The sequence below is a fragment of the Delphinapterus leucas genome, chromosome 16, assembly GCF_059928025.1.
Source record: "Delphinapterus leucas isolate spDelLeu-1000000601 "Yukka" chromosome 16, BTC_Dleu_Yukka2, whole genome shotgun sequence".
Classification (NCBI taxonomy): Eukaryota; Metazoa; Chordata; class Mammalia; order Artiodactyla; family Monodontidae; genus Delphinapterus; species Delphinapterus leucas.
The window spans coordinates 16,648,020-16,792,198 of NC_143144.1; the positions used below are offsets into that span (position 1 = coordinate 16,648,020).

Sequence of the window (144,179 nt, forward strand, 5' to 3'; positions counted from 1 at the left end):
GGGTTCATGGGGGAAATGACAGAGAAGCAAACTTCGGCTTCATGTGGGAAAGAGCAACTAGAGCTGCCCATAGATGGAATGGGCCAATACAGAGAGCAGTGAGCTGTGTTCAGAATTATTTAAGGAGAAGCCACACACAGATCTGATAGGAAGTCTGGAGAAGGAGTTTCTACTGTAACCTCCAAGTCCCTCACTTGTGGGTTTAAAGAAGGCGACAATAGCCTCTAAGTCCACACTTGAAAAGTGTGTTCCACCTGTAGAAGCCTTCCGGGTTATTGCTGGAGCCCCCAGATGTTTTGTGTATGCTCAGATCAGTTCTCCTATGGTTTTTTGTTTTAACTTTCCAAGGCAATTTTTATTTATTTTAATTTATTTTTTCCTTTTTATTTTTAAAAATTAAAAAAAATTTTTCTTGGAGTATAGTTGCTTTCCTATGTTGTGTTAGTTTCTGTTGTACAAAAAAGTGAATCAGCTATATGTATATATATATATATATATATATATATATATCCTCTTTTTTTAGATTTCCTTTCCATTTAGGTCACCACAGAGCATTGAGTAGAGTTCCCTGTGCTAAACAATAGGTTCTCATTAGTTATCTGTTTTATACATACTAGTATATATGTGTCAATCCCAATCTCCCAATTTGTCCCATGCCCCTCTTCCCCCCTTGGTAACCGTAAAGTTGTCCTCTGCATCTGTGACTCTGTTTCTGCTTTGCCAATAAGTTCATCTGTACCATTTTTCTAGATTCCACATATAAGTGATACTGTACTGTATACTGTAAGTGATATTTGTTTTTCTCTTTCTGACTTACTTCACTCTGTATGACAGACTCTAGGCCCATCCACCTCACTACAAATATCTCAATTTCGTTTCTTTTTATGGCTCAGTAATATTCCATTGTATATATGTGCCACATCTTCTTTATCCATTCATCTGTCAATGGACACTTGGGTTGCTTCCATGTCCTGGCTATTGTAAATAGAGCTGCAGTGAACATTGTGGTACATGACTCTTTTTGAATTATGGTTTTCTCAGGGTATATGCCCAGTAGTGGGGTTGTTGGGTCGTATGGTAGTTCTATTTGTAGTTTTTTAAGGAACTTCCAAACTGTTCTCCATAGTGGCTGTATCAATTTACATTCCCCCAACAGTGCAAGAGGGTTCCCTTTTCTCCACACCCTCTCCAGCATTTATTATTTGTAGATTTTTTGATGATGGCCATTCTGACCAGTGTGAGGTGACACCTCATTGCGGTTTTGATTTGCATTTCTCTAATAATTAGAGATGTTGAGCACCTTTTCATGTGCTTCTTGGCCATCTGTATGAACCACGTGTTCCCAGTGACCATCACCCAGTGCCGCTGGGCTGTGGCTGGACTTTCCCTCGGGCTCTGCTAGCCCTGCCCCCCTCCCTCATCCTTTCTCCCTAAGTCTTCCTCGGCACCTTGCGTGCCTGCTGCACAGCTTGGATACTGCGTTTCTCCAGAGGGCAGAGGAGCTTTCTTCTCAGCCTGGCCTAAGAGGGAATGATATCAGACACAGGCAAAGAAGGTAGAAAGGGCAAAAGAACTAAGGGGGCTGCAGTGGGAAGAGACCGGGGTGAGGGGAGGTCTGAAACGTTTCAGAGTCCTCACCCAAAGTGACAACCCAGGCTACAGAGCCTGCTATGAGCAAGGTGGGTTAGAACAGCAAGGCTGTTTACAGGAAGAAGGCTTAGGATTTATGGCTAGGGCTGGGGATAAATCATGAATGAAGCCTGGGTAAGACTCTCAGTAGCCATCTGTCTCTGCATGTGGAACCTCATTCCCTCTGCCTCTGATCTCGTCCTTCTCTGAACTCTAGCACATTCTGTGCTGTACACACCAGCGTTGATTACTAGGATTGCTTACTGGGTTCACACTGATGGCCTCCTTAAAGACCAGCTAGCGTTTGGATTACATGACCTCACAGGTCCCTTCCATCCTCCTAATTTCCAAATTTGCTGCCAAGACACTTGAGGGCGGGGAATAGGTTTTCTGTGTCATTGTTACCTCTCCCAATGAAGTGTCTCCTAAACAGGGGTTACCGGAGAAATACTGTGTCCAGCTGGCCTCCTACCTCTCCAGAGAACAAAGATGCAACTGCAGAGCCCACGTCTGCCGGACTCGGGGCTCATCTGTTACCTATAGCTGCAGACTACAGCTCTGGTGAACTGTGGATGACTTCAGAATCCCATCATAGGTTAAACTTTAGCCAACTAGTGAGGTGGAAAGGAGATGCACATTTCATTCAAAGGATCCTGGAACCTAACACTGGGTTCTGTGCACATAGTGATAAGAGGGCTTTGTAGGTGTGAGAGACAGTTTGCAGACGTGGCCTCAAGAAGAGAACAGGAGGGTTATGGGCAGTATTAGAAAGTCACGGGGGACAGCGTATGGAAGTACCCAAGAGTGAGGTCAAAGAACCTGGCCTTACCCTCAGGAGTTTACACGAACCCCCTGTGGCCTGGGTGACGCCACTTACATTCTCTGGCTCTCAGGATAGAATTTTGATTTTATATAGCTGACTCTATCAGTTGTTTCTTTTATTTCCTAAAGATTTGAGCCAGACTCATAAATGTCATCCCACTCTCAGGAAATTCACCCAGAGTTTTGTATTAGTTCACTCTAGTTATATTTGTTTTATTTTTACATTGAGATCTCTGGAGTTAAAAATGATGTGGAAGTATGGATGTGTTTCATTTTTTCTTTGCAAATGGCCATCCAGGTGTCCCAACACCATGTATTAAAAATTCCATATCTTCCCCAGTCCTGTGAAGTACAACTTTAATCATAGGCTAAATATACTCTGCAGGTGTTTATTTGTAGACTTTCTACTGTATTCTATTTTTATGTCTGTTCTTGGGCTGGCATTAACTGTGTTCATTGTAAAGCCTCCTTAGACATTTTCATATCAAATAGGGCTATCCATCTCCTATTTTTTTCTCCTTGTTTTTAGAGCTTTCATGGTGTTTTAGTCGTTTGGGCTGCTATAACAAAAATCATAGACTGGGTGACTTATAAACAACAGAAATGTATTTCTCACAGTTCTGCAGGCTGGGGAGTCCAAGATTAAGGCACCAGCAGACTCTGTGTCTGGTGAGAGCCCACTACCTGGTTCCTAGATGGCTGTCTTTTCTCTGTGTCCTCGCATGGCAGAAGGAGGGAGGGAACTCTCTGAGGTCCCTTTTACAAGGGCGCTAATCCCACTCATGAGTGCTGTACCCTCATGACCTAATCGCCTCCTAAATGCCCTACTTCCTAGTACCATCACACTGGGGGGTAGGTTTCAACATATAAATTTGGGGGTGGGACACAAATATTCAGCCTATAGCACATGGTTATTGTTATCTGTCTCTAAGAACTTTAGAATAAATTTGTCTAACTCTAATAAAAAAGTAAATAAGTAAACAAACAAACGAAGGGTGCAAATGAGGTACTGAAGCGAGTTAAAATCTCTGCTCTGGTACTAAGTGTGGAAACTTGGTGAACTATCCCGCCTCTCTGGGTCCGGTTTCCCATTTGTAAAACAAACAGGAAGATGTACTGCAGAGCACTATAAATTGTTGTGAGGACAGTGCAGGCTGAGTGAGTGGAAAGAAAGAAAGGTAGCTGTGTGCCTGGGGAGCCATTTAGCCATCTCTTCCTGTCTGCAGGTTCTAACCACTAGAGGAAAGATATAAGCACCCAGAAGGTGATCATTGTTAGCTACATGGTGTCACGTATGCAATAATCCTGAATTTCAGGGTTTCCTGGTGAAGTTGGACTGGAGACCGAGCGAGGGCTTCCTGCTGCTTCTCAAACCCAAGCCTTCGTCCCTGTCTGTGGGGAGCGCTGGGTGGCACAGTGGACTCCAGGCACTCTTACCCAGTGGGCTTCAGCAGGGCGGGAGCCTGCTCACAGCATCCGTTGCTGGCAGAGAAAGGAAGGTCCTTGAGAGAATGGCGGTCCCCAGGCAGCCTCTTGAAGTCCTGACCCAGGTGTTCTCTCTGTTGGGGCAGGGAATAGAAAGGGTCCTTTCCCTTTCTGCACTTCCTGGAGGCAAGGGAGAGAGACTGGGCCATCCCATCCTCTGCTGCTCTGTGGGGAGGAACCACAGGGGTACAGAGAGGCTCTGGGACTTTTGCTCCAGGAACCCTCCACCGTGGAGAGGGCTGTGAAAACTCTGCGGAAGCATGGACAGGAGGCTGAGGGCTCCCGTCTAAGGTGGTTGTGCCTGTGGTGCTGAAAATAACAATTAGACTCTTATGAAGAGCTTGGGCTCGAGGTATTTGCAAGTCCGGCAGTTGGGTGGCACCAGGAAACCTATTGGATGAATACCCTTTCCGACACCTGTCTTAGATATAATCTGCCATGTGTCCATCCACCTTGCATGGTCTGAATATCAGTTCCTGTTGAAGTTTCTGAAAGCCAAGGGCAGAACAGCTGGAGCTTTAGAGTGCCAGATGCCCAGGAATACATAATGAGTTGGTGATTTTGAGAGAAAGAAACAGGATGTCTGTTGCTGGAAAGGGTACCCTGGGGGAAGGGGGACTTTTTCCTCCCCAACATGCCCGTCCTCTGGCCCTCACTGCTCTACTAGGACTTCCTAACCGGTCTCCCTGCTGGTCATTTCTTCGCCCTCCACTCTTTCTGCACCTGCGTTCAGCCTCCTTAGACCCAGAGGGAGGGGGAAGCCAGAGAGCAGCTGGGGTTGCAGCCAGGCCAGAGGGCTGGTTTGAAGGTAGAACAATGAGTTTACCTAGAAATCGTCAGCACTCTTTTCAGGCATGTGGGAGACTGGGTTGCTGCTTCGTTGCACTGATGGTAACATTGACAAGTGAGCCGTGATGTGTGTAATTACAGAACTTCCAGGCTGAATTCCTTTCAACCCTAAGCTGAGATGGTTTCTTCTAGTTATCACATGAGCCTCTTGGGCCTCCTTGAAGATGGTTACACAACTGGATAGAAACTCAATGAGGTTTATATGGTGGGACATCCAAGGAGCAAGAGGGGTGCTTCCTGAAGCTTTATGGTTCTGGCGCAGGTCCTTGAATCGAGCGGTGAGTCGAGCAGTTAACCGGGGAAAGAGCATCTGATGGCTGAGGGAACAGCATGTACAAAGATCACAGGACAAGGACACAGCCTAGTAAAAGCTCGTCAAGAAGACCTGTTTGGGACTTCCCTGGTGGTCCAGTGGTTAAGACTCCACACTTCAACTGCAGGGGACCTGGGTTTGATCCCTGGTCAGGGTAAGATCAGGATGGCTCCCCCCAAAAAGAAAAAAAAGATGTGTTTGACTATATATAAAATAGATAACTAATAAGAACCTGCTGTATAGCACAGGGAACTCTACTCAATATTCTGTAATGACCTGCATGGGAAAAGAATTTTAAAAAGAGTGGATATATATACATGTGTAACTAGCACAACATTGTAAATCAACTACACTCCAATAAAATTAAATTAAAAAGAAGAAGAAGCCCTGTTTGGCTGAAGCACGGTAGGCAGGGGAAGCAGGGTCAGGAAGGGAGTCAGGACACATCAGATTGACAGAGCCGCTCAACCCCCATGCACATTGGAATTGCCCGGAATGCTTTCAAAACACAGATATCCTGGCACCGTCCCCTCAGCCGTCTGAATTGACTTTTGGGCTGTCTGGTTCCTCCACTGAAAAGAATATTGTTGCTGTTATTGTTGTTTGTGAAGAAATATTTGTTCTCTGAACTTTTACTGAACAAAAGGCCGTTAGCTCAAGAAGGTCAGACCCTCTCTGAAGAGTTTGTGTGAGGATAAAGAGAGGACATAGCCTTTAAAGAGGTTGTGTCTTTCATGGGAGATCCAATAGGAAAATAGCTGGGCCTCCAGCTGAATAATTTTCAGACAGTTGAAGCTGCTGAAATACAGTAGCTGCCCCTCTTGGGGAGGTAACCATCTTTTTTTTTTTTTTTAATTTTATTGAAGTATAGTTGATTTACAATGTTGTGTTAATTTCTTCTGCCCAGCAAAGTGACTTCGTTATACACATATGGATATATATATATTCCTTTTAATATTCTTTTCCATTATGGTTTGCCACAGAGTATTGAATATAATTCCATGTGCTATACAGTGTGACCTTGTTGTTTATCCATCCTATATATAAGTTTGCCTCTGCTAATCCCAAACTCCCAATCCTTCCCTTCCCCACCTCCCCTCCCCCACCTCCCCTCCTCCTTGGCAACCACAAGTCTGTTCTCTGTGTCTGAGTCTGTTTTTGTTTCGTAGATATGTTGATTTGTATCGTATTTTAGGTTCCACATATAAGTGATATCATAAGGTATTTGTCTTTCGCTTTCTGACTTACTTCACTTAGTATGATAATCTCTAGGTCCATCCATGTTGCTGCACATGGCATTATTTCATTCTTTTTGATGGCCGAGTAATATTCCATTATATATATATATATATATATGCATACATACACACATATATGCCACATCTTCTTTATCCACTCCTCTGTTGATGGACATGTAGGTTGTTTCCATGTTGCTGCACATGGCATTATTTCATTCTTTTTGATGGCCGAGTAATATTCCATTATATATATATATATGCATACATACACACATATATGCCACATCTTCTTTATCCACTCCTCTGTTGATGGACATGTGGGTTGTTTCCGTGTCTTGGCTATTGTAAGTAGTGCTGCTGTGAACACGGGGGTGCATGTATCTTTTCTAGTTTTCTCTGGGTATATGCCCAGGAGTGGGATTGCTGGATCATATGGCAACTCTGTTTTGGCGGAGGTAACCATCTCGATGACCAGAAGCTTGGGTGAAGTGGGTGGAGTTCCTGTCGGTTAACTGAACGGGGGTTAATGCAGGAATCGGGCAAGGAAGTACAGAGAGTGGTCCAGGCAGTAGCTTTCAAGAAAAAGATGTCACATAATAAAGCAAGCAGTGGCAGAGCTTTTCTTCCTTGCTCTGAGCCCTGACTCCACCTCAGGCTCTCCTTTTCTCCCTTTGGTTAGCTCAGTAAAAATCAGGCAGTGAATGCCGTGGAAATCAAGCAGTTGGTATTGAAATAAAAATTTTAAAAGACTTAAAATCTTTAGACTTTGATCATTTCCTCTGGACTGATTCTGGTGTGTGTAGGGAGATGGTGGGTGTGTTGAGGGAGAATCAGAATTGCCATCCTGGGCTTTTTTCCGAAATTGCTGTAAATCTAGAAAATGCTGTGTGGCAGAAATCTGTTGAGGTTCAACTAAATCGTTATTAAATTTGTTTTGCACAATCTAGGGGAAATTCAATGATGCCCTTTCCAATAAGGTCTTGGGTACATTTTGGGGGAGGATGATTATGTTTGAGATTCGGTAATTTTGAAAAATTAATCCAAGATGAATTTCTCTTCTGATGCTCTTCAAGTTGATTTCTGAAGCTTTTTGACAGGAAGCAAAAGAGGATGCAATGTTTTGTCAGCACACAAGACTGCCATCAGTGTGCCCCATCAAACAGTCCAGGTTGTTTTTCAGAATTTCAAGATAGAGGTTAGTGGCCAGAGTAACCTGACGCCATTAGGTCCATTTCACTTTTCTGGGTGTCCCTCCCCGGCTTTTGTGTTCTGCTTAGCCTTAACAGCCTACACCCGTGACTCACCTCAGAGGATTTCCTACATGCTACTGGAGCCACTTTATTTTTATATTTTTTACAACTCATTTTAAAAAATTGAAGTATAGTTGATTTCCAATGTTGTGTTAATTTCTGCTGTACAGCAGTGATTCAGTTATATATGTTGAATATAGTTCCATCTGCTAGACAGTAAGACCTTGCTGTTTATGTATACATAATAGCTTACATCCGCTAACCCCAACCTCCCACTCTAGCCCTCCCCCAACCCCCTCCCCCTTGGCAACCACCAGTCTGTTCTCTATGTGTGTGATTCTGTTTCTGTTTCATAGATAAGTTCATTTGTGTCATATTTTAGATCCCACATATAAGTGATATCATATATTTGTCTTTCTCTTTCTGACTTACTTCACTTAGGATAATCTCTAGTTGCGTCCATGTTGCTGCAAACGGCATTATTTCACTCTTTTTGTTGGCTGAGGAATATTCCATTGTATATATGTACCACATCTTTATCCATTCCTCTGCTGATGGACACTTCAGGTTGCTTCCATACCTTGGTTATTGTGAATAGTGCTGCTGTGAACATTGGGGTGCATGTGTCTTTTTTTTTTTCCACTCTGTAGATTTTTACTTGCACCCTGTGTGCATATATCTAGGGCACAGAGGGCCACCAACATGCGCCAGTACAGTGTAGGAACCCTGCCTTACATCCATTAACTTAAACCTATCTTTAAGATCCTGCTTTGAACAAAAAAGAAAGCTTAGAAGGCAATATGTTGAGTGGGAATAAACACTGAAATATAGCAATCATGTCTTCAACGTCTACAATTGTCTTTACGTGCCAACTAACATTTATGCAGCCTCTTACAGATCTTTTACCATGTAATTTAAGTTTTAGAAGCTTTGATAAAATCACTAATAGTATATAACCATGCAGAAAACACATCACGCTGACAGCACAGAGGCAAAGATTTTGCACAGCTTTCCACATTGTGCAGGTTACACACAATACAATATCAATCTTATTCCTAACAGATCCTGAAAAAGATATTTCAAGGCCTGGCTGTAAACTACAGTACTTTATATCTATATTCTTAATAAAAATAAAATCCACAAATCTTAAAAAGGAATTTTAAATGCAGGGCTATATTGAATTGGTAAACTGCAACACAAACTGGCACAACAGAGGTAACTGAATACCAGTCTCACTCTATATGATGCAAGCATGCTACTTTCCCACTAATTCTTTTTTTTATGTAGTTATTTTTTTTAACATTTTTACTGGAGTATAATTGCTTTACAATGGTGTGTTAGTTTCTGCTTTATAACAAAGTGAATCAGCTATACATATACATATATCCCCATATCTCCTCCCTCTTGAGCCTCCCTCCCACCCTCCCTATCCCACCCCTCTAGGTGGTCACAAAGCACCAAGCTGATCTCCCTGTGCTATGCGGCTGCTTCCCACTAGCTATCTGTTTTACATTTGGTAGTGTATATATGTCCATGCCACTTGCTCACTTCATCCCAGCTTATCCTTCCCTCCTCCCATGTCCTCAAGTCCATTCTGTAGTAGGTCTGCGTCTTTGGAGTGCATGTATCTTTTTGAATTATAGTTTTTTCCAGATATATGCCCAGGAGTGGGATTGCTGGATCATATGTAATTCTACTTTTTGTTTTCTGAAGAACCTCCATACTGTTTTCCACAGTGGCTGCACCAACTTACATTCCCACCAACAGTGTAGGAGGGTTCCCTTTTCTCCACACTCTCCCCAGCATTTGTTTTTTGTAGACTTTTAAATGATGTCCATTCTGGCTGGTGCGAGGTGATACCTCATTGTAGTTTTGATTTGCATTTCTCTAATAATTAATGATGTTGAGCATCTTTTCATGTGCCTGTTGGCCATCTGTATATCTTATTGGCATAATGTCTATTTAGGTCTTCTGCCCATTTTTGGATAGGGTTGTCTGTTTTTTTTTGTTCAGTTGTCTGAGCTGTTTGTATATTTGGAAAGTAAGCCCTTGTTGTTTGCGTCATTTGCAAATATTTTCTCCCATTCTGTGGGTTGTCTTTTCGTTTTGTTTATGGTTTCCTTTGCTGTGCAAAAGCTTGTAAGTTTGATTAGGTCCCATTTGTTTATTTTTGTTTTTATTTCTATTGCCTTGGGAGACTGATCTAAGAAAACCTTGGTGTGATTTATGTCAGAGAATGTTTTGCCTATGTTCTCTTCTAGGAGTTTTATGATGTCATATCTTATGTTTAAGTCTTTAAGCCATTTTGAATTTATTCTTCTGTATGGTTGGAGCCACTTTTTTCAACTCGCCAACACAGGCCTAAAATGCTCAGAAATTTACACTAATCCCCTCCCCTGCCCAGAGCACTTAGCCTTTGACTATCTGTGCAGGAATAGGAAAGCCAACTCCGAGGTGTAGTTTATACTGCAGGGCACACCTCAAGACCAGACTGAGAGGGGGATTGTCTGAAACTGTGCCCCTGCTTGGTTTCTTACCTTCCTGCTTCCTTCCGCCGCCCATGCTGGTCTCACCTAAGGGCACTTCCTAAATAAATCACTCGCCTGTGACTCTCTGACTCAGGGTTAGCTTCTGGGGAACCCATCACCTTCCCCATAAGACAGTGTTGTGAGAATTAAATGAGGTAAGTGCATGTAAAGCACTTATTGTTTGGTCCCAATATGTACTAAAAAATGTTAAATATTATTATCATGGTTCTCATGTCTGTGTTTTGGACTCTGATAGATTGGTACCAAACTTGGAACATCAATCCATCGGGTTGGGCACTGTGAGGAAATAGTGGAAGAAGACTGGAAGAGCATGTGAAAGTGCATCTTAGCCTCCCAAGGCCTCACCACCCTGGCTACCTATGCAAATGTCAGCAAAATGGGTGCAAGGGTACCCGCAGTACAGAATTTGCTGCGGAGAGAGTCCACCTTATTATTATTATTTTTTAAAAGATTGGTAAGCCCATTTCTCTAAGAGTTGGAAATTTCAAATGTTTGGCCATTTACTATGACTACTTACTTTTAAAGAATTCTCTCCAATACAAAAATTGAAAGATATACTAGTGGTGGTCATGAGGTCCCAGCATCCCAGTGGGCGTGAGGCTGGGGGAGAAATCACAGTGGTCTGAACACCCTCCATCTCATGAATTAAGTAGTGTTGCTCTGTGGTTCACCACCCAGAATGGAAAACTAAGTTTTATATTCATGTTGATATGACTCACAGAATTCAAGAGACTCTTTGAAAAATCTGTAGAATTTGTACTGGTAGGTTACTTTTTCTTTAGACTTCATATGTGAAATAAAATTAGAAGGCAACCTTCAATGCATATGCACAAGCTCTCTAGGGATTTATTTATTTTTTTGGAAAGGTTTATTGCAGGGCCAAGGAAGGAGAACATATGGCTTGTGCTCAAAAACCCTGAGCTGTTTGATGGTTTGGGGAGAAAGGTTTTTCATCTCTAGGGTTTTTTTTTAAGGCAAAAATCAGTAATCTTAGTATTCAAGGGGCTTTTGAGATGTCATCTCAAACTTGGCTCAGCCAAGTTTCACTTTAGGGTGATCCAGCCCTTATTCTATGGAGAGAAGGGAGGAACAGTGAGGGCAGTGTCTTCTTGGAAAGAGCCATACTCTCCTCCATCCTCCTACCACTTGCCTTTTCTCTTTCCATAGCTCTTATTTTCTAACTCTTTAATCACTGTCACGAAGCACTAAGCAGCAAGGCTGGCACACAGCTTGAGAAATGCAGGAAAAGACAATACTGTTCCATTTTGTAATGTGCAGAGTTGTCCTCTCTCCTGGATTTCTTGCCTGGGTATTTCACATGCGGAGTACATAGGTTTATTTACTGAGTGATAACTATGTGTCAGGCACTGTTCCAAGTGCTTTACATAAATCATCTCACTTAATCTGCACGAAAAACTCAGTGAAAGTTGTTTCCATTCTTTTCTGGATGACTAAAGCTTGGAGAGGTAGTGTATCTTTTCCCACACCAGTTAAACTTAACATTCCATGGGTATTATCCCTCCAGTTGGGACTACCATGAATCATCAAATCAAAAGGATGTTTATTTTTATCCGATTGGGAGGAAACAAAAAAAAAAATGCTCAAACTTTGGTTGGCATCCAAGCAGAGAGATATGAAGCACGTTCTTTTCTTATTGATCGCCTCCTCCATCTAACCATTCTTGTCTTTGGGATTGAGAATGTATTCAGACTCAAAGAATTTAAATACTCCTTCCATGGGGCCCCATTTGGGAATCACCCATTTCATCTACATTCTGGAAATGCATGTCACTTCCATGTTCTGTTCCTAGAGAACTGGTGAGCAACAGGAGGGAGTTGCTGGCAAGTCACTTCATGTCTCCTACTGTTGTTTCTAACACTTTCACGTCTGTGGATGTGCAACTGTATGATTGACTTGTTTCCACCCAAGAGTTATCTGCTCCCAAATTATTTCCATATTTTGTAGACTATAGTCTGTAAATGTCTAACTGACGAGGCACCTGCACATGAACCAGTGAAAAATCCCGCATCTAAATGGCTTAAGTAAAAATACCCAACTTAAAGGCACTAGCAGCACAGGGTGAGATTTTCAAATGCAGCCAAAGGGAAGAGCACGGCTTCTCCTCTGACAGGAGGTCAGCAGCATTGCCACACCAGTGCGTACATCACCTGCCTCCTAATTGGAAATTTAAGACAGCAAAGTCTTCATCTGAAAATTAAGTCATGAGATATGGAATAATCTCATAAATTAGCACTTTGGAAGGAAGAGGTGCATCCAAGGCTCACAGTGCTTAATTCAACTTCGGTGGCTCTGGTCAGTGCCCCTTCTCCCTCTTTATTTTTTAAAATTGTGTTTAGCCTTTTTTTTTTTTTTTTTCTTCCGTGTGTTGTTTCTTGATTACTTACACACATACACGCACACACAGAACACATTCTCCCTGGCTAACTTTTAAGTCTACATCTTCTATGCAATAGTCACATTCTTCTAGAAAAGAGGAATTATTGCTGCTTGCCCACTGGCATCCAATTAAAGAAATCCCCCATATATTTCCGTAAGAAAAAGTCTGGTAAATCTTTAGCTTGCAGAAAAGCATTCATTTCAGAAATGCTGCACTCATTAAGTTTCCAAATTCAGAATTCACTTTGTTTTTTCCTCTGACTAGTAGAATTTATTCTACTTAGCCAGTGTCACAGTGATGAAAAACTGAATTTTGACAACTGATATACCATACAGTGGAAGTAAGTGTGAAAAAAAATCTTAGAAGCATAGAATTCCTGCTTTTGAATGTCTATAATGAAAATACTTGAGTCACCTCTAAACCAGTACAATTTGTGGTTCCTATAATGCTGATATAGGGTTGTTGAAATCCTTGATGGTTTGCCAGGCATTGCCATAGGAGAGATTTAGACCAAGACTTTCTATATGTAAGACCCCACTGGTATGCGTTATGTAAAAGGTGTCTGATCTGGACCACCCACCTTTAAAAGGTGTGTAAATGTATTGGAAACTCACTGTCTTTTTCCTGCGGTTATTTTTTATAGTTGTCAACTCCTTTCCATGGAGTCATAGGGAATTTGCCGCTCAGAAAATCCCCCCTTGTGACCTCACTGGAGACCATTCTTCCTTCTGAGCTTGGGCAAATATTACACTACCTAGAAGTCCAGAAATTTTTAACAGATTTTTCCAAAGGCTTTTCTCAGATCTGCTTCTGAAGAAAAGACTGATCTTCATGAGTCCACCAATGCAAACTTTGACTTAATTGCTGGTGGAATCCCCCAAAATCCGGTTATAAGAAGTCCATTAGGGGAAAGACATCATTTTTGTTTTTTTCCAGAACTGTACCACGTCTAATGACATAACCATATTAGCCAAGAGCCAAGATCCAGACCCCTCATTTACATCATGGTATTGCACGCTGCTGGCAATACTGAAAACAAAGATGACGGTCATTCAAGCTGCCTGGTTCCTAGAGGACACACAGCCCCCATGACCCAGCACCTTTGAAGTTTTGACAGTTTTTTTTAAAAAGCAATGAAAATTACACACATGATAATGATGGTAGTCCTTAAAGAAAAACTGGAGGCATTTTATAGCTAAACGATTTTACTGGCTTTTTGTGAAATAAAAAACACAAAACAAACCACCATGGTTAAAAGGCCATAATCAGCGTTAACCAAATGAACCAGCCACTTGGTAACAGTAGCTGATAACAAACACTAGTGGATATTATTGCTTATACCCAGGTTCATTTATATGTCCATTACATTTTGGCAAGATTACAATCACATGGGAGCTTTGGTTGTATAAATTCCATTCTGACTACTCATGGAAAACTCAACTTCTACCATTTTATGACGGGATATATGCCGATTCTTCCACTCATTCTGTCTCCTTTCTCCTTCCATTAATGACTTACAACCTACTGACCCCAAATTAAAGTAGAGGCATTTACAATCATCCCATCCTTCCCTACTCTACTGCCCCCTCCTTTGTCATGAGAGGGTGATAAAGGAGCCTCTTTATTGCTGGGCCTCTCCCAGCTTTTGAATCTGGTGTGTATCCCCTGCCAGTAATAAATGTCCATCTGTAATCTGGATAGATTTTCAAATATATTTGGCTGTCAACATTGGAGTTTGGATTCAACTGTCTCTTTTGCAACTTCTGAAAGCTAAAAAAAAAATCAACAGCTTTTAGCATCAGTTAATTGACTTCCTGAAAGAATAAGTCCCAGCCTCCACCATACAACATCCCTTGACAGGTATGGAAGTGTGACCTTAAAATGCTCTGCGTGAGTGCTGTAACATTTTAATTTACAGAGAAGCAGTGATTGACGGCCTCTCAAAACTCCCCTGCTCAATACTTTCTATTTTAACACTGAAAACTCAGAATGACAAAGGGTCAGAACTAACTCACAATAGCACCGTTTCCTAGACTCTTGGAGTAAAACTCCCGTCTTCGTTGGAGAATGCAGTGACCCTAGACGACCCAGCCTCCAGCTTCGTGCCTTCACAGGCCCCGCTGAATTTCAGCAGGGGTGGGTGGTCTGCCTTGGTATACTTCTGCAGCAACGTGAGTTTTCCCTGGGAAGAGTTAAAAATATGGGTCTTACAAAGTGAAGTTGGCCGCAGGTGAGAGACCTGAGGAAGCCTGTTTCCAGTGGGGAGGTGTGACAAGCCTGCAGACGTTGGGACAGAGTCCGGGGACCCTTTCCCTTGCCCATCTCGATTCAAGTCAGTGGAGAATCTGCATGCAGAAACACGGCAAGATCAAGGAACACTGAGAGATGTACATCCTAATACAGCAATCCGAACACCAATGCTCTTACGGTATCGTCTGTATTCAGGTCCACCAGAGAGTTTGCCCTGGATAATGCTGGGATTTAATAAGCCCTTCTAATGATTATAAAGATTGTCCTTTAAGTCTAGATGTTTTATACAACAGAAGATGTGATATCACTGTATTTTACATGGCACATATAACCATATAATTACTAGCACTTACATGGCAAATATCATAAATATTACACATTCTTGGAGTTGACTTTGTAATTATACCGATGCTATTCAGCAGAACAAAGATGAAACACTCCCTAACTTGCACTTTGGGGAATTTCATTCCAACCCTTTACTTCACGACAGAAGGATAACCCTCTAAGTAATAACGCTTGGTGATCACATGGGCAAAAAGAATCACAGGGCGACTTCATGGTTAATGTGTGGCTTGTAAAATAAAGTAATACACAGTATTTTCATTTACAAGAGACCATATAAAAATATTTTCCAATTTGGAATTCGAAACGTGAGAGCTGGATTTTTTTTTTCCTTTGTATAAAAAGAAATGAGATAACGGACTAAAGTTTTATTAAGCCTTCTAACAAAAAATATACAAGTTTAAGGAATGCAGTGTGCGTCAACTTCCCTTTTTGTCCAGGCTCATGGATGGTGAGCTTGTGCTTTGATCCCAACAAAGATAAATGCATGAAAGTGGAGGAAGAGCAGTGCCTGCCACCTGAACTACACCTTATCTCTAACAGTAAGACCGACTTTACAGCAGTGCTTCGAAAAGTGGTGTGTCAGATTTCTGCTTTTTTTTTTTCTCTTCTGCCTCAGGCGACCGCTGGAGATGAATTCCAGAAGCACCACTTTCGTCTCGAGTGATGTTTATTTAGTGCAATATCTTCCTTCTCTCTTTCCCTTTTCACACGCTGGTAGTGGTCTTCCTCCTTCAGGTACCACACGGGGGGCCAGCGGTGCCGCTCAAAGTATTCCTGGTTGTCTGGGGAAGGAAAGATGCCAATGATGATACCTGCTCTTTATTCATGGCTTCTCTGTGCTAGTAGGTTCTGTGCTTAGGCTTCTTATATATGATGATCGTGTGCTCAACTTAACTACCCAATGGGCAGGGACTGTGGGTAGGGCCAGTGGCAGACTGTGACACCAAAGTTTTGAGAGGTAGAATCACTTGCCTAAAATCACACAGCTGGACACAGAGAGCCTGAACCCAGGACCCCTTCATTTCAGAGCGTAAGCTCTCTCCCAAGCATGCCTCCCTGGACAAGGGCAAGCCAGCAATCTCTGCTCGCTCCACAGCAGGGCATCCTGACCGCCCCCTCCGCCCAGATCCCCCCGGCCGTGAAGTTCTCCAGAGACGATTTCCAACCTCCAATTCCTTGGGTCACGTCACGTGAATCTGTGACTACCGTACAAGGAATTCTCCATGAGCTGGGGGCTGCCCGCGTTCATTCTCGAGGGCAGTGAAGGTAAACCCTTCAGTCACAGGTGAGGGGAACTGGACAGATGGGGACCGCACGGCCTCACCTGCAGATTTCGATTTGATTTCCTTGCGGAACTTGGAACAAACACTGTTGTAGTTGGTGCAGATGTGGTGCAAACACCAGGCGGCCAACTGGTGGGCATTGTGAAACTGCAGGGAAGTGACCAAAAGGGGGTCAGACTCTGTTTTCTAAAGTGGGGCTACAAAGAAAGAAAAAGCCACGGGACGGGTCAAAGAAATAAAGGGCCCAGATGACTAATTCGGAAACCTCTTGTTTTGACTACAGGGTTTTGACTCTGCCCATGGTTCGGACGCCAGCCACGTGTAAGCGTTCGGCACACTCCTCCCCGCCCCCCCCCCCCCCGGGGATATGTGCGCTAAAAATAATCACTGTATCAGATCAGGAGTCTAAAGTATGCCTTGCCCTCCTCTTCTCCCCTTCCACCTGCCCTCTAATGATAAGTGGCCGTGGCCTCTGGAAGGCACCAGACCACAGGAGAAAGCAGCGATGTCATCTCTGTTTAAGGAGCCTCGGCAACAGAATCCGCCGTGTTGCATGTCGAAGCTCAGGTGGCTGGGGCCAGAGATCTAAAACAGGAGCATGAAAGATCAGTGCAGGAGCACGCAGCATGTGTGCCTGTCCTCTGCCTGTCCTCTGGTTACATAAGAAGAGCAGGCAGTGTGGGTGGGGACGGAGGGATCCAGACCCTCGATCCACCCTCTCCTTTCTGAGCAGATGCTCAGGACAGTGGCAGCTGAGGAAGCCGTGACTGCAAAACACCCGATGCTCAAAAATCCACAGTCCACTCCCCATTCCCTCCCCCAATTTGGCAGGTCCCCCCATCCCTCACTCTTTCTGTCCAGGCCCCTTTCAGACATCCATTCTGTTGTCTGTTGCTCTTGAAGTTTCTTTGAGCAGGTGAACCCCTGAAACCTACAGTGCGCTTCCTCCAGGGCCCCCCATCAGTGCCCTCAACAGAGGCCAAGAGAAAAGCCAACGCCCTCAGAAACTAACTCAAGAAACTCTCTGCAGATCACAAGCCCAACATGACAGACAATTCTAGCAGGTGCTTCCAACTTCTCTTGATAACAGATTTCCTTCTGCAAGTCAGAGCAGGGCAGTGCAGTACTGGCGTTGGCTTGTACCTGCTTAAGAGCATCACGGGGGGCATCCCTTCTGTACTCTGAGCTCGGTGACTTCAAGTTGTTAAAGTTGGCCAGGTAGGGGTATTTACACCCCAGAAACTGGAAAATGCAACAGATCAGGGTCCCACCTGTCCCCATGCTGACTGTTAAATACTTACCCCTTGGGTTAGGGTCTAACAAATGAGCTAAGATGTGGGAGACTCTGTCCTAAACTCTTCCTGCCACGGCTTGTCAGAGCTTAGCAGGAATCATATTATTTCTTTGCAGGGTGTATGTGTGGGCGGGGTCGGGGGAGGGCACGGGGTGGGAATACACAGCAAACAAATAGACACAACTGTAAATCATTACCTCAAGTGGGCTGGCCCTATATGAAGTTCTGGGTCATCTGATTGTTCTCGAGGAGGAATACTTACTGGAGAGGGCACAGGTCATAAGCTGTCCTCCAGGCCTGTTTCAAAACACCCCCAAATTCCCATTTGGACAGTGTTGATGGGGGCTTGCTGATTTGACTTGTGATTGATGTCTGTTCTCAGTTTTAACTGGAACCTCTGTGAGGTTGTTTTTCACATTGGATTTTAATAAGTTGTGCTTGTGTCTGTTTCCCTCAGTGGCCTAGGACGGCCCCAAGGGCAGAGAATCTACCGTGTTTGTATCTCCATGTCCTCTCGTCTAGGGTGGTGCCTGGTACAGGGGGAGAAAATAACAAATCCTTGTTGAATGTTAAGTCAGAGTGAGCAGGTTGCTGTGAAGTCCTGGTCCACCGTTTTCCCTTCTGAGAAATCTGGATTGAAACTGCCTGACCTAAGACTTGGTAAACCACTGCCCTGAGAAAGGGAATGAAGAAAGCCAAACCTAATAGGCCACAGAAAAAACTAAAGAGTTTATTCTTAGTTCCTTCAGAGTGTAAACTCATTGCCAGTAAGTCTAGGCCAGGGACTAGATAACTCTGCATATGTGCCTTGTATTATGAGAGGGCTTCCTCTCTTTGGTGCTCTTTCTGGAACATTCTCTCCCACCTGATTCTCAAAATAATCTGTAAGGTTGACAGGGTGTGAGTTACCATCCTTATTTCCTACAGATGAGGAAACTGAGGCAGAGTTTAGCTTTGTGCATTAAGTAAGTTATGTAGTGACAAAGCCGAGGCTGGATCTCAGACCCTCTATAGAGGAAGGGGGCAAGTGTGTATGGGGATTATGGAACCACGACGTCAACAGTAACAAGTACTGATGTAAAAAAAAAACCCAGGAGAGCTGCAGTGAGACGTGAGGCATCCATCACTGGACTTCGCGAAATTCTAGAAACTGTCTGATCTCGGCCAATCCGTGTTTGAGAATTCAAAGAAGGAGAGAGAATGCCTTCTCCTCCCATGCCCTGAGTTGTTCTCCCACATGTGAAGCTGGTGCCTCGGGGCAGGGGGAGGGGGGCACAAGGGGGCTGGCGTGTGGGTGGGGTCCTTGTTGTTTTATTCAAACAAAGCCCAGCAGGGTGAACCGTGCATGAAACGTAAAACTCTCAGATCTTCTCGTTGCACACAGTGGGGGGCCTCTGTGACTCGGTGGTGACATCTTTATTTAGACAGATGCAACAGTGGAATGTTTCATCAGCGTTAAACGAACTGGTTGAACACACTGAAAAGGTGAAAGGCAAACTGCTACAAACCTGGGCCAATTCCAAATAAGAGAGCACTTCCCCATCGATGCCCACGCCACTCATGGCGGCCCTGGTCAGCTCCTGGACAGCGTGCTGCTCTGGGGAGGAGAGAGGGAGCGGGAGAAAGTTAGTGCCTGGAGGCCGTGGCCCGGGAGCAGCCACGAGGGGAGGAAGCACGGGTCACAGCTCCACGTGAACTGAAACCAGGGCCCACTCTGCCGCGCGCCTTTCAGCACGGGGAGTCCTGGTCTCCAGCCAGTGCACCAGCGACTCCGGGGATACTTGTTAGCCTTCTGAAATATCTAGAGTCCTCCAGACCTTCTCTGTCCAATATGGTAACTACTGGCCACCTGAGACTATTAAACTTAAATTAATAATTAAAAGTAAACCAAGTAAAAACTTCAGGTCCTCAGCCACGCAAGCCGCATTTCATGTGTACTGGCCAATGCGGACACAGAAAGTTTCCATCACTGCACATAGTTGTGTTGGAGCGTGCTGCTCTGGACAGGCCAGTACCTGCCTAGAATCCTCTATTTTTTTTTTTTTTTTTTTGCGGTGCACGGGCCTCTCACTGTTGTGGCCTCTCCCGTTGCGGAGCACAGGCTCCGGACGCGCAGGCTCAGCGGCCATGGCTCACGGGCCCAGCTGCTCCGCGGCATGTGGGATCTTCCTGGACCGGGGCACGAACCCGCGTCCCCTGCATCGGCAGGCGGACTCTCAACCACTGCGCCACCAGGGAAGCCCTAGAATCCTCTAGACTCCGTCATATCTTCCTGCTTGACAGTTTCCCCATTCACATCCCTCCAATTCTCAGTACTCTCTGACCTTGGAGAGACTGAGTAACCGGAATGAGTGCAAATGGGGAATTAAAATTGTGAATGTGTACGTGTGTCTCAGCAGCAGCAGACAAGGAACATGTTCAACCTCTCAGATTCCAAAGGCTGGGGGGAGAACTTCAGCCAGAAGTCAGACAAGTCTAGATGGGAGAGCCATTTCTGCTTCGAAGCTGTGTTCCAGGCTTCTAAGATGAATTCAAACTGGGGTTCTGAGACTGAGCTGTGTCTTGCCTCTGTTAGGCTGTTGCCCGCCTCTAGCACTGACGTGTGCGTACAGTCTTGGCCCGGCATTTTCTGGCTCCTTGATGCTGACGTATTCTTTTTTCATCTTTAGCACTGCATCTATTCTTCTAGCATATGGTCCAAATCATGCTTACTTTCTGCTCTGGTTCTATCGATACATACTTACTTGTTAGTCAGTACGCCCCCATCTGGTCAACAGGGTATCAAGATTGGGATGGTTTCTTTGAAACAAGCTTCCCCAGCTCGATTGACAAACAAAGAACCATTGGGAGCTAAATCTCCCAGAGGAGTCACTGGGTTTGTTTGTTTGTTTTTTTAATAAATTTATTTATTTTATTTATTTATTTTTGGTTGCGTTGGGTCCTCATTGCTGCGCGCGGGCTTTCTCTAGTTGCGGCGAGCGGGCTTCTCACTGCGGCGGCTTCTCCTGTTCTGGAGCAGGGGCTCTAGGCGCACGGGCTTCAGTAGTTGTGGCGCACGGGCTTAGTCGCTCCGCGGCATGTGGGATCTTCCCGGACCAGGGCTCGAACCCATGTCTCCTGCACTGGCAGGCGGATTCTTAACCACTGCGCCACCAGGGAAGTCCAGTCACTGGGTTTTAAATTTTAGGGAACTGCAATATTTCTTGATACTCATTTAACACTTTGCCTTGCAAGGCATTTTCACCCCAGAAACTGACTTTTAAACACTATGGCCTAAACACTCTATACTACACACCAAACACTATATAAAGGATTAAAGGAACCACCTTAGGAAGCTCTTTACTAAATAATCATAACAGTTAATAATAGCATTTAATAAGAAAAGTAATCATACATAGAAGTCTATGGTTCACACAAGAAGGTTTCTTTGGGTCAGTTTCTTTCATGGAGAAATCAGTCCCATGTTTTCATCACCACACTTAATATTTAAGCAAAAATGGCACTACTTCAAGATTGATCCCAAACCTTGTTCAACAGATTTGCCTCCAAATTACTTTTGACTATTTAAAAAAATTCAATTTGTTTTCAAAGGACAAGTACTTGTAAAAACTGGATAGTCAAATGGCTTGGGACTCTTACTTCTGAAAAAAAGAATTGCCCATTGCAGCCTCCTAGAGTTAGTATTTAAAAAGCAGCAATACTCATTTGAATCTATGACTTCAGGTATATTGGTTAAAAACCATTTTAAAAAATGAATAGCAATACTTCAACCATCTCTTGTTATCCAACTGGTGAAGAAGGGAGGTAAGGAGAAAACATTGATCTCCAGTTGGTTGAGTGTAGTAGAAACCTGGAATACAGAGAAGTAAATCTTTTCTCTAAAGACACTGGCAGAAAGTCAAGGGCAGATATGACTGGTTGGTTTGTTCATACATTCATTTTCATTTAATGATTCAACAAATCTTTACTGAGAACCTCATATGCTCAGGCACTTTTCTGCGTGCAGGGGATAAGCCAGTGAGCAAAACAGGCACTATTCTGCTTTCGCGGTTAACAGGAGTCAACTAAATGTAGCAATAAACACCCTTATTGCTAATCGAAACCTTTGGTGAATGAAGCACAAGGTTTAAATTCAAGAAAAGAAATATTCGAAAGCGTATATCTTATTTTGACCTGCTTTGGCTCACCAACTGAACAAATCTAGAAATGATACATAAGATTCTGTGAAGTTAAAGCAAGTCTCCCTTTTTCCCAAAATGGTCTTGACAATGTCAGAACATTTTCTAAAATAGCTTTAAGAAAACCACTTACATAACGCTTACTAGGTGCCAGACACTGTTCCTAAGGACTCTCTCTCTCTTTATATATATATAATCTCTTAACTCATTTAATCTTCATAACTCTGTAGTAGAATATTATGATCCCCACTTTAAAGAGAGAGAAAGCTGAGACCCAGAGCAGTTAAATCAAGTAGGAAATCATCCAGCCAGTAAATAGTGGAGCCAGGATTTGAACCCAGGCAATCTGGATCTGTAGCCTATGTTCTTAACCACTGCCTCCTACTGCCTCTTTCTTCCTTTTTTTTTTTTCTCGTGGCTGCGTTGGGTCTTCGTTGCTGCGCGTGGGCTTTCTCTAGTTGAGGCGAGCAGGGGCTACTCTTCGTTGCAGTGCGTGGGTTTCTCACTGTGGTGTCTTCTCTTGTTGCGGAGCACTGGCTCTAGGCGTGTGGGCTTCAGTAGTTGCAGCATGCAGGCTCAGTAGTTGCGGCACTCAGGCTTAGTTGCGCCGTGGCATGTGGGATCTTCCCGGACCAGGGATCGAACCTGTGTCCCCTGCACTGGCAGGCAGATTTTTAACCACCGGGGAAGTCCCCTGCCTCTTTCTTAGACACTGTGTCTGAACACATAGTATGGGGATAAATGGACACAACAGCTTTATTTCCAATTCTGTGGTCCACCCACAAATGAGGCAGAGGGCATAGAGCATGGGCCTCAGGGGCAGGGGCCATGCCTTACTCAGCTTTAAATGTGCCTCAGCAGGACCTACTACAAAGTAGGTGCTTAAAAAATAGTTGCTGAATTGAACTGGGGTGTCTGATACATTTGATCCGTTCATACCACCCTGTACCAGACAGTTCTATATTGGGTGATAAAAAATAAATTTTTATTCCCTGGAAATCTTATTTTTGCTTAAATGCGATTTTGATAAATATGACAGTCAGACACCGCATGGCCCTGAGTCATCAGCCTTACCTGCAAGCGCAACCAAGTGTGGCAGGCAAAATCTGTTTGCCAAAGCAATTAGTTCCAGTGGGTCCAGGTCCAAGTTAGGTGACAACTGCTTGGTATAAAGATAATCCAGTACCGCCTGCATTGACATCTTGTTTATGTTCGGGAGATATACCTGAAATGTTATTTGAAAAGGTAAGTTCTGCTGAAGAAAGCAGTGGGCACATTTTCAGGCTCTACTGCTTGTAAATATCCCCACTGTGTGATTCATTGTTAGTGAGTCTGGGACACCTTGCTTTGAGGCTGTGCAGAGAAGTCATTTACTATTTATGGCTTTAAACATAACCGTTTGATTTGTAGACGACAAAAAAGTGGGGCTGCCTGACATAGCCTGATTTGGAATTTTTAAATGGCTGTTTGGGCTTATAAATCAGACAAATGGGCTGTAAATGTATGACATTATAGGCCCTCCCTGCCAAGTACCTTATAATACTCGATTGTGGGGAAAGAAATCTCCTAGCAACATGACAGGTGTTGGGGGGAGCTGCAAACTGCACTGTTGCTGACACATGACAGAGCCCAGCTCTCTAAGATGTCAAAACAAAGGATGAGCAGCCACCCTAGTTGCCACAGTGACTGGCTTGATTCCAACCTTCTTTCACTAAATGCTAGCATGGAATCAACTCTATGTCAATAAAAAAAAATTAAAAAGTATATGTTAGCATGACATACACACTTTATTTTTCCTATGGCGTAGACATAGAACTACTGGAACATTATCAGGTATCAGCAGACACAGAGAATCCAGAGAAACCACTGCTTGGTTCATCTAGGGGAATGGCTGGGTATGGGGAATTGTCCCCTGGAGGATCCCCCTAATCTCCTTCCTGAGCACCTGTGGTTGTTGCCCATATTCCTACATGCTAGAGTTTGCTGGGGAGCCAGGGACTGCCTGGGAAGTAGCATTCTGAATGTCTGGGCCTGGATCAACAGGGATGTACACGTTATAGCAGGTATTCTTCACCTTAGGTTTCTAGCTCCACGAGACGTACCCTGGCAAAACACAGAATGGTGCCACTAGTGCTTGCTATTTGGAATGATGATAAGAATTAACCTAACAGAAGGCCTCCTATGCACAAAGTACTGTGGTAATAAGCTCTCCACATGCATTATCTATTTTGATCCTTATATCCTCCCTAGGAGGAAGAGACTATTATTTTTGCCATCTTACAGATAAAGGGACGGAGGTTCAGGGAGGTTAAGTCCAGCGCCCAGGGTCACAGAGCTAGGAGGCTGGGGCTGATATCTGAACCCAGGAAATATGATTCTAAAGTCTATGTTCAGAACTGCTGTGTAGGACTGGAAACCCTTCATGGTAAGGAAGAAAGCTACACTACAGCACCTTATTTCACTAACAGTTTTTTAGAATTAGATTTCTAAGTTCAAAAGGGTGAACAGTCATACACTTCTTAATTCTGGTACTTAATAAACCTCTCTATACAGCACAGAAAAATATATATCTATATATGATTACATTTATGAATTATACATGATATCTGTATATTATATATGATTACATCTATACTATAATCTCTCTCCATATATTTGTATGTATGTGTGTATATGTATATATATATACACACACACACACACACACACACACACACATAAAATGCCTCCACAATCGACAAGGGCCTTGTGGCCATTGCAGTCTTCTAGTGGTGTGGTTGCACAACTGTTTAAGTTATAGCAACCATCTATATAATTTTCCTGCATAGACACCAGCCACTTCAGAGAGGGAATATCCTTTCAGACAGTTGGAGTTTCCCTAAGTGTATGAAAGGGAGGGCCCAGAAAAATCCCTAGAAATATTAAGAGAATTACCCCCTCCCCTCTCAGAGCGAAAACAATTATGATTCTATTAATAAGCTGCATGGGTTACTACCATCAATGACTTGACAAGTGTGATCATTTCAAGTTTCTAGCACAACCTCTACAATAAATAAAACCTGGCAAGTAGAAACTATTACTTATACCATTTTGAAATAAAGAAGCTGTTGTATTGTAATTTCTATTCCAGTGAATCTAACACTGGTTATATTTGTGTGTATATATGTTTATGTACACATGCGTTTATCTTATACAGACATGAAATTATTTATGGCAAATATGGCAAATGACATATGGCAAAATTTCATTTCTCTAGAATGGTGCTTGGATTAGTACACCTTTTAGATAACTGAAGGTTAATTAACTTGTGAAACTTTAAAATTTGGGCCATTGTGACAGTAAAAATGTATACATTTTACAAAGTGCTAAGTGCTCTAAAGTGTTAGTGATAATAAATATAAAAAAGTCCCAGAGCTTCCTATGAGCACCTGTTCTCTCAGGGATGGGGATGTCTGCTGTTTCTGAAAATAATGGCTTGGAGGACAGGGCAAGAGGCTGGGGCAGGCCCAGAGATGTGTTGCTAAAATACTCTGTGACCTTTGACAAATCACCCTCTCTGAACCTCAGTTTCCTCATCCGTGACATGGGAGAGGTTTGGAATAGATGACATCTAAAGCTTCTCTTCACTGAGATTACGGATTTTGAAGATACCCAGATGACTTTAGCAATTTTTGCTAAGAGTGTGTTTTAAGTCATGGCAAAATGGACATCCTAAATGGAAAGAAGTTGTTTCTGGCGGCCGGAGATGACAGTGGATTCCAGCAAGCAGCCCTGGCCCAACACTTCCACTGTCTTCAGAGCATTCTGACATCTGTAATCATCCATGACCTACTGTTTCCTTCTTGCTCAATATAACATTAACATTTTTTTTTTTTAAAGCAATGGCTCTTTTGGGCAAATAATGTTAGGGACCCTCAGAAGTAACCAGCAAATGAGAAAAAACTAAAACACTTTCAGAACACGCATTCTTTCCCCCTCAATGCTGATTCTCTTTAAAAGGCTGTTTCTGTGATTTCAACATTTATAATGAACTGAATAGCAACAGAGCGGCCGTTTTTATAGAACTTTAAAAAATAATACAAATACAAGAAATGGAATTAAAAATGTTGTGCCCTACCTGCTGAATGTAGCTTTAAAAAATATAAGAATATAATGCTACCCTAAACAACGACCCATATTCCAGTTTAGTTGGTTTAAAATTTTAATTGCGAAGATCGGCTCAGACTATCAGGCTTATAATTAGAGATGGTCTCATAGAGAATGAGAGAGTATTCTAGATCCAGAGCATTGCTTCCTACAAGCCGGCCATGCATTTTTAATGAACCACTTGCTGAGTACCTCTGGGGAGAAAATTATGCTTACTGCTACATTAAAAGTAATGAGAAAAACAGAAGTAAATTACAGTGTCTTCTTAAATATTAAATGACAAAAAAAGTTAAAGGAACATCAGTGGGCATATTTTATTCCTTTCTGGATATGCATGTGAATTCTATTAATGCAAAAAAAAAAAAAGAGGCTGGATTTTGTGGAGGATGTCAGATTTTCAGAAGACAAAGAGTTAAAAGGTGGCCTAGAAAGAAAAGGCCCATGTGAATACGCGCCTCAATTTACCATTAAGCATTTATTGAGCCTTTAACCAAATGCCTCTTCTTACCCCCATAACCATCTCTACTACACTTCGCTAGTTTAGGAAGGGAACCGGGGGCCTGTTACCTGAAGGCTTTTGGGGGACAAAGATCTTGAGCTCCTCATGGAAACAATTTAACAAGAATCCTCCAGGATAATAGTCACTGACACTCCTTGAGCCTTTGCATGTTCTAGGCACCAAATCTGATGCTTTACACACGTATCCTCATGCCTTACCTGCCCTTCGAAAAAGGTTCTCTTGTGGTCCCTGTTTTAGAGATGAGGACACAGGTCTAAAGAGGGTCAGACTCTTGCCCAAGGTCAAGCTGAGACTAGAGTTCATAACTATGTACTATTTCCAGGGTAGACTATTTCCAGTCTACCCTGGAAATCACGAGAAAGGGCGGGAAAGGCTGGACATATCCACAGCTCATGCCATTCTTCGTATACGAGGTGCCCTGGCACAGACCTTCAGTTGCTTGGTTCCATGGCCTTTGTCTCTTGAGCTGGGTTGAATCTCTACATCCCTATCAGGCTCAGCTGCAGTTCTCAATGGTGAGTGACCTAGTCCTTAGGGGGTGGGGGGCAGGGTGAAGCTAAACAGGTGTTGTCCCTGGGAGAGGATGTGGCGCCGCATACGCGTGTGGTTCACATCGGCTGCCAAGTTTTTGTTTTGGTCACCTCTCCCGCACATTTTAATCTGGACACAATTACAGTCCATTCTGGGAAGGGATAAAGGGGATTAGCATTTGTGAGGTCAGCTCTGACGTGTCCCTTCGTGGGACAAGGGGCTCCTGACCTCGATCAACTTCTCTCTGCTGGGTGAAGAGCAGGCTATCTGCGGCACTCTTGGCACACACTTCAGAGAGCTGGAAAAAGAAGGGAAGCGAGCCTCTGGACTCTTTATCTCAGGAGATTACTGAAGTTGGCGACGTGCCAGTTGGATGAGGTTTTATGAATTGGTGGCTTCCCCCAATTTTCTTGGAAGTGAGAGGGAAGCAATATCATCAACGCTACCGGCATCCAAATAGGACTGAGGTCATCTTGCATTTAGCGCTTACGACGTGCTTTGCAAGTATCAACTGTCACACCTCACAACCACATTACGGGTTTACGATCGTCTTTTCCAGATGGGGAGGCTGGAGCCCAGCAAGGTGGTCACTTGCCCAAGGCCACTCAGCTTTTTACGTAGGGGAGTTGGGGGATCTGAGCCTCAAGCCCTTTCTTCACTGGGTGGCCTCTACCAGCTGCTGTCATCTCAGTAACGATGCTCCCAAACACCTTTGATGGCCCAGGAAACACTACATTTAGCTACAGGTAAGGACCTCCTGGTTTACAAAGGCTGGCAGACACCAGAAGAGGTCATCAGGATAATTCTAACATCTTTTCCCCCAACAGCAGACAGTCTTTGGCTGGGGGTCGGTTTAGGAGCAGCTATAGTTTTTTCTGGAAGCAGGAGGGTGGCCTAGTGACAGCTGGCCATCCTGGCTTGTGATTCTAGGATTCTGTTTCCCTACTTGGGGATGCAAATGCAAGCGTCTGGGTCACAAAGGGAGTGCTCGGATTTCTGGTGTGAGCACCCCCCCCCTTGGAAAAGTTAGCTATTGTTTTCTGTATTTCTGTTAAAAGTTTGGAGAGATGCTGAGATAAACATAAGAAGCCTCTTAGGACAATAAGCTTGTGTCCCCATGTTTTATTTTTTCTTAAAAAAGATGGTTAAGAAATACCTGCAAAACTCGACAGAAAAAATGCCTACCTCTAGACTAAAGTTAGAAACGCTTGAAGGGAATTTTTCTGTCTTTTCCAACAGTTCGTAAAAAGGTGGAGATACAGGGTCTCCAAGATACTGCTTGCTCTGCTGTAAGAATATCCCTCTTTTGGAGATAGGGCCAGCGTTTGACAGGTTACCCAGTGGCTTCTACTAGATGTAACAAGCACTCCAAGAGGCCTTTCAGAGGAGTCACCCTTTGCTCCATTACTGTTTCCCTAGAGTTGACAAACCCTAGAGTTGAGACAGATCAGGGCACAGCCTCGGAGAGTTGCAGCTCCAGGCACCTTGAGCGTGACCTAGTGCATCCCCCGTCTTGCGGATAAGGAGACCGAGGCACAAGGAGGTGGCTTTTTAAGATTCCCCCGTCTGTTACTAGCAGAGCTGAGCCCAGGACATAAGTGACTAAAGACACTTTTCAGTATCCACCTTCTGGAAGACGGTCTGCCCTGCTTCGATGTGATTTTGAGAGTACCCTGCCTGGTGACATTTGTTAAAAAATATAGCTGAGCATGTTTTCAGGGACAAGGAGAGCTGTGAGGATGGAAGGATACAGGAGCACATAGGGGCTCACACAGAACAAGTGAGCGACAGACAACAGCTCCTCATAACTGCAGAATTAGGAAGACAGTGAAGGGGCTTCCCTGGTGGCGCAGTGGTTGAGAGTCCACCTGCTGATGCGGGGGATGTGGGTTTGTGCCCTGGTCTGGGAATATCCCACATGCCGCGGAGCGGCTGGGCCCGTGAGCCATGGCCGCTGAGCCTGCGTGTCCGGAGTCTGTGCTCCGCAACGGGAGAGGCCACAGTGGTGAGAGGCCCACGTACCGCAAAAAAAAAAAAAAAAAAAAAAAAAAAGACGACAGTGACCTGACACTGAAGCACTGCCTAAAAAACTATTCCGGATTTCCCTGGCAGTCCAGTGGTTAGGACTCCAGTCTTCCACTGCAGGGGAACACGTTTGATCTCTGGTCGGGGAAGTTCTGCGTGCCCGGCAGTGTGGCCAAAAAAAAAAAAAAAAAGAAAAATTACAAAACAAACAAAAGAACCTATTCCAAGTTAGCAGTTAAAGAATCGAAGTCCTCTGGCCAGTTAAACACTTCCTAACATAAATACACATGCACATTCATAAAGATGCCGCTTGGGCTTTTCGGAAGGCACCTACCTCACTGTTGGCGCTTTCGACGAACGACCCCCCGAACATGGCAGCCATCCACTTGCAGCTGCAGATCAGCAGTGGTTTGTGGGCACTGATGGCTCCATCATCCAACTTAAATGTCACATCTGCCCAAGGATGGAGGAAGCACAAGCGTGAGCCAACCTCCCCGAGAAACTTCCACCCACGCGCCTCAGCCTACATCTCTCGTCTTCTCTCCTCCATACCTTTAAGCACTGATGTTGTGTCCACCCCTCCCCAACCTCCCCGGCACCCCCCGACCCCCCGCCTTGGGCACACCCAATTCTCACCGTGTCCTCCGAGGATTAAGGAGTAAGCAGTTAAAATTACACAAAGGGTCACAACACAAATTCTCTGAACCATAAAGTAACGTAAAGGAGAGGAATATTTTTTCAGCCTTATTTTGAAAAATTTCAAACATAGAGAACAGTGGAAAGAATAGTACAACGACAACTTGCTTTTCACATGCTTAACATTTTGTCATGTTTGCCTTAGCTATATATATATTTATATATTTTACATTTATGTAGACATTTTTTAACAGCATGATACTTCACTCCTTAAAGAATTTTCTAAAAATAACATTCTCCTAGATAACCATACCATTATTATTTTTAAGAAAATTAGGAATAATTCCCTAATATCATCCATTATCTAGTTCATATTCAAATTTTTCTAATTACCCCAATTGTATTTTATAGGTTTTTTTTTTTTTTTTTTAAACAGAATCCAATTGAAGCTCCCACACTGTATTTGGTTAATATACCTCTGTAGTAAGGAAAGGGAGATTTCATCACGTTCACTTAAGGTCTATTGTTTACTTTACTGTGGGTTTGTGACATTTCATTAACTTTCAAGACTGCTTCTGTACCATGACGGTCAATGTCTGGAGTAAATATTACGGCAAAGCTTCAAAATTAATGAACAGATTCAGCTACCCCTTATTACATGTATATTACTATGACAGGCATTATGAAAGAGAAAGAGAAGAATACAAGTACCCCTATAAATAGAAGTCAGGAAGTCAAAGTTTTACAATGAAACATACACAGAGAGGACAATTACAGAACAAAAACGGCACAAGCCTGTAAGATAGGACAAACATGGGCCAGTCGCCCATCTTGGATACAGGCCACCAGGGTGCTTAAGCAATTACATAAGGGCGCTGTGGGCAGCCCTCAGCACAGTTATCAAAGACAACGAAGGGGCAAGAAGGATACAGATGAGCAGGGTAAAGGAGGGTGAGAAGTGAAAGGAGAGGGATTAGAGACAGATGAGGCTTTCCAGATGGGAATGCAGAGGGTCACCGAAATGGCCTCAAGGATTTCATGGCCTGGGGAACAAAGGCCACTGATTTTTGTCATGGGTGCGTGCCGAAGGGTCAAAACAGACTTGATCAGGGAAGGAATCCTGAAGGGCGGTTGTGAGCATCAAACCGACTGGCTGAGGCTCGGGGGTAGCTCGACCTACCCTTGAGGAGCGCTGTGACAGCACGGGGCTTTAGGGGGCAGCTTGCGTTCAAATCCTGGCTCAGTCATTTACAACCTGTATAACCGTGGGCCAGTTACCTAACCTCTCTGTCCCTCCGTTTCCCCATCTGCAAAACGGAGATCATCACATTTAACCCTCAAGTCTGTGAGAATGAAATAAGTAAAATACGTGGAACTTGGGTACGTGGGGGAAGAGTACTTACGTACGCTCGTGATGGTTACCCTTCCCCTCCTCGTGTCTGGCTAACGTTTGATCAAAGGCAACCAGAGGTGTCGATGACTTTGCCATTGGACCCACTCACCTGAGAACGTCCCCTTGCTGAGACACTCTTTTATCCGGTTGGCTTTCCGGACGTGAAACGCTTTCGTAATCTCCTGGTTCATGAAGGCTTCCTTGTTCATGATGTTCTCCACCATCATCCGCAAATCAAACATCTCTAGGACCTCTGCTATCTGAGCCAGGCCCACCAGATCCTTTTCCTTTTCATCCAGTTGCCCCGTATAGAGAAACTGGAGCAGGGTCCGGAAAGGGCCTGGCTGGACGGATGGGTCCATCCTGACCACAGTCACGGGGCCCACCCGCTTCGAAATGGGGTTGACTTGCATCTCCTTGTGCATGGCAACGAAGCCCTTACTCCAGCCTGACAGGGTCTGTGTCTCTGCCGCTGAGCCCTCGGCCTCCAGCCCCGGGGTCTCCTGCTGGGACAGGTTCTGGCTTGAGGACGTCCACTGATCGGCCTGAGGTGTCCTTGGGGTGCCCTCCTCCCTTTCCTCGTCTGCATCAAGACTCAGGGGCCGCCCCTGGAAATCCCTGCTCTGCTTCTCTTGCTCACAAGCTCCTTCGCTCCAGTGGGGGGTTTCTTCACATTCCATTAAAAAGAGATCATAAAATTTGGAAGAGGAGGTAGCAAGGTAAATCCGGTGTGCAAAGATCCGCTCCTGGTCCTGGAGGATGAACAGGACGTCAGCGCACAGAGGATTGTCCAGTAAACAGGCGGCTTCGTTCGTCCCTGTGGAGGGACATTCTGGAACTTTGATGACCGGTGGAGGGGCTTTTGGAGGTAGGAATGGTGCCTGAAGTAAAGGTTTCTGGACTTTCTTTAGGTGGGATTTCCAGAACTGCAGGTGCCGGCGGGAAATGAGGGCGGCTCGGATTGCATTGTCAAACACATCCTTGATTCCAAACTGGTCAAATACGCTTGTTTCGTAGTAGGGTATGCCCAGTTCCTTTGCAACCTCTCGGCCTTTTTCTGGGGGCAAAATATCCCCTCTCTTTATGGGCCTGAAATAGAATACTTTAAAAATTAGCATCAGTCTTATTTCAGGAAAGAAAATAGTAACCAGGGCCTATCTAAGCACCTAAATGGATTATACATTTAAAATCCTATTCAGGCTTTTAACCAGGCTCTTGAAAAATCTACCAACCTTAAGACTTGCAAATATAAAGGACTTATGACTGCAGGAAAAAAAAAAAAGTGCTTCTGGTAGTAACAACAATAACTCAAGTATCAGCCGTTTGCTAGCTATGTGATCCTGGACAAAGTTACTTAACCTCTTTAAGCCTTGGTTTTCCCATCTGTAAAATAGGAAGAATAATAGTGAGTACTTGCATCTTAAAGGACGATTGGAAGGTTTAAATGAGATACTTGCCCAGCATAGTACCTGTTCCATAGTAAGTGCTTGATACATGTTAGCTGTTGTCATTATTGCCACCATCATCAGCATCATTTTCATTATTATCCCCTTATGCTTACATTTCGCCGTATACCTTAAAAATCAATCCGTAGTCATTTTCTCACTTGAGCCTCACAGCAACTCTATGGGTATTATATTTGTTCTACATTCTGAAGAAACTGAGGCAGAGAGTTTAAAGGGTTTGCCTAAGGTCACATTTGCAAGTTGCTGAGAGACCTTTCCCAAGCAATGAGAGTCTAGAACTCCCTGGTTCTAGACCAAACGGTCCATGTCCGACAGCTCATTAAGTCTCCTCTATTAGGTTTGTGAGCCTTATTTCATATCTCACCGCTTCTCTTTACTTCCACACCCTTCAGTCAGGCCCTCATTGCATGAGCCCCTGAACTCATCTTTCTTCAGATTCTCCACATTTTCTCTCACAGCGCTCACTGTTGCACGAAAATTCCTCACATAATACAAGTATGACTTAGCCGCAGTTCTTTAAAAAAACTTCCTCTGGTTCCACGGAGCCCATGGAATAAAGTCTACACCCTTTAGACTGGCACACAAGGCCCGCTTACAATCTAATCACAACCCAGGAAGCCAAATGTCTGGAAGCAGTACTGGCAGATGAGTGCTGTAATTATGGCATAACCGTGGTCAAGACACAGATGGATTCCAGAACGTAGGCAAGATGGGATCTGTCGTTATACTCTTCACACACACATCCTTGGTTCTGAGACACACTCTTAGGAGATGATCTTCCTAAATAAATATTTGGCTTACGAGACCAAGGGTGATGTGTGTGACAGGCACCGGCCTTAGGAACAATAAGAATACTGGGTAGAATTCGGATTTGAGGACCTAGATGGAAAACTGCAGCTTGTTGTAAAGGCGGAAGGGAAGTGCAGAGAGGGAGAAGGGTTAACTTCATCACACTGATGAATCTCTTTAAGGCTTAGCTCAGATGCCACCTCCTTCATCAAATCTCAGAACTGTCTATGGAAAGGACTGTCCCCTGGAGCTTTGTAACTCTCCTCCAGGCCTCCGCACATCCACGGTGTGAGGCCCGGCTATCCTAACCTTTGAAACAGAAAGTTCCGGGGCCAGGGGCTAATCTCTCATTTGCCCGGAGTCCTCTTTCCCTCTACGTGGCTTATGATATTCAATTCCTAGTCCATGCATTTAAGAATAGAAGGAACATGAATTGTTTTCAGAACATTCATCCAAGACATACCTAGAACATCAGAAATTATCTCAACAAAGTACCATTTGCTTTTGCTGTGAGAGCATAAAAACTTGTATCTATAACATTTTCTAACAACCCTATTAAGGCAAGTACCTGCCTGGAAGGAAGGTATTAATATCAACATTTTGGGAAAAGCTGTGCTCACCAGGAAAAAACGGAGTTAAGCATAAAACGTATAAAATTATTTTTTAAAAGAGAATATTGAAGGAGCACAACTTTTGGAAAAACTCTTATTCCATGTCCCTGCCACCAAGATTGGTATCCACATTTTATACAGACTGAAACAAACTCTCCTTCAAGTTGTATTTTAAACGTGTGACGCTCTAAACATATCACCACTAGAGCCATTTGAAAAGCAGTGTTGCAGTTTTGCAACCATTGGTCTATATAATTTTTTAAAACTTGACACTGCCAACTTGGGAATGAAATACTCTCAGAGGTTGGATGGAGGAAAATGAGAAGATGAAAAACACCTGGATAGGGCTTCCCTGGTGGCGCAGTGGTTGAGAGTCCGCCTGCCGATGCAGGGGACACGGGTTCGTGTCCCAGTCCGGGAAGATCCCACGTGTCGCGGAGCGGCTGGGCCCGTGAGCCATGGCCGCTGAGCCTGCGCGTCCGGAGCCTGTGCTCCGCAACGGGAGAGGCCCGCGTACCGCAAAAAACAAAAACAACAAAAACAAAAACAAAAACAAACAAACACCTGGATATATGTGTTTGCATGAACCTGATGTTCCTGGGGGCAAGAATTATGGCTGATGGCTCTGAATGTCAGTTAACTTTAATATAATTTCCAGAAAGACATTATTATGAGTAGCTAACATTTTGTTTACTACTTTACAAAGTTCAAAGCACTTTTATACACTCCATATCATAATTAGAGAATTCACTTCAATCGCTGGTCAACCATTTTACAAAAATGGGTCCCTGCCTAAGAGGTGAGAGGGGTCAGGGACACACACCCCTTCCTCATGTTTAACAAGCAAACCTAAAGCATATGGCTGATTGATGGGGCCCCAGAGCCACTGAAGAACAGAACCCAAGGCTACAGAGACATCTGCTACCTCTAAATTTTAATTTGGCCGGCACAGGGAAACACTGAGTCCCTCGGCTTACCTTGCTAAAGGGCGTCTGGCTCTATTAACAGCCTCAAGATCAGCATAGCGGAGATCTAGCTGGCAGCCAACTAGAACAACAGGTGTGCGAGGGCAAAAGTGCTTGATTTCTTGATACCACATCGTTTTCACATGATTTAGGGAATTGGGATTAGCGATCGAAAAACAGAGGACCACAACGTCGGACCTAAAAGGAAATCACACAAGAAGCTGTATTTTGCCTTTTAACTTGTATTTTCTCTTTTATCATTATGGTTCCTCCCCTCCCCCATCCATCTAATGCCATATCATGTCACAGTTTAAAAAAAAAAAGACCAGATATTAAAATACATCTTGGTGTCATGCAAACAGACCATTAAGCCTCCACATTCCAGCACCCACACAGCCTGAGTTCATTTCCATGTTGCACTGCAGAACGCCTATGCATTGAAGGGTTTCCAATGACGTTATTTTACAGTACGGATGGTTATCCAAACTAGACTCAGTTCTGGAACCACCACATGCTGAACTATTTCTGTTCATCACAAGAAATAGTTTCAAGATAAAAGAAAATAATAAAAAAATACCATTTACCACTGTAAACAGAAAGGTGATGATGACTCAATGAGATAAAGCAAACAGTTTACACATTACAAAAAAATGTAACAGGTATTTGCTGTACAGGGTCGGCAAATACACAGAAGGATTTCTGCCCTTCTTCTCCCTTAAGCACACATGGAGAGAGCACAACCACTTATCTTTTTCTGAAAAGGATAAGTCCTGAATTTGCAGGAATTTCGACTTTTTGCTAGGTGTAAGGCAAGAAGGTAGTATTTAACATAAAACTAGCCGGAGTTAGTCAGATGGCTAATAAGATGGATGAGAAAATGTTGGAAGCAGATTTCTCAAATGTGATACATGACACAGAGCAGATATATGGAAAAAAGGAAAATTGTTTTATAGTCAGTTGTGACATAAGGATCTTCCATGTTTTATATAATAACTTATCATTCTAGGAGCCAAAGAACTGTTTTACAAAACAGTTGTCAATTATGGTGTTTGACAGATAACTGCTAAAAGGTATCTTTAGTAAGAATTATAAACCATCTTTTCTAGGTTCAAATGTGCAGAATGATGACTGTGAAAACATGGAGGCAGAAGAATATAAAGAATAGAAAAAGTTATAACCAAGGATTCAAGACTATTTTGCAGTTATATTCAGAAATAAACTCACAATTTTATTAGATGTTAATTTATTGCCTTTATTGTTTATATAATGAGAAGAATCAAGTCGATGAATCAAAACACCATCTTTTTAAATCATTAATGAGCTTCTCTCCCTACATATCAATGAAGAGAAACAAATATATCCAGGCAACCATAAAATTTCTAAAAATAATGATTTGCAATGCAGCGAACTGCAGGGTGCTTACATTAAATGTAATTCACAAGTTGAGTATTTAAATTTATATCCAAGAAAAACTGCACCAGACCACGACAAGTAGAGGGGAAATCCTGACATTAAAATATTTACTAATTATAAAAGAGGACTCTAGGACTCAAAGCAGATGTGTATATTAATCTGCATGTTTAAAATGCCCTTGAAATAAAGATCTTATCAAAGATTCTTGGGTACTGGAAAATATAATGTGTGTAAAAATATGCATAACTATATAAATGAAAGGGAAGCATGTCTTGTCTTTGGGATTCTGATTTAGTTAGCAGAATATTCTGTGCACAGTCTCACTTCTAATCAGCATAAATAATAGTATCCAGTAAAGTCAAGAATGCTTTGAATTTTACATTTTTTAGGAGCTGAGTTTTCTATTATTCATAATCCTATTTATATAGGATATCTGATGCAGCTCTGCTGTGAGCTTCAGCCTGATCATAAAATAAAGCTGCCAAGAATTCTGCACAGTGAGAATAATATGGCAGTATCTCAGGTTCAAAATCATAGGGAAAGAATTGAGAAAATGTATCCACCACCTAAATGTGGAACAGTACATATTGATATATGTATAAAATTTTTTCTAATTGGTGCCTTCTATTTCCATATTAAGGCACATGGCTATAAAGAAAATCATTCTCAGAGTTTAATTTATATGACAGACATGTAGCAAAATGTCAATTCTGCTATCTAATTTTATGATACAGCATGTGAGGTTTTGAAATCAGAGCTAGCTCTGTTGCCAAGGTTACCGTGATAACACTCATGCCACTGAACCTATACTAGTTTCTATCCAGATGACCTGTAAACAAGTACGGACAGGACCTTGGGGGCTGGAAAAAATGGCATCTCCTGATGATAGCAGCACAATGCCATTGCACAATACAGGTCCGGAGGGCCCAACTTCTAACTATGTCACATCAATATCTCAGTGCATGAAATGCCGTTGGAAAGCCAGAAAAATAATTCAATGCTCTGTAAATATTTTGCCTCAAAAGGATGATAGTTAAAGAGAAGAGGCTGTACTGAGAGCAACGCTACCTCTGAAGCGAAAATAACTTGAGTCAAAATTCTATTTGCATCCTTGGAATAAAGTTTTTCTTTTTCCTTTTTTGAAATGCACGTTTAGATGCTATGGGAATCTGTCCCCATGATTTTACATTAAAAGTAGTTTAAAAATTAGATCATGTTTTATCTACCAACCTGCTTAAATGTCTTTAACCCTTGTTGATTTAAATACAAATTCAAGTTAAGAAGCATTATGTACAGAGGCCTGCCATAGGAATGTAGTGTTCTAAACCTGATTTTAAGCAAAAGCCTCAGAATCAATGGCCATAGGGATAGAGCTATAGAAAGACGCTGCTTTGACATATTCCTTCGCATCCCAGCATTCTTTTCTAATTCCTAATTCTCAACACATCAGGATCCTCTATGATATAAACACCTACATAATCAAGTAGCTATTTTGAGAATGCCATTTATTCCCTCTAGATTTTGAGCCATTTTTCTATCTGGTCAAAGAGGCACAAGACCTGCAGCTAAGAATACCTCCAGCTTTAGGCAGAATTCCAAGGAGCTAGAGATACTAAATAACTTTTAATCAAAACATTCATTCCTGGGTGGAGACTGTTCAATGTCTGACACAAGCTGGTGTTTAAAAATGCCATTCCTGTGAAAGATAAAAAGAAAAAGGCAAGTTCTAGCATTTCTGCTTCTCTGGGCTCTGTTACACTTTTTTACTTTGAAGAGTTGAGTTTAAAAATAATTGGGAGGGGGAGGTGTGATGAGGACATTCTCACAGATTAGGCAGCAGAGTTGGCCTAGAAATGACCTCAGGGTTCCTATTTCAGCTGTAAAAAGAATCTGATGGGATTTAAGTGGAGTCCTACAGCTATTTGGAGTAGAAAGCACGAGAATTCGAGAATGCAGAGGCAAAGCACATAAGAGACAAAACTCTAAACTCCAGAACTTGAATATTGAGAAGGGTAGGAAAGGTTTGGATTATTTTGGACTGGGCTAAGTGGCTTTATTAAAGAAAGCCAGGATTACGAAGGATTTTAGAGTGTTGCTGGCCTATGAATGTTTATATTTTGGAGAAAAATGTGTTTATTGTTTCTAAGGGGAAAATATCAATATAAAAGTTTCACTAGGGTACTGACGCATCAAATAATGCCCATGAAATAATGTTTTGATTAGACAAGTGAAAAACAATCCAAAGTAAATCTATGTGTTGAAACAACTGCGGATCTCTAGCTTCATGGAGGGGTGGGACCAGAGAGAGACCTCGTCATCCCCAAAATGCTTGAGCTGATAAAGCCAACCTCAGTTGTAGCAGTTCTTCTTCAGATATTAAACAAACAGAAAAGCATATTTTTTTCAGCTATCTTTCAAGGAGAACACTGGCCAAAGATAGCATGTGAAAGATTGGCAGAGATATTTGGATAACATAAGGCGTGCATGCAAAGTTGGGGCCAATCTTTGTTGGAGGATTAAAGAAAACAAAATCTGAAAACAGTGCATCATACCCACATACCTTGGCCCGGGATAGACTTTTTAAAAAGTGTACTTTATTCATTACACTCTTTATTATATATGGCTATGGGCGTAGAGTGAAATTTTTTTTATGTGAAATCTTTAAAGAATAGATTGAAATTAAATACATGGTGGATTTTCCTTTTAAGGTAAGAGTATGTGTATATATACATTTTTTTTCTTTTTCAAGCTAGACTTTAAACATTAAATGCCACACATTTTCATGGCCTGTCTTTATAATATCTACAGTCAAATTATCAAACTTGGTGGGAAAAGATCAGGGAAGCAAACAGAAGCTAAGTTTATCCTTTGAAGAAGTGATTAAAAAGGGTAGATAGGGCTTCCCTGGTGGCGCAGTGGTTGGGAGTCTGCCTGCCGATGCAGGGGACACGGCTTCGTGCCCCGGTCCGGGAGGATCCCACGTGCTGCGGAGCGGCTGGGCCCGTGAGCCATGGCCGCTGAGCCTGCGCGTCCGGAGCCTGTGCTCCGCAACGGGAGAGGCCCGCGTACGGCAAAAAATAAAAATAAAAATTAAAAAAAAAAGGTAGATAATCATTATCAAAAATTTGCTGTTAGGAATAAATTTTCTATGTTCTTTCCTATCACAAAAGTGCTTTCCATCTTTTTAGTTTCTCTTCCCTTTTCTTCCCTTTTCTACTTTGCCGTCACTGTCCAGCTAAGGAGCCATGGGCCTTGGGTTTTCTTATCTGCTTAGGTGAAAAAAATAATTGCTAAATTATCCTTTAAGTAAGACCAGGCCAACGCGGGCAACATGAAGGATAGTGGATTCCATGCAGTCCTCCAGAGAGCTGTGAGCAGGGCATCCGAGGGCCCTTCTCTGCTGTGCCAGTTTTGCTTGGGTCTCTTGCTGATGAATACCTGGTAACCAAGAGTAAGCTACCAATTCTATTTACCTGAGTCTTGCTTGGAAGTATCTCCTTTTTAACATATACGTTTAAGCCTTTCTATGTCACTACTGCCTATTATTATTTCTTTAGTAGAGACTACCATATCCTTTATATATTGGTAGAGATCATGATCACATTTCAGTGGGTTTCTTTGTCAATGTACACAAGTTCTCTTCTGGCAAAGACTCAAGTAGGAGTCCCTGACCTCCTTCTCCCCACTGATAACCGAGGTAGCCTCTACGGAAACGTTTTCAAAACCATTCATGTCAGCAATACACCTTTCATGCATATAATCTGACAGCGCTGTGCAAACAGACAGATCAAAACAGCACAAAACAGCTGGGAGCATGGCAGAGAAAAGGAATGTGTAACACGTGGCTTTGGAAAATTTTAGTAGGGGAGCAGCCCGGTGTGTATGAGATGCGGAGGGAGTTGTCAGTGATGGTGAACATAACCACCTGGAGATGAATGGCTGTGTAAGCTCACACTCATGGAGAATGGAGAGGCCTGTAGGGAAGTGCCTGGCAGGGGATCTAGGGAGAGCAGGGCAGTACCATGCAGTGCCCTGGATGTGAGCGGAGAAATCAAGTCAATACTTTACCAATAGCAGTGAGGCTTCTTAAGTACAGATGTTATGTGGGGAAAACTGTGAAAACACCCTGAAATATATCCAGATTGGGGAGTGATTAGCATGCGTAACTATTTCTTCCAAGCCCATAACTGCATGTTTAGTAGGAAGCAACATTTTAAACCAGTCTTCCCCCACCCTCCAAAAATGGGACCAAGAGATGCACACTCTCAAGTACAGGGTAGCCATGTCAACATCCCACCAATGCCACCAAATCCTAAAATAGATAATACTCAAGTCTTAAAAATGGTTGGTTCTGCCATCATAGTGCAAATATCACAGAAGGCAATGGCCTGACCATATAGAAAGCTGTGGGTTATCATCTTTTGGAAACCAGCTTTTTTTTTAACTTGATATCCCATTTTTCTATCTATGCTCCCTTTAGTGTACAAATCTTCTCTGACTTATAATGGGGTTATGTCCTGATAAACCCATCTAAATTGAAAATATCATAAATCAAAAATGCATTTAATATACTTAACTTACCAAACATCATAGCTTAGTCTCGCCTACCCCAAATGTGCTCAGAACACTTACATTAGCATACACTTGGGCAACATCTAACAAAAAGCCTATTTTATAATAAAGTATTGCATATCTCATGTAGCTCATGGGATACTGTACTGAATGTGCAGAATGGCTGTCTGGGCACAGAGTGGTCGTAAATGTATCAGTTGTTTACCCTGGTGACTGCGTGGCTCCCTGCCAGTGCGCAGCAGTATGAGAGCGTATAGTACCACATTTCGCTAGCCTGGGAAAAGATCAAAATTCAAAGTATGTTTGCTACTGAATGTGTATCGCTTTTGCACCATCGTAAAGTAGAAAAACTGTAAATAGGACTATTGTAAGTCAGAGACTGTCTGTGTTCTTACACCTCACACAATCATCAGAAAAAGTGGAGTGCGTGTGAAATTGGGTGAAGCACAAGTAATTAATTAAAAGAAATAGCTTAAGCAATCTCATTTAACTCCTGATCAATGAAAGCAGGAAACCCTGATACGGAGAAGGCTTCCTTGACAGGAGAAAGTGAAATTGTGGTAATAAATTCTCTGCCTAAACTCCACCTCATTCCCATGTCTCTTCGGCTTGCCCTGAAGCTACATGACTGAGGAAATGTCTTCCTGCACTGTTTTCTCCTAAGAGCAAGACCAGCTGCACATGTAACAATGCCTACATGTCAGCTAGATGGCCAGATGGGAGGGCTCTGGGATTAACCTCCTGACTCTTCTGAAACGAAACTGGGTGAACCAGCAAGATCATCCCACCACTCTTACCCAGGCTTCTCCCCAATCCTCTGTGAATCAATAAAGGTACGAGGACTTGCCAAGTCACTTATCCAGTATCAATGAGCAATCATTCAATCGTTTCTCCCAGAAATATTAACTGATAACCTACTATGTGCCAGGTGCTCTTCCAGACATTTGTGTCTGTAACAAGTTAAAGACACAAATCACTGTTCTCATTGTGCTGACCCTCGTCATGCTTATATTCAGCTGGAGAACAGAGACAAAAAGCACGAAAAATAGGTAAGATATTTAGTATGCTAGGTGGTGACAAGTGCTAAGGAGGAGATATGGTGGGGAAGGGGGACAGAAGTATTGGGGAGCATAAGCTGCTGCTGAAATGAGGTGGCCGTGGAGGGCCTTACTGAGAAGGTGACATTTCAGGAGAGACCTGAAGGAAGTGAAGGAGCTGACACGTTGATATCTGCGGGGAGAACACTGTGGAAGAGGGAACGGCTAGAGCAAAGGTCCTGAGGCAGGAGCATTCCTGGGGTGTTTTCCTGAGGGCGAGGGGGAAAACAGCAGGAGCTGAGCTCAGAGAGGCAATGCTGGGCTGAGGTACAGAGGGCCTAACGGGTGTCTGGCTCTTACTCAGAGTGAACTGGTTTTTGTGATTAGGGGTTTTTGAGCAGAATGACTTAATTTATGTGTTAACAGGATCACCCCACTGCCATCATGAGAACTGACCAAATGGTGGTGGGGCGTGGGTTGTCAGGAGGGATAAGACAGAAGGAGAGGCCAGTTAAAAAATAATAATCCAGAGGGAGATGGTGGTGACTTCGGCCTGGGAGTGGTGCAGGTGGTGAGAAGTGGCTGCGTTCTTTATACACGTGGAAGCTAGAGCCACCGGGGTTTGCTGATGGAGCAGGTGTCAGATATGACCAAAAGGGGTCAAGAATGATGGTGGAATTTTTGCTCAGAGAAATTCTTTCTTCCCTGTTCCTGGTACTGACATCTTTAGCTCAGCACTTTAACACTGAATTGTAACTCTTTAAAATGTTGCTGTCTTTCCCCACTACTCTTTGAGTCTCATTTTTAGGGATTTTGTTCTGTTCCTACTAGTTTCTCTCCCATTGTGCACAACACAGTGTTTGTAACAAAAGAAGCCCTCAGTGACTGTTTATCAAATAAAATGGCCTTATAGATATTGCAGGATGTAGATGCAAATATGTCTGCAGACTCAAAATCTAAAAGAAATAAATTTGGGCCTAAAATAAGTCAGTTAGGGGATATGCTTAAAGTTTTAATGAAAAAATGATATGTGAGCTATTACATTTCTTCAGACAATTATGGCTGAAAGATAGTTATATAATATCTCTGGTATATAGCAGAGATTATCCACTAAAAATATATCTTTAAATTATTTGGATTTATCTTAAAAATCTATTTACCCATCTAATTGGATACTTTCATAATGGCAGAATAAAAATGGATTAATGATCTCTTCTAGGAATTAGACTGTATCCAGAAACAAAGGAAATATAAAGAAATGGGCAGGTTACTTTCAGGATTAATTCTGGGTTAGTTTCACAGAATTAAGGCTTAACATAGCACCCTCTATTTCACAGACCATCTTGTTTTTTAAAAGACATGCCAACTCTCCCACCCCACCCCAAAAGTACTAAAATAGAAAGATAACCAAGGTGATAAGTTTAGAAGAGATTTATGCTTATTTGTTTTATCTTTTGGTAATTCAGTACTTTGTCCTTCTAACTATATTTTCTAGGCTGAGAGGCAGAGGAGTTCTGGGGAGAGAACAAAGTGGTGGAATAATTTTGGAAATCTAATAAATGGTCAAAATTCAAAGTTATTGATACGATTATTGTTAAGATTCACTAAGAAGAATATCTGTGAAAGTGGTCTGTAAACCATATGGTACCAATTATTGTCAGACAAATACGATTATGGGTTCAAAAGTCACCAAAGACATATCTTGTATATTGCAGCTAATAAGAATGGCAGGACATTCTCATCAAGAGATCTTTCCCTTTTGGCTGACTAGCTCATTGATATGGAATTGCTGAAAGATGGTAATAGAAGCATCCTCTGAGGACACTGCAGAATTACCCAGCAGCTGTCTCTTTCTTCTTACCACCTAATTTATAAGGGAAAACTGTACGGGCTGAAATCTCTATTTCATCACATGATTCCAGTATAGAAACATCACAAACTGATGTTTTCTCTTTGTCCAAGGATGAAAAGTCAACAAACTTAGCTGTATTTGACCCAACTTGTCAAGCTTGCAGTTATTAAGTGGTAACAGCAAAAAGGTAAAAAGAAGGCAGAACACACGATGTTAATGTATTGAACAGTATATATGTTCCTTATTCTCCTTACCCATCTCAGTGGCCACATTATTCATATGTCTGTGGCATCTTTTGGGTCCACAAATGCTTTTCTGGGCTCAACCATAACGGACTGTCTTTCTCAGTCATGTGACCAATGTTTGGGCAGCAGGCAGCATCCTTCCAGGTCCCGGAACATGACCGACCCCAGTCATCAACCAAGCCCTGTTCCTGTCTCATTTGGCACTGCTGCTTCTCAAGGACAATTTCATCCCGGGAACAGGGCTGGGTTGGGCACAGGGATCCCAGCTCTTCTGATGTTGTGTCTTCTGGTTACAGTACAAGATGTACCAGTTCAGAGCAGGAAGGACAGCGGAGGACAGCAGGCTGGGGATGGCACAGAGCACGGCACAGACATATTTTCTCTGTGCCAGATGATTTGGCATGACTGCAGTCCTATGCTTGAGTACTTTAGCACAGAATCCATAAATTTCCAGTACATTAAAAATTTTTAATTACTTGTATGCATTTAGTCTAACATATTTTTGTTTTGGATTAGCACAAAGCAGTAATAATCCACTTTCAACTGTTTTAGTTAATGCCCTCATCTATGGGTAAATGGATTACCGTAAGTATATAATTATTTTTTAAAATGATTCTTGTAAAGATCTTGGAAATGATACCCAGAGGAGAAACAAACTATAGTTGGAAAAACATTAGTGTTAATACATGTAATTCTGTTTAAGAATACTCATTCAAACAAAGCATTCCCCCCCCGCCCCAATTTATAAATTCAAAAATTTGGCGAAAAAGGGGGAGGTTTGGGGTGGTGTGGCTTACTATGCTTCCCTCCTTTTTCTCTTGGTCTCGCACCATTCTCTAGTTCCAGAAAGGGCCAACTACGAAAGAGAAAATTGTTACTATTTGATGGAGAAATGGAAAACTTTCAGGAATGTGGTGTCCTTTATTCAGTTATCACAGGGTACCTGCTCAAATGTATCTTCTCAGAAAAAGATACAAACAGAACCACAGCCAAAGACACAGGCCACTTAGGTGAATTACGATCCACACAGCTGAGGGCTCTGTCTCTGGGAAAAGGGATCCAGCATGATTTGGGGACAATTTGATAGTGTCCCATCATTAGCTTTGAGATGCCAGGACCATTCCATTTCCTATGTTCAGCTATTAAGGATCTCGTCTTATTTTTTTCGCCCCTAAGTTCATACAAATGATTTCTATTGATATTTTCAATGAGAACTAAGTTTAAGTTCTATACATAATCAAAACATACATTGTCAGCCATGAAAATTTCCTCACATATCATAGACTACTTAGACTGCCCATAAAAATATTTTATTTAAAAAACTATTGAGCTACAATTGAAATGCACTAAACTTTGTACACTTAAAGTGCTCCATGTGATTAGCTTTGACATAGGTATACACTCTCCATACTGTCATCCCAGTCAATAAAACAAATATTTCCATCACCCTGAGAGTGTCCTTGTGTCCCTTGGTAATCCCTCCTTCCCCCCATCCTCTTTCCCAGGCAGCGAGTGTTCTCCTTTCTGTCAGTATAGATTACACTGCATTTTCTAGAATTTTACAGCAAGGGATGCACACACAGTATGTGCTCTTTTTTCCCCGGTTTCCCTCACTCAAAAGCTCTCTCCAGCATTCATGAGATTCTTCCCGTTTGGCTGAGGTTCAGTAGAGAGTATTGTGATATTTCCGTGACAGTGTTTAGCCAAGCGTGGCCTGAGGACTGGCTGCTTTCGGATCATCCAGGTACGGGCTAAAACATGCCGGTTCACCTCCCCCCAGAGCTCTGACATCAGATCACCGGTAGCTTCGGCATAACCAACTATGAGAAGTGGCAGTTCTAGTCGAACCTCTTAGGGAGCAACTACTCCTGTCCCTTGGTTCAACTAGCTGCTCTTCTAATGTCTTTCTACTGTTTTCTGTAACTTGGGCAAGTCTTAGTCCTTTATGCCACAGCAGGACGAAATATCTTTAGGAAACAAGCTGCAGTAGTTTTCCTAGATGCCTCTGGACCACACATTTAGAAGTGTGGTTTGGATGACTTTTCCATAAAGTACCCGCATTGGGGACTTTCCTCCCTTTGCTGATTTGTTATCCATTTATAAAGTCCACCTTCAGGGCCAGGACTTGGGTGAAGAGTGAAGCACTGGCCTCAGGTGCAAAGTTTAAAGGGGTGCCCAAAACCTCCGTAATCCAGATGAACACTATTTTTTCAAAAATCAAAATTAAGGTAAAAAAAAAATCCATGATGAGCAAAATACCAAAATTTTAAATAAGGTCAGGACCAGTAACATTTGCCATGCTGAGCCTGAGACAGAAAGAAAAGATCAGTTAACAGTGATCCTATCTTTTTTTTTTTTTTTTTTTTTTTTTGCGGTACGCGGGCCTCTCACTGTTGTGGCCTCTCCCGTTGCGGAACACAGGCTCCGGACGCGCAGGCTCAGCGGCCATGGCTCACGGGCCCAGCCGCTCCGCGGCATGTGGGATCTTCCCGGACCGGGGCACGAACCCGCGTCCCCTGCATCGGCAGGCGGACTCTCAACCACTGCGCCACCAGGGAAGCCCGATCCTATCTTTTAAAAATTATGATGATTTACATTTTACACCCAAGGTGAGTGCCTCACCCTCATCCTGGCCCTGGCCCTCTTCCACTTGATATGTTTCTCTGTCTGACAGGCTGTTTGCCATCCTGAAGTCACCATCAGAATGTTAGTTCTGGCCAAGCGTTTAGAAAAGTGCCATGGACGAGAACTACTTCAAAATACTTTATTGAGGCACATTAGTTGTTTCTTGCTTTTTTCCCATGCCATTAACCACAAGTTCAGCCAATCCCAAACAAAGACATAAACACTGGTCACCCACAGTCCTGAATTTTTTAAAGGGCCTCAACCAGGCATTCAAGATGAGATGTATTCATGCTGTATCTGATTACATGTGCCTTCCACGTGAAACTAGAGCTGTCTTATCTAAACAGATACACAGAAACCCTGGCTCTGATTGATGTTATCATTTAAAACATGTAGTGTGCTTCTCATTGGACGTAAAAACACTTGAGGAAAATCAGTGTGTAAGAGTGATCTATATAATAAGAGTTCCAACTGTACTGAAAATATGCCTAGAAGCTCTTCGGCGTAAGGGTAGATACAGTGATTCTGCATGCTTACGTAAAACTGGGGGGAGAAAACATGCCACAGAGAGTACCCAAGCATCCCACTCCCTCTCAGAAAGTCTGCTCGGTTGTAACATTTTTACTGGAAATGAAAGGACTCATGTTTAGTCACTCATGGATGCATATAGAGAATTAAGTCATTTGCTACGTATTAAAGAACTTAAGAGGAACAAAGGGAATATTAGCTAGAGCTGGTGATAGATGGTGAACGCTGGTCTTCCATGTCCACACAGAATAGTGTAAGAATTAGACTGGACTGGGAATAAATGTAAAGTAAGTTGGCCGTCAATCATCATCGTCAACCACAAAAGCCTGGGGGGAAGGGAAGAAGCAGGCTTTGGAGCCAGACAGAACTACCAGGAAAAGCTCAGTACCACTCTCTCCTAGCCATCTGACCTTGGCCCCTTTCTGTACGCGCTTGCTCAACTGTGAAATGAGCCTAGTTTACAGGGTCACCACAAGAATGACGTGGCAACAAGATACGTAGAGCCGTGAGCACAGGCCTGGCTCGTGGGGAGCCCTGATTAAATTGTAGCTGCTGTTATCACCACCTCCAGCTCCATAGGCTTTGTGTGTTTGAAGGTTATGTGACCCCAAGACACAGCAATGGTGAAGGTTTTCAAGGAAAGTGAACAATAAAATGGGTAATTATTTATGTGTGGTGTGACTGTAGGATGGTGGCAGAGGGGCCCAGGTATTCTGTTGAAGGCAGAGCCCATCCTACTTGCCTACATTTTCAGTGCCAGGTACCTAAGTGTACACACTTCCTTCTTTTAACAGTTCTAGGGGAAAGCTCTTGAGTGACATCCCTTTAAAAAGAAGCTATTTTTTTTTCTTGCCAAAAAAGAGCAGCTGATCACAGTCATGGCTACTAGGTACAGTTCTGTTCTTGACATTTTAAAAGATCCAGGAAAGAGCTTCAAAAGTTCACGCGAAAATGGATAGAAAGCAGGTGGTAGGAAGAAGGAAGGCTACTAAAAGTTGGAGTCATTCGCTCCAGACAAAAGAGGGTTTGAAGTATTTCAAATGTGTTAGGTAAGTGTTAGGATGCTAATGCCACTCTGCTACCTTTCATGTCCATCGAACAGAAGGACTCCTATCACTACTTTTTCTTGGATGGATGATCTCCCTTCCTGGAGAAAAGGGGTTGACCAGATGACTTTTTGAGATCTCTTCTCATTCTGAGCCACCACACAAATATAGAAGAGCAAATGGATACCCAGCTCATCAATGTGGGGTGGCGGTTTCAGTTGCATTCTGTTTAAAATGAGGTCAAGGTAGCTTGTCACAATGGAAAGAGTAGGAGTCAGGCAGAGCTGGGTTTGAATCTATTTTTGAAACTCACTGTTGGGCAGGTTAGGGTAGTAAAAGAACTCAACTCTCTACTCAACTGCAGTAGAGATGATCTCTGCCTCCTAGGGCTCCTGGAAGGATTAACTAAACTAGTGTTGGCAAAGCACCTAATATTTTGACGGACACACTGTAGGGCTTTGATGAATTGGAGCTGTTAATCTAGTTGGCTAAAAAAATGGGTTGAATAATTACCTTTAAATTATGACAAGAGCTTTGACATTCTGGTTGTAGTTAATACCACATGAGGAAAATTGCAAATTCAAGTCAGCAGACTGGCACCGTCCTGGCCCACCCTGCAAACTAGAACGTGCCTGTGCCAAAGGAGGTTTGAGGGGGTAACCTGTTAACTAGCTTGGTGCTAAGAAGCCGAGGAAACTGAAGGTGAGGTCTAAGGCATCTTGGTATGAATCTGGTTTCTCTCACTGTCACCGTAAGAATCAAATGAATTATTTTAAAAAGGTTCCAAATACATTTCCGAGTCTCAGGAACGTATCACATCTCGCTGACTTGTAATTCATACCAAGTATAGTAAAAACATCAGTGAAAAAACAGGTTTGCAAACCAAACTGAATGTCAGAAACTGTAATTATGGTTTTGCTCCGTAACGAATGATAGGGAGCTAAAAATGGAAGTTATACAGAAATTAAACAGCTCTCACACAGCAATGAGATCCAGTGGTTGGAACCCTATACTGAGTAAAAGAAACTTCTACTACTACCAGACTTTTCCATACAATGTAACTTTTTGGTGCTATAGCAATGCGGTCTGACATATTTAGCGTTTATAGACAGAGACTGGAATCCGAAACAGAACAGCCCTGGTTTTTGTTCTTTACCAGTGGTGGGGTCTGTGGCAGGAAGCCTGGAGGCTGCGGAGAATCAGAAAAGACAGAGGAAATGCAAGGCCAGACATGCACATAAAAGTGAGGCCCACAGAGAGCTCGGTCAGAAACACGGGAGGGCTTCCTGAGCCCCTCTGTGTGGCTCAGGGAGTCAGACTTGGCTTGGAAAGCGCGTCCTGTTTCCACCAAAGGGGTGGGGGATGGCTACAGCTGACAGAGCAAAACACTGTCAGAGCCAGAACACTGCACTTTGAACTGATAGAGTCACATGAGAGACCAGCTTATTTCTGTTGGGAGGGACCAAGCACAGGCATGACATACATCAAGAAGCTGGATGAGGCCCAGTGTAGATGCCTGTCAGTATCAGACCTATGAAGGTCACTGTGCCATTAAATCACCCCTAAGCAGGAACCTCCCATAATAATGAAGCAGCCTTTCTATTACCACAAAACAAGTTTTACATGGTGGAACCAAGTTAAAATTCATCATCCCAAATACATAAATTTCAAGTGGCAATAAACCACTGAGCTGTTGAGACAGCATGTAGAAGCTAAACCCAATATCTCAGTAAGCTCATCTCTATTCACCACACCTTTTTGGAAGTTGGGTACAAACAGTCCTTTGAAATCTATTGTGCTGTCCTTACTTTGCTTCCAGTCATCATTTAATTATGCTTCCTTAAAACCACAGGTATTACAAAATCTGACGGCATAGTACTTACAAGCAGGTTCACTGATTCTTATTTTTGTGCGTGTGTAATAATGAGACAACAGGAAAAAACCCAAATGGCAACTAAGATAAGAATCAAGAACATCATGGAAAGGGAAAAAAAAAAAAACCCAGGAAACTCAAGAAGAAACCTATCTGTAATGCTGGATATTAAGTTCAACAGTTCTCGTTGTTCAAGGGGACATTAAAATCAGTTTTACTTCTACATGCCTCTTTCTGAGACCCCCTTGAACAAACGCCTAAATTGCAGATTCTTTCAGTGTGTGAACGACTTCTCAGGACTAGGGCAAACCCTTTCAGCGGTTTATTCAGTATTTTAGACCACTTGGATAAATGCCAATAGAAGTTCAGAGGCTTACGAGGGCTACTGGCTTGAAGAAAAGAGAGGTCCTTTCAGAAAAGCTTATCTCAATACAAAGGAGTAACTCGTTTGGAGTATCTAATCCAATCCTGTGAGGTAGCATGATGCTTGATGTTAACAGAGACCTAAATTCTAAACTTTCTAAACTTAAAAGGAAACGTCTTCATTTACTATTAAGGGGTAAGGAAATCTCCTCCTTATCTGGATTTTGATAGTTATAACAGATTCACTGAGAGGGACTTTAAGACCGCTGGAGTCCCGGAGACTCCTTTGGAGTTATGGTGACAAAGAGAAGTTGCTAAATATTTTACGGTACTTTGACCTTGTTCCCACTCATATTAATGTCCTAGATTTATCTTCCCTTTACTGGATTTTTCCTCCTCCTCCTTTTTTTTTTTTTTTTTTAAATGAAAAGTAGACATTAACGCTTCAGTTCATTTTGGAAATGTGCCTTTGTGAAGAACTTCAGAGATATTTTTCTTTCTTTTTTAAAAATGACCTTCAAATAAAAACAATAGACTTTTCAGACAACAAAGCCCAAAGCAAGTAACATCAGACGGCAGTATGGTCACAAAAAGACCAAAGAGACCTTCTGAAGTGGGGTGGCCAAGTGCTAAAAAAAACTTAAAACATTCTAAGAGAAGGTAAATTAAGTATTATTCAGGAAGACAACAATCAAAGCAGCCCAAGGTTGGAGAGCACAACAGAATCTGCATCCAGCAAACGTCCAGTTTAACTAGCACTGGTTGTTTTAAATAAAATACTTCCTGGGAGGAACCAAGTGGCCACGCAGAGCGCTTTTCTTGACATCAGGAAACAATGCTGTTTTGGGTTGCTCTTTTTTTTGGTCTTGTGTTTTCTTAGACACAGCGCAGCACCCAACACATCTCGAGGCCATATTATGTGATTTTTTGTTGATTTACGAAGCAGAGATGGGTTTGGGAAAGGAAATTGTACTGAAGTTGAACTGAACTGCACTAGTCTTGGTTTACCTGCCATATGCAAAACGCCTGTCTTTGTGATGATCGCCGAAAGTATCCCAAAGCCTGAGAGAGACGCTCACTTCATCAACGACGTCCCGGGAACGCTCCAAGACCTGCAGGAGAGACAGCACCCATGCTCACTGGCAGTCAGAGGCTCCCCCTCAGAGCCCCCGAGACACACTTGCATTTAGTCGTCTCCTTCTATCGAACAGGACTTAGCTAAGTCCTAATTCTGTTCCTGGAGCCACGTGCCTCAAAAGCCCTCCCTCAGGATACCATAGCCATACTCCAAGTAGGCCTTCTGGCTTTTGTTTTCGCTTGTGACACTAAAAAGGTGAGTTTTGTCTCGAATACACAAGTTAACCCCTTCCCCTGCTTTTAAAAAATCAGACTGGCTGCATTCAATTGCCTGTGGTAAACCGTAACGGAAAAGAATATAAAAGAATGTATACATAGGTATACCTGGATCACTGTGCTGTATAGCAGGAACTAACACAACATTGTAAAGCAACTAGACTTTGATAAAAAAAAAAAAAATCAAGTAACTAGAAATCCAAAAAAAGAAATAAAAATCAGACTGGCAACAGCAATGATGTACCCTTAGGATTCTAAAGAAACGCCGTCTGTCTTACCTCCTGGCAGACCCGGTACTGGTCAATGGCCCACACTGTGGGTACGTGGGTGGCCAGCAGCTGGTACTGTGTCAGCGTCGTATTACACGCTCTGGCGCAGATCAAGCGCGTCTTCCCCACGGCGTTGTCTCCCACGACCACGCACTTGATGGTTTCCACGTTGGGTCTTTCGTAGTCCATGTCAGTGTCCATTTATAAAACTCTAGAAGAAGAGAGCGGACACCACATTCAAGACACTGGTGCTTTCCAGAGCAGTCAAAGATGGGAGGGGGCCAGGCGGTTTTCCCTTGGTCCAGGTACTTCTTTGGAGGTACCCAGGCAGAAGCCAGAAGTTTGGAAGTTCCTACTAAGCCAAACTGAAACTCAACTTTTCCTTTTATGTCTCACACAAGTACAAAAACACCGGATTGTTATTTTGACCCCAAACGGTTGATTCCGGTTAACATGTTATTTTCTCCTTGGTTTTCTCTAAACACAACCTGCCTACTGGAGCTCCATCCAGGCAAGTCAGGGCTGCTTGCACACATTTCTAGCTCACTAGCTACTCACGTCAACCCGCTAAAGAGACTGGGCACCTGCAGGTTTAACCTTACACATTCGGTCATAAGCAGCCTTTGCAGTATGAGTGTCCGTTACAATCTTCCAGTGATCCAAGATCTCTCATTAAAAAGCAATTTCCTGTAGGTTCTAAACTATCCTGGTGACTTAGGGGAGAATCCAAAGTGTGAGCAGAAAGGGACTACTTGACTTTAAAGAAGAGTGAACTGTAAGTGTGAGATTGGATACATTATTATTTTAATTAATTTATTTTGGCTGAGTTGAGTCTTCCGTTGCTGTGTGCCGGCTTTCTTTAGTTGCGGCGGGTGGGGTTGCTCTCCGTTGCGGTGCACAGGCTTCTCATTGCGGTGGCTTCTCTTGTTGTGGAGCATGGGCTCTAGGCATGCGGGCTCAGTAGTTGTGGCGCACTGGCTTAGTTGCTCCGAGGCATGTGGGATCTTCCCGGACCAGGGATTGAACCCGTGTCCCCTGCATTGGCAGGCGGATTCTTAACCACTGCGCCACCAGGGAAGTCCCTTGATACATTATTAAAATTAATTTATCCTTATACTCATTCATTAATTTTTATTAATCAAATTCATTAAAAGATATTCTTAAGAGGAGCACTATAAAGAAAGATTTTGAAAAAAATTTCCCTTCCTCTCTGTTTTCAGAGAAGAAATCTGGAGCATGTGGTAGAGAATGATTTTACCAGAATGAGGAGCTACTTTGGAATCTTCCTGAAACCATCAAAAAGGGTTAAAAGAGGGTTGCTGGGTGAGGGGTGAAGAGGCAGAGGAAAGCTACTGGCAGCTCTGCTTCCCCAAAACAGGAACCCCACAAGTTGCAGAGCGGACTGCTTCCCAGTAGCAGCTGGATGGGCTGTAGCAGCTGGATGGGTGGCCAACCATGAAAGATTTTAATGTATTACGATTGCTCTTCTGAGGAAGTCTATTGTTAAACTGAGAAAACTGTTGGATGGTCATTTTCTTAAAAAGAATCCATAACGGTCTTAACAGCCATGGTTAAAAAAAAAAAAAAAGCTCAGGGTAGGGCCTAATACATAATTGGGAATCAAAACATGTTTAAAACATTTTTTTTTAATAGATTTATTTATTTATTTTTGGCTGCGTTGGGTCTTTGTTGCTGCACGCTGGCTTTCTCTAGTTGCAGCGAATGGGGGCTACTCTTCCTTGCGGTGCGCGGGCTTCTCATTGCGCTGGCTTCTCTTGTTGCGGAGCACGGGCTCTAGGCATGTGGGCTTCAGCAGCTGTGGCATGCGAGCTCAGTAGTTGTGGCTCATGGGCTCTAGAGCGCAGGCTCAGTAGTTGTGGTGCACGGGCTTAGTTGCTCCACAGCATGTGGGATCTTCCCGGACAAGGGCTTGAACCCGTGTCCCCCTGCATTGGCAGGTGGATTCTTAACCACTGTGCCACCAGGCAAGTCCCTCAATACATGTTTAATTCAATTGACTTAAGAAAAATGATAATTTGGATAATATGAGATTAAGGGTATAGAGGGAGAGATAGGAAAAGAATGTTAAAGAAGAATGCTTTTGCATAGTTAGGACCATCTGAATATGGGTAACACCATCACAGGAGGTGTTAAACCCGAGGCTGGAGAACTATCTGGCAGGAATGGAGTGGAGTGATTCAAGGAACAGATGTGTGGTGAGGTTAAGATCTGATCCTACACCCGTGAAGGGGCTTAAAATAGATACCCGTCCCCCACCTGGTAAATGCTGATTTTGAAGGTCTTGGGTGGGAAAAGAGTCTTTAAATATCTCCAATTCTGGTGATTAGCCAGGTGTGGTGATTCCAAAAATCAACCTCTTTAAAATCCAGCCTTAAAATTCTATGATTGTATTCTCGATTTAATAGTATAATGTGGCAAAAGCATTACTTTGGCATTAGATGGGTGGTGCTTAAATTCTAGAACATTTGGCAATGTCTGGAGGCATTTGGCAATGTCTGGAGGCATTTTTGGTTGTCACAATGGGTGTAGGGAAGGGCTACTGGCTTCAGGTAGGCAGAGGCCAGAGATGCTGCTAAACATACTACAATGTACAGGGCAGCTCCCACAACAAAGAATTATCTGGCCCCAAATACCATAGTGCGAGGTTGGGAAACCCTGCCTTGGATGGATGAGAGTTTGAATCCTTGTCTCCCTGCTTTCTAGTCATTTCTTTGACTTTAGGCAAGTCAGCGGCACTATCTGAGCCCTAGCTTCCTCGTCTGTTAGGTGGGAATGATAGTACCCATCTCCTAATGCGGTGAGGGTTAGGTGAACTGATGTTTTCAGTCCCCAGGGCCGTACCTGACACACTGATGGCTTCAAAATTATAATCATCATGCTGAAATGAATACTTTTAGATGACAACGAAATTGAGTCAGGTGGAAGATCAGGATTAGATGCAAAAATCATAAACTTAATAATCATAAAGATCTATAAAAAGGATACATTTTAGTAGAGCAATTAAAGGGTAATTCATTGAAAACTGCAGCACATAAATACAAGATGGAGCACAGCTGACCTGATGCAAAGAAGGCAGAGAAAGTTCTGGGTGGGGAGGGGGAGAGAGGAGGTCGCAGTTAACTGAAGGATAACAGAGTTGCAAAGGTAGGTTAAAAATATTTTTATGGGGCACTTCTAGATCCTAGAACAAAAGTGGTAGGACTTCACAACAGTCTTTGACAAGATTCTGGTGTTATTACCATGGGGTAGCCTATGTCAGAAAAAACCAGGTTCCATTTGGAGTCTCACAACTCTGGAACCTGAGGTCTATTACTCTGAATGTCCTAAGTGGCATCAAAACTTTATACTTTTGAGTGAATTTTATTTTATTTTTTAGATAGATAAAAGTCAAAGAGAACCAATCCATAAAATTGGGGAGACTGTTTGGATTTAGTAAAAATTCAGACATGACACAAAAACTGTAACATTGGTTTTCTCGTTGGCTTGCAAACTTACTCTGATAGCCTCCCCCCAAAGAGGAGTCCCCCAAATAATTTGAATAGTGGCAGCTCAGGTGGAATAGCTGTGTAGCTTTTACAGAAGATGACTTGGAGGGGGATAAAAGCCTTTCTGTTTTTATATTAAGGCCATGATTACAAAAATATCATCACTTTACTTATATATAGACACATCTCATGCACAGTCCTAAAAAGAATTTCTGCATCAAAGGTGAGAATAACAACCGTTGGTCCTCTCATCTCTAGCAATCTGCGCAAAACTGAAGTGACTGCCAAAGGTGCTGAAATTTGTGCAAAGGTGACAGCATATAAGGGAAGTGAAAGGCAGGCAGAATTATATTCTCATAGCCCGGATCATGCACTCTACATGGGGCACTTCCAGGAAGAGTTTGCTGGCTTTCCAAAATCCGAGGCTCCAAATCTTTCCTTTTGGGTAGAAATTTACTTAGTGGTAGTCTAAAAAGTACTTTAAGAGTATGACGTCACAGCCAAGGATGTAAACTCCTGCTCTTCTTGTACTATAAACCAAGTATTCATCTGTTACGCATAAACCAATAAACATTACATCATGGTCTAATTATAAAAATATGCAATTGTATCCTCTTTTGCTTGTTATGGGCTCAAACGTATCCATATCTAGCACTCTTATGGTTGAATGCGCGCTTACGACCATCTGGATAATGACTCTCTGGTTTCTGATTTTTATTCAGCCGGAAAAGAGAGTAATAAATATTCCTTTAACATTGTTAATAAATTTCACCACCATAAATCCTGCTGATCTATGAAGATACCCTTTTGCCTTTAGATCCATATCTGGGGAGACAAGGAAGGTATAAAAGGGAAAGAATAGCTAGGCGGAAGTGATACTGGTAACCTGATACTGTGGCATCTCTGTAATCTCACTCAAAACTGACTTGAACTTCATTTCATACCTTCACTGAATCTTCAGGACATGGATGCTGACGGTTAAAATGCTGCCTGAAAAATCTACTTGTACACTCTCTAGAAGTCAGAAGTTTATTTAAAAACAGGTAAGTGATAAAAATAAGAAATGAAAGAGGAGAAATAATATCTGATACTGCAGAAATAAAAAAAAAAACATAAGAGAATACTATGCCAACAAATTGGAGAACCTAGAAGAAACTGACAAGTTTATAGAAACATACAGCTCACCAAAACTGAATCAAGAAGATATAATCTGAACAGACCAACCACTAAAAATGAAATAGAATCTGTAATAAAAGAAAAAATTCCTTGAAAACTAAAGTCCAGGATGGGATGGCTTCACTGAAGAATTCTACCCAACATATAAAGGAGAACTTATACCAATCCTTCTCAAACTCTTCCAAAAAACTGAAGAGGAGGGAACCCTCCCAAAGTCATTCTATGAAGCCACCATCACCCTGATACCAAAACCAGACAAAGACACTACCAAAAAAATTATAGGCCAACATCCTTGATGAATATAGATGCAAAAATCTTCAACAACATATTAGCAAATTGAACCCAACCACACATAAAAAGGATCATACACCATGATCAAGTTGGATTCATCCTAGGGTCACAAGGCTGGTTCAACATACGTAAAATCAATGTGATATGCCATATCAACAGAAAAGACCAAAACCTCTGTTGATCATCTCAACAGATGCAGAAAAACCATCTGATAAAATTCTACATCCATTCATGATAAAAACTCTCAGCAAAGTGTGTATAGAGGGAACATACCTCAACATAATAAAAGCTATTTATGACAAACCCACAGTCAACATAATACTCAACAGTGAAAAGCTGAAACCTTTCCCACTAAATTCTGCAACAAGACAAGGATGCCCAGTCTCACCACTTTTATTTAACATAGTATTGGAAGTCCAAGCTACAGCAATCAGACAAAAAAAAAAAAAGAAATGTGTCCAAATTGGAAGGGAAGATGTAAAATTGTCTTTACGTGCAGATAACATGGTATTCTATGTGAAAACCCTGAAGACTCCACACAAAAACTATTAGAACTGATGAACAAATTCAGCAAGGCAGCAGGATACAAGATTAACATACAGAAATCTGTTGCATTTCTTTACACTAACAATGAAATATCAGAAAGTTAAAAAAAAAATCCCTTTTAAAATCATATCCAAAAAAAGATACATAGGAATAAACCTGACCAAGGAGGTGAAAGACTTACGTACTGAGAACTATAAAACATTGATAAAGGAAATTGAACATGACTGAAAGAAATGGAAAGATATTCCATGCTCTTGGATTGGAAGAATTAACATATATATTTTTAGCTTCATTTTTTATTGGAGTATAATTGCTTTACAATGTGATGTTAGTTTCTTCTGTACAATGAATCAGCTATATACATACCTATATCCCCTCCCTCTTGCACGTCCTTCCCCACCTCCCATCCCACCCATCTAGTTCATCACAGAGCACCAAGCTGAGCTTCCTGTGCTTTATAGCGTGTTCCCGCCAGCTATTTTACGCATGGTAGCGTATATATGTCAATCCTAATCTCCCAGTTCATCCCACCCTCCCCTTCCCTCCCTGTGTCCACATGTCCATTCTGTACATCTACGTCTCTATTCCTACCCTGCAAATAGGTTCACCTGTACCATTTTTCTACATTTCACATGTATACATTTCACATCTCTTTCTGGCTTCATTCTGTATGACAGACTCTGGGTCCCTCCACATCTCTACAAATGACCCAATTTCGTTCCTTTTTACAGCTGAGTAATATTCCATTGTGTATATGTATCACATCTTCTTTATCCATTCATCTGTTGTTGGACGTTTAGGTAGTTTCCATGTCCTGACTCTTGTAAATAGTGGGGCAATGAACATTGGGGTGCATGTGTCCTTTTGAATTATGGTTTTCTCAGGGTATATGCCCAGTAGTGGGATTGCTGGGTCATATGGTGGTTGGCAGAATTAATATTGTTAAAATGGCCATACTGCCCAAAGCAATCTACAAATTTAATGCAATCCATATCAAATTTTTCACAGAACTAGAACAAATAATCCTAAACTTTATATGGAGGCACAAAAGACCCAGAATTGCCAAAACAATCCTGAGGAAAAAGAACAAAGCTGGAGGCATAACCTTCTCAGGCTTCAGAATCAAAGCAGCATGGTATTGGCACAAAACCAGACATATGGATCAATGGAACAGAATAGAGAGCCCAAAAATAAACCCACACACTTATGCTCAGTTAATCTATGACAAAGCAGGCAAGAATATACAACGGAGAAAAGACAGTCTCTTTGACAAGTGGTGTTGGGAAGGCTGGAGAGCTGCATGTAAATCAATGAAATTAGAACACTCCCTCACATGGTACACAAAAGTAAACTCAAAACGGCTTAAAGACTTAAATATAAGACATGACACCATAAAACTCCTAGAAGAGAACATAGGCAAAACGTTCTCTGACATAAATCATGGCAATGTTTTCTTAGGGCAGTTTCCCAAGACAAAAGAAATAAAAGCAAAAATAAACCAAAGGAGCCTAAACTAACTTACAAGCTTTTGCACAGCAAAGGAAACCATAAACAAAACAGAAAGACAACCTACAGAATGGGAGAAGATATTTGCAAACGATGCAACTGACAAGGGACTAATTTCCAAAATATACAAACAGCTCATACAACTCAATATCAAAAAAAACAAACCACCCAATCCAAAAATGGGCAGAAGACCTAAACAGACATTTCTCTAAAGAAGACATACAGATGGCCAACAGGCACATGAGAAGACGCTCAACATCACTAATTATTAGAAAAATGCAAATCAAAACTACAATGAGGTATCACCTCACACTGGTCAGAGTGGCCATCATCAAAAACTCTACAAACAATAAATGCTGGAGAGGGTGTGAAGAAAAGGGAGCCTGTTGGTAGGAATATAAATTGGTGCAGCCACTAGAGAGAGCAGTATGGAGGTTCCTTAAAAAACAAAAGAGAGTTACCATATGATCCAGCAATCCCTATTCTGGGCATATATCTCAAAAAGATGAAAACTGTAATTTGAAAAGACACATGCACCCCAGTGTTCATAGCAGCACCATTTACAATAGCCAAGACATGGAAGCAACCTAAATGTCTACTAACAGAGGAATGGATAAAGAAGACATGGTATATATATACAATGGAATATTACTAAGCCATAAAAAATGAATGAAATAATGACATTTGCAGCAACATGGATGGACCTAGAGATTATCTTACTAAGTGAAGTAAGTCAGAGAAAGACAAATTTCATGACATCATTTATATGCAGAATGTAAAAAATGTTACAAATGAACTTATTTATGAAACAGAAACAGGCTCACAGACATAGAAAACAAACTTACGGCTACCAAAGGAGAAAGGGAGGGGGAGGGATAAATTAGGAGTTTGGGATTAACAGATACACACTACTGTATATAAAAGAAACAACAAGGTCCTACTGTATAGCACAGGGAACTATATTCAATATCTTGTAATAACCTATAATGGAAGAAAATCTGAAAAAGAACATATATGTATGCATAACTGAATCACTGTGCTGTATACCTGAAACTAACACAGCAGTGTAAATCAGCTATACTTCAATTAAAAAAAAAACTGGTAAGTGAACAAGATATTCTGGAGGTTGGGAAGTGAAGGACTTGGTGAGGTGCAGGGAGGCCACCACCGCTCTGGGTACCGGTGCCCTCCACAAGGCTGGCTTAGAACAGCGTGGTCCCGATCTTCTAGCTCTCAGGTTACGCCATCAGCTTGGTTATCCCATATCTGCCCCCGCCATTATTACTGCCATCTACTGGACTTCACGTCACTCCTGCACATCCACCACCAACTCAGTCTTCTTGCTGCGTCCACAGAATGATGCACCCCACACCCAAGCCTCAGAGCTTCTTCGCCTCTTCAGTGCCAGTGACATTCACCACACCGTACTGGAGCTATTCGTACCTTTTGACCGTGTGCTGGATATCGCTGTCCTTCAGAAACATTTTACCTCTGAAATCTCCAATTCCAAAATCCTACTCTAAGAGCAAAAAATCCTATCTTTACAGCCCAGTGCTGGGTGAAATATGGCCACGGCAGCAACTCCCATCAGGAGATGGAATCTATTTCCCTTCCTCTTGAATGTGAGTGACTTCCTGGCCCAACCCGAAAGAATGTGGTGAATGTGACACTGTGTGAGTTCCGGAATGAAGGCCTCCACAGGCCCCGCAGCTCCACCTTCGTGCTACTGGAGCAACCTCAAGGCCGTCATCTGAGGCCCGCCCAGCAGAAGATGAGAATTCAGTGAGGAAAACCGAGGCAGTCCGGCCGATGGCCATCACCAAATGCCACATAATGTGAGGCCATCTTGAATCCTCTAGGCCGGCCAACCCTCCAGCTGAATGTTGTTTTATGAGTGAACCGGCTGAAACCAGCTGAGGAATCACACAGCCAACCTACAGAATCCTAAGAAATAATAAACTGTTGCTTTAAGCCACCAAGTTTCGGGGTGGTTTGTTTCACAGCCATAGTTAATTGAAACATACACATTATTCTTTAAGAAAATCTCTAGAACCTCGACTCCTCCATTAAAAAATAATATATACATTTCCATATCAGACGATAGGCCCCTCTTGGATGATCTTTTCTACCTAGGGTTGAGGAATCATGCCAACTCTTATCTACACTGTCACCCTCAACTTCTTGTACTGCACCGTGCAGTAGGCAAAATAATGGTCCCTCGAAGACGTCCACGTTCTAATCTCTGGGACCTGTGAATGTGTTCTGTTACATGGCATGCGGGAATTAGGTAGCAAATGGGACTGAGGTTGCTAACCAGCTGACTTTACTATAAAGAGATTATCCTGGATTATCTGAGTAGGCCCCGTGTAATCACAAGAGTCCTTTACATGTGGAAGAAGGAGGCAAGAAGGAGGCAGAAGGTCAGAGTCGGAGAGAAGTAAAGGACGACTCTGAAGATAGAGGGAAGGGCCCTAAACCAAGAAATGCAGGTAACCTCTGGGAGCTGGGACAGGTAGGGAAGCAGATTCTCCCCTGCGGCCTCCAGCAGGAACACAGCCTGCCAACACCTTGATTTTTACCCCGGTGAGACCCGTTTCAGGCCTCTGACCTCCAGAACCATAAGATACTAAATCTGTTGGTTTAGGACATTTAACTTTGGGTAACTTGTTACAGCAGCAGTAGGAAACTAACACAGCTTGCTTTAGCCGCACAAAATGGCTTTCAAAATCCTAAACATTGGGGACTTCCCTGGCGGCCCACGGATTAAGACTCCGCACTCCCCATGCAGGGGGCACGCGTTCCATCTCTGGTCAGGGAGCTAAGATCCCACGTGCTGCACGGCGTGGCCAAAAAAAAAAAAAAAATTCTAAACGCTGTGTGTACCTCCACAATTCTTCATCTGCCTGGTGAATTCTATTCATTCCCTAAAATCTTATTCAGATAATACCTCCTCTAAAAAGCTTTCATAATAATTGCCCCACCTCCCCACAGACTAAATTACTTGCTCCTCTGTACCAATAAATGGTTTTGGGAGAAGCAATCAAAAACATAGATACTCTCTTTCTCTTCCTCTCTCTCACACTCATTTTTTCTTATATTAGCAAATCACTGAATGGTGGTCTGTGACCTTTTCATTTTTTTCCCTGTGGCTGTAACTTCAAAGTGCCCGTCTTGTTCACTGAATGAGTCATCAGCTGTTTCTGGGGTACTACTGTATACGGAGGTGCTTGGAATATATGAGCATACAATGCCTCTCTTCCATAAAGCTGGGTCATGGGTCCCTAATATACTCCTGGGCAAACCATGGGCAAAACAGTGATAGAGCCTAACATGACCCTAGCTGCCCTAGACTCCTTTTCAAAGCATGTTCCTTCCTGTGATGGTTCCCCACACCCACCTTCAGTCCTTGAGATGATGGCCTTTGTGCTGTCCTGTTCTTCTCTTAAGAAACAGGTTCTCAGGACGTCTCAGGCACGTTCGCTTCCTCAGTCACACGACGGCTAGGTGACCGTCAGAGTCTTGTCTCCATAACTGAATAATTCAGAGGCACCGTGGCTTATAAAACTCTAGATGTTTCCGCTTGTCCCAGGTGGGTGCACATTAGGATAGGTCCACTATCTGAGTTCAGGTAAGGGTGCAGATCTCTTCTAACACTAGAAATTCAGACATTAGAGCGGGTGGCAAGGAAAGATTTATCACTTGTCTAAGATGCCTCACTGAGCATCTCCTAATTCCTCCGCATCACCCCACTCTCGGAATATGCCGCCTCTTACTGTCACTTTTTCTGTATCTTTTGTTATATTTGCTACTGCAGTCAAGGCCAGGTGAGCAGTCTGCTTAAAGACAGAAATCTAAGGCCCACAGAGGGGCCTTTGTACTTTAAGCTCCATTCGGCTGTTATTAACAGTTTGAACAGGGCTCTTGCACAGCCACTAAACTTTCTTGTCCTTTAGAAAAGCATATACTCTGAACTTTAAGAAATAATTTAACTTGGTCATTAAAAATACTAGTGGAACAAATTTCAGCGTCTTTGAAGAGTTAACTTTGAAAGAAAAACTGAGAATTTTATATTATTGGCCGGAACAAAAGGGAAATATTAAGAGTTGCATAATAACTATAGCCACAGCCAAGTTTCAACTGTGCAGATTTCATTATCCTGAGCTCTTAATCACCAGTCCTAGTCAGGCAGGAGCTGCCTTATGCATTATATAAACATCTCAGCTGGAATGGAGAATGGGTCCAGACCTGGGGAAAGAGACAGTCAGGGCTGGGCTGGGCTGGGCTGGACTTCCCTAAATCAAAACTTCACCGAAATATATCTCTAGGATAATACTGCCTTTCATCATTCAAAGCAACAATATTTTTTCAATTGAAAGTTGTGATCAAAACAAAAAAGAGATTAAGTAACAGAAAAAGCACTGCAGAGAAGTCCAGGAATACAGATAATACAGAGACACTTTTAGAAACATTCACTCGTTCTCAGCAGAGCCCTGTAAAGACCTACACCAGATCACGTTCCTTCATTTTTTAAAACTCAGTGTCAGTGGGGAAGGTGGGCCAGGATTAGAAATAGACTTCTCCTTCTATCTATCCACTGCCCTTAATAAATGCTGTCCCAGTGAAAAAATAAACAACAAATCGGAAACAGCTTAAAAGGTGCATACAAATTCCAGGGTAGGTTTCAAAGCCACCATAAGTAAAGTGTGTGCTACATGCCTACAAACATGCCATGTAACCCCGCCTTTGATGTTGACTGTGCCATTATTTCTGCTCAAATGCCCTTTCTCGTGCCCCTGATCCACCCGCTGAAATAGTTCTTAGGACTCGGGCTGTCATAGTTAAAGAAACAGAGGCTGCACTTAGTGAGTGCCAGGCCTACAGATGGACAGCAGCAGACAGGCCAGGGGTGGTGCTGGCCCTCAGGGACCCTCACGGTCAGGTGGGGAGAGACCACTAAACCTGGGGACATAACTGTACATTTGATAAGCTCCCTGAGGAAGAACGAAAGGGGTTATGAGAGGAAATGATGGGTGGGAGGTCTCCACGAGGAGGCTCCATTTCCCTGCTCTCTGAAGAATGAGAAGGGCCCCGTCACGAGATGGGAACGAAGCAGGTGGGAAAAGCTCAAGTGTAGGGAACTGGGGCAAGAGAGGGCTGCAAGGCAGGAAGGGGCCAGGTCACACATGGCCTTTTAGGCCACGGTCAGGAGTTTCGATGTTATTCTCAATGAAGTGAGAAGCCACTGAGGTGTTTTCAGCAAAGGAATAACAGGTTCTGATTTGCTTTTTTTAAAGGATCATTGGTTTCACCGAGACTGCCGTGTGGAGAGCATGTGGGGGGATTCTGAGCAGTGGCCGAGGCCCAGCTAGGAAGCTCTAAGTTCTCCAGGAGGGAAAGGGTGGTGGCTGGGACCAGGGTGGAATCAGCAGAGATGGAGCAAAGCAGACAGATTCAAGTTCACTTTGCAACGAGAAGCACTTAGCACATTCTCCCTTTATCCTGTCTCCCAGGGTATTTATCATAATCTTGTTTTGTAATATTCACAGTTAGGCTTATATGTATCTCATTTCCACCTCACCACGATTATGCACTTTTGACAACAGAGACTGTTATTCACCTTTAAATCCTCAGATCCTTTCAGGGTGCCTTGGCTGTATGTGGCTTGCCGTAAATATCCGTTCACTTGCATACACAAGCACAGTCATTCCACCTTCCTTAGGAAACCTTCCACCTGGGGCTGGCAGAGACCTGGCGCTCGGCTGTCTCTGGTGACTGATCATTAAGCCCATGGCCTCGAAAGCTGCGGCATGTTGCCAAGCCTGCAGAGGAACACGTTGAGGGACATCTGTGTGGCCCATCATGAGAGCTGTCTCTGACAGATGGCAGTGCACCAGCCATGGCTCCCCCAGCAGGAAGAGCATCAGTAACCATGGGAACCACCACGGACCAAGGTCCAGGCCCCTCCACCAAACGGGAAGGCAGGGGGCAGGGAGGAGCCCCGATATAGGCAGATAAGAGTGGCTTCGGGCTGGACCTGATTTAGAAAAATAAAGGAATGTGGTCTTTCACTGTGCTCTAGTGCCTATAGCCAAGTTATGAATCTTGATAATATTTATGTATAAGGGACGTATAAAGTTCTCATCCACTTTTAGACTTTGACATCCTAATTCAAGGGATTCCCAACTCTATTCACTGCTTGGCTGAAAAAGAAGAGGAAAAGGGAGGCATATGTATCCACTACATAGGGAGAAAGATTCATAACTGATATGAACATGAGTCTGGAAGACAGAGTTCAGTCTATGCCTACAAGAGCCACATCACAAAAGGCAATTAGCTGGACTTAAGGCAAGTTAGCCATGAAAGCACAGATGCCTTGGACCCCCCCTCTACCCATGTCTCACTAAAATTAACCTTATTCTGTACAGATAGCAGACTTCAAAACAGTACCAGAAACTAAGAATAAGAAGTATCCATTCACCAGAAACTGAAAAGATCTCCACCCAGTTCACTTCCATGGAGCCAAATGAGAAGGTCACTCTTTTCCACGGGGAAAAGAGTTGGCCTGGAGGGAAGCAGGAGGCTCTTTGCCACAGATGCCTGTGATCTGGAGTGATGCGAGATGGACTCACTGGGACAGGGTGGAAAGAGGAGATTGTGGAGCCACTGGAGAGCCATTATGACACCGGCAGGCTGCCGTCATTGCCCCTTCCTGAGGCTGGGCCGGGCAGACAGCACCGAGCATGGAGGAGACTGGTTTTTGCTTCCTTCAGCTGGCTCCACCAGGCTGTTTCAGCTTTGACACTGCAAACAGAAGTGACTGAGCTTGTGATGCTGACGCCAGAGGGAGTGCGCTGAGGGTGTACAAGGCTGGACGTCGGTATTTCCTCTGTGGTGACACTCCTCACGTTAGTCCTTATCTCACCCTCCTAAGTCCTCTCAACCCGAACCAAACTGAGTAGCTTTGCTTGTCCGCTGGGGACTGGGTGGGTTCCTGGATCTCTACAGAGCCCTGCCTTGGTCCCTGAAAGCCTAAGGTTATTCCAAGCATTTGGAATGTAAATATACTTCAATCCTTGGCCAGCATAAATCCTTTTTTATATGGATGGACTAAACAGTGACCATTCAACATATGGTCTATTAAAAACCCGGACACAAAAAAATACATGCACCCCAGTGTTCATTGCGGCACTATTTACAATAGCCAGGACATGGAAGCAACCTAAATGTCCATCGACAGATGAATGGATAAAGAAGACGTGGTACATATACACAATGGAATACTACTCAGCCATAAAAAAGAATGAAATAATGACATTTCCAGCGACATGGATGGACCTAGAGATTCTCATATTGAATGAAGTAAGTCAGACAGAGAAAGACAAATATCATATGATATCGCTTATATATGGAATCTAAAAAAATGGTACAAATGAACCTATTTACAAAACAGAAATAGAGTCACAGATGTAGAAAACAAACTTATGATTACCAAAGGGGAAAGTGCGGGGGAAGGATAAACTGGGAGATTGGGACTGACATGTACACGCTACTATATACCAAATAGATAACTAATAAGAATCTACCGTATAGTACAGGGAACTCTACTCAGTACTCTGTAAGGACCTATATGGGAAAAGAATCTAAAAAAGAGTGGAGGGACTTCCCTGGTGGTACAGTGGTTAAGAATCTGCCTGCCAATGCAGGGGACACGGGTTCGATCCCTGGTCTGGGAAGATCCCACGTGCCGTGGAGCAACTAAGCCCGTGTGCCACAACTTCTTGAGCCTGTGCTCTAGAGCCCGTGAGCCACAGCTACTGAGCCCACATGCTGCAACTACTGAAGCCCGTGTGCCTAGAGCCTGTGCTCTGCAACAAGAGAAGCCACTGCAATGAGAAGCCCGCGCACCACAAATAGAGAAAGCCCGCGTGCAGCAACGAAGACCCAACGTAGCCAAAAAAAAAAAAAAAAAGAGTGGATATATGTATGTGGATAACTGATTCACTTTTCTATACAGCAGGAACTAACACAACATTGTAAATCGACTATACTCCAATTAAAATTAATAAAAAAAGAAAAGTACAAGCAATTAGCTAAAGACATAGAGAAGATTCTTCTACTGAAGTAGATATGCTTTAAGAAACATACGAAAAAAAATCCTATCCATGTACTTGATCACACAAAAGAAGATAATGCAGGTATACTAACAGCAGATGAGGCTATAAGTAGGCAATAGAACATGGTAAGTAAAGGCCATGTATAAATGGAATATGAGTCAGCCAAATTCAAAACCATACTGGCAACAGTCAATAGCAGCCTTGAAAATGCAGTAAAATGAATTCGTGAGGTAGAGGCCAAACAAGAGAAACTCTAAATATAGAAGGAAGGCCATCTGAAAATGATGTAACGGAAGATATCAGGTAAGAGGCTGTTGAAAAGCAATCCCATAGATAGTAGGGCTCTTGAAGAAATAAGGTTGCAAAATGTGATTTAATAGAACAAATTTTTCCCAGTACTAAAAGGAGGATGTAGTGGGGAGAAAAAGAAGGAGAAGATAAGAAGACTCCAAAGCTATACATTTTTCAGCAAAAAATAATTGTATAATAATCCTGTAAGTATCTTAGCAAAACATCTTCTAAAACTAATGGCGAAAAACATTTCTATCAAGAAAGGATAATACAGATGACCATATACTTCACGAATGCATTATTTTAATGCAGTAGAAACCACAGAGCTTTCAAAGGAAAGTGATATAATAACAAATTTGTGAATCAGGTCAAATTAATATTGGTGTGAAGGCAACATAAAGTTATTTTTGGATATTAAAGACTCAGGGGGTGGAACTTCCCTGGTGGTCCAGTGGTTAAGAATCTGCCTTCCAATGCAGGGGACGTGGGTTCGATCCCTGGTCGGGGAACTAAGATCCCACATGCCACATGCCGTGGGACAACTAAGCCCATGCGCCACAACTACTGAGCCCGCGCGCCTCAACTACAGAGAGAAAACCCACATGCCACAACTAGAGAGAAGACCACATGCTGCCATGAAAGATCCCGTGTACCGCAACTAAGACCCAATGCAGACCAAAAAAAAAAAAGTCATCTGCATTACTAAAAAAAAAAAAAAAAAAGACTTGGGGGCAAAACCTCAAATGTCTTTAAGGAATTAAACTGCTCAAAGATACTTGCCAAAACACCCAGAGATAATTAAAAATGAAAAAAATGGACATTTCAGTTTCAAAGAACTGTGGAAACCAGAACCAGTCGAGAATATAAGACCAGCCTACAGTTATTTAGCCTTTGGTTTCAAATTTATATAGAAAAATTATCTGTAAAAGATAATTAGAAGGTAAAAAAGGGCAATTCATAGTAGAAGCATAGCAGTAATAATGACCCTTCACAGACTAAAAGCCATGTAATAAAAAGGAGGACAAATTCTATAAGTAAAAAGAGAAGTTAATGCAAATAACTGACATGAGATGAATAATCAGAATCACCATCAGATGAAGAAAGCAAAAGTGAGATACAACACACGGAGGGCTTGAGTAGCATAAAAAGTGGCATTAAGTTAATAGATAACCCACATTTAAAAAAAAAATCTATAAGAGAGTGCTTTCTTTTCAAGTGTTCTTGCCACATTTATAAAAGTTGACTACATATGGACTGATCATAAAGACAAATATCCTTCAAAACATAAGTTATAGCAACCAAATTCTCTAGCCACAAAGAAATAAATGAAAAAGTTAAGAGGAAAGGTTTTATGACAGCAACCAAGAAACTCAACCACTTGGAAATTTGAAAAATACCCATCTAAGAACTTTATAAATGGACAATGTTTTAAAAGCAAATATATTTATCACATCTTTATTAAGAATAAGGAAAAATTGCAAACCACCTATCTATGATAAGTCGGGGGATAATTATTTAAGGTACTTGGTATGTGATCTTGGGCAAATTACTTAATCTTTCTAAGCCTCTATTTCCTTGTCTGTAAACTGGGGATAATGACTTCCCTCAATGGTGGTTGTGAAGATGAAATTAGATAATGCTTGTAAAATATTTTAATCACTATGCCAGCCATCAAGAGAACATTCAGTAAGTCTGATCTGTTAAGATTATCATTATTTAAAATTATGTTTACATTAAGTTTGCAGTAACTGAGAGAAGTGCTAATGTATCACTACGGAGGGGAAAGTGCAGGAGAGTCATCTGAAATATAGTTGACAAAAACTACATAAAATGAATATGTGTAACTCGAATAAAATCAAGCCTCCTTGTTCTCTCCCTCTAAGTACCACCTTACCACAGTGACACATCTAAAAGGGACAAAAATGTGACTTTTAGAAAGCCCTGAAAACAATACAGGTATTGAAGAATAGAGAGATGTGGTTCACATAATGTATCAGGCATCTTGCAGCGAAACTTCTAAAAAGTCTCTTTGGGATGTTTCCCTGAAGAGTTCTGCCTCCATGGCAACTGCTCAAACCTGTCTTTTTGCCTCTCGGGACCCTAGAGCTTTTCCCTTCAGGTGTTGCTTCATCCCCTCTCACAGGGCTGGCCATTGCTCTCTGCCTCTCTCACGTGCATTCCCCTCAGCCAACGAATGGATCTTCCTTGGGGACCCGCCCTTTGTTTGGAGGGGAAGAGATGGGTGGGTTTTGATAAGTGAATACTTAAAATTTAATAAATTGTGCGCTTGCCATCTAAAGGGCAACAATACCAGTCTCCTCCTCCTGCAACAATACATGCAAAATAAATTGGAAGGAAGTACACTAAACAGACGCCAGTGATTGTGGCTTGATCATGGGGCTGTAACTTGTTGCCAGTTTTCTGCTTTCCTGTAGTTTCCAAATTTTCTACAGTGAAAATATATTACCTCTTTTTGGTAAACTGCCATAAAGTTCACATGCCATAAAACTCACCCTTTTAAAGTGTGCAATTCAGGGGTTTTTTTTTTTTTTTACTATAGTCACAAAGTTGTACACCTATTCCCACTATCTAATTCTAGAACATTTTCATCATCCCTAAAAGAAACCTTGTGCCCATTAGCAGACATTCTCGTTCCCTCCTCCCTCCAGCTCTGGAAACCATTAATTTACTTTCTGTGGCTATGGATTTTCCTACTCTGGACATTTCTTATAAATGGAACCATACAAGAGATGGCCTTTTGTGTCTGTCTTCTTCTACTTAGCATAATGTTTTCAAGTTCATCCATGTTGTAGCATGTATTAGTACCTCATTCCTTTTTATTGGGTGAATAATATTCTTAGATGTGTTACTTCTATAATGGGAAAACTATTTTTAAAAAAGTAATGAGTACATAAGCATAACCCTTGATTGTTAATTCTACTAAGAGTACACTGGTACACTCCAGTAATAATAAAAAATGATTTTTGATGATAGATTGTTTTTCAAAATCATGTATTTAAAAAGCATGGTGAGCCTATTAAACCTGTTTTTTTCTGACTCAACCTCTCAACTAAAAAGAACATAGGAACCTAGGGCTTCCCTGGTGGCGCAGTGGTTGAGAGTCCGCCTGCCGATGCAGGGGACACGGGTTCGTGCCCCGGTCTGGGAGGATCCCACATGCCGCGGAGCGGCTGGGCCCGTGAGCCATGGCCGCTGAGCCTGCGCGTCCGGAGCCTGTGCTCTGCAGCGGGAGAGGCCACAGCAGTGAGAGGCCCGCGTACCGCCAAAAAAAAAAGAACATAGGAACCTAAATGATATCTTGCTGAATATCAGACATAGCAATTGAGCCAAAAGAGACAGCTGTGGACAACCAGGATACTTAATATACGATTCTATCTCAAAGAGATGAAAAATTCTTGGCTTTTAAATTCTGAGTGTTTAAAGGGAATACTTATGGTAACGAAAATGAGCAATTTTAAGAAATTGTTGGGAACTTAGCCCATGAACTATTCTGTGGCAATCAATTGTAGTTAAGATTTTTTTAAGTTGGATAATGTAGTATAATCAGCTTTATATTCATTAAGAAAAAAAGTTCCAAATTCGTTTGTATGCCTGTTGTGTATTTGTATACCTGAAAATCACAAACACATAAATATTGCACACTCAGTGCATGAATTTAATGTTATAATTTTTACTCGGAAAGGCAGATTCTACATATTCTCAGTTACAAGGGAGATAGTTTGATCAAAGCTGACTGCAGCTAGCTCATATTAAGGAAGGGTTCAGTCAAAAATCAAATTCGGTAAATGACTGACTTACCCAGGACATAAAATTTGAAGCAGTTCAGACATACTGAGGGTGCAGTGGGGTGGTGACCAGAAGTGGGGTTCTTGATCTAGGTATTGGTTACAGACGTATGTTCTGTTTGCAAAAATTCATCAAACTGTACACTTGTGATCTAGACACATTTCTCTATGCATGTTATACTTCAATATCCTTTTTTAAAGTCAAAAATATATATAAAGCAACAAAGGACACTATACATTGTTTTCAGAGGGCCTGTAGTCCTCATGTGGGTGAGCCTTAGCTAAGGGCTGGATCAGGAAGCTTCGTCAAGAATTGATAATTAAAATATTGGTCAAGTCTTTAAAGAGATGTCAAAGTGCTCGTTTGAGAAAGCTCATATCAAGTCTGCAGACTAGATGCCCTTAAAAATCCATCCTTGTATAGAGAAGTCTCTATAGTCCTCTGTCATAAATTGTTCATTCCAAGTATTCTCTAAAGATGTCACTTGGGTTAGCATCTGTAGCACCAAAAGACCACCTGCTGCGAAACCTTCAGATATGATGACAATCAAACAATTGCATTTAATCATTTATGAGACTATAAAACATGTCGGTTAGGATTAGCTTATGCTCTCATTCAGGCAAATGAAGAAAACTATTCCCCCACCACCACCTGCCCCCCAGGATTTCTTAGCAACATTAGACCAGAAACACAAAAATGCTGGTAGACAAAAACCTTAAAAATCTCTTATTTTATTCGAGGTTATTGGCTGCCAGCAACATGTGGATTCTAGCTAGTATTTTCAGAACATGTTCTTATACCCTCCAACTCTAGGTAGGAATTATTACATGAAAGATTGTACATTATTTAAAAGCAGGATGAGGCACTGTTAGTGGGAGTGGAAGATGGTATCATTATTTTGGAGTGCCACTGGCACTCAAAAGACTTTAAAATGTCCATAACTTTCATCCAATTATAAGACTTTACTCCTAAAAAACTATTTAGGATTACAAAAAGATTCCATTAAAGGAGTGTTCATCATATTACTGTGGAAACAAAATATTGGAAACAATTTTAGAAATCCAACCACAGGGGAGGGGTTTTTAAAAAGTGTCCATATAATGGGAGAGTATATAGCAGTTAAAAATACGTTATAGGAGTACGTTTATTATTTCAGTTAGAGGTTCATGAGTAACACCATTCCTTAAAAATCACGTACCTAAAAAAATTATGTACCTAAATATACACAAAAATATTTGGGGTAGAGATACATTAAAATATTAATGCCAACTGGGATTATAACTGATTTAATTTTTCTTTTTTTCTTATCTACATACATGTTCCATCTTTTCTATAATGAACATGTGTTATTTTATAACAAAGACATTTTACAAAAAAGTGAGGTTGGGGAGGTAGGAAAACCAGGGACTATGATATTTATGTGTGTGGGAATACATTCTTCTTTCATTAAGTGGAATTAGTGTCTATTCTTTACTTTTTCTCTGCATATCATGAAAGCTGTAAGTGACGTTGCCTTTCATATGGCAGGAAACAGCCTTGCTGCTGTTGGCACCTTTCTTTCCATTCTGAGCACCCATCCTACTCCATCAACAGCATCATCTTGGAGCTCCTGGTCATTCAGCTCCCTTGACTTCTATCAAAGGAACTAATATCTCAATAGGCCCAAAGACACAAATTACACAGCCACTCAGCCTAGAACAATGCAGCAAGGCTACACCGGCTGCACACTAGGTGTAGAACAAGCCCATGGGAACACCTCCTTCTGTACTCTTTCCAGATCAAATCATGAGACTTTGAGAGATGTCAGTTCTCATGTCAGAAGAGAGTCCCTGGTCTACTTCAAATAAATCAATTTTTTAAAAATTTAGAATTGGAAATATTCCAAAGGTTTGCCATTGATTTTTGTTTGATACACACAAAGGGAAACAATTTCCCTTCCTTGAAGCCTCTTTCCAGGAGCCTTAACGATCGGCTGCCAAATTTAGCCTTGGCTCCATCTCCACCATGTCTAATATTCCTCCATGCTATTGATGTGAGGCCAAATCTCCTCTCTATTTAGAGTGCACAAGAGCAGATGTCTTGATGAAAGGGGGTGTTGGTGAACCTATATTGAAAAGAGCCAGGAGAACATGCTGTAATGAATGGAAGCACACAGCTTCACGGCCTAAGGTGTTAAAAGTACATTCACACGAAAGAAGCAATAGCTTTGGTCACATCATATGAGAAATAAAAGACAGGAGGGGAAATTACAGAGAAGGCAGTCAAGAAATCAGCTGCTCATTCGAATCACTGGGGGAATTTGTTTTGTTTCAAATACTGCTGCCTGCGCAAGAATGTCCTTGGTAGCACTATTTGTAACAGTCAACAACTGGAAACAAACCATCGACAGTATGATGGATATAGAAATAGCAAATTGAGGCCTGTTCACACAATGGAATATTATACAGCACTAAAAATGGATGAACTGGGACTTCCCTGCTGGTGCAGTGGGTAAGACTCCACGTTCCCAATGCAGGGGCCCAGGTTCGATCCCTGGACGGGGAACTAGATCCCACACGCATGCTGCAACTAAGAGCCCGCATGCCGCAACAAAGATCCCACGTGCCGCGACAAAGATCCCACCTGCTGCAACTAAGACCTGGTGCAGCCAAATAAATAAATAAAATAAAAATTTTAAAAAAGATAAAATTGAAGAGCTTCTTTAAAAAACAATGGATGAACTATGGCTGCATATATTATAATGAATCTTCCAAACATAATATTGAGGGGAAGAGGCCAGACACAAAAGAGATTGCATTTATATAAAAGTTCACAACCAGGCAAAACTAATCCCTGGTATTAGAAGTCAAGGCAGTGGTTGGCTCGACTGGGTAGTGATTGAATAGGGGCTTAAGAATGGATTCTGGGTGCTGGTGATGTTCTGTTTCTATATTTAGGTGTTGGTTAGATTAGGTGAAGGTGTGTGGTCAGTTTGTGATAATTCTTTAAGTTATATACTTATGATTTGTGTATTTTTCTTGAAATAAGATACAGTTCAATAAAAATGTTTTAAAAATTCAGATTCCTGGGCCCTGACATGAATTTACTAAAGCTGTAGGTTGTAAATTCCTGGGGGTATTCCAGTGTATAGCAAAGGCTGAGAATCACCAGGACCAGATGAGCCATATCCAGTGGTGCACTGGAGCCAGCCTCTACAAGCCCATGAACCAACTGTTAAATTTTCAGGACTTTTGCAAGACTGTTAAAATAGGGTCAGTATTGAAAATTAAAGCAGATAAAGTTTCAATTCAATAAAGTATACTAAAAACAAAGGTACTACTCAGAACTCACCACTTTGTATTTATTTTACTGTTATCTATATTTTGAGGTTATTTGTGCACATTTTATCTGTATGGTGGAAATGCTATATAATGGTGTGCTACTGTACCATCTCTTTCCAATTCCAGCTCAGTCACAATGATGGCTTCAAATTGGCCATGATGGGAGTATTTATACCAGTGAAATTGGCAACCGCTTCACATCAGGGCTTGCTTTATTGTTCTGTTGATTGTCTTGACTTAAGAAAGTGATTTTAAAATGTTAATAATGCAGATTAAACTTAAAAGTGTGTAATATGTTTAGCTGTTACATTATGAATAGTACATTTAAGGAAATATCTTATTGTATTTAAAAGCTATTATCTGGTTCAGCAAAGAAGTCATTCATATCTTTTTTTTTTTTTTTTTTGCGGTACATGGGCCTCTCACCGTTGTGGCCTCTCCCGCTGCGGAACACAGGGTCCGGACGCACAGGCCCAGCGGCCATGGCTCACGGGCCCAGCCACTCCGTGGCATGTGGGATCTTCCCGGACCAGGGCACGAACCCGTGTCCCCTGCATCGGCAGGCGGACTCTCAACCGCTGCGCCACCAGGGAAGCCCCCATATCTTTGATGAATGCATACAGTTCTGACATATGTCTTCGTTATTTCACTTTTATCTTACTCATTAACATAAGGGAAAATATCAGACAACGTTTATATGGGAATTACACGCATCAGTTGTACCGTAGGTGAGTTCTCAAAAAGCAACGAGTGTTTTGTGAGACCCAATTAGCTAGATGGAGTTCACAACAGAGTATTCTTTATTTTATTATTATTTATAAATTGTATGCTACACACATCCTTTGTCAGTAAAATTTTTAATCAACTTATGTATGCACATAAATGCATTCCTTTTTTCCCCAGAGTGCTGGTTGATTTACCAGCATATCCCTTTCAAGTTTAAGATTCCATGACTCTCTATTATAATTTAAGAAAGAAACAAACAAAATAAGATGGGAGCCTTACAGCCTCCAAGGCATGAGTTTCAGCATCAGATAGAGTAATGACTATACTTTAGAGAGTACAGTATATTTCACTACTCAAAATGTGGTCCTCGGACCAGTAGCGCTGCCATCAGTGAGGAGCCCCTTGCTACACCTAAGACTGAAGAAAAGGACATACATCTTGCCATTTGTCACATCTGTCAAATACTGAAAAGGGAAACTGAGCCACTAGGAAAATAAAGGCCATTCTAGGCCACTTGGATTATTAATGTCAAAAACGGAGGAAAAGTACAAGTAAGAAAATAATCGTTATCAGTAGCTTTCCTGCATGTATATGATGAACAGGACACATTGCCAAAGGCTTGGTTCCTAAAACCCAAAGCAGGGCAGCAAGGGCCACATGACAAAGTGTGGTAGCTGGAGAGAGGAGTGTGATGAAACAGTTCCCAGAGATGTAATTTAGGCCAGGGTAGCTATCAAGTGCTGAGGGTGAAAGGGGGAAATTGTAGTGCTTATGTTTTTCCCAATCAATAAAGCAGTCGGCAACCCAGGACAAAGAGAAAAGACAGGGCCAATGCACAGGAAAGATTCAATACTAGAGTTAATTGAAATGATGGGAGGAAGCTCTCACATGTTTTGAAATTGAAAGCAAAAATGTTTTACTGGCAACACTATTCTCTGGAAATATTTCTTAGTTATTTGGCTGAAAACATAGTGGATGCTTTGAGATGCAAAGGTCTATGTGGAAAACACGTTAGATACTTAAACAGTGTCTGGAAGGAAATGAGAGCCACAAATCTCCAAGAGGAGCTTGGTATTAGTCTGAGGTAGAAACCGAAGCAATAAAATAATTCAAGTAAACCCTGGCAACCCTAGATCATGAAGAAGACAAATGTAATTGTACCCAGGCGTGCCCACGCCACGGGTACTCAGAGACGCCACTGGTACTGAGACACGATTGGGCCCATTTTCACCCAAGAAAAAAGGTCACTAATCATCCCTTGCAATAGCAGACTTCAGATGACTGAAGAACATTTAGCAGCAACATGACATGAATGCCCTTATGTATTATAACATTTTCCCTTAAGATACTTTAGCAAGCCTAGGAAGAGAACTCACCCTTATTGAGCACCTACTATCTGTTTTACATGTGTGATTTCATAGCATCCTCATAACCCTCTGACAGAGGTGATACTGTTAGCATTTTACAGACGAGCAAAATAAGGTTCAAAGAAGTATGTCACCCACATCACATAGTTAATAAAAAGCCAGAACTCCAGAGACAAAATTAAAAAGCTCCATACTTGATGAAAACAGGTATCTCAACAAAAACAGCTTGGAAGGGATCAAGAGTATGGAGCTGCTATGGTTCGAATACGAGGCAAGACTGGTCTATATTGGTGTCAGTGAAGATAAGCGAGGCTTCTCCTAGAACCCACCTTATCTTTACATTGCTGGAATCCTCTTATCACCCACTTCTGGATGTATATTAGGTTTCAGATGTATTTCAAACTTGATAGCTGTAATCTGGGCTAAGTTGGAGGCTTCTGAAGACTTGGCACGTTTCAGGCAGTGTTATGTAATAGAATTGAGCCCTGGGCTGGGCCTTGGAAACCTGGGTTCAGTTCCAGCTGTGCCACTTATGAACTGTAAGAGTGGTGAGTTACATTGCTTCTCTGGGTGGCAGATTTTTTTCACCTACATGAGGTTGGATTAAGTATCCTTAAGAACCTTTCTGGGTCCATGATTCAGCCCTCCATGACTCAACTGCTTACAATTGTGACTTCCATCAAAATGTATTAGAAATGACCCGAAGAGTTAACAAGTCTGTCCAGACAAGACTGCTGTGTGGTTCAAGTTACCAAATATAAAACAAAACAAAACAAAAAAACAAAAAAAACCCCAAAATTCAAAAAACCCTACAAGAATAATTACTTAACTCCTGTACTCTACCATCTGCAAGAATAACCTGGAATTTAATGTTTTTAAAGTGGTTTTTTCCCCCCAGGATATATTTAAAACAAATATATATTCAAGTTCTTAGACAGATCTGGGTACAAATCCAAGCTCTACCTCTAATTAGTTCTCTGACTTAACATATCTGAGTTTCCCTTAGGCTTCTGTAAAATTGGAATTAATAATGAATATTAGCTGTAATGCAGTAAAGTGTCTGGCATCTAGTAGGAGCATAATAAGTACTGGTTATTGTTATTCCAGTGGTCATTAGGGGTCTGGACTACCATTGGGTAACAATTCAAAGGAAACTTCTCAGGGATGGAGCCTGAGACTGTACCTCATTAGCACTGGGAACTTGCCATTCATCTGTGTCTATGCAATAACAAACTCAGGTGCAGAGTAGAGAAATGTAATCATGCTTCTTCTGTACCTACTGGCATCTATCTCTTTCTTTCTTTGTAAAACCTTCTAATTCACCCTCAGTGGATAAAACCTTATAAGAGAAATGCTGATGTATTTGACAGGACAGCTGGAGGGAGTGTCTGAAGACAGGAGTGTCCTGGGACATCTGGAAAGAGTGCCTGTCAGACCCACATTTCATTTTAGTGGCTTTTTTTTTTTTTTTTTTTGCCTATTTCCCAGTTTCTGCCCAATGCGCACAAAGAACAAAAGATTCTAGGAGGAGGTGACTTTACTTTGCTTATAAGCCCCACCAAAAAAACCAAACAATTTTGATGCTGACATGTCAATAACCAATCCATACACATCCCATCCGTTTGAGTGACTGCTTCTTGCCCTCCCTGCCAAAGCTCTCCCTTTCCCCATCCCCTTCCCCAGCACTCAAACACTCTCCCACCCCCTCCCCCTTTCTACATACGCCACACTTTTTGTGACTTATTTTTCCTTCCCCGTCCAAATTTTGCTTTGGTGTTGCCAGGTTGGTGGGAAGCCTGGGTGAACAAAAGATGAACACAAGAACCAGATTCCAATCGCCTGTACTCTTTGAACCCCATTCTTCACATAATGAGGTTGAACTGCCTGTTTTCTAAAAGGAAGACCAATAGAAAGGTTAAAGAAAAAATTCCTGTTTTCTACAGGTAAATTTCCTGAGCAAAAAAACATAGTAAAGTGTCAAATATTTCCAGGCGTATTTTAAGATAAGTCAAGCATATTAACCAAAGCCTCTGAAGTTCACAAAAGCAAACAAACAATTGCTAATTAAATTACTACTAGAGATACCATGCTCATTCTGAAGCTTCTTTTGGTGCTAACATCATATGATTCAGAGTATAAGTTTACTCTTTAAGTAATTATAGGTTTATAGCTGTTATACGGATAATTTACGACATACCATGGTCATAGCTAAGCAAATATCGGTTGATAACGAGGCCTTAACCTGTAATGGGATCTTCCCAGTCTAACAGCGCTCTTATGATCTATTTTGTAATGATACACTATATAACAACTTTTACAGGACAAAGGTGTAATAGGACAGCTTATAACAACCCCTTAAATGCTTAAAAGTATCTCTTAACTAATTAAGCTTTTAGGGTTATTAGCTTGAGTTGGGGTTTTTCAGTACATTAAAAAAGATGATATAGTAAAGCTTTCTCTAGTAATCTATTCCCTATTTTATTTTTGATTATCCCTTTATATAATACCCTCTGAGAAGGATTAACAACTGTTACAAATTATTCTACAAAAAGTAGGAGGGGAGTATGAAAGGGGGAAAGGAGATGGTTGTCAACCCCGGCAAAAACTGAAAATGTCCTGCTTAATCTTTAAATACTGGCCATTTTCAGAACTTTAGCTGGTATTTAACTATTAGGTATCCAAATCTATCTACGTGGCACATATCAGACAAACTGAGGTTTCAGAAGGAATCCAGTATGCCAAATGGTAATGCTTTCTCATTGATGCTGTGTCAGACAGCTCACAATTTTGTTTCGATGCTTTTGAAGCAATAACACCTTGAGTTTGAGATACTGTAATTTAGCAGTTCTAAATGAATGCATGTCTCCCTCTTGGTTTGAAGTTATACATTCTGTCTTTCTTCAATCTCTCACCCTTTTATTATCTATCCTGACAAAAATGTGCTTGGAAATTTTTTTCCATGCATACATAGAACTGCAAAGTAGTCCCACAGGGTGGAAAATGCTGAACTTCTCGTAATGTACCATTGACCCTCAGTTCAAACTTCTGGCATGTATGATCTTGATTTATTTTCTCACTTTTCCTACATGAATGTTTAATATCTTGTCTTTTAAATCTGTTTGTGAGATCCTTAAAACCAGAGACCCCATGGTAAAAACTTTCTTAAATTTTTGACAGGGCCATGCCAGAAAGTACATATGAATACTTAATATTTTGCTGTTTTACAATACTTAAGAGAATGGAATTTATTCTTTTGTTAACAGCTGTGCCACTGAATGTTACTACATAAGCTGTAATTACCAAGTTATCTCAGGCAAGTCGCTTAACCTTTCGTGGTCCCAGTTTCTCTACTGGAGATAAGATTTTTCCAATTAGAGAATTTAGGTTTTGGAGTAAGACAGCACTTGAAAAGAACTATTATTTCTTCCATTTACTAGAGAAGCAGGAATTGAACCTATTACCTAACCTCTCTGAGCTTTCAATTCCTCACCTGTCCTTTGGCGACCAAGGGAGTAGTTACACCTAACAGGGATTTTTTTTCATGCAGACTGAGAACGTAGTATAAAGAATGCGGCACGTTACCTGGACTTTGGTTCATGCTCAAAAATGTCAAGTATTATTGTATCAATTTTCTTTCAGCTTTAGAGCGCTAAGATTAGCATAGATGTAAAATCTTAATTATCAAGCACCCAAATCCCCAGTATCTTCAGCTATTTTGGCACCACTTGGATCCCCAAAGTGAAAATGAAAAGCCTTTAAAGAACATACTGATTCAAGGCCCATTTTAGTACCACTTTGCTCAGGGTAAATAGACTAATTTTAATAATCATTGAAATTGTGATATTCATAATTGAGTCAATAAAAACATGACAAAGACGAACCGTTTTAAGACAAATGACTAAGAAACTTGTTCTGAAATGCATGCTCAGAATTAGACACAGGATGTCAGCAATTTACGGTCATGGGTTTGCACAGAGAACACTGACCTGGCTCGCTGGAAGTGAAGAACAGAACGCCCTGCTCACAGCTGGACTTACCTACACAAAAGAGAGAAATACTTTATAAATCCTACTGCTTGCTAGGAGCACATGGGGAGCCACTGACATTTAAAACATACATTGTTTTCCTTTTTTTCCCCCCAAAAGGGCAGAATCTGCTTTACTTCTGCCAAGTGTCAGTGTTAAAATGGCATTTCTTGGGGTCATATACATCCTGAAATGGCTAGGTTAACTTTTTGCAGCATTTCTGGAAGTCTGTTTCTGATTCTTTGGGGATGATACAGAATAAAGCATGTAACCACAAACTCAGGAATAGGAACAAGGAAAACCTTACAGGCATTTAACAATATGGAAGTCAACGAAGTGGACACGCTATTCTTCCAAAACAGCATTTTTTGGACATTATCGTAAGTAAAAGTCCAAATGATTCTGGTTTTTACTATTTGATTACATTTGTATAGTTAATAAGTTATGCTGTTGTGCCAGTGACATCAAACTACCTATGTTTCTATTTTCACCTCTGTGATCACACACAGCCCCTATGCACTTAAATTTACGCTCCTCTCAAAACAACGATCAACGGGGCAAGCTTAGAGTACTATGATTTCATTGCTTCCGACTGAGTTTTCAGAGTCTTCCACGCTGGGATGAACAAGTTAAATCCCCTTCCCACGAATACGTCCAAATACAATCCAGGTATCTCAGAGGAAACCCAGTTGAATAATAATTTGCCGCCCACTTCACCTGCGGAGCGGTGTGTAGACATTATTTACATTGAAAAGAGCTTGTGTTTCTTTTCTAGCAATCAGTGACCCTCTTGGGCATCTACAGAGTTACCGGAAATGAAATATAACTCCACATTTCTGAAGAGTGTTTTTAAACAAACTTATCTGTATGTTTAGAAAAGCCTAGCGTTTGCTGCGCACACAGCCGATTGGCTATTTATATCTGCTGATAGAGCACAGTTATACAGAGATGAAAACTACTGATAACATACTTCTGCAGCTTAGAGAGGATCCACAATACGGTGTAGAATATGCAGCACTGCCCGGGGTGGTGGTGGGGAGCCCCAAACTAGTGAAACCTCAGGCTGAGCGTCTGGCTGGGGTTCAACAGAGCTGCGTGAACAGCAAGGGTTGGGGGAAGTTCAAAGTCAAGGCGACTCCTCTGGTCTTAACTTCCTAGGTCTTCCTAGGTCTGGGTGCCTTTGTGTATATACCGATCTTCGTACCTTTCCCCGCCCCCAACCCCAGCAAACGTGTGCAGTCAGCTCGAAAGGCACCGCTCGTGTGCTGACGTGCAAAACCAAGTCAGAACCCTGCGCCTGGCGCTCCCCTCTAAGTTTCTGGCTCCTCCAAGTCTAAATATTGACACTGCTCCTCGGTTGAGATGTTTGATACTGCTGAGGGTAGAAACGGCAGAGCGACAGTAAGATCGGGTGGTCCATTTTTACACAGCTGGGCCTTCCACTTCGTCTTCTGTAGTAGGGGTTGGATTCCCTGTCTGCATATCCCCACCCCCCGTTTTTCTCCCCGAAAGCTGAGCGCGCAGAGACAAGGTAAGGTGTTTTGCCAGCCCCTCATGGCAGCTCCCACTGTTGTCACAGCAACTCACAACAGACTCCATGGACACCGGCTGGTGGTGGGGAGCGCCGAACTCTGGGCTGACCGGTCAGGGGGGTGCAAAAGCCCAAGGGGCTCGGGTATCCCCCTCTGCAGTCCCACCACCGTCCTTCCAAGGAAAAGAGCCCTCTGGTCTGCGCGGCACCCCGCCCCGCCCGCCTGCAAAGGGTGCCTGTTGTGCATTTTCTCAGCTCCAAGTTAGGGGTGCGGCTGGACGGGCGCTCCTAGGAATCTCTTCTGCTTGCCTCTGATGGCGGGGCTCCCGGCCTCGCGAGACAGGCGAGGGCGGCTCCCAGAGCAGCTCGGTCCCACGACTCTCGCTCGGGACGCTGCCCGCCGCGTGGCGCGCGGCCCGGGGCTCCCACAGGCCACCCGCCGGGGCCGGGGCGGGTGGAGCGAGGCTCCGCGGCGGCCGCTCGGAGAAGTTTCACAGCATAGCGCACTCACGACACAGAACCTACCCTGAAGCCGAGCGAGACGCCAGCTCTCTCCGCCTTCAAGGGCTGGGGGAGCGGGGGGCGGGGGGCGCGCTGGCCCCCGCCACTCAGCAGCAGCCACGACTGCGCGCGGTCGCGGGTGTGCGGGGCCCCTGCGCGCGGCGCGCCGCCCGCCGCCCAACTTTGCACAAAGGCAGCATGGCACTGCCTCGCCTCCCGGGCTCGCCCGGCGCCGCTGCCGCTCTTCCCGCTGCCGGGCCGGAGGGGCTCGCCCCTTTCCGCCGCCGCCCCCCAGCCCTCCCCTTTTCCTCCCGCCCCCACCCGGCTCTCAGGCTGGCTGGCCGGCCGGGCGGAACAGAGCGCTCGGCACCCAGCTCCGCCGCCTTGGCGGCCGCCGCTCGCTCCGTGACGTTAGCAGCCTTCGCGGCTATTTATAGCCACACGGTTGGATTTCATTCATGAAACCGGGGCCTGGTGTGTCTGTGCGCTGGGGCGCGGGTTGCAAAGGTGCCTCCGCTTGACGCGGACCCGGGGGGGGGCCCGGCCTCGGAGGCAGACTGCCCGGGGCTGACGTGCGCAGTGCCTGGCAGACCCCAGCCCCGCTCGCTAGCGGCCGGGCGGGGAGGGGCAGGACGACCAGCCCCCCACCCCGCACCTCCACCCCACCCCGTCCTCTGTCCCCAGCACTCCACCCATTCCCGTACAACTGCTGGCCCTTTGTCCCAGGCTCCGGAAAAGTAAGTTGGGCCACTAACCGGCTGGGCGGCATGGTTTTCTTCCCCCAAGGAGCTGACCGGCCGCGGACTCCGAGGGAGGACATGGGCTTTTGTTTCAAAACCGAGCCCAGCTGCTGACTAAGGCCTGCGTTAGCCCAGCCTGCTCCTCCCCTGGGCGCTGCACGTGTTGGCCGGCTCCCCCCTCTGGGTTACCTTCCTCTGTGACTTGGCTCGTGGGGGTCCCCGCAGGGGGCGGTAAGGTCACACGGGCTGCCCCCCTCCCCCCCCCGAGTAAGTAGGCGATTTACAACCGCCTACAAATGGCTGAGTGAGGAAGTGAAATTGATTCTGGCTGCTCGTGGGTTGTCAAAATTCTTGGATGCCCACGACAGTCCGTCCTTCCTCGTGAACTCTTTCTTACTCTTCCAGGCTGACTTTGAGCTTTGAGGACAGGACCAGGGGCAGTTTTCATGCACGCACGTAAAAGGTACTTATTTAGTGTCTACATACAGTGTGCCAGGTACCCTGTCAAGCTCTAAGGAGGTGACAGCGAACACAACCAACCTGGTGCCGGCCCTCAACGTGCTTTCAGTCAGCCTATTAAAGTTACTGTGTTTTAAACCTCCTTATATTCCCAGCTTATAAAGAGGCAATTAGGAGATAAAGGTATTGATGTGTTCAGCTACCTTAAGGGGCTTGTTCCTTTAAGAAACCTTCACCGAGGAGGCTGTCTGTGTACTAAGGGCTGGGGATACAAAGATGGCAACAATGTCCTCAAGGAGTTCTCAGCTAATGGGTTCCTGAAGGTTTGCAGGGCTGGGAAAGAGGGACCCACATTCTATTGCAAAGGCTGCCTCTTTGTGTTATCCCTCAAGAAACAGAACATTAGAAAAAAATTATACATGCGAACATACCCCCCTCTCCCTCAGTTTCTTCCAAGAAACCATCTTCAGATTCCCAGATGGAATACTTGCTCTCCCTTCGTAGGCTCCCCAGATGAGTTTTACTACATTGGATATTCCTACTCTTCCTCACTAGTTTATATTCCCTTTGGGGACCAAGTCTTGCCTGGTGCTCTCTGAATTTCCCAGAGACCCCGGAATATAGTGATATTCAGTGTTTTTACAAGGAAGGTTATTAAGGGCAACCTGCTTTGTTTAAGCCATCCTCACTGAACTGTCTGTTGGGAATGGAATTATTAGTCCCTAATCTTTGATACCCAGAGAAGAGGATAATGAAAAGTCAAGTATGGGCGTCTACTCTAAGAACTTCAACACAGATACATGAGGGGGTGATCATTTACTTGGCACAAAACAGACTTTGCTTAGTCTATTTAAAAGTGACTCCATTTTGAAAGGTTTAATCAATATATTATACATTTTTTTCAGGAACACATTTCTTTCTTGGGAAAAGTTAATTAACCCTGTTCACTCCTAGCAATCAGTTCTCTTTATTGCAAGCCATTTCTCTTCAGAGGGGCTAAAAAATAGCGTAAAACCTCAAGAGAAATAGGAATCAACATGTATTATGGCCTTCACATGTGGCAGGCAATGGGTTAGGCTAGGAGATTCCAAACACATTGTCTCAAGCCTCACAGCAGCGGATGAGGTAGATGCCATTGTTAACATAACCATTTTATAGATGAGGAAACTGAGGCACACAGAGGCAGTTTCCTGAGATTTTGACAGCTGCATTTCCACCTGGGTCAGCCTGTGCTAAGGCCTTATTTTACCACTAATTGGCTTTTTGACATCCTGCCTCTTCTCAATTTCTTTCACTTCCCCAGTTAGAAATTAAAAAGAGTTAAATGGCTTGTTTAAGCAGCAGGTAGGTTGTAGGACCAGAAGGACACCTATACAAAGACCCCAGTTGGTAGGCAACTGTTCAGACGTTGCCCTCCACCCCTAGGGGGCACTGAGGCTCAGATAGGCCTTTCAAAGGATGCTTCTTCTCCAGGGGGCAAAGAATTAACCATCATTATGGAATTACCCAGTTGGATGCCTACATCTGAGGGAAAATGACCGGAAGAATGTCCAGGAAAATAAATTGGTGTAAACAATAATTCAGGTGTGGCAGAGGAAAGGTCATGATTTAAGGAAGTCCTTCCTAACCAGGGCAGTGATTTGAGAAAGAGGTTGCCACAATGGTGCTATGTAGCCCCCAAATTTTACACATGAAACTCAGGATTCTAAAAAAGTTGGACAAAATGAGTACAGACTATTTTGCCAACAGGAAAGGAAAAGAACAATAGCAAATAATCCTCTGAAGCACTGCCATGAATCTTGTTATTGCCCTGTTCTTGTTATTATCACAAAATAATCCACATGCGTATACTAAAATTGTGGCTTGCTAATAAAATCAATACCATTCGCTTTTAATAAATATAAAAATTGGTGGGACTTCCCTGGTGGTGCAGCCATTAAGAATGCGCCTGCCAGTGCAGGGGACACGGATTCGAGCCCTGGTCCAGGAAGATCCCACACGCCGCGGAGCAACTAAGCCCGTGTGCCACAACTACAGAGCCCACGTGCTGCAACTACTGAAGCCTGTGCACCACAACTACTGACCCCGTGTGCTGCAACTACTGAAGCCACACACCTAGAGCCCGCGCTCCACAATAAGAGAAGCCACCGCAATGAGAAGCCTGCGCACCGCAACGAAGAGTAGCCCCCGCTCGCCGCGACTAGAGAAAGCCCAAGTGCAGCAACAAAGACCCAATGCAGCCAAAAATAAAAGAAAAATTTGGTACTTAAGCTTAATTAAACCAACACTGTGTATTTAAACACTCAGGATTGTACTGCACAAAAGTGGTGTAAAGACTTTTGACTACCTTTTATGGTAATTATTTACTGAAGTCACAGGATTAAAAAAAATTCTCACAATCAAGATACAGAAGTTTCATCATCATAAAAGAACTCCTTCATGCTAAATCTTGGTATTTGCATCCCCCCACCAACCATTTATCTTTTCTCCATCTCTAGAATTTTGACATTTTGAGGCTTACTTTAATAAGAGCATACAGTATGTAACGTTTTGAGATTGAATGAAAAATTTGTTTTACTAGGCAGAATGCTCTTGAGGTTCATCCAGGGTGTTGCATATATCAGTAGTTCATTTCTTTTTATTGCTAAGTAAACTATTGGATGGATATACCAGAATTTGTTCATCCATTTTCCCATTGAGGAACTTTTGAGTGGCTTCCAGTATTTTGCCATTAAGAATAATACTTCTGTAAACATTGCATTGTAGGTATTTGTGTGAACTTAAGTTTTTTATTTCTTTGGGATGAATGCCCAAGAATGCCATTGCTGGGTCATATGCTAAGAAACTGTCAAACTATGTTCCAGAGTGGCTGTACCATTTTACATTCCCACCAGTAATGTATGAGAAATCTAGTTTCTCCAAGATCTCACTAGTATTTGGTATTATCTGTATTAAAAAATATTTGTTTTCAATTGTACAGTAGCTTTGTAGGGACAAGTCATTGTGGTTTTAATCTGGATTTCCCTAATGACTAATAATGTTGAACATCTCATGTCCCATGTCTCTTTTTGCTGAAATATCTGTTCATCTCTTTGGCCTACTTTGTAATTGGATTTTTTTAACTACTGAGTTTTGAGATTTTTTTTTTCCTTCAAAAATATATCCTGGAGCAGAAGCAAGAAGAACTACAATCCTGCAGCCTGTGGAACAAAAACCACATTCAAAGACAGATAGACAAGATGAAAAGGCAGAGGGCTATGTACCAGATGAAGGAACAAGATAAAACCCCAGAAAAACAACTAAATGAAATGGAGATAGGCAACCTTCCAGAAAAAGAATTCAGAATAATGACAGTGAAGATGATCCAGGACCTTGGAAAAAGAATGGAGGCAAAGATGGAGAAGATGCAAGAAATGTTTAACAAAGATCAAGAAGAATTAAAGAACAAACAAACAGAGATGAACAATACAGTAACCAAAATGAAAAATATGCTAGAAGGAATCAATAGCAGAATAACTGAGGCAGAAGAACAGATAAGTGACCTGGAAGACAGAATGGTGGAATTCACTGCTGAGGAACAGAATAAAGAAAAAAGAATGAAAAGAAATGAAGACAGCCTAAGAGACCTCTGGGACAACATTAAACGCAACAACATTCGCATTATAGGGGTCCCAGAAGGAGAAGAAAGAGAGAGAAAGGACCCGAGAAAATATTTGAAGAGATTATAGTCGAAAACTTCCCTAACATGGGAAAGGAAACAGCCACCCAAGTCCAGGAAGCGCAGAGAGTCCCATACAGGATAAAGCCAGGGGGAAACACACCAAGACACATAGTAATCAGATTGGCAAAAGTTAAAGACAAAGAAAAATTATGGAAAGCAGCAACGGAAAAATGACAAATAACATACAAGGGAACTCCCATAAGGTTAACAGCTGATTTCTCAGCAGAAACTCTACAAGCCAGAAGGGAGTGGCATGATATACTTCAAGTGATGAAAGGGAAGAACCTACAGCCAAGATTACTCTACCTGGCAAGGATCTTATTCAGATTCGATGGAGAAATCAAAAGCTTTACAGACAAGCAAAAGCTAAGAGAATTCAGCACCACCAAACCAGCTCTACAACAAATGCTAAAGGAACTTCTCTAAGTGGGAAACACAAGGGAAGAAAAGTACCTAGAAAAACAAACCCCAAACAATTAAGAAAATGGTAATAGGAACATACATATCGATAATTACCTTAAACGTGAATGGATTAAATGCTCCAACCAAAAGACACAGGCTTGCTGAATGGATACAAAAGCAAGACCCATATATATGCTGTCTACAAGAGACCCACTTCAGACCTAGGGACACATACAGACTGAAAGTGAGGGTATGGAAAAAGATATTCCATGCAAATGGAAATCAAAAGAAGGCTGGAGTAGCAATACTCATATCAGATAAAATAGACTTTAAAATAAAGAATGTTACAAGAGACAAGGAAGGACACTACGTAACAATCAAGGGATCAATCCAAGAAGAAGATCTAACAATTATAAATATATATGCACCCAACACAGGAGCACCTCAATACATAAGGAAATGGCTAACAGCTATAAAAGAGGAAATTGACAGTAACACAATAATAGTGGGGACTTGAACACCTCACTTACCCCAATGGACAGATCATCCAAACAGAAAATTAATAAGGAAACACAGCTTTAAATGATGCAATAGACCGGATAGATTTCATTGATATTTATAGGACATTCCATCCAAAAACAGCAGATTACACTTTCTTCTCAAGTGCGCACAGAACATTCTCCAGGATAGATCACATCCTGGGTCACAAATCAAGCCTCAGTATATTTAAGAAAATTGAAATCATATCAAGCATCTTTTCTGAGCACAATGCTATGAGATTAGAAATCAATTTCAGGGAACAAAACGTAAAATACACAAACAAATGGAGGCTAAACAAAACGTTACTAAATAAGCAAGAGGTCACTGAAGAAATCAAAGAGGAAATCAGAAAACACCTAGAGACAAATGACAATGAAAACACGATGATCCAAAACCTGTGGGATGCAGCAAAAGCAGTTCTAAGAGGGAAGTTGATAGCTATACAAGCCTACCTCAGGAAACAAGAAAAATCTCAAATAAACCATCTAACGTTACACCTAAAGGAACTTGAGAAAGAAGAACAAACAAAACCCAAAGTTAGCAGAAGGAAGGAAATCATAAAGATCAGAGCAGAAATAAATGAAATAGAAACAAAGAAAACAATAGCAAAGATCAATAAAACTAAAAGCTGGTTCTTTGAGAAGATAAACAATTTGATAAACCATTAGCCACACTCATCAAGAAAAAGAGGGAGAGGACTCAAATCACTAAAATTAGAAATGAAAAGGGAGAAGTTACAACAGACACTCCAGAAATACAAAGCATCCTAAGAGGCTACTACAGGCAACTCTATGCCAATAAAATGGACAACCTGGAAGAAATGGACAAATTCTTAGAAAAGTATAACCTTCCAAGACTGAACCAGGAAGAAATAGAAAATATGAACAGACCAATCACAAGGAATGAAATTGAAACTGTGATTAAAAATCTTCCAACAAACAGAAGTCCAGGACCAGACGGCTTTACAGGTGAATTCTATCAAACATTTAGAGAAGAGCTAACACCCATCCTTCTCAAACTCTTCCAAAAAATTAGAGGAAGGAACATTCTCAAACTCATTCTATGAGGCCACCATCACCCTGATACCAAAACCAGACAAAGATACTACAAAAAAAGAAAATTACAGACCAATATCACTGATGAAGATAGATGCAAAAATCCTCAACAAAATACTAGCAAACAGAATCCAACAACACATTAAAAGGATCATACACCATGATCAAGTGGGATTTATCCCAGGGATGCAAGGAATCTTCAATATACGCAAATCAATCAATGTGATACACCATATTAACAAATTGAAGAAGAAAAACCATATGATCATCTCAATAGATGCAGAAAAAGCTTTTGACAAAATTCCACACCCATTTATGATAAAAACTCTCCAGAAAGTGGGCATAGACGGAACCTACTTCAACATAATAAAGGCCATATATGACAGACCCACAGCAAACATCATTCTCAATGGTGAAAAACTGAAATCATTTCCTCTAAGATCAGGAACAAGACAAGGATATCCACTCTCACCACTATTATTCAAGATAGTTTTGGAAGTCCTAGCCACGGCAATCAGAGAAGAAAAAGAAATCAAAGGAATACAAATTGGAAAAGAAGAAGTAAACTGTCACTGTTCGCAGATGACATGATACTATACATAGAGAATCCTAAAGATGCCACCAGAAAACTACTAGAGCTAATCAATTAATTTGTTAAAGTTGCAGGATACAAAATTAATGTACTGAAATCCCTTGCATTCCTATACACTAATGATGAAAAATCTGAAAGAGAAATTAAGGAACCACTCCCATTTACCATTGCAACAAAAGGAATAAAATACCTAGGAATAAACCTACCTAGGGAGACCAAAGACCTGTATGCAGAAAATATAAGACACTGATGAAAGAAATTAAAGATGATACCAACATATGGAGAGATATACCATGTTCTTGGATTAGAAGAATCAATATTGTGAAAATGACTATAGTACCCAAAGCAATCTACAGATTCAGTGCAATCCCTATCAAATTACCAATGGCATTTTTACAGAACTAGAAGAAAAACTTTTAAAATTTGTATGGAGACACAAGAGACCCCGAATAGCCAAAGCAATCTTGAGAAAGAAAAACGGAGCTGGAGGAATCAGACTCCCTGACTTCAGACTATACTACAAAGTTACAGTAATGAAGACAATATGGTACTGGCACAAAAACAGAAATATAGATCAATGGAACAGGATAGAAAGCCCAGAGATAAACCCATGCCCCTATGGTCAACTAATCCATGACAAAGGAGGCAAGGATATACAATGGAGAAAAGACAGTCTCTTCAATAAGTGGTGCTGGGAGAACTGGACAGCTACTTGTAAAAGAATGAAATTAGAACACTCCCTAACACCATACACAAAAATAAACTCAAAATGGATTAGAGACCTAAATGTAAGACCGGGCACTATAAAACTCTTAGAGGAAAACATAGGAAGAACACACTTTGACATAAACCACAGCAAGATATTTTTTGATCCACCTCCTAGAGTAATGGAAATAAAAACAAAAATAAACAAATGGGACCTAATGAAACTTCAAAGCTTTTGCACAGCAAAGGAAACCATAAACAAGATGAAAAGACAACCCTTAGAATGGGAGAAAATATTTGTAAATGATATATATAATGTATATATTTATATATATATAATATATATAAATATATATATAATATATAAATAACTATATATATAAATATATATAAATACCAAAATATATAAATAGCTCATGCAGCTCAATATCAAAAAAACAAACAACCCAATTCAAAAATGGGCAGAAGACCTAAATAGACATTTCTCCAAAGAAGACATACAGATGGCCGAGAAGCACATGAAAAGCTGCTCAACATCACTAATTATTAGAGAAATGCAAATCAAATCTACAATGAGGTATCACCTCACACCAGTTAGAATGGGCATCATCAGAAAATCTACAAACAACAAATGCTGGAGAGGGTGTGGAGAAAAGGCAACCCTCTTGCACTGTTGGTGGGAATGTAAATTGATACAGCCACTATGGAGAACAGTATGGAGGTTCCTTAAAGAACTAAAAATAGAATTACCATAGTAGCAGTCCCACTACTGGGCATATACCCAGAGAAAACCATAATTCAAAAAGACACATGCACCCCAATGTTCATTGCAGCACTATTTACAATAGCCGGGTCATGGAAGCAACCTAAATGCTCATCGACAGATGAATGGATAAAGATGAAGTGGTACATATATACAGTCGAATATTACTCAGCCATAAAACGGAAAGAAATTAGGTCATTTGTAGAGACGTGGATGGATCTAGAGACTGTCATACAGAGTGAAGTAAGTCAGAAAGAGAAAGACAAATATCGTAGATTAACGTATATATGTGGAACCTAGAAAATGGTACAGAGGAACCAGTTTGCCTAGCAGAAATTGAGACACAGAAGTAGAGAATAAACATATGGGGGAAAGTGGCAGGGGGTGGCAGTGGTGGTGTGCTGAATTGGGCGATTGGGATTGACATGTATACACTGATGTGTATAAAATGGGTGACTAATAGGAACAAATAAATAAAAATAAACATAAAAAAATATTCTGGGATCACAGAATTCGCAGATGCAAATTAAATGCTACCTTAAGATAACTCCGTTTTCAGTTCAGTCACTATCGTTCAACGCTTCTATTGCCATCCATTTTATAGAGAATATTCTCAGGTGTTTATAGTAAGTATTCTCAAGTATTTACAAAAAACTCCTATAGAGAGGGTCTTTCAGGATTATTTAATGAACTTGGTTTTCAGCTGTCAGTAACCAACACGCAGACCCCGCCCCACACGTGGCCGCAGCACAAGTAGTGGACGTCTGGTCTCCGCGCAGTCGCAGACGCCTCTTCCGGCGATGTGTGTGCGTGCTCGACGCAGCTACGCCTGCAGCAGAAGCCTGAGTGAGGCCGGCTTTGCTTCGTCTCTCTCCTTCTCCTTGGATGCCCGGTAGGATGCTGTACTTGGCTGTTGAGAGCATGTTATCCTGGGTGGCGGGTTCCAGGTGTTACGGAGACAAGCACTACCAGCGTTTGAAGACATGCCCCTGTTTTAAGGAGAGATGTGTTTGGTAGAACAATGTTGAAAAACAGCTATTGGAGCAGATTCCTGGTGTTAATGTGGAACAGCCGACAGCTCTGTGGTACTCTAAAGAGATGGTGGCTGGAGACCTAGTGAGTGGCATGCTGTCTCATGTATTCGGGTGTTCTGGCTTTTGAAGAAATGCTTCTGGACCAGAGAACAGAGTGAGGCCCGTGGGCACCGGACTTCAGCATTGGCTGAGGGGCGGCTTCCTCGTCCCGTACAAATAGTCTTGCTCGCTGGCTGCCCGGGAGGACCGGGGCTCTGACTCCCACCTGCAGGCAGTGGCGTCTGTCTGGACCTAGCTGGCAGGAGGGGCTGTATGCAGCTCCAGCGACCGGTGGCAATAAGGTAAGACAGCCCCTGTTCGGGGCTCTAGATTAATGCAAAGTATTTCGGGATCTAAAAGAAAATGACCTGATCCTCCCGGTCCCTCTGTTTCTCCTGAAACTCTTTCTTGTATTCAGGACCTTTAGTACTTCTGCCGGAGTAGGTGCTTCTCCCAGATGTCAGACTGCTCTGGGGCCTGTCGAGCATTGTGTCTGGGGCCCCCTCGCCAGCTCTCATGTCATTGATAGCCACATGGAATTACGTACCATCACGAACCCTTTCTGTCCCAAATACCACAGGCAGGCTTTGCCCAAATTGCTTTCACCTGGGTAGAGTGAAGACCCTTTAGCCCCAGGAGCCCAGCTGTGTGGGGTTTTGACTACTTGGGAATTTATCTCAGCTGTTACTCAAACCAGCCCTTGTGGTCCCTGAAGTTCCTATTTTCTGGGGAAATCCAAGCCAGTCTTGGCTGTGGGAATCAACTGAAGGAGACTGTCCTTTACCTAAAAGCTACAAGTGTAAATTAACTAGTCCTTCAGTCTTGGCATTTCCTTGGTTACCCATTTAAAGACAGAAGCGCTAAATACAGTCAGTGTGCTTTTTAGTTGTCAGTTCTATGAAGGTGAAAATGCTTTTTACATTGGCGTTCCTGTATTACTGGGCACCAGTGTATATAGGCCATGTGTTGGAAATAGACAAAAAGGTATCCTTTGATTATAGCATGTTAAATGTATTTGTGCAGGTTTGCATAAAATCCTTTCTGTATGCATCCCTTCATTAGGTTTTCTGTTACGGTGGGGCAAGTTTGGTAAAAATGTGGTTTTGCGGGCTGGGCAGTTCTAACTACATTCATCTTCCTGTCAGAATCTCTCTTACTAAGGTGGTGTTCCGCTGGTCTAGCTCAGCATGCGTAAGAGGAGGTAGCAAACAGCTTTTATGGGCCTCTGGCTGGCTTTGTTTAGTATGGCGTTGTTAATCGTAACCCCGGTATGTCACACCTCTAGAAAAGAAAAACACAGTAGCCTAATGCACATTATCTTTGCTTTTAAAAAAAAAAGTAAAAATAGGGCTCTGTACTGGGAAGGAAGTCTGCATTTGAAAGGGACATTTGTTCAAAATCAGCTATGTTCCTAATATTACAAAAGGTGTTATATTAGGCTTCAACTTTACCTAATTACAAATAAATGACAAGGTTTATGTGTCATAGCATGTTTAAGGCTATCTTGCCCGACCAACTGTTTCATACAAAAAATACAAAACTGTATTTCTCTTCATGACGTAAGTTAAAAAACAAAAAATACCCCGAAAAACCCCAAACGGAAACACATTAAAGGGGGCATAGAGTAGTGGAAAGAGGAGGAAGGTGGGGTTGTGTTTTGGCCACCCCACTAACTAGTCATGTAATTCTGTGCCAGCTCCTTCATCCATTGCATTTCAAATTTCCATATGTAAGATGAAGATGGGAATACTAACTTTCTAAAAAGTTGTCAAGACTAAATGAAATAACGTTTGTGGAAAATGTCTTGTAAAATGTGAAGCTTTATACACACTGGTAAGTGTAAAATGACTCATCCTGAAGCCATTTAAAAATCTTGTACAGCACAGGGTATCCTTGGATTTGGGAGTAGCAAAGATCAGTCTTATAGGAACTATATCATTCCCACAACTCAGCCCCAAATGCTGACTGTAAGTATTATACAGAATAGCCTACACCAAATTCTATCCATAAGGTAGAAGGTTTAGTTTTTGAGATTTGAGGTTTTTGCTGTGCCAGTGACTTGTAATTGCTGCATTTCCCTAGAAGTGAGCTAAACTACATGCGGAAACTAGAAAAATAAATGGACTACACACACACACACACACACACACACACACACACACAGAGCTCATGTCAGAAAACTAATTCCACCTATATTCATATCACATTTTTCTTCTTACCAAGCATCTCTAATATACGTGTCACTTAATCTTCATGACAACCTTGAGAATTATTATCTCAAAATTCGAGAGATGGGGAAATGAAGTTTACTAGAGGGTAAGTGACTTGCTGTGTGTTAGCAGACGGGGAACCTGAATTCTGTCTAACCCAGAATTCTAACCCAGATCTTCTGACCACATGAAAGTAAATATTCTGAAGTAATTGAGTGCATAGTACGCTAATTTATGTATAGATACCACATTAAAAGAAATACAAATTTTTTTAGAAACACCAATGACCTGGAAGGAGACCTACCAATCAGTCCCCAGAAAAAAGCTGAATTGTGAGGCTTTTTCTAAATTGTCGTCACTTCTGCTTTCATCATGTTTCCTTGTCTAAAAGCGCTGAGGATCGGACTTCTTGCTCTGGAGTCAAGACCATGTCTCGTGCACACAACTGCAATCGCTCCTTAGCTCTGTAAATATTATATTTATCTTAATATTTCACAGGACCTCTGATTTACTACTTGGTAAACTTCCCGCTTCATGAACAAGCAGTTAACTGAATCACATGTGAGTGATATAAGCAGTTAAACACGTCGTGATCAACATTGCAGGAGTCTAGTCCTTTAGCTTGTAAACATAAGCGGATAACTCCTGGGGCCAGGGACAAAATCTCACTTCCCATCACAGATCCACTTTAGAGGAGCCTGGAGTTTTGGTGAAAGTGTCGTGTCTCTGTGGGCGAGAAAGCCCAGAGTAACTGGTTTATAATAAAGGTGAATGATAAAACTTTCACAAGTTTCCTTAGTTATAATTTCTTCTAGTTACTCATATATACAAGGCCACCTATGTGACTTAAGACAGAGCTGCAGTTTTAATGGAAAATTATCCTTTATGGCTTTATTTGTTCCACTGTAACCGCTGCCAACATTACGTTGATCATCCATGAAAGGGCACTTTGAGATCATGCAAATATTCTGCAAAGAGTAAAGTATAATAAACAAGTAAGGTACTACTGTGCATGAATAATAGTAATAAATGCCGTGATCACTACCTGACTTTCTTTTTGAGATATAATTATTTTAATTTATTTTTATTGAAGTACAGTTAAATTACAGTGTTGTATTAGTTATTGCTGTACAGCAAAGTAAATCACTTATACATATATATACATTCTTTTTCATATTCTTTTCCATTATGGTTTATCACAGGATAATGAATATAGTTCCCTGTGCTATATACAGTAGGACCTTGTTGTTTATCCATCCTATATATAATAGTTAGCATCTGCTAATCCCAAACTCCCATTCCTTCCCTCCCCCACCTCTCTCCCCCTTGGCAACCCCCAGACCATGTCTATTCTCTATGTCCCTGATTCTACTTCTGGTTCATAGATAGGTTCATTTGTGTCATATTTTAGATTTCACATATGAGTGATATCATATGGTATATGTCTTTCTCTTTCTGACTTACTTCACTTAGTATGATAAACTCTAGTTGAATCCATGACCACCTGACTTTTTAAAAAAATTTATTTATGGCTGTATTGCATCTTCTTTGCTGCACGTGCACTTTCTGTAGCTGCAGCGGGCGGGAGCTACTCTTTGTTGCGGTGCACAGGCTTCTCATTGCAGTAGCTTCTCTTGTTGCAGAGCACGGGCTCTAGGCGCACAGGCTTCAGCAGTTGTGGCACGTGGACTCAGTAGCTGTGGCTTGTGGGCTCTAGAGCGCAGGCTCATTAGTTGTGGCGCACAGGCTTAGCTGCTCCGAGGCATGTGGGATCTTCCCGGACCAGGGCTCAAACCTGTGTCCCCTGCATTGGCAGGCGGATTCTTAACCACTGCGCCACCAGGGAGGCCCCCACCTGACTTTTTAATCTGTAATTATACTAGTTAATGTTTAGGTAGCATCCACTATGTGTTGGGCGTGGTGCAGCATGTTTTCGATACCTCAGTCCAAATAATACCTCTTTTTAATAGTAAAGATGATATACCATCTGTGCGTGTAAATAGTTCTTCCGCTTTCTGTGGAAAGGAACCCATCACAACAGTTGTTCTTATAAGCGTGACTTTCATACTGTTTGATTATTGCTGGCCTTGATGTTTCTTCCCAGTAACACGTTTGAGGTGGCGAATGGATGGGAAAAAAAAATGTGCATATCCTGAACAATAGTTTACGAATAGAAACACATAGGCACCCAAAAGATACCTGGAATTCTCTTTAAATTTGTACTCTTGCATACTATATAAAAATGGGGGACTGGGATACTGGGACATACTCATGTGCCTTATGAATGATAAAAATTTAAGGTATGTTCAGTATAATTTAAGCTTTAAATGTATTTTAATGTATTCAATTTTATTGTGATTTTATCAATGAAAATGGTAAACTTAGCTAACTCTATTATTCAGAACATTTATTAACCCGTTCGTCACCTTTTTTTTTAATTGGTATTTTCTGGCTCTACCAAATACAGCGTACAACAACGAAGACAGCCCGGTTGGGGGTTCAGACCATTGGCTGGAGAGTTAGGTAACGAGAACTCAAGACTGGCCGTTATCAACTCCTTGTGGGGGAATTTCCTTGGGCAAGTTAAGCCACTCCTCTCAGGGCCCAGTTTCCTCATCTCTAAAGTGAAAGCGCTCAGACTGGAGTACCAGAGTTCATGGCAGTCCAGAGCGAATACACTTTTCATGTTGAAATTACGATAAAGAGACCAAAGACTTAGTGATCTCAAAAAGCGCTTCACACTTCTGTTATTGTGAAAGATTCGAAAAACATATTCAGCAAACATTGAATGAATTCTTTCCATGTACTTGTTACTAAATTAAGCTGACAGTTTCATTAATTACTGATGGCTCTCCTTCGGCTTGGGGTCAGGGTTGCTAGATAAAATACAGGACCCCCAATTACATTCAGCTGTCCCATGCAATGTTTGGGGCATACATTAAAAAAGTTGTTCATTGTTTTTCTGAAATTCAGATCTAACTGGGGATCCTGTATTTTCATTTGCTAAATCTGGTGATTTAGTGGGTCAGAAAGGGTGAGGAGAGGGGAGCAAAACTGAATTGAAGGAGAGTAGACCGAAGAACTTTTGGAATTATCTAGTAGTGAATTTAGTAATAAACAGAAGGAGATGAAATGGTCAAGTAGCATTTCCCAAAGTTGATTCTGTTGGACCAGCGCTGGGTGAAACTCTGTTAATGAAGGGGAAAAGTCCTTCTTTATAAACGGTAAAGTCAGTTGGAGAAATACTTTACATTTTATCCTCCTCTTAAGCAAAGCTATTTTTCTTACTGCAAGACTTCTCAGGGCATTTATCGGTGAAAGTTAATTTCTCAGTGGGAAATAGTCTATGTTGAGCTGCCCGTGCTTATTTGACCAGGATCCCTTCTTTGTGGTCTTAGAATACCTATCAACAATCCACAGTGTTCCTCAAACACACTTTGTGAACATCAACGTTAAGAATACCACAACGGTGTACCGCGCGGATCAGTCGTTCTAAACAGCACGGAGGCTCCTCCCTGATTGGGCAGACGTGTGGGTCATTCTGGTTAGTTATTCAAGGAGTAACTGTCCTGGGTTACTCCAAACCACAGATAACTGCCAGCCATCATTACACAGCACAAATATATTCATCTAAAACGCCAGTTCAGTGCATACCAGCAATGCTGATTATAAAACACTGTAAGTAGTTAAGGTAGCGTGGTAGCAGCAGACCCAGTACTGGAAAAGCATTCTCAGTCTAAATTTGTCATCTGTAACCTGTTAATGATAGATACTCAAAAGGGTCCAGCGTTTGATTGCAAAGGAAACAAAAACCCATGTGTACACCAAGTTTGTTTGTTGTTTGAAAAAAGAATGTCACTACTTTGAAAATTAATATGTACTATCATGGTAGATGAGGTATTTTTTGTTTAAACATGTTATTAAATTCATAACCATTTTTAGCCATTAACTTTTATCAGTGAACACACTGAAATACTGTCATGTGGACCTCATCTGTTAATAGGCTGGTAATCCTCTTCGGAGTGACTACAGCTGTTCCCAAACAATTTGGTGCAGTGGCTTAACTGCCGCTAAGCCTTGGAAGTCAGTTCGCCTTCCGTCCTTCTCCCATCCTCAAAACCAACCTGAATCAAATGCTAGTTGATAATGAGAATGCTACGGAGCAAGTCCACAGAATCAGTAAGGGGGTGGAGCCCAAGGTTTTAGGATAATCACAAACTTAGTAAATCTATTTCTGAAAAACTGAAAGTATTCTTAACAGTTTGTCCGCTGGTAATAATAATAACAACAACAACATGCACTGAATGTTTACTCCGTGCCTGACACACTGTTCAGTGCTTTGCAAGCTTTATCAGATCCTGTAATCCTCATGGCAGCCCTCTGAGGTACTAGTCTCCTCTCCACTGTACAGATGAGAGAGCTGAGGTATAGAGAGCTAAGTCATTTGTGTAAGATCATATCCGTAGAAAGGGCAGTTCAAGGGTTAAAATTCTAAGTCTAGATTCAAACCCAAATTCATAACCACTATACAATACCTCTGCAAAGTGGAAGGCCTTACTGTGAGCACACATCACTTGTGAGTGTATTTTCTCTGCCAGGACAGACACAGACCCCCACCGTTAATCGGATTACAAAGTCAGTAATTGGGTTCTCAGAACATGTGGTTAAAAGACCGAGTACAGAGCACAAGAAGGCTAATGCCAAATTTAGGGAGGTGGGAAAGTCAAGCACCTCTGAATGAGGAAATCACAGGGAACTTGATACCATTTTTATAAGCATACAGTCGAAGCCTGAAAACACTGAATTTTGAGCACAGTGTGTTGTAAAGAACACTAATGTGATTGTAAATTTTCTGAAGATTTGTCCAGTATAAAATTGCTAAACTCTCATTTCCTTTAGAAATCAACATTTCTGAGCTGGTCTCTTGCAAAAGAAACCCAAAAGGTTTGAGTTCTTAAAGGGTTTGGGACCTTGATATTGCACAGGTCGGAGGAGCTAAGTTTTTTCTTTTTATTTGATGAGTAAGCATAACTGGATCTATAAGGCAAAACTTGGAATTAAACGATATGAACTTCTAAATTTGTTTTCAAAAACATCTCAGAAAATATCAACCATCAACAGAGAGGAAAGAGTAGGAGTTTGAAGTAAAAATGACTTCAGTTTTACAATTTATATGGTGATGTCCTCATTGTGGTAGCATGTTACTTTGGTGGTCCCCAGTGGACCCTGCCTCTCAGTATTCCACGAGGGAGGTCCCTCGTGGAAGACTGGCCCTTGGATCTGCGTCAGCCAGTAGAGTGTGGTTGAATTTCTGGGCCTAAGCCTTAAGAAGGCCTGGCAGCTTCTGCTTGCAGACTTCGTAGGAAACTACTTACAATGTAAGAAGTTGGACTGCGCTGGGACTGCCGTTCTTAAAAAGCGTAGCCTAGCCATGTGGAGAGGCCCCATGTATCCATAAATAGGCAGGCCCTAGAAGACAACCTCAGCTGAGCTCCCAACTGACAACCAGCACCAACTTGCCAGCCAGCTGAATGAGACTGTCTTGGAAGTGGCTCCTCCAGCCCCAGCTGAGGCACCCCAAAACGATGCCATGCGGAGCAGGTACCCCTACAGAGTCCCACCTAAGCTGCAGAATGGGGAGCAAATAAGTGAAATAGTTGTTGTGTTATGCCTCCAAGTTTTGAGTTAATTTTTTTTTTTTTGGCTGCGCTGCACGGCATGTGGGACCTTAGCTCCCTGATCAGGGATTCAACCCGGGCCCCCTGCCGTGGAAGCACAGAGCCTTAACCACTGCACCGCCAGGGAAGTCCCTTGAGTTAATTTTTAATGCAACAATACATAGACATAATTATACCAGATCTTTTCCCCTCCTCCCAAAATTGTTTTGGAGGAGACATTCATCTGTTTGTTTATTGGTTTTATAAAGTGGTAACAACTTTACCATATTATACTCTTTCCCTTCCCCCAGCTTTGTATTGGAGGAAGCATTCATTCTTTCAGTGTTTCCAAGTCCTCCTATTGCGTGCTGTTGGGCCCTAGATACCCAAAGATGAGAAGGAGACTCAGAAAATCATTTAGCCTAACAGAGGAGACAGAAACATTCACACACAGCATCTGTTTTGTGTGCTAGAGCACTGTGTGCCTAGTGCAATGGCAGCATGGAGAAGGGATCAACTCATGTGCCAGTGGCTGGGCTGGGGTGGGTGGGGGTGTCAGCATCTTCCAGGAAATGTCCTAGAAGGAACAGCATTTGTGTTAAGCCTTGAAAGATGAAAGGAATTCTCCCAGGTGGAGAAAGAGTCATATGGGGGTCATTCTGTGCCAGAGGAAGAGCAGTAACAAAGTTCTGAGAGCGTGAAATAATGTGATGGTTAGAGCAAGCGAAGTCTTCTGCGGCCATAGTGTAAGGTGCAGGAACAGTGGTTACCCAGCTGTCCAAGCAGACAGAAGCCTTGAAGGCCATTCTCATCAATTTGGCTTGAGGACAAGGTAAAGCCTTGTGAACGATTTTTTAAAATTGTACTTAAATGAAGTGTAATTTACACACAGTAAAATGTCTAACATCTTAAGTTCAATGACTTTTAATGTATGCAAATACCTATGTGACCACCACTCGGACCAAGGTGAGGCCAGCGTAATATGAGAAACCCTGACAAGGATGTCAGGAGCATAGAGCCATATGTCCCGAACAAAATATTAGAAAATGCAGCAACTGAACAAAGGATGATACATCAAGACCAAGTGATCAAGAATGCAAGGTTGGTTTACTATTAAGGAAATCAATAATGTAAATCACCACATTAGTAGAATAGAAAACCACATGATCTTGATAGATGCAGATAAAACAACTGATAAAATTCAACATTCATTCATGATAAAAATTTTCATCCGAGTTATTTAATGCAAGGAAAAGCCATGGCTACATCTGTGCTGTTCAGAGTAGAAGGCTCTTTATGAAGCAGTCACAGTTCTTGGTCCTTGAACAGGGAGCTACAGTATGATGTTCTCTGGGAAAAGTTTCCAGGGGTATGGGAGAAAGCAAAATCCACAGATATCCAACTCTACCATTGGAGGAACTATGCCAAGTGCTGACTCCCAGTGAGCAATAAATTAACTCCAGACCTCTTTAAGAGCTATGCAGGCAAGGAAGGACTCAGACAGAGTCCATTAAAAATGTGATTGCTCTACACATCACAGGCAGCAGTGCTAATGGATATTGTTTACATGTCTCTGAGCCTCGCTGCTCTATGCTGAAATAGAAATGAAACAAATTAAAAGTTGAGTAGCTCAGGTCTTTAGTAATGGCTCATGGCAATAAAGGTAACAGATGGAAGCCTGAATCCTAGTTTTGTATGCCACTCTCCAGCTGTGTGCCCTTTGGAAAGACAGGTTACCCCCGGGGTTTGTTGCTGGATCTGTGAAATAAGTGGGTTAGATTAGATGGGCCTTGGTATGAGTCACATCTGGATTTCAGTCCTGGCTCTGTCCTTTACCATCTATGTGACTGGTGCCTCAGTTTCTACATCTGTATAATGGACAGAAACCGCAATGTGTTCCTCTGAAGATTAAGTGAGATCATGTAAGCAGAGCACTTAACACATTCACTGTACATATTGAACACTAAATAAAGGTAGATGTTATTAATGTTCTTAAGAATTAGCTATTAGGGTCTAAAATGCCGTAATGATAAATAGTAGACTGGAAATACTAATTTTCTCTGACATGGAGATTGGTAAGTGTTGCGGAAAGCTTTGAAATTCTGCATGTCCCGCCTATCACAGGTGGTACTGCAAGAAGCTTGAATAATTTTAGCAGGAAGGAAAACAGAAGGGTAGATATTCTTTCATGATTTAATCTTGGTAATGTACCAGTGATTTCATTACTATGTGCAAAGAAACTATGACATTTCCTATACTCTGATAAGTACTAAGTGAAAAATCTAATTAAATGATGCATGCATAGAATTTCCATAGAATGTAATTAATGAGACAGCCAGAGCCCCTATTGATTACACTGGTGAAGTTAATCAAATAGTATGTTTATCTAAGTAACCCAACAAGAGTCTGACGTCCACAGTCAGGCATGTGGTTTTGCCAGTTGTAAATAAGCTGCCCACAGGAACAAAGTACCCCCTTAGAGAATGGGAAATTTAATGATCTGTGTTTGCAACATAGCACGTTGTATCAAATAAATGACTGCTTTTTCCGAAAGTCATATTCATAGTATCTGAGTTTGAACTATTCAGTTGGGCCAAATATTTAAACTGGAAATATTCATGAGAGAGTTGTAAATGATACTACTTTTGGACCATGTCCCCACCCTCCATCCGACACGTTCTTACTTACGGGCAATCACAGCCCAAGTCATGAAGCACTTGTAATGGCTACAGTGGGACTGCGTTTTCTGTGGCCTTCTGGGTAGTCCTAGAAGCTTAGCTACCCCCCGTCCCCCCACTGGCCTGCTGCATTGCTTACCACCTCTAATACCCTTGAACTTGTTATTACGGCTTCAGGAAGATGCTGTCCCCATCACGGCCACAGTGGTGAGAGCAGGCTTGTGGAGTCTTTTTCAAACTTCCTTCTACAGCTCTTCCGTACCTTTCGTGACTTGGGGTTGGGTTTGTGGGTAGGGGAGGGTCACTAACTCTGTTCTGTACTCAGAACAGAGTCAAGTTTGCTTTACTCAGACCCTCCTTTTCTTCTAACCCTTCCGCTAACCACAGGAACGGGAGGGGTGGCTGTCACTTTAAGAGGGCTAGGCTTCCGGGATTACTTCACTTGGTCCTCTGTTGATGTTTGGGAGGTGCCATGCCTTGCAAATTACACTTTAAATAGAGGGCCCACCCCAACATCATTTGGAACGTGTAGAAAACCTCGGATTCAATGAAAATGTACAACCTCGAGGCAGAAGTCAGCACAGAACCGCCGACAGTTTTAGAATAGAACAACTAGGGGAGTGTGAAAGCCCGGTCTAGAATAATAGCCGCCCTGGAAAGAAAGTGCTTTTCTGGCAAGCAGTGTGGCTTTGGAGTTGGACTCACCTGGCGTGTCCCTGGCTCCACGGCTCACTAGCTGTGTGATTCTGGATGCGTTTAGACTTGCTGGGGCTCTGCTTCCTCCTCTCTAAAAAGGAGACCTGTGCTTTGAGTCTGCTGCCCGCCACATGATAATAGCACTACGTTACGTCAGCTAGAAGTAGGCTGCCTTGTATGATAAAATGAATGCAATGATTGTAAATACTGACTCACTAGAATGTCACTTAGATCTAGACTCAAAGTGGGGAGACCTTGCCCAAGAATGAGCTCAGCCATTTCCTAGCTATGTGACCTTGGGAAAGTCCCCCAAGTTCTCTGGAATGGATTTAACTACACCCACCTAGGATCAGCGTGAAGTTTAAATGAGTTGCCATGTGTGGAAGTGCTTTTAATAAAGCTATAAATTTAAACTTAAAAAAAAGCTATAAAAGTAAGATAGGGGGGCTTCCCTGGTGGCGCAGTGGTTGAGAGTCTGCCTGCTGATGCAGGGGACACGGGTTCGTGCCCCGGTCCGGGAGGATCCCACATGCCACGGAGCGGCTGGGCCCGTGAGCCATGGCCGCTGAGCCTGCGCGTCCGGAGCCTGTGCTCCGCAAGAGGAGAGGCCACAACAGTAAGAGGCCCGCGAGCCAAAAAAAAAAAAAAAAAGATAGGTTATTCTATTAATATGTTATTGCAGTGCTATTAAATATAGTGATTGTTTATAATATTTTTAAAGGAACTGGTCATTTTTCTGCACCTGAGATCCAGTGGTAGGACTGTTATGAGCAGAAACTTTCAAAATGAGCCACATGGTAGAAAATGGCTGCCGATGAATTATTTGCAGTTAGTGATCTGTAGTTTTTGTTGGAACCAAATTAAAATCATCTGGCTATCTCTGACCTCCCATATAACCCTTCTGAACAGGAAAAGAGACACTTTTCTACAACAGATAATACATCAAAAGACACACAATGGTTCTATTTTCCTTTTTTTTTTTTTTTTTTTGCTGTACGCGGGCCTCTTACTGTTGTGGCCTCTCCGTGGCCTCTCCTGTTGCAGAGCACAGACTCCGGACGTGCAGGCTCAGCGGCCATGGCTCACGGGCCCAGCCGCATCCGCGGCACGTGGGATCTTCCTGGACTGGGGCACGAACCCGCGTCCCCTGCATCGGCCGGCGGACTCTCAACCACTGCGCCACCAGGGAAGCCCCTATATTCTTTTTAAATATAGCACTCAGAAATGGTGGTGGAGAGAGAAATGATTAATGTCTAAGAGTAGCCATTTTATAGGCTCATCTCAAACTACAAATGCAAAATAGTCAGGAGGGCAAATTAGCTTTTATACCTACTCTTTGTACAAACAATTTTTTTTTTTTTTTTTTTTTTTTTACCTTTTAGGGGAAATTTCCACATCTTCAGGAGGAAGCAAATTATATAGTGTTTTTTCCCCCCTCATAAAATGTCTAGAGTAAATGTTTAAGTCTTTCTCAAACAGCCCTCATTTTCTGTTTTCTTCTAAAGAAGTTTTACACTTGACAAGTACTTAGACGCTCACCCGTCCTTTGATGAAGATTTAAGGTTATTTACTGCAGCCCTGGAAATAAAATTTGGCTTAGTCAATTTTGGCCAAATAGAAATAATTTAAAAAATGCTATGGTTTCTTGTCCACTTGTAACAATTTTGTCCCCTTGCTGGATTGGTCCTGGATTCCTAAACATAACCTGTACATAACTGACAGCGCTATGATTCTGCTACTTGCCCTCTTCAAAGCAATATCACTTAAGCTATCCACAGATTTCAATGTACTTAAACAAATACGTCATTCCTAATCTAGAGTTGGACCATCATAAATGGTTAGTTAGACCGTCTGCGATATCGTTAGGACTGGAAGTCCATTTTCTAATGTCTCAAAGCCTTCGATTGTAGTGCAGACCATGGATTCAGATGTGATGCCAGAAGTCCCCCAGGAAGTATTGCAAATATGTGTAACTTCCAGCCAAAGCAGTCTGCGTAAACAAGCAATCACACAAACCACGTCATTTGGTTTGACCCAAAGTTATGGCAGGAATGTCCTCAGAGCCACTCATTGCCATATAGGTAGACCGTTTTCATTACCCTCTGCTCATACAGAAAACCCAAATGGCTCAGCAAATATTGACTGAATTATAATTCTGACATCGTTAATCTTTTTCTTCACAGACTTGAGGTTTACATCTTACTCCCAATTGCATAAAATGAAAGTGAATAAAGAAGTTTAATCAGCAAATAATCTGAATACAATAAAAAAGATCCCAGAAGATAAATTCCACAAGCATGATAAGAGGCTTTTAGGGCAGCCCTGCAAAAAGTCTCTTTTGAAAGTTGCACCCTTTGCGTAAAAATATCTATGAGCAGAATAAAATATTTAAACAAGCAATATTAACTAAAAAAGAAAACCTCAGCATTAGAAAAGCGCACACACTCAGGCTCTCCCTTCCCATTAAGGAAGCTTCCTGTGTTTCGTCATCACCTTTTAAATAGAAAGTTTTGTGCTCTGTTGGACTGGGCAAGGATTTCAGACCCATGGGCCTCCAAAAGAAATCCACACCATGTGTTAGGGGAGCAAAGAGTTCTATGGCACATTGCTGCTAGCTGGGTACACTCCTGTGTCATCTTTCTCTGTATCATGTGATTTAGCATCGCTTCCTTATTTATAAGCTCCCTGCTGTAGTTGCTTTATTTCACACATTACCAAATGTAGCATCTAATATGATGGTTCTTACAGGTAGATAACTCCTGAGTGAATGAATGAATGAATAGGCATTCAGTAATAACTATGGATTGTTTCAAGCCAACTAAAGGAAAAAAAACTTTGATTTCTTTGTCTTGACCCATCTTATTTCCCCCCCCAAATGTTTAACACCATTCTCTACTCCAAAATGCATGAAAATGCATAAAAAGGACCAACTAGGGTATGTGTGTGTGTGTGAAGTGATATACACAAACATAAAATAACAATCTTCATATAATGTTCTTTCCTTCCAGTCTCTGTAAAAATATGCTCCATGCAACGTTCTTTTCTCGTATTTAATGATTTTACTAGTTAGGTACTCAGAAATAAACATAGCACTGCCAGCTTGCTTACAGAAGGCAGAGCAGCGAGAGATGGTAAAGGGACTGGAGTGAAGGTTGTCACCAGAGGATGAGACTGACAGAAAATCCTTTCCTGTGTTTTGGGCCACCACTGCCCTCTAGGGGACACATGGAAAATAAGCAAAGTCTCTCACGCTTGTGCTAGAAATTTAAGACCTTGGAAAGTCATCTTGTCTGCCTAACTTTTATTAAGGAAAGCTTAATGAAAAGCTAATTAAAATTACTTCAACGATAGCTGTATCATCCTAAGAAATCTTTACATCACATGCTTTTCTAGGATCAGCTAATTTAGAGTCACAGCTGATAAGAAGTTCTTCATTCTGTCTATCCTGACTTCCCTGCAGAATTTTAAACATGTTATTTCTTGTCCTGTTAAGGAACAGCTGCTTGTTATGACTAACGTGTTAGTCACTGTTTGTACTTTTACCTTTCAGTGCTCCAACAACCAGAAACCCCGGCTCTTTCAGCCTTTCTTTATAAAGTCATTTTGTACCGAGGAAAATGTGCAAACATTTCCGAAGTTGCCAACTTGTTACTTATTTCTAGACAAAAGAATTTGAAGTGAAGAGCAAAAATCAACTTGTGATTTTTACATGGGAGATACAACTTAAAATACCCTCAGGGCTTTCAAGCTTCTTTATATAAAACTTGAAAAATTAGGGACAGTATCTACTGTAATCCTACTGTATAGGCAGAAATCAATCTGCTTTCATTTCTGAATCTTAAAGGAGAATTTAAATAATACTAAAGTGAGGTTTCTGGAAGTAAATATTCTGCCTTAAGAGAAAATTTCATGACTTTAGGGTGATATTGTGGAAGAGTCACTTATAAAATATCTACTTGTTCATCCGTTTAACATTTGTTGAGTATTCCATTACTCAAAAGATACTATATTAGGGGTTCTAGGTGTGCAAAGAAACTTACCATTCAGTAGAAAAGTTAATATAGTATTACAGTATCTCATTTTGTCCTGTATTAGATTTGATTTTATTCAATAAGTATTATCGAAACGCTTAGTTTTTATGTATATTATCTACTAGACTTCAAGCATCTTGAGAAAAGAGAATTTATTTTGCTCATCTTTATATCACCAGTACCTTGGATGATTTAACTTCTCAAGCCTAACAGTAGTCCTTTAAGTGTGTGTTGTTAGTCTTAGTTTCTAGATAAAGTAAATTATTCAGCAATTTATAAGCTAGAATGTAATTGAGATTTAAATCCAGGTGTGTCTGATCATTGATATTATGATTCCTCCCTGCTTATATGCCTAGCATAGTGCCTGGCACATAGTAGGTGTTCAATAAATATTTGTAGAAGAATTATTGGTGTGCTTTTCCCAAGTAGTATATTCTTTGCTTTCATTTTGGTATCTCAAGGGCTTCAAACAGGTCCCCAATAATTAAGTGTTGAATGAATGAATATAGATTTCTTAGGAAGTCTCTTTTGAGCATTTTTCCATTACCTTCATTCTTATGGTATATCCTTAATGGTAGAATAAAGTCTGAAGACTAAATGAGACAATATTTTATGACATATGATATCGATGGTGATCTCTAACCAGCTATCCTGGAATTCATTTTCAGCTAAACTCAGGACATCAGATAGGTCATTGACCTGCCTTCTTGGCAATTCCATTGTCCCAAAATTGGAGGAAATGAATGGAGGAACTGATAGTTCAAAAAAATCAAGTTCTGACTCATAAGGGAGAGCCAGTTGAGCAGGTGGAAGTAACAGGAATCTTAAAGAACGATAAAAATAGAGTTTTAAAAACTGTGATGGGGGTAGTAGTTCTGAAAAATATCAGAGAAGTATGGTAAATTTATGAGAACAGATTTTAAAAGTTCAGGGAACAGATTAGAAGAATTCTATAGCATATAAGTTTCAAAAGGAAAAATGCCTTGAAAAGATTGAGGAGCTTGCAGAAATTCTAAACACACCCTAAAGCTCTTAACGTCATTTTTTTCGGTATTAGGATTATGAGTAATTTCTTTAAAATTTTACCTCTCCACATTTTTGTCTATGAAGTGGTTTTCAGATGGTCAGAGCAATTCTGATTATATTATCATCTAAAAAAATAAAACAAAAGTTACTTTAAAACAACTTCTGCCATGTAGCTGCACATCATTCTGCTGTGGTGGTTTTTATAGGACCTTCTTTCCAGTGTCTCTGCATCTCTGCTCTAAATAATCCATTTATTGCTTCATTCAGTAAGCGTATGTTTACCGAGAAACTTCCATGTAGCAGCAGTGTTCCAGGCGCTGGGACTCTGATACGAACAAGGTCACATCCTTGTTCTTAGAGGGCTGATATTCTAGTAGGGGAGAAAGACAGCAAACAAATAGAGCATGTCTTTAATTCTAGGCAGCAATCGTGCTTTTAAGAAAAATGAAGGAAGGTAAGAGGAGAGGGAGCAACGTGGTGTTGTAGTTTCAGATGTGCTGGTTAAGGAAGTCAGTCCTCTGAGAAGGGAGTGACTCTTCTTTTTAAATATTTATTTTTTTATTTGAATGTGCCGGGCCTTAGTTGCGGCATGCGGGATTTAGTTCCCTGGCCAGGATCGAACCTGGGTCCCCTGCAGTAGGAGCGTGGAGTCTTAGCCACTAGACCACCAGGGAAGTCCTTAGGGAGCGCCTCTTGATGGGAGGCTTCCATGGTATGAATCGGCCTTGGGAGAATCCAGGTGAAGAGTTGTGCAGACAAGGGAATAGCAGACATAAAGGAAAACCCCCAAATGATCTGAGACCAGTTTAAAAAAAAAAAAAACAAACCTCAGGATACACATGGTTTTCTTTGTCTGCTCTTTAAGTTCCAGGAACACATTGTTCCAGTAAAAGATGGACCTGCAGCTTAGAGGGGATGGTAACATGGGTAGATGAGAAAGAGAGCAGATTTGTAAGATTTCTATTTTCTTTGTGTCTTTGGAATGGAAATGATAGTCTGCTGTTGCTAAGAGGGAAGAGAAGATGAAGAAAGAGAATGTAAGAGGGTGCCTATGTTCTAGATGCTTTCAAGGATTCCGCTTGGTGGGAACTTTGTCCCTTTTTTTTTTTCATCCCTTAGAAATGATTGCAATCTTGGGGCAAAGAGATGATGTTAGCATTCCTATAATTCTTTTGAGTAATCTCAGTGGCCAGGGCTTTACTGAAATCTGAGGTTTGGTCATCATCATCTATTTGTTTTTAGAAGCTGTTCCTCCTGAAATTCTCTCTACCTTCTGGCTTAAATTTCCCTTAAGGGGTTGATGAAGGGAGAGGTGCAGGTTAGATTATACTAGTAGAAGAGGGGCCAGGTCCTAAGAGAATTTGTCCCTAGAGGAAAATAAAGAGAGAACAGAGGGACTCCAGTTGTGTGGGGCACAGAAAGGTGAGGCTTCAAGGGACCGAACTGGAAACCTGCATCCCTTTCTCCTCCTCCAGACCCCGACTTCACCTTCCTCTTGTGTTCTTTAATGCCCCCGCCCTTCGCTCTCCCTCCCAGCAAACAGTTCAAACTTGGCTCCACCTTAGCCCCAGCAGGAAAACTAGTGCCCCAAATGTTTCCAGATGAATTTCCAGAAATCATCTTTCTGGAAACCCGGGAAATGCCATTTACAAGCACAAGAAGAGAACTCAGAAGGGCGTTCAGTAGGTGTGCCACGTGGTCAGGTGTGGGAGTGTTGCTTTGTCCAATCAAAATTCTAATGGGGCTTCCCTGGTGGCGCAGTGGTTGAGAGTCCGCCTGCCGATGCAGGGGACGCGGGTTCGTGCCCCGGTCCGGGAGGATCCCACATGCCGCGGAGCGGCTGGGCCCGTGAGCCATGGCCGCTGAGCCTGCGCGTCCGGAGCCTGTGCTCCGCAACGGGAGAGGCCACAACAGTGAGAGGCCTGCGTACCGCAAAAAAAAAAAAAAAAAAAAAAAGATGAAAAATCCAGATGAAGGAAGATGATTTAGTATTACATTGCTTGCAGAGAACATTTTGGGAGAGAACTGAGTTACATATTAGGAAGAATTTATTCAAAGTGGGGAGGTATGGTAAACACTGAAATGAGTTCCTGTTTAGGTTATACAATTTCAGTCTTCGGTGATGATCTTTTTTTAAAGAAAAGTTTCTAATATTTGAACTAGTTTAGGCAAAATTATTGGAAGTTGGAAAGATGACCTCATTAAATTAAATCAGAATGATTTAATAAATGACATTTGATACCTATCATTTTCTAAGATGAAAAAATAATCTCCAAAATTTTACGTCTATCTCCATAACATGAAATACAGTCGTCCCTCAGTATTAGCAGGGGGATTGATTCCAGGACCCCACAGATACCAAAATCCAAGAATGCTCAAGTTCTTTTTATAAAATGGTATAGTATTTGCATATAACCTCTGCACATCTTCCTGTGTACTTTAAATCATCTCTAGATTACTTATAATACGTAATGCAGTGTAAATGCTGTGTAAATAGTTGTAAGTACAATGTAAATGTTATGAAAATAGTTGCTGGCATGGCAAATTCCCGTTTTCTTTTTTGGAATTTTCTGGAATTCTTTTTTCCTGAATATTTTCGATATGCGGTTGGTTGAATCATGTGGGGATGCAGGGTCTGTGGATTCGGAACCTGCGGATACAGAGGGCTGACTATAAGACTCCTAATACCTAACATGCATGGTCAAAATCCAGAATATTTTATCTGTGTGTCACTAAGCTTATAATTAGTTAGTAGTAGCCTCACTCCTACCAGCTCCAATTAAACAGATTTAAGACCTTTTTTCGGATTAGTTTTAGGTAAATAATATAAATGTATACTTGGACGCAAACAGATATTATTAATTAACAAAATGTGATCACTGGAATTGGACTCATAACTAATTCTATAGCCAGACCAAATAATGAGGTATGAATAGACAATGAAAGACAGCTATGACACTGCTTGGTATAATAACGGTTGTTTCTCTTTGCCTTTCCAATTCCCTGATAAGGAGTGTACAATAAATTCTTAAGTTCACTACGAACACATGTCGTTGTGTTCACAGTGTTCAGTTTAAAATCAGATTCCAGGGACTTCCCTAGTGGCGCAGTGGTTAAGAATCCACCTGCCAATGCAGGGGACACAGGTTTGATCCCTGCTCTGGGAAGATCCCACATGCCACAGAGCAACTAAGCCCGTGTACCACAACTACTGAGCCCATGTGTCACAATTACTGAAGCCCGCGCACGTAGAGCCTGTGTTCTGCAACAAGAGAAGCCACTGCAATGAGAAGCCCGTGCACCGCAAAGAAGATTAGCCCCCGCTCGCCACAACTAGAGAAAGCCTGTGTGCAGCAACAAAGACCCAGTGCAGCCAAAAATAAATAAATAAATAAATTTTTAAAAAATCGGATTCCAAAATATACCTACAGGTGAATGATCAGACAGGGTTTCTCCAAACGTCCATGGAGATAAGAGTACCACTTACAGCAGTGGTCCCCAGCCTTTTTGGCACCAGGGACCGGTTGTGTGGAAGACAATTTTTCCATGGACTGGGGGTGGGGGGATGGTTTCTGGATGATTCAAGCGCATTGCATTTATTGTGCACTTTGTTATTATTACATTGTAATATATAATGAAATAATTATACAACCTCACCCTAATGCAGAATCAGTGGGAGCCCTGAGCTTGTTCTCCTGCAACTAGATGGTCTCGCCTGGCGGTGACGGGAGACAGTGACACCTGACGTGTGTTGCTTATGTCCAGTCTACTCTGTAATCTCGTTTTGGTCGCTGTCACTGCAGAAAACCCTGCTTCACAGAGATGGGATGTAGGAAATGGAAGCAGAGTTTTCAGTGCTTTTGTGGCAATCTCAGGATATCCCACCTTGACTTTAATCCAGAATGTATAGAGATCTGAAGTTGTCTCAGACAAACTTTTAAGGCTACCGTCATTTGCGATCTGAAGCAGTTGATCCTCGTCTAGCACGGACAAAGTCGATTCACCTGGCTTATTCACAAATGGGTCCGTGGATCCATTCCTTCCCAGTTACGGGTCTTTTATGGTTAGGAAGTAATGCTCAAAGTCTTTTGAAAATTGGGATAGGTGGTCATGCACCAGCTGGGAGAAGGAAGGCCCTGGCTCAGTCTCTTTCAAAATCTCTGCTAATGTTTCAAACGTGTCAAAAATCCCAACGTTCACTCGTCACCTTCATAATTCCAGTTTGGCTTTGAATTCAGCCACTTTATCTGTGGACCTGAACACAGTTGTCATTCTCCCCTGAAGTGACAGATGGAGTTCACTGAGCAGGTTGAATATGTCACACAAGTAAGCAAGTTTTGTGACCCATTCTGTGTCACTGAAATGTGCTGTCAGTGGTGACTGTTTTTCTAAAAGAAATCTCTGGAGAGGCTCTCGTAACTCAAAAACTCTGGCCAGTGATCTACCTTTAGAAAGCCATCTCACTCTTGTGTATAAGAGAGGACACGTATGCTCTGCGTCTGTCTCCTCACAGAGCTGCACGAACAGACGTGAGTTAAGGGCGTGTACTCTAACACGGTTGATAATTTTAATCACATCCTCCAAAACGTTAAGTTCAGGTGACATTTTTCGGCTAGCCAGCATTTCTCTATGGATGACACAGTGCGTAGACTCACATTCAGAAGCGAGCTCTTTGACCCAAGTAATGAAACCAGAAAGCCGTCCAGTCATGGCAGCTGCTCTGTCCGTGCATATACCTACACAAAATGACCAGTTCGGTTTTCCTGATGTAATCATTCAAAGACTTGAATAGTTCTGCAGCTGTAGTGTTGGTTGGCAACAAAAGTGCACATGACATATCCTTGTGCACATCCTCCTGAAAAATACATCACACAAAATGAAGCATTGTTGCCTTGTTGTCAACATCGGTAGACTCGTCAACCTGGATTGCATACCACGGTGACTCATTAATCCTCTCTAACAGTTGTGTCTGTCCTCTGCTGCTGTTGCATCAATTCGTCTAGTTATGGTGCTAGCCGAAAGAGGAACATGTGCCACCTTTTGAACTGCAGCCTCTCTTAAAAGTTCATAACAAATGTCCTTAGCAGCAAGCAGGATCAACTCTTCACCAATAGTAAAGGGCTTCTTAGCTTTAGCCATGTGGTTAGCCACTAAGAATGACGCTCTCAGTGCAGACGCATTTGATGAAGTGGTGGCCTTCAATAATTGCTTCTGTTCTTTGTGTTCACATTTTTTTTCTTTTGGAAAACTCCACAAAGTCTTGTCGTTTAATGCAGGGTGCTTGGTCTCCATGTGGAGAAGCAGTTTTGAAGGTTTCATGGCTTCCTTGGGTAGCCGGTCACCACATATTATACAAAGCAGGCTTGGAGAATGTGAATTACCTGTTGCAGTGAACCTGTAATTTAAGTAGGACCCTTGGTATTTTCTTTTAAATGCAGCTTTCTTTTTGTTGGCAGTCTTAGAGTCTTCTGCTGTCTCATCATTGGGTCTTTCCCCCTTTACAAAGAAGCTCTCCAGCGACGTTTGTTTTTTATTCATTTTGGCTAGGGTTAGCTTGTTGGCTTACTCATTGCGGGAAAAAGGCGCAGACGGAAGTGGTAAATGAAATAATGGGAGGACTAAAATAAGTGTCGGATTCTGACTTAAAGCCTGCCACCAGATGCTGCTTAATTGCCACTTGCTACTCACTGATAGGGTGTTGATATGAGTCTGCAAGCAATTGATTTATTATGGTCTCTGTGCAGTCACACCTCTCTGCTAATGATAATCTGTATTTGCAGCCGCTCCCCAGTGCTCGCATCACCGCCTCAGCTCCACCTCAGATCATCAGGCATCAGATTCTCATAAGGAGCACGCAACCTAGATCCCTCGCATGCGCAGTTCACGGTAGGGTTCGCGCTTCTATGAGAATCTAATGCCGCCGCTGATCTGACAGGAGGCGGAGCTCAGGTGGTAATGCGAGCAATGAGGAGCGGCTGTAAATACAGATGAAGCTTTGCTCGCTCGCCCGCCACTCACCACCTGCTGTGTGGCCTGGTTCCTAACAGGCCAGTACCGGTCCATGGCCCGGGGGCTGGGGACCCCTGACTTACAGAACACCCACTTCTTGGGTGAGATCTGGGTTTAGAGTTGTTTAGAATAGCCCATAGGAGCAGTGTTCATTCTCCAGCAGACAGGGAACTTGTTGCTAGTAGTAGAAGGTAAGTAAAGACATAAGTTTAGTTGAAAGGACATCTGTCAGACCCGAGGTTTTTTTTTTTTTGGCTGTGTTGGGTCTTCGTTGCTGCACACGGGCTTTCTCTAGTTGCGGTGAGCAGGGACTACTCTTTGTTGCGGTGCGCATGCTTCTCATTGCGGTGGCTTCCCTTGTTGCGGAGCACGGGCCCTAGGTCCGTGGGCTTCAGTAGTTGGTGCACGCAGGCTCAGTAGTTGTGGCTCACAGGCTCTAGAGCGCAGGCTCAATAGTTGTGGCGCACGGGCTTAGTTGCTCTGTGGCATGTGGGATCTTCCCAGACCACGGCTCGAACCTGTGTGCCCTACATCGGCAGGCGGATTCTTAACCACTGCGCCACCAGGGAAGTCCCAGACCTGAGTTTTATTCTCACCTCTGTTTACCTACTGGCTGGGTGAACCTGCACGAGGAGCTTTATTTCTCTGAGGACAGCGTTAGACTCACTGTCATTTCTTACAAGCATTAGTTCCCTTTCCTGTGGGGTGGGGAAGGCATTGTGATAGTATGTATGGGAGTGGCTGTATTTTATAAACAAATATATGGGATGAGAAATGTCTATCTCCCTCTAGCCTCAAGTTCCAGGAGTGGAACTTCTACCTCTGTATGTGTGGCCAAGAGTTACATGACTTTAAAATGAGGTCATTGACAATATTCACGTTAATTAGAAAGCTTTTTACAGCAGAATGTCAATATATTACTTTACAGTAAGAAATATATCTATCAGGCTAATGAGTTATATTGACTGCTGTATTTTCTCCCTGTAGGTACAGATATAGATGTAGATATAAATATACGTGAAGAATTATTATAATCAATGAACTGGTTACCAAGTGGATCTGACTTCAGAACCAGGGGAATAAGTTGGAAGGTGTAAATGGCTGATGATTCAAAGCCATGGAAACCTAAGGGATTTTGCTCTTTCTAGGGATCCATTTGCCACATGGTCTAGAGACCCATGTTCTTGGGCCGGGATCTTCTTGCCCTATTGGTGCTGGAAAGGCCCTGTCCATATTTGCTGCTTTGAATTTCCCTTTTCAGTACCAACTTCTGATGGACAAGAATGTTTCCTTGTAAGAGTTTTTCAGTTCAGTGTACACTAAAGCTGAAATTTTAGGCTGAAATACCATTTATTAGTTTGCATGGAAATGCTAGGTAATAATTGTGTAAGTGCTGGGCTGACTTTATCTGGAACCAAGATTAAGTTTCAGCAACTTCTGCAAATGCACTTCCGAAAAATCAAGAATACTTGGTACGTTTTCTTTTTGAAAAGGAGCACAGTGTTTTTACTCAGCATGAACATTAGTTTTCAGTTTTTCCATAAAAGAATCCTTCCTCGAAATGGTTCTTTTTCACAGAAACTAACAGAATTATATAAAAAGATGACAATCAGTGAAAACAGAAATACCGTAATAGTGGGTCCTGGGGTTACAAGACTGAGAACCTGGGAATCAAGCCCAGTTCAACATTTACAGTAATGGGACGCACATTCGTGTCTCATGTTCTGTGAGGGGTGGTGGAGAATGAGCAAGTGTAAGGGAGTCTTACCTGGCTCTCCACCCATTTAGTCCATTGTTGAACCAGAAAGTGACGTAAATTCACGGTTCTCCTGTAAGGCTGTGTAAGGACATGGAGTTCTCAGAGGAAAATGATACATCCAATTTAGAAGCGGCAATATGGGTCAAATAAATGTAAATGGGAAGAATAACTGCTGTCGAAAAAGTCTTGGAGGCTTCCCTGGTGGCGCGGTGGTTAAGAATCCGCCTGCCAATGCAGGGGACATGGGTTTGAGCCCTGGCCCCGGAAGATCCCACGTGCCGTGGAGCAACTAAGCCCGTGCACCACAACTACTGAGCCTGAGCTCCAGAGCCCATGAGCCACAACTACTGAAGCCTGTGTGCCCAGAGCCCGTGCTCCACAACAAGAGAAGCCACCGCAATGAGAAGCCCACGCACTGCAAGAAAGAGTAGCCCCCGCTCACCGCAACTAGAGAAAGCCCGCGTGCAGCAACGAAGACCCAATGCAGCCATAAATAAATAAATAACTAAAAAGTCTTGGACTGGAAAAAGCCTTGCAGTATTAGATATTGGAACTGCAGTATGTGAGGGAAGCTATAATGGCATTTCATTTGGGTATTTTATTAGTAGGAGGGATTTTTAGAAGGTTGAAATTTGTATACTCCATATATTACTCCCATATTTTGAAATGTTTCTTTTAATTGTATGTGTATTTTTTTCTATTTTTATAGCAGAGTAAGATGGCTAAAACCTCCCAATTTGTCTCTCTGTCTTCATTATATGAAAGTAATCCACAGTGTCCATTTAAAGGTCAACTGTATCTAAGTCTGAGTTAGAAACCTGCACGCTGAGGTGCTGATTCCTTTTTTAACTGATGTCTAAGCAAGTAGCATGGGGATAATATTTCAATGACATTCATCTGTAGTAATGCTCCTGTTTTTTAAAAAAAATTCATTTTCAAAACTTCTATGCCTTGATTCAATAGGTACTGTACAATAGATCCCATAACGAATGACACAAATTAAAAAATATTACTTCATAATATACTGTCTTACTGGTAGATCTGATGTAATGGAGTTTATATTTCAGTAGGTACAACATTTTTAATAATAAAAGTACTTGCATAAAATTCATATCATAGCACTTCCTGAATCTTTAGGCGCTCTCTTAGTTTCAAAAATACATTTTAGGGGCTTCCGTGGTGGAGCAGTGGTTGAGAATCTGCCTGCCAATGCAGGGGACACGGGTTCGAGCCCTGGTCCGGGAAGATCCCACATGCCGTGGAGCAGCTAAGCCCGTGTGCCACAACTACTGAGCCTGCGTGCCGCAACTACTGAAGCCCGCGCGCTTAGAGCCCGTGCTCCACAATGAGAAGCCACCACAATGAGAAGCCCATGTACTGCAACAAAGAGTAGCCCCCCCGGGCTTCCCTGGTGGCGCAGTGGTTGAGAGTCCTGTGAGCCACGGCCGTGAGCCTGTGGCCGCTGAGCCTGCGCGTCCGGAGCCTGTGCTCCACAACAGTGAGAGGCCCGTGTACCCCCCCCCCAAAAAAAAAAAAGTATCCCCCACTCACCGCAACTAGAGAAAGCCCACGCGCAGCAGCGAAGACCCAGTGCAGCCAAAATCAAATAAATAAAATAAATAAATTTATAAAAAGAAATACATTTCAATTTTGAAAGAGACAATTTCTGGGAAGAGTTTAAATACCCAGCACACACAATGTGTTGTGAATCACCTGCCTTTGACAGCTAACATGCCAGTAGTTACACTTTATCAGAAACGTTTGCGTGTGAAATTAGGGCAGGGACCCTCTGCAAGGAATTTTTTAGACTCTTAGTTTTATTGGCTAAATATAAGAGTCCTGAGATCAATAAGTGAAGGAGAATTACATACTATAAATTATCATGAGAAGAAAGCACGTTTCTAATTAATTAAAAATTTTTGACTTACGATCAAATGACTGAACTTTGTGGTGTTTTGTCCTCTAAATTATAAGATAAGCGTGGCGAAATGACAGTCGAGGGGGTCTAGCTGAGTCAGTGCTTAGGAAGCTTTTTGAGAACCTTGGACTGTAAGTGCTGCACACATTGAGGGAGCAGTTACAGGAATAGTATAGTAGAGTGCATTATGGAGAAATAATGCAAACGATAGTGTTGCCAGAGATGTTTCCCTTTTTTATTAAACCTTTAATATATCACTTAGGTGTGATTAGTTTCTTCTCCGTACAAGCAGCCACAACAGTCATCGCACTGATGGAAAAAATTGATAAAGAAGAGGAAAGGAAGAAATGAAGGCAGAAAAATAAAGACGGCAGAAGGAAGAGAGCCAGATAGAAGCCACACAGCCACAGTTATTCCATGGGCACAAGTCACTGATCAGACGTGCTTGCTCTTCCACTCTTGCCAGATGTAGTTATAAGCCTTTAGGTTCTTTATTTTACAGTTAAGATTTTAAACTCTGAAAATCTCAGCATATCTTTTCGCTGTCACTGGACAGGTGCCATGTGGTCATTTTGTAGAAGGACCATTTATGACCCACACGGACCGGAGAGGGGAGAAAGGGGGATGGTTGATTTAAATACCCTAATGCAGAATTTACTGTGGATTTAAAGTCTCTGACTTAATGTTGCATTAACTACTGGTGGCTGCTTTACTGCCTTTAAAACATGCATATATAACTGGATACTGTAATGCTTTGAGGGTAAAATAAATACCAACTCACACTAAAATAAATACTCTGCACGGTGAAGTTCATGTAGACAAAAATTAATCATTTACCAGTTAACCAATATGCACAGGAAAGAAACAGATCACTTATTAAAGGTTGCCTCATCTATAAAATGGGGAAAAAATGCTGATATATTTTACAGTGGTGCTGTGAGGGAAAATATATGAAATTATTGCTAAGCTGTCTATAAACCATAAAATACAGTATGAACATTAAATTAATAATATTTATACTAATTCAGATTCAACACCGTCTGCCTTAAATATATCTCTTTGCCTATCTAAGTATACACATAACCAAGCTGAGGCTTTTTATTTAATTTTTATTGGTGTCTTTGGAATTCTGCAGAGCATCGCAGAAGTTACTGGTTATGTTAGAAACTTTTCAGTCCCAACATTTCTGAGACAAAGTTCTTGGCTGTTCACATCCCCAGTCCCATTTTTAAGGTTCCTTCCCGAAGGGACTTAGGTCTTTCTAAGTCCTAGAAAGACTTAGTTACTACTAAGTAGTAGTTACGAAGGGGACATCGGTGTGAATTTTTCAATCAGGTGGAAGTGATGAACATGCTCTGTGGCTTGGTTGATTCTAAATTATGGATTGAGATCGGGAAGCAATGTTAAATTAGCGGGGATGTACGTCGGGTCTCTGCACGTTGCATTGAACTCATCCGAGATGTAAACGTTCTGTGCTTCAGCAGCATGGCCTGAAGCAGCAGGGTTTCAAGGATATCATGCTGCTCCAAACGTTACAGTCTTCAGAGATAAATCAAGCTCCTGTTTCTCAGCTCAAGTTCAGAAATGTCGTTCAAGGGCACAAGGGAGAACTAAGCAATATAAAACATATTTCCCTCACTCTTCTACCTTTTCTTCTTCTTTTTTAATGGAATCTTATCGTTTAGAAGACCAACTTGTACGAAACCTGTAATCCATTCAGCGCATTTTTAACATTGTCAAGTGTCCCTTTGACTCTCAATGATAAAACGCATCAGGCATTTCTTCACTCACTTCCTTTTTATAGCGGCCGTTAATACAGAAATACCTCCTCATCTTCCACTATGAAATGACAAATGGCCGACTGGAGAAGTCTGAAATATTGCCAGATCTCCTCTATGTATCATGTGTTATCAGCAATGATACACAGCGACTAATCTTTGGTCATGAGCTATATTGATGGCTTTCTTGTCATCGGGAGGTATGTATTTGCTCGAATCAGATTTAAGGCTCTAATATTTATGCTAGGAATGTGTGTGCTAGAAAAAGTCTACCTAGGTCCAAAGGGAAATAACCCTCACGTTTTCTTTCATTTAACTATTTTTAGCACTTGGCATTTTCATCAGTATCTCTTTTTTGCATCACGATTCACCCAGGAGTGTTCTGATCAGGAATCTAATCTATCCCAGTCAATTTACCCTTTTACTGATAACAGTCTCCTTGTCTAATAGGAAAAGTAACAGGGGAAGGAACATGGCTAAAATGCATACTTATCCCAGTTGAAGCTTATCAGAGATCAAAAGGAAACACAGTGAAACTGTTTCCTCCATTTCCTGAATCCAACTCGGGGTTAGGGGCATTGAAGTTTTCCTAAAGGAACTATCATAAGGGCAGAGCACCAGAAGAAAAAGCCAGGGAGGGCAAAATTAAGGCTTTGAGGGAAACAAAATAAGGTCAGTAAGGCAACAGTTCTACTTCAGTTCAAGTTAACTAATATCAAGTGCGTGATACCAGCCAAAACTAACCAAAATCACTGCCCGCATAGAGCTTACATTCTAGTGGAGGGAGACAGACAATAAATAAATGAGCAATAAATGAGTCAGTTATATAATTTATCAGAGGGTGGCGATTATCATGGTGAGAAATACATCAGGGGAGAAAAATAGGAATTGGTGGGAAGGGGTTGCATTTTTAGAAGGGTGGTCAGTGAAGATCTTACTGAGAAGTTGACATTTGAGGGAAGACTTGAAGGAGATAAGAGAGCAGGTCATGTGGATTCCCTGGGAAGCGTGTCCCACATGGGACGTAGCATGTGCAAAGGCCCTGAGGCAGGAACATGCCTGCTGTGCTGGCAGAACTATAGCGAGCTGTAGTGATTGGAGTGGAGTAAGTGTGGGGATGGGGGCAGGAGGAGAGAGTGGTCAGAGCGGGCTGAAACATAGATGGACTGAGGACCACTGTTAGGCTCTAGCTTTTGCTCTGATTGTAACAGGGAACCACTGGAGAGTTTTGAGTCAGGGAACAAAATGACCTGACTTATACTTTATTGACAGATTGGGAGTTTGGGATTGGCGTGTACAGACTGCTATTTTTAAAACATAGATAACCAACAAGGGCCTACTGTATAGCACAGGGAACACTGCTCAATATTGTGTAATAACCTAAATGGGAAAAGAATTTGAAAAACAATAGATACATGTATATATATAACTCAGTCACTTTGCTGTACACCTGAAACTAACACAACATTGTTAATCAGCTCTGCTCCAATATAAAATAAAAATTAAGAAAGAAAAGAAAAGAAAAGAGACGGTAGGGTGCAAGGGTGGAAGCAAGGAGATAATTAAAATGAAAAGTTCAGCTCTCCTCTCTGCATAAATTTAATGAATATGAGCCAGGAATTGTGAGACAGTAGTTCAGAGTTATATGCAAAGACACTGAAGTTGTAACTACACGAAGCTAAAACTGGTTGGAAGAGAGAGTTCAATAAAGCAATCCATTTCCTCAGCACCAAATGTTAAGTCTGAAAACATTTTAAACTAAGTTGATGGATAACCAATGATAAAATTTTAAGGCTTGGGAACTTTGCATATCTCTTGCTAAGGGATAGATTAAAAAAAAAAAATCTCCTTCCTTAACACAGGGTCTGGGTTGTGGAATCAAACAGATGCCTATTATGATGTTGAAATTGTCTCCTCAAGTACCTCTTGGTCCTAGAAACCGAAAAAAACAAAAAAACAAAAAAAATCAAGACCTTTCAGTTGGAAGCTGTGGAAACTTGAAGAGTTAAGAAGAATGCAAACCGGCAAGAAAAATGAAGGAAGCCATAATTTGGATTAATTGTGTTTTTATTTTCAAATTTAAAACATACGAATGATGGGAAGAAAAAAAATAGTTGAGTCTCCTTCAGGGAACAAAGAAATGGAGAAATAAAAATACTGACGCAGTGGTTGAGAGTCCGCCTGCCGATGCAGGGGACACGGGTTCGTGCCCCCGTCCGGGAGGATCCCACATGCCGCGGAGTGGCTGGGCCCGTGAGCCATGGCCTTTGAGCCTGCGCGTCCGGAGCCTGTGCTCCGCAGCGGGAGAGGCCACAGCAGTGAGAGGCCTGCGTACCGCAAAAAAAAAAAAAAAAAAAAAATACTGACGAAAGGTGAATTCAGCCTTATAGTCTCCCTTCCTGGCAGTCTGAATTATTAGGTTATGCAACAGAGCTCTCCCCGTTTCTCCTGGGTGGTTTAGGTTTGGAACAAATTGGACCTGAAAAAGTGTCAAAACTCACAGTAGGATCGCCTACTCACATCACCATTTCTCTTCTGAAGTAGGTTACTACATTCATCTAGGGAAATTTCTATTGAATTATAATTAGGTGGCAAATTAAAAAGTGGATTATCAACTGTATTAAAATAGAGAAAGATGTGCACATCATTTGTTCTTTAATTTAGGAAATCCACTGTTTCCTTAAAAATATTCTCACTGGAAAATTCCATGTATAATATGTATGTTTTCCTTTTTCATGTGAAATCAGTTTTATTGAAGCAAGTCTAAGATTTTGTTTATTGAGGTAATGGAAATAATTTGAGCTTCCTCTGTTAATTAAAAAAAGTACCTATATATCCTAGTTATCATTCTTTAGAATGAGAACTGATGGCCATGCAAAGCAATGCAAGGTTCCCGGAAGAAATAATAATAATGAAAATAATAACTGCTGTCATTTATTCACTGCTAATATCCCTCAACAATCCTATGAGGTAATTTTATGCCTATTAAACAGATGAGGAAACTGAGCTCCGAGAAGTTAGGCAAATTATTCAAAGTCACACAGCTTGATGGTTATAAAGCTGAAATTCAAACTCAAGTCTTTTTGACCAAAATAATCTTGCATTAAGCAAGAGTTCCCCCGCCCTCAAAGCTAAAACTGTATGGTTGCATTCAACTGGTTTTGAAATTGATAATGTTCATGTACTATATAAACAGTTAATCAGGATCTTATATTAATCAGAAGACCATATTTCCTAGCTATTTGTCCAAACATCAGTTTATTTTATAAAGTAAATGATCGTCAGGAGACTCCTGAGCCATTCCTAACAGCAGAAGTTAAAAAGTAAAAGTCACCTGTGACTGTAAGTTATTATTTGTCTTTCCTATTTTCTTCGAATTTCTAAGAAGGTAAAAATTAAATGATAGCCCTCGAACTTTGGTATGATCCTATTTATGAGCATGCTACACTAGTCAAGTATTAAGTGGGTCAGTCTGTCCCTAAAAATTGGCCACCCCAAGTAGATGACGTAGCTGACAGGCAAGACTGACTGTGCTGGGATGGGCTTCCCGAATTGCTTATTCAGTCCTGATACCAGGCAGGTTACTTGGAGTTCCTTCTCAAATAAATAATGACAACAATAACAATGTAACTACGCTGATATTTACCGTGGGCCTGTTGTGTGTCAGACACTGTGCTCATTGTGTACACCACTTCACTTTGCTCCGGGCTTTCTCAGTCTTGGTACTACCGACCTTTTGGGCTGGATGACTTTTTGGAGTGGGGAGGGTTGTCCTGTGCATCTTAAGAAGATTTGGAACATCCCTGGCCTCTACTCCCCAGCTGCCAGTGGCGCACCCACCCCCTCCAGTTGTCACAGCCCAAACTATTTGCAGACATTGCCAAACGTCTCCTTGGAGGGCAAAATCGCCCCCAGTTGAGAGAGAACCTCTGTTTTACTTCCTCAACAACTCGAGGGAGGTCAGTACTATTAGATTAGTAATATTACTGTTGAGGAAACTGTGGCTCCAGGAGGGTGAAGTAAACGGCTGAGGTCTCACAGTTAGTAAATTACAGAGATGGAATGCACGTAGATCACCTGCCTCTAGAATGCTGTTATTCCATGGTTGAAACTCATAAGTGAAGGCGTGCCCTCTTTCCCACCCTTTTCACTCTTTTTTTTTTTGCGGTACGCGGGCCTCTCACTGTTGTGGCCTCTCCCGTTGCGGAGCACAGGCTCTGGACGCGCAGGCCCAGCGGCCATGGCTCACGGGCCCAGCCGCTCTGCGGCATGTGGGATCTTCCCGGACCGGGACACGAACCTGCGTCCCCTGCATCGGCAGGCGGACTCTCAACCACTGCGCCACCAGGGAAGCCCCCCCCTTCACTCATATTTCATCATGGGGTGGAGCATTGGGAAGGAAGAAAGGGTGCACAAGACATAGTACACAGAATTTCTATTGAATCATGGTCTTTTATTTGACAGATTAATTCCATTTTAGTTGGAATTCTGAAAACTAATGAAAAAAATTACAAGTGTTAGATGGTCTGTTCTCAGGGTTTTTGAGTCTGTCTGATTTAATTCTAACCAATTAGCATGCCATTAGGGAGGAGTATTACGTTGAGAATCAATATTACACTAAACACTAATATTTTATTCAGTATTAAAAATCTGTACAAATGGTAATACAAGTGCTTTATTCCTACTTTCTCTAAATGAGAAGCGCTTCCTTAGGGCAATTCCAGCTACAAAGAAAATGTTATCTTCTGAGGAGACTATTGGTATTAAACTTAACATAGATCATTGCTTAAATGAATCAGTAAGATTTAATTGAATGAAATTTGTTTATTTTATTGTAAAGTGTATAAGTTTTTCAGGGTATCAAAAATTGTTTTCCTTTTTATACCTATAGTATAATCCCAGGTTAAGATGACAACAAAATTACATTATTGACCAATACTGCTAAACAGGACAAAATAGCTGTCATATTCTGATTGTAGGATATCATTTCTTTCTTCCTTTTTTTCTACGGTATTTCTACACATTTTTTTATTCAGATATAATCTTAGGCTGGAATTGGAACCTATATCCAGATTCTGCATTTTACGTCTTCTTTGCAAAGAGGAATTAATAAACCCAGATAAACAGTAAACTAGATAAACATCTAATAAGCACCTAGATATAGGTCACTGAGGCAAGATTTAACACCAGGATTTTAGGAATTCCCCGGCAGTCCAGCAGTTAGGACTCTGCGCTTTCACTGCTGAGGGATTGTGAGGGCATGGGTTCGACCCCTCGTTGGGGAACTAAGATCCCACAAACCGTGAGGCGCGGCCAAAAACAAACAAGCAAATAAAACCGGGATTTCAAATCTGCTTTCCATATTGTGCCCCTCTGTGCGTTTCCCAGCATCTGACCTTGCCATGTTCTTTCATTTTAGAGCCTGGGTCCACTGTGCGCGTCCGGTGGTTCTTCCTGGCCCCTGCTTTCATCTCGCCTGTCCTGCTGCTGCTTCTCCTCTCCTAACCTCAGTAGCTTTTTCAAGGTTCCAAGCTAGGGTAGCACCGCGAGATTACTATAGTTTGGATCTAATGAAGGCATTTACAATTTTTTTTTTTATGACTTGTGTACTTTAATTCCCAACTTCTCAAATATTTGAAAACCTTAAGCAAACGATGCCTTTAAAAACATACCTAACTTTGTGAATTACTGTACTTTGTCCTTCAGTATTAGAAAAGTTTTTCTCCATACTTTAGTGATCTCCCAGTTGGGTTGGCAAGATCAGTTAATATGCACATACTTTGAAAAAGCTACTCTTTAGGAAAGGGATGCTTATAATCCCATGGCATGATTAGAAGTTAAAAACTGCCATGCAGAACGAAAGCAGGACAAAAAAATATTGAACAAGTGAAACTAACCGAAAAATTAGAAATTGAAGGTATATTCAGCATGGCAATCACCATTACAAATAGGAAAATTTAAACTAAGAAAGCAACATTGGTTGACTTCTCTAAAATATTGATTGGATTTCATTAATAAGCATTTTATGCATATGGCTATTCTGAAAGTTCCTTTAAAAATGAAAGACTAATGCCTTAATGAGAGGTATTATCACATGAACATATTTGAATCTGACTTATGAAAAACGGGACTTGAGAATTTAAAATGTGTGCATAAAATGCAAATGGATTTAATTAACTGAAAGCCCATAAGACAGAACTTCTTCAAATAAGCAATTACTTTGGGGACTAATCGTGTAAATAGGATCCTGATTCATTAGCACAAATACCCATATGAGAGACGTATCAGCAAATTTTATTCTTTAGATTATTTATGCACACATGGTAATATCTCATTAATTTAGGACTTCAGTGAATTTAAAATCTTTTGATAATTTGATCATGAGCTGGGCTGATGTTTACCTTTCTTTTGCAAACATTTTATTTATAGGTAGATAACATACGGTGTTTTAAATATTTTTTTCCAGTCTTATGTACTCTTTTAGACACAATAAGCTATTTTCAGTGAACCTCGGGCACTTTACAAGCTCCTACATACACCCAATCTATATGCTAATAACAGAATGCTCATATGATTTATTATAACAGGTCTCCTTAAGGATTTCTGTTTTATAATGTTTTGTTGAAGTTGCTATATGTAGTTTAAAGTAATAAAGCCACATTTGTTTAACAGTTATCTATAATTCATCCTTCTCACAAATTAAAATATGCCCGCATCCCTAATTCATTAGAATAAATGTAATTTTGCAATATTCACATCTCTACATATAGAATTTTTCTTTTCAATATGCATTAGAACCTATAACGAAAAATAAACTACAACGAAGAGTGAAAATAAATGATTTTGTGAGTGTGGACAGAGGAGAGTGAACTGTTTCAGATCATTTTAAGTCCTTTAGGCACAATGCACTGGTGAAAACTCAATAATATAGCCCTTTACTCAAAAGCCAATTTCACTCACTTTGGATGACTCAGTTCTAATCACTTGCAAAGTGATAATAAGTTTTTCCAATTAAAGACAGTCAGTGTCCACACCAAAAGGGGTGGATGCTCCAAACTAGGGCATCTGGGATGAAGAGAAGTGCCACTGCACAGCAATCTGGCATTTTGAAATCTTTCTTATATGTGGCCATGACTTTTCAGAGTCCACATGACAGTTTTCTGCACAGATGCCACTCACTAAGGAATCTCAAAAGTGTTTATAAAGTGAGTAGAAGAATTATGTTAATTTAATGATCAAAACTCATATGTAGGTCTACATATGAGTAGATCAAAATGACTAAAATTCTAAACCATGTAAAACATATTTAGCATCGATAAAAACCACAACTGAACTAAAAACTTGAAATTCCCCTCTTTTATGAAACATTCTGAAGACAGATCTAGATATTGGAAGTTATGCCATGTTCACACAAGAAGTATTTCCATTTCTTTTTGAATATTATGAGAGGATTAGAATTACCCATAGTAGTAGTTACTTACCCCATGAAGGGGAAGAATGAGCTTCAATTCCATTTTCATGACTTAATCAAGAATACTTGCTGAAAGAGGCCTCTTTCATGTGCTTCTGGGTAGTTATAAAACCTGGGTAGGAGGTACAAGCATGGAATGGTTTATCATCAAGAAGAAAAATTTACAAGGAATAATAGATTGTTATGTCAGTGATTGTTTCCCGTCTGAACGAGAGCTATCCCAGCCAACCATATGCTATTTACAGATCAACTCGGTGCCCACAAAAGTTTGAGCAAGAAAGGCTAAAATGACTACCGCCATTAAAGAAAGGAGACCGGGGGCCGTCCACATCCCATTTTGTACTTGTCTGGGTGAAGTGAAGGTCCTTAACTTCACCCAGGCTCAGCTCCTTCATCTCTATTGTGGGAGTACTCACGCCAGCTATTCGATGGACTGCTCTGATGAGCAGATGAGACAATGTGTAGAAGGACATTTAGTTAACAGTAAAACTATTTCACTTATTTATGCTCTGACTCTATCGTAAAGATTTGAGGTGGCTTTCAAAAAGAAAAATGAAGAAAAATGAATAAAAATAAGAAAATAGGGTTGAGAGTAAAAAAGGAAGAAGTGTGTATACGACCGACGTTGGTCAATACTTGAGATGACTGAAGTTACAATTTGGATTTGAATTTCTTGGTAATTTAGGAAAAAGGAAAACATAATTTCTTTTTAATCTCCTATTATTAGAAAGGAGAAAATACATCATTTCCCCCAAAGAAGCCAAGTATTTTATCCTCTTGATACGAAATTCATAGAAAATTCTTACAAGTAAAACACGATAGAGGGACCCTGAGATACAGTGGGCTAATATCCCATTTGATAAGAGTAGAGCTGACTACCTACCGTGACAACTGAAGGGCAAAAGAGTACTTTTGCTTGGAGGTAGTTATTACTGCTATGAAAACTGTATTACTCCTAGAGACAAACCTGAAGCTTGAATTAGGGAAATCCTAAATGTAAGCCCACCTCACTCCCAGTTAACAAATCATCCAGCTCTCCTTCCTCGCTGTGCCTTCCTAAGAAACACAGAAGGAGCTCCGTAAGTCATGTTGTCAGCAATGAGGATAGTTTCTGAAGGAAGTCACTGATTGCTCATGACTCTAGGCCGGTCGCTGTGCATGAATAAACAGGTGGTAGAGCTGCGAAGATAATGAACGCAGACGTGATACAGGACTGACCTCCGCACAGCCCATTTTGTGAGGCCATTCCAAAGGGAAAGGATGAGAAAGGGAGAAGATACAACCGCATGATTATACTGTAAACGAAACAAGTCACAGCATGGAGCTCTTCCTTGAAATCCACATGTTTTCCATGTTTTCCTGACTTCCTTGAAACCTCACTTCCAATCTTACAGGAAACGCCTCTCAATTGTCCTCTTTTGGTTCTTCTTCTTCCCCTTAAATGTGGACCTTCCTGAAGACTCTCCATTGGCAGCAATTTCATTCACACTCCCACCACCTTAAATTGTCTTTTTTGATGCTTCTCCAGGCTAGATTCTCATCCCCATCCTCTCCTGAATTTGCTCTTCTTTTTTGTGCCTGACGTCAGTGGCATTGTCACCCTCTGTGGCTTGAACCCTTGGTGTCATCTTCATTCTTCTCCTCCATCACCGCACCTCCGCACAAAACATTACCCGCCTGACTATGGCCACTTTGCACACAAACTTCACTTCCCTTTTACATGTCCAAGGCCGTTGGTGATCAAAAAAGTCACCCAGCCTCCACCATCTCCCATCCAGGCAGTGGGCTCCAATCTCATGTACCCCTGCTTCCAGTCGCCATCATTTCGCAGATTTCGGGATGGATCTTAGTTTTCTTCCTAAACCTCATGCTTCCCCACTTGCTTGAAAACTTCAAACAGCTCTCCAGTCCCTGTAGGATCAAGTCTAAACCTTCTCGGCAGAACTTGCCGATAGCTGAGATCAATACATTTACCACTTTTCACAGAACCTTTCTAGTCCTACTAAGGCATTTCCCCTCTCTGTGCCCCTCTCCCCAAAAGCTGTTTCCTGCCTCCTTGACTTTGGTTACTACCTTTCTGCTGATGAAATGCTCCTCTCAACAACAGGTTCAAATACCACCTCTTTCAGGGATCTTCCTGAATTCTTGTGCAGAATCCATTGTACCCTCCTCTACAAACCCAAGGATGCTTAACTATACCCTCACTACAAGAATCACACTTATAGTACTCTGGCTTTATTTATTTACTTTATAGAGCAATTACAATATTTATTAAGTATCAGATTGTATTATACAATTCTATATTTCTGTCATCTGAATTATTTTTTCAAATCGAAATTGGTTTTGGTTTTTTCACTGCTAAGGAAATTTATATTCCCTTATGCTTAGTAGTAATTTAATATGGACATGTCAGTTGAAAGCCTCACAGTCACCATCATGTGAAGTCCTATTTTCTCTTTCCCTATCACTTTATGGAGGGTCTTCATCTTCCATTAGATTATTATTATTTTTTTAACATCTTTATTGGAGTATAACTGCTTTACAATGGTGTGTTAGTTTCTGCTGTATAACAAAGTGAATCAGCTATACATATACATATATCCCTATATCCCCTCCCTCTTGCATCTCCCTCCCACCCTCCCTATCCCACCCCTCTAGGTGGTCACAAAGCACTGAGCTGATCTCCCTGTGCTATGCAGCTGCTTCCCACTAGCTATCTGTTTTACATTTGGTAGTGTATATATGTCCATGACACTCTCTCACTTCGTCCCAGTGCTACCTGTGCTATGCAGCTGCTTCCCACTAGCTATCTGTTTTACATTTGGTAGTGTATATATGTCCATGACACTCTCTCACTTCGTCCCAGCTTACCCTTCCGCCTCCCCATGTCCATTCTCTACATCTGCTTCTTTATTCCTGTCCTGCCCCTAGGTTCTTCAGAACCAGTTTTTTTCTTTTTAGATTTTTAGATATATATGTGTTAGCATACGGTATTTGTTTTTCTCTTTCTGACTTACTTCACTCTGTATGGCAGACTCTAGGTCCATCCACCTCACTACAAATAACTCAATTTCATTTCTTTTTATGGCTGAGTAATATTCCACTGTATATATGTGCCACATCTTCTTTATCCATTCATCTGTCTATGGACACTTAGGTTGCTTCCATGTCCTGACTATTGTAAATAGAGCTGCAATGAACATTGTGGTACATGACTCTTTTTGAATTATGGTTTTCTCAGGGTATATGCCCAGTAGTGGGGTTGTTGGGTCGTATGGTAGTTCTATTTTTAGTTTTTTAAGGAACCTCCATACTGTTCTCCATAGTGGCTGTATCCATTTACATTCCCATCAACAGTGCAAGAGGGTTCCCTTTCTCCACACCCTCTCCGGCATTTATTGTTTGTAGATTTTTTTTTTTTTTTTTTTTGTGGTACGCGGGCCTCTCACTGCTGTGGCCCTCTCCCGTTGCGGAGCACAGGCTCTGGACGCGCAGGCCCAGCGGCCATGGCTCACGGGCCCAGCCACTCCACGGCATGTGGGATCCTCCCGGACCAGGGCACGAACCTGTGTCCCCTGCACCGGCAGGCGGACTCCCAACCACTGCGCCACCAGGGAAGCCCTGTTTGTAGATTTTTTGATGATGGCCATTCTGACCTGTGTGAGGCGATACCTTATTATAATTTTGATTTGCATTTCTCTAATGATTAGTGACGTTGAGTATCCTTTCATGTGTTTGTTGGCAATCTGTATACCATCTTTGGAGAAATGTCTATTTAGCTCTTCTGCCCATTATCGGATTGGGTTTGTTTTTTTGACATTGAGCTGCATGAGCTGCTTGTAAATTTTGGAGATTAATCCTTTGTCAGTTGCTTTGTTTGCAAGTATTTTCTCCCATTCTGAGGGTTGTCTTTTCATCTTGTTTATGGTTTCCTTTGCTCTGCAAAAGCTTTTAAGTTTCATTAGGTCCCATTTGTTTATTTTTGTTTTTATTTCAAAAATAAGGAGGTGGGTCAAAAAGGATCTTGCTGTGATTTATGTCGTAGAGTGTTCTGCCTGTGTTTTCCTCTAAGAGTTTTATAGTGTCCGGCCTTACATTTAGGTCTCTAATCCATTTTGAGTTTATTTTTGTGTATGGTGTTAGGAAGTGTTCTAATTTCATTCTTTTACAAGTAGCAGTTCTGGCTTTATTTTTGATAGCTGTAAATACAGCATCGTGAAGAGCTCTCAGCTTATAATCTAGGGAAACCCTGCTTTATTCACATTTCTAACTGCCCTCGTGTAATATTTCATGCTTGACTATTGTGGGTACCATATAAAAGGCGGTAAGATGGTTTTTTTTAAAGTCAAATGGCACCATGAAAAGCTCTGAACATGGGTTATGGACACCATTTTAGAAGATATTTTCTGAATAGGTGACAATAGCAAGACTGTCCAAATTTGGAAGACAAAAGTAATGAAAGGAGAGAAGATGAGATAGAAACCCAAATAGCGGTGGAGTATTACTTTCCTCTCTTCATTATTTTGACAAATGTGTTTGATCAATTTATAAAAATCAAGTAAGTGTTTACATCTGATCTCCCATTAGGGATAGAAAATGTCTTCCTGGTGCTGTCCCATTGCCCGACGCATATAAGATAGTTTCCTATTTGTTGAATGAATAAGTTGGTGACTCATCCACTTATTTCTCTCCAGTTGGCCTCCAGTCTCTCTTCCCCTTTATAGCTGCACTGCTGTAAATAAGTTCCGATGCTCGTCTTTTTTTCTTACCTTCCGTCTGCAGCTCACACCGCTTCAGTCTGACCTCTGCCTTACCACGGTGCTCACTGTGCTGAGATACAGCTTTCCACTCCTTGCCCTCTGGGTGGGCTTACATGTTGGTATTGTCCAGGGGCAGGGAGGGAAGTTGAGGCTGCAGCTCATGCCACAGAAGTTGCGGAGAATGTACTCTGCAGTGTCTCAGCCCATGGCCTCCTCCCCCACTACAGCAATGCTAGCAAGTGGGTGAGGTGAGTCAACACTGCTTCATGAACATTCGGTTTATTTACCCTGCTCACAAGAGCACCATCAGGCGGGTGAACAGGCAGCTCATAGAGTTCCCTGGTGTCAGGGTCTGATTTTCTCTCCAGTTCACATCCCCAGATCCTCAGACTGTTCTGTGCACAGATTCCACCCAGTTCCACTCTCTCTCTAGTGGTTGCCAACATGTCAAAATGGCTTTCCTCTCTATCACACCTTCTCCCTAGCATCTTCTTAAGATATGTGTAAAATATGAACGTGTGAAATCGTCTCAAACATGCATGACCACATTCAGAACCAGTTATAGGTCTGTTTCCCAGACATATCATTTAGTAATTTCTCTTTGTTTTTTTCTTTTTAGTCATCCTTTTTTTTTTTTTTTTGCGGTGCGCGGGCCTCTCGCTGTTGTGGCCTTTCCCGTTGCGGAGCACAGGCTCCGGACGCACAGGCTCAGCAGCCATGGCTCACGGGCCCAGCTGCTCCGCAGCATGTGGGATCTTCCCGGACCAGGGCACGAACCCGCGTACCCTGCATCGGCAGGTGGACTCTCAACCACTGCGCCACCAGGGGAGCCCGGTATTTTATTCTTTTTGTTGCAATGATAAATGGGAGTGTTTCCTTAATTTCTCTTTCAGATTTTTCATCATTAGTGTATAGGAATGCAAGGGATTTCTGTGCATTAATTTTGTATCCTGCAACTTTACCAAATTCATTGATTAGCTGTAGTAGTTTTTTGGTGGCATCTTTAGGATTCTCTGTGTATAGTGTCATGTCATCTGCAAACAGTGACAGTTTTACTTATTCTTTTCAATTTGGATTCCTTTTATTTCTTTTTCTTCTCTGATTGGCATGGTAGGACTTCCAAAACTATGTTGAATAATAGTGGCGAGAGTGGACATCCTTGTCTTGTTCCTGATCTTAGAGGAAATGCTTTGAGTTTTTCACCATTGAGAATGATGTTTGCTGTGGGTTTGTCATATATGGCCTTTAGTATGTTGAAGTAGATTCTCTCTATGCCCACTTTCTGGAGAGTTTTTATCATAAATCGGTGTTGAATTTTGTCAAAAGCTTTTTCTGCGTCTATTGAGATGATCATATGGTTTTTATTCTTCAGTTTGTTAACGTGGTGTATCACATTGATTGCTTTGCATATATTGAATAATCCTTGCATCCCTGCAATAAAACCCGCTTGATCGTAGTGTATGATCCTTTTAATGTGTTGTTGGATTCTGTTTGCTAGTGTTTTGTTGAGGATTTCTGCATCTATCTTCATCAGTGATACTGGTCTGTAATTTTCTTTTTTTGTAGTATCTTTGTCTGGTTTTGGTATCAGGGTGATGGTGGCCTCGTAAAATGAGTTTGGGAGTGTTCCTTCCTCTGCAGTTTCTTGGAAGAGTTTGAGAAGGATGGGTGTTAGCTCTTCTCTAAATGTTTGATAGAATTCACCTGTGAAGCCATCTGGTCCTGGACTTCTGTTTGTTGGAAGATTTTTAATCACAGTTTCAATTTCATTCCTTGTGATTGGTCTGTTCATATTTTCTATTTCTTCCTGGTTCAGTCTTGGAAGATTATACCTTTCTAAGAATTTGTCCATTTCTTCTAGGTTGTCCATTTTATTGGCATAGAGTTGCTTGTAGTAGCCTCTTAGGTTGCTTTGTATTTCTGCGGTGTCTGTTGTAACTTCTCCCTTTTCATTTCTAATTTTAGTGATTTGAGTCCTCTCCCTCTTTTTCTTGATGAGTCTGGCTAATGGTTTATCAATTTTGTTTATCTTCTCAAAGAACCAGCTTTTAGTTTTATTGATCTTTGCTATTGTTTTCTTTGTTTCTATTTCATTTATTTCTGCTCTGATCTTTATGCTTTCTTTCCTTCTGCTAAGTTTGGGTTTTGTTTGTTCTTCTTTCTCTAGTTCCTTTAGGTGTAACGTTAGATTGTTTACTTTAGATTTTTCTTGTTTCTTGAGGTAGGCTTGTATAGCTATAAACTTCCCTCTTAGAACTGCTTTTGCTGCATCCCATAGGTTTTGGATCATCGTGTTTTCATTGTCATTTGTCTCTAGGTATTTTTTGATTTCCTCTTTCATTTCTTCAGTGCTCACTTGGTTATTTAGTAACGTATTGTTTAGCCTCCATCTGTTTGTGTTTTTTACATTTTTTCCCCTGTAATTCATTTCTAATCTCATAGCGTTGTAGTCAGAAAAGATGCTTGATATGATTTCAATTTTCTTAAATTTACTGAGGCTTGATTTGTGACCCAGGATGTGACCTATCCTGGAGAATGTTCTGTGCGCACTTGAGAAGAAAGTGTAATCTGCTGTTTTTGGATGGAATGTCCTATAAATATCAATGAAATCTGTCTGGCCTATTGTGTCATTTAAAGCTTGTGTTTCCTTATTAATTTTCTGTTTGGATGATCTGTCCATTGGGGTAAGTGAGGTGTTCAAGTCCCCACTATTATTGTGTTACTGTCGATTTCCTCTTTTAGAGCTGTTAGCCGTTGCCTTATGTATTGAGGTGCTCCTGTGTTGGGTGCATATATATTTATAATTGTTAGATCTTCTTCTTGGATTGATCCCTTGATTGTTACGTAGTGTCCTTCCTTGTCTCTTGTAACATTCTTTATTTTAAAGCTTATTTTATCTGATACGAGTATAGCTACTCCAGCTTTCTTTAGATTTCCATTTGCATGGAATATCTTTTTCCATCCCCTCACTTTCAGTCTGTATGTGTCCCTAGGTCTGAAGTGGATCTCTTGTAGACAGCATATATATGGGTTTTCTTTTTGTATCCATTCAGCAAGCCTGTGTCTTTTGGTTGGAGCATTTAATCCATTCACGTTTAAGGTAATTATCGATATGTATGTTCCTATTACCATTTTCTTAATTGTTTGGGGTTTGTTTTTCTAGGTGCTTTTCTTCTCTTGTGTTTCCCACTTACAGAAGTTCCTTTAGCTTTTGTTGTAGAGCTGGTTTGGTGGTGCTGAATTCTCTTAGCTTTTGCTTGTCTGTAAAGCTTTTGATTTCTCCATCGAATCTGAATGAGATCCTTGCTGGGTAGAGTAATCTTGGTTGTAGGTTCTTCCCTTTCATCACTTGAAGTATATCATGCCACTCCCTTCTGGCTTGTAGAGTTTCTGCTGAGAAATCAGCTGTTAACCTATGGGAGTTCCCTTGTATGTTATTTGTTGTTTTTCCCTTGCTGCTTTCCATATTTTTTCTTTGTCTGTAATTTTTGCCAGTTTGATTACTGTGTGTCTCGGCGTGTTTCCCCTGGGTTTATCCCATATGGGACTCTCTGCGCTTCCTGGACTTGGGTGGCTGTTTCCTTTCCCATGTTAGGGAAGTTTTCGACTATAATCTCTTCAAATATTTTCTTGGGTCCTTTCTCTCTCTCTTCTCCTTCTAGGACGCCTGTAATGCGAATGTTGTTGCGTTTAATGTTGTCTCATAGGTCTCTTAGGCTGTCTTCATTTCTTTTCATTCTTTTTTCTTTATTCTGTTCCTCAGCAGTGAATTCCACCATTGTGTCTTGCAGATCACTTATCCGTACTTCTGCCTCAGTTATTCTGCTATTGATTCCTTCTAGTGTAGTTTTCATTTCAGTTACTGTATTGTTCATCTCTGTTTGTTTGTTCTTTAATTCTTCTAGATCATTGTTAAACGTTTCTTGCATCTTCTCAATCTTTGCCTGCATTCTTTTTCCAAGGTCCTGGATCATCTTCACTATCATTATTCTGAATTCTTTTTCTGGAAGGTTGACACTGTCCATTTCATTTAGTTGTTTTTCTGGGGTTTTATCTTGTTCCTTCATCTGGTACATAGCCCTCTGCCTTTTCTTCTTGTCTATCCTTCTGTGAATGTGGTTTTTGTTCCACAGGCTGCTGGATTCTAGTTCTTCTTGCCTGTGCTGTCAGCCCTCTGGTGGATGAGTCTATCCAAGAGGTTTGTGGAAGTTTCCTGATGAGAGGGACTGGTGATGGGTAGAGCTTGCTGTTGCTCTGGTGGGCACAGATCAGTAGAACTTTAATCTGCTTGTCTGCTGATGGGTGGGGCTGTGTTCCCTCCCTTTTGGTTGTTTGGCCTGAGGCCACCCAACACTTGAGCCTACCCGGGCTCTTTGGTGGGGCTAATGGCCGACTCTGGGAGGGCTCACGCCAAGACGTACTTCCCAGAACTTCTGCCAGTGTCCTTGTCCCTTGCTGAGCCACATCTGCCCCCCGCCTCTGCAGGAGATCTTCCAGCACTTGAAGGTAGGTCTGGTTCAGTCTCCCCTGGGGTCACTGCTCCTTCCCCTGGGTCCCGATGTGCACACTACTTTGTGTGTGCCCTCCAAGAGTGGAGTCTCTGTTTCCCCCAGGCCTGCCAAAGTCCTGCAATCAAATCCCGCTGTCCTTCAAAGTCTGATTCTCTAGGAATTTCTCCTCCCGTTGCCAGACCCCCAGGTTGGGAAGCCTGACATGTGGCTTAGAACCTTCACCTCAGTGGGTGGACTTCTGTGGTATAAGTGTTCTCCAGTTTGTGAGTCACCCACCCAGCAGTTATGGGATTTGATTTTATTGTGATAGCGCCCCTCCTGCTGTCTCATTGCGGCTTCTCCTTTGGCTTTGCATGTGGGATATCTTTTTTGGTGAGTTACAGTGTCTTCCTGTCGATGATGGTTCAGCAGTTAAGTGCGATTCCGGAGTTCTCGCAAGAGGGAATGAGAGCACGTCCTTCTACTCCGCCATCTTGAACAAGTCTCCAATTTCTCTTTATTTTAATTCAAAACAAGTGTCTCCTTTGTCAGTCTTCCACATTCAAGGCAACTGACCACTCGCACCTTCTCAAAAGGAAATCCTTGTTTTCTTGCCCCACAAGCCAGCAGTCTCCTGGGTTTCCTTCTTTCTCTTGGTTCTCGCCCCTCACCCCCAGCAGGCTCATCCTTCACTACGTGGCCACGATGGATTTGAATACCTCAAGGCTTTGGTCGTAGCATTCTCTCCCGTGACTAACTTTATACCCTTTCTGTGGCGTCATCTCCAGCTGTGGATCCTGTCGATCATATCCAGACCAGTGAATGTGAAGCTGAATCACAAGTTTCCATCTCTGGTTCGGATCCCAGAGCTTTCTGACAAGCTCCACACCCATAATCACATGTCTGCTTGCTCTGCCCTGTGATGACTGCAAGCCATCTGAAACACAGCATGTGCAACACTGAACTTACAAACTTGTCTTCACAGACTTGTTCTTCTTCCAGTGTTCCCTGACACTTCCTTGTGGGCTCTGCATAAATACTGCAGAAGGCGACCTGTCAGTTTCACCTCCTGCACATCTCTGGAATCCACTGACCCCTTAGAATTCATCCTTCCTCCCCTAAGTCAAGCTACCAGTATCTCTGCTCAAAAAGTTCAGTTGGTCTACATAACTTTTGCCACTGGCCAACCAGTACACTCTGCATTATAGCCAGAAATACTTTTTTTTTTTAATTAAAGAAGATGTTGGGGGTAGGAGTTTATTTATTTTTGCTGTGTTGGATCTTCGTTTCTGTGCGAGGGCTTTCTCTAGTTGGGGCAAGCGGGGGCCACTCTTCATCGCGGTGCGCGGGCCTCTCAGTATCGCGGCCTCTCTTGTTGCGGAGCGCAGGCTCCAGACGCGCAGGCTCAGTAGTTGTGGCTCACGGGCCTAGTTGCTCCGCGGCATGTGGGATCCTCTCGGACCAGGGCTCGAACCCGTGTCCCCTGCATTGGCAGACAGACTTTCAACCACTGCGCCACCAGGGAAGCCCCAGAAATACTTTTTTGAAATACGCAATTGATGATGTGACTGACTGTAATCCTCCCCCTGAAAAAAGCCCCCCCAAACCAACCTTTTTTATTGGTGCTAGGTTAAAGGGATATGCTTTGCTACGGCTAAAAAGCCTTTCATGGTGATGGCTCCTGATTACGTCCTCAGATTCAAGTTGTTTATGTTGCTCCCTGTCATTCGGCCACTTGGCTTCCCTTGTCTCTCGCGTTGCCCCTGCTCTCTTCTGCTTTCCTTACATTTTGGCTGTCCCATACATCATGCCTTCTGCCTATACTCCTTGTCTGTACATCATATAGATCTCATTTTCTGGAATCTTGTGTCTCTCCTTTGTAGCATTTAGAACAGCTGCAATTTCAAACCTACTTGGGTGATTCTTTTACTGTTTGTCTGCCCCACCAGCCTGTAGGCCAAATGAGGGCAGAGAATACCTGATGCAATTCATTGCATCCTAACAGTGTCTGGCACATAGTAGGTACTCACTAAAGACAGCTTTATTGAAAACATGCGTGTATGAAATGAATATGAAAATAAACCCCGATATAAATTCAGCAAGAAAAATGTACCCATAGCCCAGTGTTTAAAAATTCTAAAGATAAACACAGTATTGAGATTAGTAACAAGAGCACTGAAGGCTTTTGATGGATTTAAGAAATCAAAGTAGGAGGGCTTCCTTTCGCACTCAGTTTCAGCAATGGGTGGATGGGAATGATATGGATTTTTTAAGGAAAAATTTTATCTGGGCTGAAAAGCAAGTGGTTTTAGCACGTAAAAATATGCTAAGATATGAAGGTAGTACTTTCTAACCCTACTCCTGCCATTTTTGTCACTGCATATATTGAACCAGAGCCATTGCAAGGGCAGGAAGAGAAGAGAAGAATAGGACCAGAGACGAGCTGGGGAGGCAAAGGAGAGATGAGATTTCAAAAATGTTGATGTCTCTGGATTGTGGCTATTCTGCTGGGTATAGCTTTTTATATCCTTGCTTCTAAAATCCATGTCATTACATGCACTATAATTGTCTCTGCTTCCATATGGTGACAGAATTCTATCAACTGTATCAGGTTCTCAATAAATAGGCAAAACGAAAATGTTGCCTAAGTTGTCTTCCCTCAGTTACATTCCAAATACAGGACCCTCCCTCCCAATAATGAAACGCAAATTTTGTCAATTAGAACAGTATCAGTTGTGAATGTACTTTTGCAATTATGAGAGTAAAAACATTCCACATTGAAATAAGAAATGCCATCTGATTTCGATTTAACACAAAGGGGGAAAAACACATTCCATTTAAGAATGACAAATAAAGCTGTCAGTGTGATCCATTTATAGCCCCTCAGAGAATGCCACAAATCCACATAATGTTCTGAGAAGCTAGTTTTTGTATTTGCTCTCTCGAAGAGAAGGCATAGAAGTCCCAGATGGACTGCTATTCAAGGAAACTAAGGTTAGGTGGAAAAACTTATGTTAGCGTCCTAGATGCACACCCCCTAAAGGGGAGCATGAAAGCTCCAGTTGTTGTATTTAAATTGTGTGCACCGGCAGGAGGGGGGGAATGCTGCAGGACTGATGGGGGTGTAAGAAAATGGAGAAAGACCTTCGTCTCCCTTGTCTGTTCCCCCTATCCGTCTACCCTTGTGTTCTAGGAGGGTCTTACTGGGCAAACAAAGCCTCTTTCTGCTTGACCCGCTGCTCACAAAAATTACAGAGAGCCATCAAATCTTGATTATAAACATTCACAGTGCTAGTTCTTTTTGAACATTTTACTCTAGGTTATTTCACGCTCAGGTACAAGGGCACTTACCAAAAACAAACACTGGAAACGTAATCTCTATTCCTTATTCCTGCACTCAAGCTTCCTTCTTTCAAGCAGCAGTGTGCTGTAAAATACATATACATATAATCATACATACATATATATAAAATATGACCCTCTGCAAGGCATAACTGATTACTTTTTTCTCCTTTGCATTGGCTGCTAAAAAACTGAGAATAAAATTTGTTACTGTCTTCTAGCGAGAGTATTGAATTTCATGGCATAAGTTTTGAGTATGGTTAGAATGGGCAACATCAGAAAATCTACAAACAACAAATGCTGGAGAGGGTGTGGAGTAAAGGGAACCCTCTTGCACTGTTGGTGGGAATGTAAATTGATACAGCCACTATGGAGAACAGTATGGAGGTTCCTTAAAAAACTAAAAATAGAATTACCATATGATCCAGCAATCCCACTACTGGGCATATACCCAGAGAAAACCATAATTCAGAAAGACACATGCACCCCAATGTTCATTACAGCACTATTTACAATAGCCAGGTCATGGAAGCAACCTAAATGCCCATCGACAGACAAATGGATAAAAAAGATGTGGTACATATATAGAGTGGAATATTACTCAGCCATGAAAAGGGACGAAATTGGGTCATTTGTTGAGACGTGGATGCATCTAGAGACTGTCATACAGAGTGAAGTAAGTCAGAAAGAGAAAAACAAACGTTGTATATTAACGCATGTATGTGGAACCTAGAAAGGTGGTACAGATGAACCGGTTTGCAGGGCAGAAATTGAGACACAGATGCAGAGAACAAACGTATGGACACCAAGGGGGGAAAGTGGCGGGTCGTGGTGGTGGTGGTGTGATGAATTGGGCGATTGGGATTGACATGTATACCCTGATGTGTATAAAATGGCTGACTAATAAGAACCTGCTGTATAAAAAAATAAATAAAATTAAATTTAAAAAATTAAAAAAAAAAGATTGACAGCAGAGCCATTAAACCCAGCCCTGAATTGGATCAATGAGGAGACTGAGGCAAGAAAATAGTGAGGACTGTCCTGAATCAGCCAGTCTTGGTAGCAGATAAGGGAGAACAGCCCCATTCCTATGATTCTACTGCACCTCTTGTCACATTTCACCCTAGGGGGGGAAAAAAAAGTTTTGAGTATGACTCTCTCTCCTGGCTCTATCTTACATTTCTAGCCTTATTTTGTTTTTCCTGTGACTCATTTTTTTCATACCTATTTGAAATATATTTTATATTGCTCTACAGTATGTATTTTTATTAGCCTTTCTCTGTAAGCTTTAACTCCTTTCCAGTATATAAATAAAATATACAACACTAGTAGGCAGCTTTGTTTTTCCCTTTTGGAGGGTTGCAGAATTTTCCCAAGGCAACACATAATTCATTACCATAAATGAGCGTTAGGACACTCGTGTTCATAGTAATTAAAATTTTTTGTGATATTCAGCTCAATATTTCAGTTATGTTTTCTTAATCTATACGTACACTTTTAGAGCTGGAATTCCTAGCCTGAGGTCTATGGACTCTCAAGTTATATGCAAAAGTTGGTGCATATAAATTTTTATTATGGAGGAGTTTCATTTTAATCCAATTCTGAAAGGTGAATTAGACCCAAAAGATAAGAAATTACTCCTTTGCAGCGGAATAACCCTGGAAGACCAGATCTTGGTCTTTTGACATTCAACTAAGTGACAAAATATTTACTGACTACCTACTAAGCACGTAGCACTGTACTAGTTACTCGGAAAACAGCCGAAACATGTAGACTTGACCTCTGACCTCAGGGTACTCCTAGTCTAGTGGGGATGAGGGAAGGCAATAAAAAACAAGGTGAAATAAGTGGATGGTAATGTACTGTAACGAATAAAACAAAGTAATGTAATAGAAAATGAATGAGATTGGATGGTCAGGGAAGAGCTCTCTGAGGAGGTGTCATCGTAGCTGGGCCAAGCAGGATTGGAGGGAAGAGCATTCCAGAGAGAGACCAGCTAATGCAGAGACCCTCATGGAGATACAGGCTTGTTATAATCCATATCTCTTCTAGAAAATAGGAATGGTCGTTCTCCAAATTCACTTTTCAAATTCATTTTTAGTACTTCAGTCTAGAAATATCAGACTAATCTGTGTGAAGGTTAGATAGCTTTTCCTTGTTTTCATTTTCTTTTATTTAAAAAGTTTGATTTCCTAATGTGAGGGAAAGGTATTTTCAGAAAAAGAGTGCCATGTATTTTATTACACATGAAATTCACTCGATAAATAGCTGAGTCTGCCATCTTGAAGGCACTGTGGGAGATGGCCTCAAGGTGCTCAGCACAGGCCAAATAAAATATAACTGCCATACATGTAACCATAATGTACCTTAAACAGATCTTGTGTTGTTCCGTAACATAGGTTTATGAGCCAAGTAAATTCTAGGGCCCAGATGCTTTAATGTACAGCTTGAAACCCAAAGGTCTTTAGCAAGGCACCAGTCATGCTAGAAAAGTTGAAGATGGGTGAGGAGGGGAAAGGAACACGTAATGAAAATTGGGATTAAAAATTCTTTGAAATAAGAACACTGTACTCTGTGGCTTGGAAAATGCCCTACACAGCCCTGGCTGTGTAAATCAATAAATTAAGATGTGACTGAAGATTGTAAATCTCTCCCACATTATTAGCTGTTTTCCTGAATTAAACTGCCTATAAATATGTTAAAGAAATAATATACTGGTGAGATGAAGACAAGACTGAGATCACAGAATTCTCTGTGATAGTTAAAGTGTGCCAGGTACTGTGTGAGACCTCTATGCTCATGACCTTCGAGGTAAAGGCTGTTACTACTTCTGGTGTACAGATAGGGAGAAACTGAGGTTTAAAAAAGCAAAACGACCTGCCTGGTCACAGAGCTAGTGGGAAGAGCCAGCAGGGTTTGCTACCTAAGAAGCCTGACTCCAGAGCCTCCATGATCCCACCTCCACCGTTATCAGTTAGCTCTGTGAAGGGAGGTTGTTTTGTGAGTTCTATCTAATAAACTCATCTGCCTTGCTGTTTAAAAGGCTCTGGGGAACAACATTCTGAACGATTAGTCTGAGCTCACTGTGTGCAAATTAAATACTAGCCAAGACGAAACAAGTAAGACAGCAAAGCTGCTATTAAGAGTAACAGGTGAAAAAAGAAGAAGGTCATTTGACTTTGGATCAGAGCAACTTATTTGGGTTATCTTTAATACACCCTCCCTTCGGAGAAGTAATGAAGAGCCTGAATGTATTTATTTTAAAATTCTCAGTCAAATAGAAAACAAATTTATGGTTACCAAAAGGGATAGCGGGGAGGAGAGGAGATAAATTAGGAGTTTGGGATTAACATTTACACACTCCTGTATATAAAATAGATAGACAACAAGGACCTACTGTATAGCACAGGGAACTATATTCAGTATCTTGTAATAACCTATAATGGAAAAGAATCT

The 144,179-nt window shown here is 41.9% G+C and overlaps 1 protein-coding gene across 6 annotated transcripts; it reads right to left on the reverse strand.

The window, feature by feature from the left end:
* Nucleotides 1-15,478: 15,478 nt before the first annotated feature.
* RHOBTB1 (Rho related BTB domain containing 1) lies at nucleotides 15,479-83,722 on the reverse strand. Of its 6 annotated transcripts, none has more exons than XM_022560573.3 (11): nucleotides 83,604-83,722; nucleotides 80,778-80,828; nucleotides 52,151-52,352; nucleotides 51,528-51,631; nucleotides 34,978-35,163; nucleotides 31,244-32,223; nucleotides 29,440-29,558; nucleotides 22,958-23,108; nucleotides 19,214-19,302; nucleotides 16,453-16,558; nucleotides 15,479-15,910 (listed from the first exon to the last, which is right to left on the reverse strand). In XM_022560573.3, exons 3-11 carry the CDS (start codon nucleotides 52,340-52,342, stop codon nucleotides 15,741-15,743), a joined length of 2,097 nt encoding a protein of 698 aa, XP_022416281.1. In that variant the 5' UTR covers nucleotides 52,343-52,352; nucleotides 80,778-80,828; nucleotides 83,604-83,722; the 3' UTR covers nucleotides 15,479-15,740. The 6 variants fall into 6 exon arrangements, 5 of the variants coding, with proteins under 5 accessions (XP_022416281.1, XP_022416280.1, XP_022416282.1 ...); XM_022560572.3 differs by lacking the exon at nucleotides 83,604-83,722 and adding an exon at nucleotides 82,873-83,134; XM_022560574.3 differs by lacking the exon at nucleotides 83,604-83,722 and adding an exon at nucleotides 81,787-82,287.
* Nucleotides 83,723-144,179: the final 60,457 nt, after the last annotated feature.

Excerpts from the sequence above, each read along its gene's own strand:
- RHOBTB1 (XM_022560573.3), bottom strand. The coding sequence starts at position 52,342 with ATGGACACTGACATGGACTACGAAAGACCCAACGTGGAAACCATCAAG. Across the intron at positions 51,632-52,150 it reads AGTACCGGGTCTGCCAGGAG|GTCTTGGAGCGTTCCCGGGA; the intron begins GTAAGACAGACG and ends TCTCTCCTGCAG. Across the intron at positions 32,224-34,977 it reads GCCAGACGCCCTTTAGCAAG|GCCCATAAAGAGAGGGGATA; the intron begins GTAAGCCGAGGG and ends ATTCTATTTCAG.